The 119,338-nt window shown below is 46.2% G+C and overlaps 1 protein-coding gene and 4 pseudogenes across 1 annotated transcript; 3 read left to right on the forward strand and 2 right to left on the reverse strand.

Annotated features, from left to right (window-relative positions):
• The first annotated feature begins 9,480 nt into the window (after window positions 1-9,480).
• On the forward strand, window positions 9,481-10,263 carry LOC146398893 (mitochondrial import inner membrane translocase subunit Tim29 pseudogene; annotated as a pseudogene).
• A 1,592-nt stretch (window positions 10,264-11,855) lies between these two features.
• On the forward strand, window positions 11,856-72,391 carry LOC146398894 (sushi domain-containing protein 4-like; annotated as a pseudogene).
• Window positions 24,121-25,697, reverse strand: LOC146398895 (cyclin-dependent kinase 17 pseudogene; annotated as a pseudogene).
• A 16,462-nt stretch (window positions 72,392-88,853) lies between the features above and the next one.
• Window positions 88,854-94,184, forward strand: LOC146398896 (uncharacterized; annotated as a pseudogene).
• A 5,968-nt stretch (window positions 94,185-100,152) lies between these two features.
• LOC146398897 (alpha-1,3-mannosyl-glycoprotein 4-beta-N-acetylglucosaminyltransferase-like protein MGAT4E) lies at window positions 100,153-103,493 on the reverse strand (the record flags this gene model as incomplete). Its single annotated transcript, XM_084979556.1, is given in 5 exon segments — window positions 100,153-100,400; window positions 100,403-100,432; window positions 100,435-101,289; window positions 102,336-102,492; window positions 103,413-103,493. Coding segments are annotated over 5 exon segments (1,371 nt in total), but the record flags the coding sequence as incomplete, so codon positions are not given.
• Between the last annotated feature and the right edge of the window lie 15,845 nt (window positions 103,494-119,338).

The following is a 119,338-nucleotide window of genomic DNA, read 5'->3' on the forward strand; positions in this document are numbered from 1 at the left end:
CATAGTGGCTGCACCATTTTACATTTCCACCAACAGTATAGGAGGGTCCCATTTTTTCCACACCGTCGCCGTCATTTATTTTGTGTGGAATTGTTAATAATGGCTATTCTTACTGGAATGAGGTAATACTGCGCTGCAGTTTTGATTGCATTTTTCTAATAATTGGTGATGTGAAAGACATTTGATTTTTTAAAACAACAACAACAACAAATAATCACAAGTATTTTGAAAATATGTTCTTGGAATTTTTAAAATTTAATCATGAGTTGTCTTCTGGGCCACTTCAGTCTGAGTGCTTGTGCTTTGAGTGGTTGCTACTGATTTTTACCAAAAAGAGAGTAGAAATTATGGGATTTGGAAGAGATCTGATAAATCATCTAGCTGTCTCATTCAGTGATAAGATGTTAAAATCTGGAAAGATGGAGTTACCCATCTAGGGTCACAGAACTAGCTTGACAGGGAATGTCGTTATACTCGATAAGACTTTGCTCTTGAAAAGAGCCACATTTTCAATGTATCAATGAGTTTTTACACTTATCCACAGCTTCTTCAAATCTTTTCTCAACTGATAATCCTAAAGTTTATATCAACTGTGAAATTTCCATGCCACCATCTTCCCTTCTCCTTCCCCATTGATGGAAGAAATCCTCAATTTTTTCTGATGGTTTTCTGGGCTTACTTTATTTTCAATAGATAAAGGTTTATTCTGTTTCCCCCTGTTATAATATCACAATCTGGAATAGTTTTATTATGTGGCTGGGCATGCTTTTATAGAGCAGTAGCATGAGACTGGAGTGAAATCGCATTATGAGTTCACATTGTTATCAGTTTTATTGGAGCTGAAACTGAGTGAAAGGATTTAGGAATAATTGGGTAATCAAAGTGAATTAAATAAAGAGGGGAAAAATATCAGTTCTGGCATCAAATGGGGAGTGCTATGACTGCCACATCTGTGGTCTTTATCCATTTTAATCAAGTCAAAATTATGCTATTAAGACTTATTCTTGCTGTGTTTACTTGCTCAGACATAGCAGACTTTATATTCATCTCTGGTTATTTCTTGAAACATTAAAACATTCTCCCTGTTTCTAGGGAAATGTTTCCTAGCCTGATTACTATCCAAATATGCCAAGTTGCTGTTGTATTTATAAGTGTGTATGCAATGTTCTCCTGTAGATTCTGGATAATGGAATCCAGAATGCTGAGTTTTCAAGCCAGCTAGATAAATCCTGTGTTGCCCCAACTTGTTGTGTCTTCAGAAAACTAGGTTTAGGGGTATCTTGTTAGTATAAATTTGCTGTGACAAATAGTATGGCATACTATTGGTATAGCAGGAATATCACTATAGTAACATAGTAACATAAATATTCCTCTAGTAATATAGTAAATATTACTATAGTAACTAGCCTAGTCTTACTGTAAAGAAAGTACAGTTTCTTTACTGTATTTCCCAGGAGATACCGTGCTTTCATTGAAAAATCTGTTTAGCCTAATAAATGGTAACAGTAGTCAGCTTCCCTTCCCCCCCCGATACCTCTTAAATATGCCAAGTGATAATGCACTGAATTATGGAATGACATAGCGCTAAATTCACAGACAAAACTAATTGAGAAACCTTTGATTTCCTTTGTTGGATTTTTTTGGTGGGTTGTCTCTTACTGGAAAATCCATCTGAAACCTGTTATTTGGCTCTGCATCCTGACTCCATAAATCTTAGAATCCTCAGTATTTTCTGCTTGGCTCTGGTTTGATGCATTGGTGCCCAGGAATGTTCACATCCTTGTGCCCGGATCAGGGGGTGCCTGATTGCTCACTCAGAGTGTGCCCTGGAGAGGTTTCCTCCAGGAACAGGCTGGGCTCCTGGCCTTAAAACAAAGGCCCGAGCTGTCAGGGTACTGAAAGCAGACAGCCCTCCCATTTCTCCTCCAAGCTTGGGTCTTTGTTTGTTTTAATGATTTTTATTTTTTCCATTATAGCTGGTATACTGTGTCCTGTCAATTTTCTACTCTACAGCCAAGTGACCCAGTCACACATACATACATACATTCTCATTCTCACATTATCATGCTCCATCACAAGTGACTAGATAGAGTTCCCAGTGCCATATGCAGGATCTCCTTGCTTATCCATTCCAAAGGCAATAGTTGGCATCTATTCAACCCAGATTCCCAGTCAAGCTTGGCTCTTACTTTAAAGAAATCAGAGTTCGGTTCTCTGGGTGTTTGTGTGCTACTATTGACTGTTTTACGTCTTAACTGTTTGGCCAAGAGAAGGACTCTAGACAGATTTGATGTTGCTTCCTTGTTTAGCAGTCATTTTCAAAGATACTTAATTCTAGGGAAAGTTAGGATAAAAAATGAGCTGGAATGTTTGGGAATATTAAGGTGGCTCTAAGAAATTAGGAGATTGCCTCTTTATGAAGTTGTATGTATTCATTCTTTAAGGAGCTGTTTGAATATAATAACATAACAGCTTACATATATTTATGATGCACTTACCATGAGCTAACCATTTGTTTACTTTTATTTACATCTCACTTGACTTTCATAATAGCCCTAGATGTAGGCAGTATCTTTAGAAGACCCATTTTAGATCTAACACAACACAGAGAGGTTGAGAAACTTACCCAAGTTTACACAGCTAGGCAGTGAGAAAGTCAGGACTCAAAGCACACAGTCTCAGCCCTTAAGCACCCACTGGGTTATTTGCAGTAAATGTATATTTTCACACAGACCAACAGGGAAGTATATTTAAAGCAGTGGTTTTCAAATCTTTTTGATGGACCATGGAAAGAAGTACATTGCTGACTAGCATGTGTGCACAAATAAAACTCATAAAACCACACAAAAGAGCACTCACCCTTGCCACAGAGGATGCTCTCTGACTTTTCCTTTCTATTTCATTTCTAAAAAGTGCTGCTGGGGACCCTGAAAATTGATTTTCTGACCTAATATAAGGCCACAGCTTGCAGATCAAACATTCCAGGACCTGGATGTACGCAGCTCAGCAGGAAGCCTGAGGTCATAGCATCCTCTCAGTCAGTGCCCTTTAGCTCCTCCCCGAAGTGATAGCACTGTTTGTGGATGGACTGAATATAGACACAGATTGTAATTTTCCTTTCCCCAACTCTACTATTTTCAGATATCCTCTCCCTTTATTCCTTTTCCTTTTTTGAAAACAAAAAGCTGTAATTTTACCAAAGCTGGTGATGATTTAGCGTGGAACAGAGACGGCCAAGAAACGCTGACTAATGATCTTGATGTGGAGACCCAGGTTACAAATGAATCTTTGTAAAGCACATCACTTTTTCCCATTTTATTTGTTTATTTATTTATTTTTTGGGGTGCACCTGCAGCATATGGAAGTTCCCAGGCTAGGGGTTGAATCAGAGCTACAGCTGCCGGCCTACAGCACAGCCACAGTGATACCAGAACCAAACTGTCTCTACAACCCCTGTGTCTATGACCCAAGCCGTGTCTATGACCCACACCAGAGCTCATGGCAACACCGGATCCCTAACCCACTGAGCAAGGCCAGGGATGGAACCTGTGTCCTCATGGATACTAGTCAGGTTCTGAACCTGATGGGCCACAACTGGAACTCCTCCCATTGATTCTGATGTTCATTTTCATAGTGTGCAATTGTTAAATTGATGTCTCCACTGCATTCTGATTCTGGGACCACCTCTTCTTCCAGTGAGGGCCTTCTTTGGCCCACTTTGGGTTTTCTTCTCCAGGTGGGTTCATTTGGAATGAGCTTCCCTACTCTTCCATCTCCATGAGAGTTGAGGCATTCCAGGCAGTCTAGGGGCCCAGTTCACTCAGTCTTTCTGGAATTTCTTGGAAATTTTTTGGCAGCCCTTAAACTGTCTATCATGGACTAGGGGATCCTCTGAATGTTTGAGCCTGATGTTACCTTAGGACAGACCTGCAGAATAGAACTTCTCAACAGTCTCAGGCTCAGAAACAACACTACAGTATGACATCATCCTGAAGTCATGTCAGGAGCCTCCGGTGGGCTGACAAGTTACTGTGGACCAGCCCCAAAGTGTGGTTGGCTGCAAGGCAGCCAGAAACTTCTGGCATGTCAAGTAGTTCTATGTTATCAAGTCACCCACAGCCAGAACCATTGTGTTTTAAATACCAATATTAGAGAATTAACTCTTTGCCAAATAGGTTTTGCCTAATGTAATTTCTTTAATATTACCTCTTTCTGTCTCTTCTTCTTGTTGCTGATACCTTGTGACAGATACAATACCAGCTCACACCATTTCTGGAATGATAATATTAATGTGTGCACTCATTAAAGGAATAAATTGGGGTTCCCGATGTGGCTCAGCAGAAATTGAATCTGACTAGTATCCATGAGGACACGGGTTCTACCCCTGGCCTTGCTCAGTGAGTTAAGGATCTGGCATTGCCATAAGCTGTGGTGTCGGTGGCACTTGTAGCTCAGATCCAGTGTTGCTGTGGCTGTGGTGTAGGTTGGCAGCTGCAGCTCTGATTCTACCCCTAGCCTGGGAACGTCTATGTGCTGCAGGTGTGGCCCTAAAAAGAAAAAAAAAGTAGAAATAATAAAGAATAAGTTAAGATAGTAGTAAGAGCAAGGGGTTTTTGAGATGGTGGGGGAGGTTGAGGTGTGGTGTGTGTTGGCAGAAAGGAGATGGTCAAGGGGCCCCGAGTCATCAGCCTCTCAGGACCTTCCCAATGCTTTTTAGTTGGTGCTAATTTAACAAGCCCAGAGGATGAAACTTTTAGAATCTTTACAAACAGGAACTATTTTTTGGAAGATTATTCTCTCATCCAAGAGAATAGTTCCCTTTCTGGTATGAAGGCTTGTTGAGGAATAGAGATATTTTAGTGGTTAGGTGGTTGGAAAGAAACTTGGTCTGTATTGCTGGTGATGAGAAAAAGATAGATTTCAGCCTAAGGCAGCTGGAATTGGATGTTCACTTTTAGTGGGGTCAAGAGGGACTTACTCAAGTTTTCTGTCTGCTTCTCTCTCTGTTCTTTTACCCTTGAGGGCAATACACACTCTGCTCTCCAGGACTAATTCCATTTCATGGCACTGATACCTGGGGTTAGGTTGTGACCTCCTCAAGAGCATATTTTTAAATTTTTTATCTTTAGGGCCACACCTGTGGCACATGGAAGGTCCAAGGCTAGGGACTGAATCAGAACTGTAGCCACTGGGCTACAACACAGCCATAGCAACACAGGATCCAAACCACATCTGTGACCTACACCCCAGCTCATGGCAACGCTGGATCTGTAACCCACTGAGTGAGGCCAGGGATTGAACTCACATCCTCATGGATACTAGTTGGGTTCTTAACCCACTGGGCCACACCAGAACTCCTCAAAGTGTCTTCCATCACCAGAAATGCTCTGCAAATCCCCACTATGGTCAGTGGATGTCTCGTGTCTGACTGCCTGGATTCTTGAACATTCTGTGTACAAGAAAGTTTCCCCAGCCCCTTGATGCTGAGAAAGAGCATTGGGGGAACCATGAGGATCATTAACTATTTCGTCATTGCTATTGGCTCAGTCCTGTTTTAATGGATATGGGGTCTCAAGTGTATTTGCAGATCTTCTTTCCCTCAAAGAGACTGTGATGTCATGATGATTTGAGTCACAGACATGAAGTAGGACAGAAAAAAGGAAAGTGGGACAATGTGGTCAGGGGTAGGAGCACCAGATTGTGAGTGGGAGTCCCAGGCTTTGGTTCCAGCTCTGTGATTAGCCATAGGACTGGCCGGACTCACATTTGACCTCTACAGGCCTCCACTTCCTCCACTGGGAGACAAAGAGGTCAGACCAGGGACCTCGAAGCTGGACTCCAATGGTGTGAGACAGGGGTGCTGTGGGAGGAACTGACAGGGGTTCTCTCAGGAGAGGTGGGGGGAGGCTTAGGGCTTGCTCTAAATTCCAGTTAAAATCAGCCAGTGTGGCTGTTTCAACTTCAGCAGGGGCTCCCTTTCCTCACTAGCCCCGGGACCCTCTCACTAAGTTAATGCATAAAAAATCAATTATGTGTATCTATATTCTGTTTCTTCCCCAAAAATATTCATATAGCAGTTTACAGAGAGACGGAAAGCCAGCTCTAGTTCTAAATTGATTTGGCTACATTTGATACACTCTTCCTTTCGAGGATATTACTTTTCAGTTATAATAAGCCAAAAGATCGCTTTTCACACCTCTTTCATTTTTATGATTCTTTGAAAAGACTTCTTATGTTGCTCACAGTAAAACTGGCTGGTGTGTTTCAGCAACCTCAGAAGTCACCAAAGCAGAAGTGTCAGGACCTCATAAGGAGACTGAAGCGTGTGCATTTCTCTGTGTGTGAAGACAGGGATTCTCAGCCCCACTGAGGACTAGTGCATATTCCAAGCCTACCTTTGACTCATTCCTGGGCTCATAAACACTGGGCAGGAAAATCAATGCCAGTGACGGGGAGGCCAGCACGTAGGAGGGTGACACATGCTGAGAACGCACTAGAGGGGACTTTAGCTGGGACTCCACACCAGGCTGCTCTGAACCCAGGGCCCAGTCACTGCCCCCCCTGCCCACCCCACAAAACCCTCTGCCTCAGCCAGCTGCCTCAGTGGGCTGCTTACCTGAACTCAACGGTCCAGAGAGAAATAGCATCCTCTCGAGTAAGGGGACAGTCACTGTTTACATCACATTTTTTTTTTCTTTTTATGGCCACACCTGCAGCATAGGGAGGTTCCCAGGCTAGGGGTCAAATCAGAGCTACAGCTACCAGCCTACACCACAGCCACAGCAACACCAGATCTAAGCTGCATCTGCGAGCTACACCACACCTACACTGGCCAAGGATCAAACCCGCATCCTCATGTATCCTAGTTGGGTTTGTTAACCACTGAGCCACAAAGGGAACTCCCTCACATCATATTTATAAAGTGTTTGGATAAGCAATGAGGTCCTAATGTACAGCACAGGTAGCTATGTCCAATCTCTTCAGCTAGAACATGATGGAAGATAGCATGAAAAAGAAAAGAATTTACATATAGGTATGACTGGATCACTTTGCTGTGCAACAGAAGTTGAACATTATCAATCAACTAAACTTTAATAAAAAATTAAAAAATATGGAGTGCCAACATGGCTCAGTGGAAACGAATCTAACTAGCATCCATGAGGTTGTAGGTTTGATCCCTGGCCTCACTCAGAGGGTTAAGGATCCAGCATGGCCATGAGCTGTGGTGTAGGTTGAAGATGCGGCTTGGATCTGGCATTGGCGTGGCTGTGTCATAGGCCAGAGGCTACTGCTTAGATTTGACTCCTAGCCTGGGACCCTAGCAGGTGTGGCCCTGAAAAAAAGTTTTAAATATTTAATAGGTAAAAACAAGAAAAAAAAAACCCTTTGCAATAATTGCTCAAGTACATATACCTAAAATATAAAGTGATTGGAAAGAGATTCAGGAATGAACAATATAAACATGTTAAAAAATGCATGAATTAGGAAGACTGTATTAGTCTGGGTTCCCCAGAGAAAACAAAACCAACAGGACATAGGCCACTTGCATGTGCTATAGGGAATGGGCCAACACAATTACAGAGGCCAGGCAGTCCGAAATCTCCAGCCTGGAGACCCAAGAGAGCCAAGGATGTCAGTCCAGTCAAAGTCCAAAGGCCTGAGGACCAGGAAAGCCGATGGTGTAAGTCCCTCCTGAGTCTGAAGGCAGGAGAAGATCAAAGTGCCCTCTCAAAGACAGGAGAGAGCAAGAATTCTTTCTACTTCCCTTTTAGAGTCAGGCAGTCCATCGACTGATTGGGTGAGGCTCACCACATTAGGGAGGGCAATCCACTTTACTCCATCTGCCCACTCCCAAGTACATCTCATCCAGGAACACCCCCACCAACACAGCCAGACTAAAGCTTTGACCAAATATCTTCCCATGTCCTAGTCCATGGGACACATAAAATGAACCATCATGTATACAGATGTTGCACTCTGCAGTGAACTTTGTGGGAACTGTTTGTTAGGGGATCCTGCTTGCAAGGGCTTATTAAAATGGAATGTTCCCTTTTCATTTTTTTAAATGATTTTTATTTTTTCCATTATAGTTCATTTACAATGTTCTGTCAATTTTCTACTATACAGCCAAGTGACCCAGTCACACATACATATATACATTCTTTTTCTCACATTATCATGCTCCATCATAAGTGACTAGATATACTTCCCAGTGCTGTACAGCAGGACCTCATTGCTTATCCATTCCAAGGGCAATAGTTTGCATCTATGAACCCCAGATTCCCAGTCCACCACCCTCCCTTCCCCTCCCCCTTTGAGAACTAGAAGTCTATTCTCCAAGTCCATGGTTTTCTTTTCTGTGGAAACCTTTATTTGTGCTGTATGTTAGATTCCAGATATAAGTGATATCATATGGTATTTGTCTTTCTCTGTCTGACTTACTTCACTTAGTATGAGAGTCTCTAGTTCCAACCATGTTGCTGCGAATGACATTATTTTGTTCTTTTTTTATGACTGAGTAGTATTCCATTGGTATATATACCACTTCTTCATTTATTCATCTCTTGATGATTGTTTCCATGTCTTGGCTATTGCGAATGGTGCTGCAGTGAACATACAGTTGCATGTGTGTTTTTCAAGGAACGTTTTTTCTGGATATGTGCTGAAGAGTGGGATTGCTGGGTCCTATGGTAGTTCTATATTTAGTTTTCTGAGGTACTGCCATACTGTTTTCCATAGAGGTTGTATCAATTTATATTCCCACAGCAGTGTAAGAGGGTTCCCTTTTCTCCACACCATCTCTAGCATTTGTTACTTGTGAACTTATTAATGATGGCCATTCTGACTGGTGTGAGGTGGAATGTTCCCTTTCCCAGAAACATATTGGAAATAATTCTGGATAAATACATTTAGAATGGATAAGCAATGAGAGCAATGAGGTCCTGGTGTACAGCACAGGGATCTATATCCAGTCTCTTGAGATAGAACATGATAGAAGGTAATATGAGAATAAGAATGTGTGTGTATATATATATATGGCTGGGTCACTGTGCTGTACAGCAGAAATTGGCAGAAATAAGAAAAGAATTCTCTTTTCTCCAAGCCATGGCTACTAAGCTCTAAAGCATATGTAGAATTTGAAGAATTGGAGTGAAAGCAATTGAGAGGAGTTCCTGCTGTGGCTTAGAGAGTTAAGAACCTGACATAGTGTCTGTGAGGATGTGGGTTCAATCCCTGGACTCGCTCACTGCATTAACAATCTAGCGTTGCCACAAGCTATAGGGTCGGTGGCTCAGAACCATGGCCATGCCCTGGCCGTGGTGTGGGCTGGCAGCTGCGGCTGTGATTCAGCCCTTGGCCTGGGAACTTCCATATGCTCCAGGTATGGCCTAAAAAGCAAAAAGAAAGACAGCAATCAGCACCTCAGGACTCTGGTTCCTAGGATAAGAGTATTTGAGCAGGACTCCAAGCTGGAAGAGGATGGCGGCGGCTGCACTTAAGAGGTTTTTGTCCCAAAGCCCTGGGGAGGCGGGTGACGCTGAGGCCAGAAAGCCTGGCGTGTGGGCACTGTTGGGAGCCAGGACCTGTGTGCTGCTCCAAGACTATGCAGAGGCCTGAAGGGACGAGGCAGCGGCAGCGCAGGAGCATGGCCCAGGCAGGAAGCCCTGTACGTGGGGCTGCTGGGCGGTGCGGCAGCCTGCGGCGACCTAGCGCCAAGCGGGGCAACTTTTGAGGAGGCACTGCGGCTGCGCCAGGGCCTCTCCTGCTGCTGGCGCTTGCCACACGCAGCTGGGACTCCAAAGCATTTGTGCGGCGGCTGCTCTGGCTGCGGGGTCGCGGCTGCCTGTGCCACGTGAACATGGGCCTCTGCTCACTGGTGTACGAGGCACCCTTTGACGCCCAGTTCAGCCCTACCAGACCCGCTGCTGCTACCTGCATCCCCACTGGGCGGACTTCCCTGACCTGATCTTGGATGTGGGCTTCCTGGGCCACTGGTGGGTGCTGGGGATCCGGATGCACGACTGTGACATCAAGGATGACGAGTTCCTGCACCTGCCAGCACATCTGCGTGTTGTCGGGCCCCACCAGCTGCACTCAGAGGCCAAGGAGCGGCTCTTCCATGAGAAGTACAGGCCTGTAGTACTCACCGTGGATCAGGTGGAGCAGGCACTGTGGGAGGAGCAGGTCCTGCAGAAGCAGAAGAAGGACCAGCTCGCCCTGAGCCAAGCCAACCCACTGGCGCCCCTGGAAGTCGCTAGATGAAACCCTGCCAACCCAGGATTGTGTGGTTGGTGAGAATCAGCCTCAAATGTAGAGCGATGGAAATAAATTGTGTATGGTGATCTCTCCGTGGGTTTTCAAAAATTGAGGGCCTCTCTCTCGCCTGCTCCTTTTGAGTTGATGCTAATTCAGAGCCTCCTTGGTCTCAGAGTTGGGAAGAGCAGAGCAACATGCCTTGTAACACTTATCACTGCCGGAAGTAGGGAGGAGCCTTAGATGGAAATAAGCCTTTGCACTGGGCTTATTTCCCCCTCCCCCCCCTACTAAAGTATCACAATTGTTAGGTGACTCCCAAGCTCTCCTAAGAACTTTTAGATTTTCATTTTAAAATTTGAACTGAAATGTTTATCCCCTGTTTCCATGACTAGCATGTTTTTTAAAAAGTAATTTTAAAATAATTATGGTTTCAGAGGAGACTGGAAAAATAGGCATCCTGTGTATCTTCACCCAGCTTCCCCCAAATCATAACTTATGTAATCATTCCCAACCCAGGAAGTTAATATTGGTATGATTATTTGGATTTTATGACAAAACATTTTGCAAAAACAACCTCCCCCACCCCTATTTTTTAGGGCTACACCCATGACAGATGGAAGTCTCACAGTCTAGGGATTGCTGCAGCCACAGCAATGCAGGATCCAAGCAGCATCTTGTGATCTCTACTGCAGCTTGCTGCAATGCCAGATCCTTTAACCCACTGAGTGAAGCCAGGGATTGAACTCTCATCATCATGGATACCAGTTAGATTCTTAACCCATTGAGCCACAACAGGAACCCTCAAAACAACCTGCTTTGGAAGTTCCCATGTGGCACAGTGGGTTAATGATCTGGCATTGCCATAGCTGTGACACATAACATTGGTGTGGATTTGATCCTTGGCCAGGGACCTTCCAGATTCCACAGGTGTGGCCAGAAAAACCACTCAAAACCAAGCTGCTTTTACCATGCATGTACGGATACTGATGTTAAATGACTTGGAGGGACAAAGCATTTTCTGATCTGGAAATCAATACGGAATCATAGCTTCTGGTTATGTTTTACTTCAATAACCCTGAAAACACAGAATTCTATGGAAAGGATATGTTGGTATTCAGAGCTGGGTTATGGTAATCATACTTTTAAAACTAAAATACTAAAAGGAATGTCACTACCTCTGTCACCTATGTGACCTATAGCTAGTTAATAAACCAAGACATGAAATAACCAAAAAGAAAAAAGGAAAATAAAGTTTATTTGGGCAGTGCGCATTATTTTCCATCCTCTTCCCTAACACCTAAAGCAGCCCACCTCCTTAATGGATGTGTTATCTGATGGGGCTGATCATCCACATTACAGAAAGACATTAAGAGAACAGACCTACAGAAAAAGGACCCGTGCTGGGAGCTGATCCACCAGGGGGTGATTTGAAAAGTGGAGTCTGAGACTGTGGCAGGCCCTAGAAAATTACTACCTTGCTCAATGGGATTAGTTGTCCAAAATGAAGAATATTTTCTTCTTGTACCATCCCATTTTCTGATTGCTCTCTTTTTACTGCTTGTTATTATTTCTCTCTTCTGAGCCAGGGGCTGGCCTCCATGGCTGGCAGCATCCTGATCATCAGTACTGTCCTGGGCACAGGAAGAGATCCAACGGCCAGCTATGGTGTTGTGAAAGCAGAGAAAGGGGTTGGTTGCTCTTTTGAAAAGGAAGGGAGAGAGTAGGATGGACAGGAGTTGGGGGTTGATAGATGCAAACTATTACATTTACAATGGATAAGCAATGAGGTCCTACTGTACAGCACAGAGATCTTTATCCAGTTTCTTGAGATGAACATGATAGAAGATATTATGAGAATAAGAACATCTATCTATCTATCTATCTATCTATCTATCTATCTATCTATCTATCTATCTATGTATCTATCTATCTATCTATCTATCTATCTATCTATCTATCTATCTATCTATCTATATGACTGGGTCACTGTGCTGTACAGCAGAAATTGGCAGAACTGAAAATCAGTTATACTTTAAAAAAATAAAAATTACAAAAAGAAAAGAAAAGAATAAGCAAAGAAGGAGTACAGATTTGGGCTTGTCAGGAAATTCTGCTGCTCTCCCATAGTCATTTCTATGACACTGTCATCATTTATTTATGAGAGCTGGAGGCAATTTTCTGATGGATTCAGGGCTGCATCTTCAGCACTTTCTTGAATGTCTGCCCTCCTCTGACAGAGAACATCTCTCGCTGGGGACAGAGAGATGTAACAAGAAGAGGGGTGGAGCCTGGGCCCCTGCAGTCAGCATGGCTCCTCTGTGAGCAGGGTGCAGCTGTCCAAGAGGTGCCTGTGTGCTGGTTGGAAAGGAACAGATGTCCTGGCCAAATCCTTAGCATCAACCTGCCTTGGGTGCTTCCCTGAGTGGAGAGGGAGGAGGAGGACTGGGTGTTTGAGGATATGGATTGGAAGGTTATAAAAATCTAAGAAACACAGTCTACTGAGGCTGAGAGAAGAGAGGAAGGTGAGAGGTCATTAGGAGAGAGTGTGTTTGTGATGGGGGAGAGTGTTCACACCCTCTTTGTCTGTGGCGCACATCAGCTTCTGGGAATATCAGAGCCATAGTTGTGAATCTTTGTTGGGATGAGGTAGGAATGGTAGCCTGATGAGCCCAGCAGAGCATGTGGCGCCATCTACTCATCCACCCACCCACCCTTCAGCCATTCATCTTCTGTCCATCTGTTCATCCATCCACCCTCTTATCCTCTGTCCATCCATCTATTCTCCATCCATCCATCTATCCATCTATCATTTTTCCATCCATCTATCCATCCATCCATCCATCCACCCTCTTATCCTCTATCCATCCATCTATCCTCTATCCATCCACCCTCCTATCCTCCATCTATCCAGCCACTCACACACTTATCCTCTTATCCATCTATCTACTGATCCTCTGTCCATCCATCCACCCTCCTATCCTCTCTGCATCCATCCATATTTATTCATCCATCCATCCATCCATCTACATCCATCCATCCATCCTCTATCCATCCATCCACTCACCCACCCACTTATCTTCTATCCACCTACCCTTCCACCCACCTATCCTCTATCCATCCACCCAGCTGTCTCTCTATCCATCCATCCTTGAGATCCCACATTCTCAGATACTTGTCCTTGGGCAGGTGTGGGACCAGCTGCCTCAGAGTCAATGGGAGAGCTTTCTAAAATGTGGGGCTTCTGGGCCCCACCTCAGCTAGAGAGCCTGGACCAGTGGTTGTCCATGTACAAAGGTGTCCCTGTGCTCCTGAGGTGCAGCTGGAGGCCTGAGAAGCACTTATGATGAGCTTCCTGCCTCCTGCTTAGTCTATATCAGTCAGTTGTCTGTGTGGGTTCAAGAAAGATCATTCAAAAATACACATCTGACCCTGGTCATGTCTTTGTTCAAAGCTCTCAGTATTTGGCACAACCCCCACCCCGCCTCCTCATTGACTCCAAACCCTTAGCTCACACCTGCCCCCAGCCTGGCAGAGCTACCTCTTTCCTGAAAGGTGCTCAGCCCACTCCCATGCCCCCAACCTCTCCCCACAGTGCCTTCCGTCCCCCTGCCTGGCTGGTGTCTGCCCAGCTGTGAGGATTCACCTTCCAGAACCCTGTCCCCTCCTCTTACCCTTGGTTACCCTTCTGTGGCCACCCACTGCCTGATCAGTGTCCCCTGCCCAGTGCTGTTGGAACAGAGAGGCTCTGTTGGACATAGGGTGTATGTGTGACAGCTTTCTCCCACAGACTGCCTGAAGAGATCTGTGTGTTTCTGCTCATGCCCTGTCTAGGCTGGGGTGGATCAGAATGCATTTTCTGCTCATTCCACCTCAATACCATAATGCAAATACATTTGTAGGGGTCGCCCTGAGATGACCTGATTTGGAAAGAAATCCTTGACCTTCATAACTTGAAAGCAGCTGACACTCTCCAGTACCTTCCCTTGGAATACAAACATGAAGCCATCACTTAACAGATTGCCAGTGCTTTATTGCCCTCCCCCAGATGGGCATCCTTCACCCTCCATGGGGCTTGAATGCATTCTGTGCTGTTGGGCTGCTCATGGTGTGGCAGGCAGGTGACTGCAGGTAAGGGGGGGCCTGGGCAGTGTCTCCTTTGTCAAAGCATATTCTGTTTGATAAAACAGCAGACCCGCTCCCATTTAAAGGTGTAGGAGAGTCAGAGGTGTTCACTGTCTACTTCCCTGCTTCCCACCTTTGCTTTCCACCCAGTCTGTAGCCTGGTGTCCTCAGTGGACAGAGCACATTACAACTGCTGGACCTCCTGCCACCATGGTGTCACGTGCAGTGTGTGACTTGCAGTGCAGCAGTGCTGGCAGAATGTGGGGTCATGAGGTCAGCCGGGGAGAGTGGTGACTGAGCCCATGAACATTGGGGTGGGAAATCAACTGCCTTGCAAGCCCAGTGTGGTACAGGGGATCAGGTGTCTCATGAGCCCGGAATCTTGGCATCACCTGGAAACCAAGTAAATCTGCCATGAGCCCCAGGAATGCTGCCTCTGGGTCTGGACTGAGATTTTCTAAGGCAGCCATGTCCTGACCTGCTACCAGCAGCTGCACTGGGGGTGGGGTGGGTGGGCTCACCAACCATGTCCAGTTGGAGTCACGCATGTTTGTTCTTGGCATTTATTCAGTAAGGACTTGGTTGATTATATATTTTTTTGGCATTGGTCTTTTTAGAGCTGCACCCACAGCATATGGAGGTTCCCAGGCTAAGGGTCCAATCCAAGCTGTAGCCGCCAGCCTACACCACAGTCATAGCAATGTGGGATCCTTAACCCACTGAGTGAGGCAAGGGATCGAACCCATGTCCTCATGGATATTAGTCAGGCTAGTTAACCCCTGAGGCATGATGGGAACTCCTTGTTGGTTGATTTGTAAGAAAGTGGAGTAGAGGACTTCATGGTGTGCAGGGGCTTAAGGTTCTCTGGAATGCCTCCATCCTTTGCCTCGCATGGTACATTGGAGCCTTGTGCCCACAGTGGACCCCCTCCTTATCCTTGGCCTCCCCTGTCAGCTCTCGACATCCTCTTTGCTTCAAGATCACCTTAGAGTTCCCTAGTGGCACAGCAGGTTAGGGATCTGGCATTGTCACTGCTGTGGCTCAGGCTGCACCTGTGGCATGGTTTCAATCCTGGCCCAGGAACTTCCTTATGCTGCAGATGTGGTAAAAAAAAAAAAAAAAAAAATTGGACCAGGATGTCTCATACTCTAGTGCCCTCTTTACTGTCTCTGGCAGCCCTGTGCTCTCAAGTCCACCACATCTCAGCCAGACATGGATCTCCAAGCCAAGCTCAGGGCCCACCTCCACTGAATCCCACAAGCTGCATTCCATTGACCTCGTGGTCCCTACCATCCTGCTCCATGGCTCCACGCTGGGCTCCACACTTAGCTGGCCCTTGAGGGTCACCCCAGTAGGTCTCCCACTCCCTTTGCCAACTCTCTTTGTTCACTCATCAGACACCGAGGGAGCACATTCTGTGCAGGATTGTGATAGATTCTGTGGGTACAAAAGTAAAAAAGTCTGAGCACCAGTCCTGAGGGGCTCATAACCCAGAATGAGAGGTGGCCATTCTCCAAATGATTTTTTTTAAGTATAGTTGGTTTACAATGTTGTGCCAGTTTCTGCTGTACAGTAAAGTGACCCAGTCATTCTTTGACCCATACATTCTTTGTCTCATATTATCACCCATCATGTTCTATCCCAAGACACTGGATAAGTTCCCTGTTCTGTACAGCAGGACCTCATTGATTGTCCATCCTAAATTTAATAGTTTGCCTCTACTAACCCCAAACTCCCAGTCCCTCACACTCCCTCCTCCTCCCCCTTGGCAACCACAAGTCTGTTCTCTGTGCCTGTGAGTCTGTTTCTGTTTTGTAGATAGGTCCATTTGTGTTATATTTTATTTTATATCTGTGTGTGTGTATGCGTGTGTCTGTGTACACTATATTTTAGATTCTGCATGTAAGTGATAACATATGGTGTTTGTCTTTCTCTTTCTATCTTACTTCACTGAATATGAGAATCTCTAGTTGCATCCATGTTGTGCAAATGGCAATATTCTGTTCTTTTTTATGGCTGAGTAGTATTCCATTGTGTATATGTACCATATCATTATCCACTCACCTGTCAATGGACATTTAGGTTGTTTCCACGTCTTGGCTATTGTGAATAGTGCCACAATGAACATAGGGGTGCATGTGTCTTTTTGAATGAAAGTTTTATCTGGAAATGTGCTGAGGAGTAGGATTGCTGGGTCATATGGTAGTTCTATATTTAATTTTCTGAGGTACCTCCATACTGTTTTCCATAGTGGTTGTACCAATTTACACTCCCACCAACAATGCAAGAGGGTTCCCATCTTTCCACACCCTCTCCAGCATTTGTTATTTCTTAACTTATTAATGATGGCCATTCTGATTGGTGTGATGTGGTACCTCATTGTAGTTTTGATTGGCAATTCTCTAATAATTAGTGATGTTGAGCATTTTTTCATGTGCCTACTGGTCATCCATATAGGGCTGCGTTTGTGTTTCAGTGGTGGAGAAAGGAGTTGGGTGGGGGAGGGCAGGCTCAAGGAAGGCCCCTCAGAGGAGGAGGAACATGGACCAGGCCTGGCAGCTGGGGGTGAGGGCAGTGGGCAGCATACCTCCTCCCTCGCATGCCTTAGAGTGCTCTCAGCCACCTGTTGCTCCCAAGACACTCCTGCTGTCTCCCAGCCCAGCCATCACTCATGCCATCCCCCAGTACCTTCTTCTGCAAAGTTGGTTCTATCCTTGGCATCTTACCCATCTCCCCCTTTCCTAGTATTTCACCTTCCTTGGATCCCTTCTGCACTTTCTATTTTGGCCATGACGTTTCCTGTTTTGTACCTTTTGTCATTTACTTTCCCCATCTCCCTACTCCTAGGATTTCCTTGAAGGACTGATGGGGCCATGGAACTTCAATCACTTATGGGCCCTTGACTAAGCAAAGGGCAAAAAAAGCAGAGCAACTGAGTGCACTGGGATGTTTATGACCTTGGCTCTTTTGTTGGTGTAGTTGAGTGGCCCACAGAGTTAGAAAGTGGACAATGTCTGCCGTGGATACTGGAAGACCCTTGGCATCTGAGGAGAACACTCAGAGGCACTTTTTCTTCTCTCTGTCCATGTAGGGTTCGATGACCTTCAGGTGTGCACTGACCCAGGCATCCCCAAGAATGGCTTCAGGATGCCCAGCGGAGGGGTTTTCTTTGAAAGCTCTGTCACTCAGTTGCACTGCCAAGACAGATTCATGCTGAAGGGCTCTACAATGAGATTGTGTATGAAACACCTGAAATGAACCCTCGGCTGAGTCCCAAGTGATAAGCCCATGTGTGTGCAGGAAGGTAAAGTGCTCCCCCACCCCCACTCTACCACATGGAAGCCACTCACATGATGGGCATGTGGCCACTGGGGTACAGGGCTGGGTGCCAGACTGGCTGGTACCTTGGGATGCACTCTGCTTCAAAGCTGATCCTGCAGCCTGATGGAGGAGCCTGTGTGTGAGGTCAGGGCTGGGGCAGGGGAGAAATGCATCTGGACATTACAAATAATCATCCTCCTTCTCTGTCTCAATTATCATCTGATTTATCACCATTTTTGTCAATGCAAGAGAGCAACTCAGATAACATTGGGGCTATTTATTAGTGCACTGCCAACTCAGCACTTATGTTCCTCAATAAAATGTGCAGGAAATATATTGGCCCCAAACTGTGTCTAATGATATGGAAGATGCATGTGTTAGAGGAATAAATCAATTACACCTTATCAAGTTCTGTGTTAGACATGATTCATTTAAGGAAAGAAAGAACTGTGGCAAGTAGTGATTGATTGATAAGGTATATGTTTATTTCTAGCAATTATTCCTAAATTTATTGGTCATGACAAAATATTCATTTACTTCTACTAATTATCTCTAAGTCTGTTGGTTGAAACAACTTTATATGTAGGTGTGTGTATCTATATGTGTGTGTATATATTTTGCTTGTTTGTGTTTACTCTTTGGATATACTTTTAGAGTTTAAAAGAAGTCACTGAGTTTAATTGCAATGCCAAATTGTTCATGACATATCTCTCATGATTGACAAGGCTGAAATAGGAAAAACTGTGAATCAGGAAATAATTCTAGCCCTGAACTGCCAATAGGCATAGAATTTATATTTCATCAATATCATTAGAAGGGGTTTCACTTTCTCTTAACACCATTATTGATTTGGAGGATGGAGCTTTTATAATAATGCTATGTGAACTCTTGTTCTGATTTAGTGTCTGTCTTCTTTATGACACTTTTAAGATAATTTGATTTGACATACATTTATCAAACATCAAATTTGCTCCTCCTTATGGAAATTATGAAGGATGGGTAATTTATGTGTTAACCCTTAAAGGACTTGATATCTTTGCTTTTATTTCCAAGGTATTTTTTAAAGTCAAAATTTATACAAAGAATTTAGGTTTTTAAAAATAAATTTACTTTTTCCTCTTACATGCAGTCCAAGCAAGCTATTATTTCCTTAAGTTATAGAAACTAAAATTTTATTTCATTTGCATCTTAAAACTTACTTGCTGAAACCTATGAACCAAGGTACCCACCCAGTGCCTAAAAGACAGATAAGCTCAAAAACATCAGAGAACAAAGGAAACCAATGAGCTTCCTCACTATTGCCCAAGATGAGGGTCTTCTGTTTCTTTGTCATCCTAGGGGGGAAAAAAAGGCTTAGGCCTATTTAGGTAAGCATCTTTCCACCTTTGTAGGTAACTATGTATTGCATAGCAATTCCAAAAAGGGGAGTGCAAAACCACCTGGGAGTAGAGGCTTCTCTTGTACTGGTCTGTCAGCACAATTCTTAACACTTGGCTCCAGATGTGTGGGGAAGGCAGTAGAGAGTCAGCTTTTTGGATTAAGCAAGGTGCTTCTGATCGATGGCACAGGCCTCCTCATTTCCAGTCACAATGTTGTGCTGGAAGCATCATTTTAGGAAGTTTGGAATAACAGGTATTGCCTTTCTCAGCATGATGGTATAATTATTTTGAATCAAAATGGTGATTTTGGAGTTCCTGCTGTGACTCAGCAGGTTAAGAACCTGACTACTCACATCCATGAGGATGCAGATTTGATCCCTGGCCTTGATCAATGAGTTAAGGATCCAGCATTGCTGTGAACTACAGTGTAGGTCGCAGATGCAGCTCAGATCTGGCATTGCTGTGGCTGTGGCTTAGATGGCAGCTCAGATTCAACCCCTTGGTGGGGACCTTCCATATGCTGCAAGTGCAGCCATAAAAAAGAAATAAAATGGTGACTTTGTTGGTCTTTGAAAAGTTTGTATAAAGACATTAATCTGTTACCCTTGCAGTGGAGAAAACCATCACAGTCTGAGCCTCTGGACGTGGCTCACAGGGGTGAGGGGAGGGTACTTGTCTACTCCACACGTGTTGTATAGTAGGGACAAAGCTAAATTCTTTTGTCCCCTGATTTATAAATTGTCTTTATTCCTTGATTAAGATTTATACTGGCCAAATGGTAAGGGCTGCTGAATTCATTTATTTCCCTTGTCAGGTAATTCTTGGAAGGCTAATGGATTTTTTTGGCATGGTGATAAGCCTGATAACAATAATAAATACTCACATCTTTATAGGTCACTAGAGTTTAAAAGTACAGTCAGATTCACTATCTCATTGAACCCTACAAGGCAAGTCCTATTGTCCTCATTTCCTGATTAGGAAACTGAGGCTCAGCGACATTCATCTTCTTTGTCCAAGTCACACAGCTGAGGAGTAAGCAGTGGATCTGTGACTAGTTCTCAGCCAGCACTTTTTCCTCTCCAGCATTAGGTCTGATTTTCTTCTTGGTGTCACAAAATCCCAATTGTCATCAGTTACACAACCCAGTGTTATGCCAAAAAGGATCATCAACATTCAGAGTTGAAGGGACTCCGTAATCAGATAATTCAGGCCCTTGTTTGCATTTAGTTTTTGTTTGATCAGTAGGGAAACTGAGTCTCAGAGAAGGTAAGAGCCTTCTCAGACTTAACTGGTGATTTAGGGACAAATCTGTTCTAGCTCAGGTCCTGTCAGTGTGACCTGGACTCCTTCCAGATTTCCCTGCTGTCAGGCAGTTCTGCCCGACACACGGATTTTATTATATTTTTACTTATTTATTTGTTTTTGTTTATGCCTGCAGCATACAGAAGGTTTCAGGCTAGGGATTGAACCCATGCCACAGCAGAGACAATGCTGGATCCTTACCCTACTGAGACTTCAGGGAACTTTGAGAGGTACAAATGTAAAAAAGAAAAAATTTCATTTGCAATAAATGCTTTGACATTTTTCTTTTTATCACTGCAGCATATGGAATTTCCCAGGCTGGGGGACAAACCAGAGCTGTGGCTGCTGGCTACACCACAGCCACAGCCAAACTGGATCTGAGCCACATCTCGACCTATGTGCAGCTTGCATTAATACCAGATCCTTAACCCACTGAGCCAGGCCTTGGATTGAACCCACATCCTCACAGAGACAACCTCAGATGCGTAACTCACTGAGCCACAGTGGGAACTCCCTTCAAATGCTTTGATAGCAGGAATGTGCTCTCCAGAAGCAAGGTGGTATTAAGGCAGATGATTTTTTGTGCATTCACACAGATTCCCTTTCTTCTCCTCCTCACTTTGCACTGCTACATGAACCAGCCCTCTCTCCCTTCACTCCATTCCAAATAGTTTATTCCAAGTAATCTCACTTATAAGAGTTTGGACTTACAAATATTAATTTCCTGGTACCCAAAGCCTGCAGCTTAAGAGGTGCCACTATTATTCCAAGCAACTTCTGTTAAGACTAGAATCTACATATCCCTAAGCAGGGGTGAGGATGCTTATGGTCCAGGGAGCAGGGACATGACCAGTATGATGGAGAGGGGACCATGTAGTTGGAAAAGGATTGAAATATTCCCTGTGTGCACAGGGCTGCTGACATAGTAAGTACAGTGAACAAAGCCACCATCTTGGGCTCTTCCTTTCCAAGATCACTCAACTAGTGTCCTGGGGGCCACTTTCTCTGGGAAAATACAACCCCTTCCCCGCATTTTGGAAGAAAAGGTATACGTAAAATTAGATTAACTCTGTGTAAATTCACTTGACAACAAAACCAGGATTAGGACCTGCATCCTGGAGTTTCCATTGTGGTGCAGCAGAAACAAATCCAACTAGGAACCATGAGGTTGTGGGTTTGATCTCTGGCCTTACTTAGTGGGTTAAGGATCCAGCATTCTCATGAGCTGTGGTGTAGGTTGCAGAGTTGGCTTGGATCTGGCATTGCTGTGGCTCTGGAGTAGGTTGGAAGAAATGGCTCTGATTCAACCCCTAGCCTGGGAACCTCCATATGCCTTGGGTGTGGCCCTAAAAAGACAAAAAAGACAAGAAAAAAAAAAAAAAAGACCTGCATCCTGACTCCTAGTTCAGTGCTCTTTCCATCATACTGATGTTGTGCAAAACAAGCTGCAGGTCAGATTCACCTGGGGGACTTTTATTTATTTTTTTCTATTTTTTTTTTCACATTTTAACAACATGAAGATTTTGTTATTATAAATTTCAAAACAAAATTGAGGAATTTCCACATAATATTTATAACCTTCAAAGTACAATATTAATACGTGTCCATTAGTTAGAAATAACAGCAGTATGTTAGGCTACAGAGTTTAGCATAAAACCAGTTTACAAATATGAAAAACAGTAATGGTTCAATATTCACCATTACACATGAATCCATTTCTTCCAGAAAAAAAATTTTAAAAAAATTAAAATTTCACTATGACAAAATATTAAAATAACACCCCAAACATGCCACAATCACTATTCACAAATAAAGTTAAAATGAAATATACAAAATTTCACTTAATACTGTCAAATAACAATAAACTACAAGATTTCCAGAACAGAAACGGTAGGGCCCCTGAATGTTTTACAGTGAATGTCAGGAAAAGGATTAAGTTATGACTTATTTTCATGATATATAAGCCAAAAATTTACATGACCATTTCAAAATATACCAATTAAGATTTATCATTTGTAAGATGCACTAAACAAACAGTCCTTAAAGGTGAACACAAATGCTTCATTAAAACACTGTAACAACACCAAGGTGTGTTTATGATGTTCAAAGATTCATAATTAAAACTGTAATATTTACTCTCTCTGGTAAACAGATAATACCCATAATGCTTTTCAAAAAATCCTCTAAGTCCTCATTGCTCTCTTCTGTATTTATCATGGCTCATTTCAAAGGCATATTACAGCTTTCAGCTGATTCCAAGTGAATATTATTAAAACACACACATACACACAGCTCCCAAATGAAATAACTTGTTCCCCAATGAAGTATCATCCTTTTGAATAAAAGAACTGTATTTAAAACAGTCAAAAACAAGACTTCTCATGTTCAACTAGAAGAGTTTAGTTTTAATTAAATTAAAGCACAATGTATCACCAAGTGTATTAGTATACAAATATCCAATAATAGGCAGTAAATATTTCTAAAATGAGGAAAGTTAAAAATAAATACTTTTGGTGACTTAATTTACTGGTGTCTAATGCGAGATTCCCAAAATATCAGGTATTCACTTGCTTGAGTCAACTTCTGAATCACATGGTTTCCTAAACATAAGGGTGCTTATCAATTTTTTAGCTACTCTATTTGCCAATGTTCAGAAAAAAACACATAGCATGATCTTAAGAGTGTTCAAGATGGCTCACTTATTTTACTGTTAAGCAAAGCTAAATTTACATTCCAGGAAACACTGCAGTTTAATTTTAAAAACAAACAAACAAAAAATGCAGCAGTAAAACACTTTGTGAGGAGAAACAGATGCATTCACATATAATAAAGCCACTGCAACTTCTTCAGGCATTCAACTGTTGTGTTAAATAAACAGACAGGAGTTATTTAGCAGCAATGATTCTGCAATACATAATGCACTGTGTTTCTCAGTCCTGCACAAAAATTGCAGCTACAGTTACATCAATAGCTGTAACCTATTGGCTCTAATGGCAGAGAAGACCTTAAAACCAAATGTACCAAAAAATTGTCACACTGTGACAACAAATACAAAAACAATTTGTAGGTATGAAATAAAATGACTCCACTGTGAAGAGGACAGTGTAGACAAATGAACATTCCACGTCCACCAAAATAAATAACTGCCTTCAGATCTGAGTCCTTGATTGATAAGAAAGGCTGGGGGCTGGGCTTGAAACCATTTCATCAGACTTAAAAAGCATGCTCTGTCTTCTGTTATTCCCATGTCTTAAATAGAAAGTCATTTTATGAGGCAGTTCAAGGTTCAGGTTTATCCCACATACAGTATTTGGTGACTCTATGAAGCTAATGTTCCCACCAGCAAAAGCTAATACACCATGGCAAGAGTGATCAGCATTGTCTTAAATGACCCTCTTGTTGATGGGGTCAGTCTATAGCATCTGTGCTTCGAAGTGATGAACCTGATGACTAGGGAAGCACAAGATGCATCTTCTGCCTCAGGTGCCAGGGATAGCATGTACACTGATCAAGTCAGGTCACTTGTAAAAGGTCTTTGTGCCATTTGCAGCTTTCAGGATCCCTCCTTTGACTGAGTCAGATTTCTTTCTTAAGGATTACTGAGCTGCCCACATCAACAGAAAAGTGAGTGCATGCAATGCTAAATGTACACAGTTTTGGAATGCACTGTACATTGGCTTTTACATTGACAATTTTATTCATCAATTTATAAACCAAACACTTGATTCCACACAAAATTTTATGATTGACACATGAAATGGTTTATGACAAACACACCTTTCTCTGGATAGGAAGAATTTCAAAAACCCAGGTCCTTTTGCAACTGAATCTCTTTCAAACTGAATATTGACACACTTTCAGGTAAAGCATGTATTCTTCAAAAGTACACATGTTTCATGTCCTCTTCTGCTGAAACCCTTTTCTTAGATTCATACTGAAGAAATTTTGTTATCAATTCAATTCCTTCAGAGTCTAATCTGGGTGGATGGTTAATTAGAGGCTGTGGTTTATATTTTGGAAAGTTGTAGTTCTTGAACTCATCATTTGAAGAAACACCTGGCCAAGTTTCCTGAGATGGAGTTCCCAGCAGTCAGAAGATTAAGTGTAGTTCATCTTCCACAGTTGATCCTGGAAACAGAGGTCTTCCAGAAACCATTTCAAAGAAAATGCAACCAACACCCCACATGTCAATCTGTGTTGAGTACTCTGAGGAACCGAGAAGCACATCAGGTGGCTGGCACCACAGCATGACAACTTCATTTGAGTAGGTCTTTGTGGGAACTGACTTGGCTCTGGCTTGTCCAAAATCTGCTAGCTTTAATTCTCTTTCATTAATGAGGAGGTTCTGTGGTTTTAAGTCTTGGTACAAGAACTTTCTTCTGTGGCAATATGCCAAATCACATAGAATCTGGTATAGGAACAGCTTTACATTGGGCATACCCATGATGTTGCCACAGTCATCCATGTACTGTTTAGATCTTTATCCAGATACTCAAAGACGAGGGTCAAAGACTTATCTGTGTGAACAATGTCATGTAAGGTTACAATATTTGCATGTTTTAGATCCTTTAATAGTGAAACTTCTCTTATTGCTGTGTAGGGCGCACCTTCTTCATGTTCCAATTGGATCTCTTTCAATGCCACAAAATTCTCTGTCAGTTTACTTCTTCCTTTATATACTGTTGCATATGTACCCTCTCCAAGCTTTTCTAACTTGATGTAGGTTTCCATTTTTCCAAACCCATTTTCTGATAAGGAAACTCTCCAAGACCTTTGGCTCATTGGTTGAGCAAATGGTGGACGGTTCATCTGCAACTTTTCAAGATGCCCATTAGGTATTCTGATATCTGCAGACAGTGATAACTGCTTATTTAAATCCTCCATGGAGATGCGTCTATGTATATGACTTCTAAGACAAACACCCATAGGTGACTGGACTTCATCAGATGATGTCCCTGAAGCTTGGTCACTCTCAACATCTGATCCCATTTTTAGATTTTCATGAACCATATCTAATCTGCTTCCATTTCTGGTCATTGCCATGAAGGAACCAACGCCTCCTCCAATAACGCTATGTGGTCTCTGAAGAGGGGCTTCCTGAAGGACCGCGTGTACTGGTGGAGGAAGCAATGCATACTGTGAGAGGTTGGAGGCCTGCCATTCTTCACAATAGGCTCATTATCCTTGCTGCTGTTTTCTTCAATAGTCATTTGTTCAGCCAATGCAGACAATGATTCATCAATAGTCTGGCTTCTTCGAAGGCTGAGGGATAGCCTTCTCTTAAATTTGTTCATCCTATCAAATTGAATGTGATTTAAAAAATTCTTAAGAAACTGCCAGAGCTAGCACCATTCTGATCAGTCAGCAGCAATCCTCCAGGAAAAGATTACAATTCACGGAAGGCAGCAAGTGTGGGGGCCACGTCCTGAGCCCAGGCAAAGCGAGGCAGTGTGCAGACTGAAAGAAGCTCTGCTGACACCCACAGAGACTGGATGCAGGTCTGGGTCCCAGTGGCCAGCAGACCTGAGGGGCCTCCGAGGCACAGGCCTCCACCGCAGCCACCACCTTCCAGTTCAAGCTGAGGGTCTGAGCCTCCAAGAGGGGCCACATGTTCCTCATGTGTTGCCAAGCCCCCCAGATAACATGGCTTTCAAGCTGCGGGGCCACGCAGGCCATGCACTTATCCCCTTTGAGGAGCAGAGCAGGAGCCAGGCAGCCTGGGAAGTGCTGAAACCCAGCTGAGGCTGCCTGGCTAGATGTGGGCTCCTTCTTTTCTGGTGCCAGATCATGAGGAGCTGAGGACACTGAGGGCAGCCACTCTTGCTCACTGCATGTGCCTCACTTTCTCACTCTGAGGCTGCAGATTGATGCCACCACCTGTCCCCCCTGGGGTGGCAGGGCTGGGGTACTTTTAGAAATAACGGTGCCAGGAGCTTTCTCCAAGACCTCCTATTTTAGTTGTTCTGGGCAGTGGGAATTCAACCATGGTATTTCTGAAAGCTTCCAGTGTCCTTGCAGTTACTGCTGCCAGCTGCACTTTGTCTCCACATCATCATCTGCCTGTGGCCAAAGGTCACATAGAGCACAGGAGAGCAGTCCCTGTCTTTGCCCAAACCTGCCATGTCTCCATGGTGAACCCCTCTCTGCTCTAGTTCCTTGCAGAATGCACCAGGGGAGGAAATGAAATCATTCAGCAAGCATTATTTTTAAGTACTTCCTAAAATATTTTGATTCTCATAGACCTGACCAGGATGGCTATAAAATATGAGTAATTTGATGGGAAGAAGATTCTTTAAGTTTCCTGGAGAGAAGGTGCAATGTGAGTTTCAGTGTGATTATTACATTATAAATTTTTAATTGAAAAATTCAACTTGACTCAGGAGCAAAAAAAGATGGCAGATAACTCTTTTATTCAGTGAAACTGGGGGTGGGGGCAGATATTTGTCAAAAGCAAGGCAGCCGTACTTCTTTTTTACAGTTCCTCCTATATTAAGGTGAGTTGTCTTCCAGCTCCAGAAACTGCACCAATACAGATGGATGCTTTAAAAATGTTTTATTCAGGATCATTTTCTTCTCATATGCATTTTCTATCCTTTAAAATTTCTTTCTTCTTACCTTAGATGTGGGTTATCAGAAAGAGCAGCCTGTGCCCACAGGGGCAAATATTTACATGTTTTTGCCTAACATACTCTTCTCATTTTCCATCCTCTAAGATGGGAAGGGGAAGGGAGTGCCTCTCCCTGTCTTCAGGAGCACTGCCATTTATTTGTGCTTCTGGTAACAGAAGTCACTGCTTTCCTCCTCTCCTTCCCTTGTGGCTTCTGTGTGAGTTTGGGTTTTTGTTCTTAAAATGATGTCTTTCACTTAACTCTGGTAAGACTTGAAAGGAAAAAAAAAAAAAAAACAGAGGAAATAAGATCAGGTCAGATGGGGGCAGATGCAGTAAAGATAAATGACAGAAATGATCAGTTATCATTGTTGCAAGATGACAGCTGGACCACCTCAGACAAGGGTTCACAAGCCTGCACAACTGAGCCCCCTGTAGTGCAGAGGAAAATCCCAATCCTAGCAGCCTTTACCAGCTGCCTCCTGTCATCTCCCATGGTCTGTGAGTGCTGAGACTTGCCCTTTCTCTACAGGGACCATGGAGGTAGGGAGTTGAGTTGCTTTAAGTCACAGAATTATTAGGCAATGGCGGAACATCCCCACATTCCATATCCTTGTCGGATTATGTACAAAGGTCACAAAATGAGTGTTAGAAAGGTGTTGCACCAAGCTGATCATGGAGATTCCCCCAGAAAGCAGTTTTTCACAAGCTCAGAACTAAAATGACCCAGAATTAGGTTGGCCACTTATGGAAAATGCAGGGTATCCTTCCAAACCTATCACAGATGAAGTTCTTTTTCCCTTAAGCCAGTCTTGAGCAGTTTAGGGCCGACTGTGGCTCCCCAGTCTGCATCTTGAGAGTCCTGTTAGAGTGAAGATCTTGGCATTCCTCTTGTGGCCCAGAGGGTTAAGAACCCAACTAGTATCCATGAAAACTCAGGCTTGATCCCTGGCCTCACTCAGTGTGTTAAGGGTCTATCATTTCTGTGAGCTGTGGCATAGTTTGCAGATGTGGCTTTGATCTGGCATTGCTGTGGTTGTGGTGAAGGCAAGCAGCTACAGCTCCAATCTGACCCCTAGCCTGGGAACTTCCATATGCCACAGGTGTGGCAGTAGAAATAATAAATAAATAAAATAATGCAGATCTTAGAAGACCACCCTGGAGGCAGAATGAGAGGCTCAGCTACAGTGCTGCCTCCCAGCTGCTCAGATAAGAACTTGTTCTTTACTCCAGGTCATAGTCCTCAGGGCTGGGCCAGGGGGCTTGTTAACCCTGAGCCAACCTTTGTGTTTGAACTGCTGTCTTTCACCTAGTTGGTCACCTTGCATATCCATCCAGCAGTGGTTCTCCATGTTTTACTTCATGGGAATTGCCCTAGGAGCATGTTAAAAATGCACATTTCCAGGCCTACTCTGAGAGGTTTTTCTGCACTAGGAATCTGAATTTGGCAGGCACCTCCAGGAGATTCTCGTGCTGGCAGGCCTCAGAGCATGGCTTGTGATACTTGCCATAGGTGCGCCAAAGTGGAACATGAAGACAGAGGATAGAACCTTGGAAATGGCCTTCTCTGATTTTTCTTGTGGGCTCAATTCTGGCAACCAAATGCTTCTATCACCTCCTTGTTGAAAATGAAAGTTACTTTCCACAAGGTGGAAAGAGACCTCCATGTTTTCTTTTTTTAATAAAGTATTTAAAATTCTGTTTATTAAGAGAAAAGCAAGAAATTAGGTCATTTTGTCTCCTAGGGTGAAACCTTCTAAACCAAACCCAGTTTCTCCAAAAACCTCTAAATTTACATATGAGGTCAAATAGCCATCTGGAAAATAATTTGGCATCTATGTTGATAAGATGGATTGGCCTGCCTCAGTCTTTATTTCTTTGTAGTGTTCTTGTCAGTTTTTACCATCAAGGTCATGCTACACTCATAAAATGAGGGATTGTTGTCTTTCTGAATAGAAGTCTTAAAAGAGTTTGAATAAGACAGGTGCTATTTCTTCCTTAAATATTTAGTGTAATTCATGGGAAGCCACCTAGAGTTTCCTTTGTGGGAAGGTTTTTTAGTTTTGAATTCAGTTTGTTCTACATTTTTTAGGATTATAACCACTTTCAGTTTTTTCTTGTGTCAGTTTTGGTAAATTATACAGTTATTGTTCAATTGTTTTAGGAATTCAGTTGAATCTAACATTTCTAATTTCTTGGTGTAAAGTTTTCCATAACTTTTTTTTTAAATTTTTCAAATCAGGATTTGTAATGGTGTCCCTGCTTTATTCTTTTATGGTTGTGTGTGACCTCTCTTTTTTTATTTTTTTGATTTCAAAGAACTAGCTTTTGCATTTGTGGATTTTCTCTTATGTATGTTTCTTTTCCCATTTCATTAATGCTTTTGCTCTTTTCATTATTATTTACTTCCTTGTACTTTCTTTAGGTTCAGCTGCCATTTTTCTAACTTTTCTAGAGGAATTCTTAATTTGGGTACTTAATAATGGATTCTAAATTTTTGTGTTCCTAGTACTATACCTCAAAATACATAAAGCAAAAGTTCATGGAACTTTAAGGACAAGTCCACAATCACAATGAAAGTTTTTAATGTTTCTCTCTTAGAAATTTATAGAACAATCTACTATGTATAGAAAACAATGTTACTAGCAAACTCTAACCAACTGTGAGATATATACTCTTGATTTTCAGATATTTCTCTTTTTCTAATATGTGCATTTATGATTAGAGGGAAATTTAGAGCCATAGTTTTATCTGTGGGCATACATTTTAATATGTAGCATTTTCATTGTTATTTGATTCAAAGCATTTTTCTTTTTAACCATGATTTCTTTTGGGGCCCATGGATTATCTAGAAAGGTATTACTTAATTTCCAAACATTTGGGGATTTTACTAAATTTTCAAAGTCTCCCTTCTGTATCCACATGTTCTGCTAGGATTCCACTGAAGATTCAACCAACCTCAGATTGAAAATATTCACCCACACACAGAGAAAAATTCTAGAAAGTTCCAAAAAGCAAAATTGAATTTGCTGCACACTGGCAATGATTTACCTAGCATTTATATTATTATTTGCAACTATTTACATAGCACCTACATTGTATTAAGTACTACAAGTAATTGAGAGATGATTTAAAGTACAGGAGGATATGAATATGGTATGTGCAAATACTTTGCCATTTTATGTAAGGGACTTCAGCATCCATAGATTTTGGCATCCATGGGGTGGGAGGAGTTCCTAATTGGAACGAGTACCCCGTGGATACTTAGGGATGACTGTATGTATTTCTATTTTCATTTCACCATGGCCAGGAAACATGCAGTATAATTTCAGTCTTTTGAAATGTATGGAGACTTTCTTTATGCCCCAGTATGGCCAATTTTTATAAATGTTCTATGTATGCTTAAAAGAAATGTATGAGAGTAGACAGCCAAGAATGCATGAAGAATTACTCTTCAAGTGTTAACTATAAGGAAATACTTTAGCAAAACACAGATGCTAGATGCCTTTGTCAACCACAAATAAATAAAATACAGCAATCTATAAGTCAAAGAAAAATGCTAAGTATAAGAAACATGATTGCTTATAGTAACTTTACTGTGTCCCCCTCTCTGCCACATGGCTACTTCTCAGTGGTTTAAGCATGACCTGGAGATAGTTTCTTGTAAACATTGAGCTAAGAGCCATGACGTCTTGAACATCCTGTTCTTCAGGTTCCATGAGAGTCAATATCCTATAAAAAAGAAAGAAACAGCCTGAACTAGTCCTGTTCCCAAAGCAAAACTACCCATGTGTTGGTGGCTCTTTTGCTATAAAGCACCCACTCTGTCCAGTTGTATCCTTTCTGAAGAGCATCACTCTTGCCTCTGCTTTTCTCTGCCTTATGTTGCTTGTTTATTTTGACATCATTGGCCACTGTTGATTCCATTCAGCATCTTCACCCTGATCCTGAGTAGACAGTGGTGATCAGGACCATGTTCTCTGGGAACTACTTCAGGGAACAGTAGTGTGTGGAACAGCACCAACACAGAACAGTGATTCTGAGGGATGGTAGTAGATAATAAGTGAAAAAAAAAAACATTCTGTGGTGCAAAGTTTGAGGATCCTCAAAACCCACCATCACCTCTGAAACCAACTGCAAGTATGGGAGCCCCCAGACTGTCACTTCTTTTTTTTTTTTTTTTTTTTTTTTTTTTTTTTTTTTTTTTTTTTTTTTTTTTGTCTTTTTGCTATTTCTTTGGGCCGCTCCCGCGGCATATGGAGGTTCCCAGGCTAGGGGTTGAATCGGAGCTGTAGCCACCGGCCTACGCCAGAGCCACAGCAACACAGGATCCGAGCCGTGTCTGCAACCTACACCACAGCTCACGGCAACGCCGGATCGTTAACCCACTGAGCAAGGGCAGGGACCGAACCCGCAACCTCATGGTTCCTAGTCGGATTCGTTAACCACTGCGCCACGACGGGAACTCCTAGACTGTCACTTCTGATTCCAGCTACAAGTTTGGAAGTCTCCAAGCCCATCCTCAGGTTCAGCAGTTCCCTAGAAGCACTGATGAGACTCATGATTATGGTTTATTACAGTGAAAGGACACAGATTGAAATCAGCAAAAGAGAGAGACTGACATGGGTCCAAGAGTCACCAGGCATGAGCTTCCAGTTGTCCTCTGAATGGATTCATACACACAGTGACTTTTCTCCCAGCCACTATGTGTGTCAACACACATAGAGTACTGACATGCAGTGAGGCTTACCTGAGACTTGGTGTCCAATGTTTTATTTGGGGCATCGGCACATAGGCATTGTTGTGGCCACTTTTGTGTCTCCTATTCTTCCAAGAGTGGAGCCAATACTTCCTGAAGTCAGTGTTCCCTGGCCCAAATCCCATTGTTAGCATACACATCTGGCATGGCCTGGAAGCCCCAGATAAACAAAAATACTCATCTCAGGACATACCAAGGGCTTTGAGGGAACTTCCCAGGAGCTGAGGGCAAAGACAAAAACTCCCTCTGTGTAAGGCTAGCCCTTTGCTGCACATACTCACGCGACACCGAGCATGTCATGGCCCATACTTTAGAATCTCCAGGAGCTCCCGTCACTCTAAAATGAAAGAGGATCCATTGCCCTCCTCTTGAAGGCCCTGGATGATCTGGCTTTTCCATCTCCTCCTTTCTTACTCTCCTCCAGACACACTGATCTTCTTTTGTGATTTTAAAGACCCCAAGCTCTTTCCTGGCCTTCGTAGTTTCTGTTCCTTCCACCTGAAATACTCTTTTCCCTGATCCACACATGATTGGATTCTTCTTGTCATTAGGTCTCAGATTAATAAATGTCATTTCCTGAGAGGCTCCTTTCCTGTCCCTGGGTCAGTCCCTATCATATTACCTTGTTGTGTGTTCATCATCAAAGAGATCAATGCCTGTTATTTGTGAACTCACTCACCTGATAATCTGACTGTTAGCAGTCTCCCTCTATGCAAAAGCTATAAGCATGGGATTCTTGACTTTTTCTCCATCCCCAGCCCCTGCAATGCCATGGACCTAGAAGAGGTGCTCAGTAACTCAGTGAATGAATGAACCAGTGGGCAGATGCATAATGCTCTTCACAAATGCTGGCTTGAACAAGATCAGTAGAATTCTTTTTTTTTTTTTTTTTTTTTTTTTTGGATTTTTTAGGCCGCACCACTTGTGGCATATGGAAGTTCCCAAGCTAAGTTTTGACTTGGAGCTACAGCTGCCTGCCTTCACCACAGCCACAGCACTGCCAGATCTGAGCCACATCTGTGACCTATACCACAGTTCACAGCAACACTGGATCCTTAACCCACTGAGCAAGGCCAGGGTTTGAACCTGCATCCTCATGGATACTAGTTAGATTCATTTCCACTGAGCCACAGTGAGAACTCTGGTCAGTAGAATTCTTGACAGCAAGACTTTCAGAGCCTTTAGCATACCAATATGAATTGTGAATTTTAGTATCATGTATTCACATTCCTAGGAACAATTGGAGGGGAGCGTATTGATTTTGAAATTTGGCATTTTTGAGGAATCAGATTTCTTTTCATGCATAGCTAATATTTTAAAGAGTAGGATATCTAACAGATGGCACATATTCTTTAAAAAGTATTTAAGATTTCCTGTGGCTCAGCAGGATGAGAACTTTACATGACATCCCTGAGGATGTCATTTCAATCCCTGGTCTCATTCAGTGGGTTAAGAATCTAGCAATGCCGTAAGTTGCAGCATAGGTCACAGATGTGGCTCAGATCCCATGTTGCCCTGCCTGTGGTGTAGGCTGGCAGCTGTGGCTCTGATTTGATCCCCAGTCTCGGAACTTCCATTTACCACAGGTGTGGCCCTAAGAATAAAATAAATAAATAAACAAACAAATAAATGAGACCAAATAAAATGTCCTTTGCTCTTTCCTGCTCCATCCTTTAGGACTCTGTTCTCTGCAGCTAATCTGAGCAGTTGATTTGTATGTAGGTACAGATGCATAGTACTGCCTTAGGGCCTCTGTTCCACTCATTTATTTATTTTTATTTTTTTTTATTTTTCAATTTTTGGCTTTTGTCTCTATAGGGCTGCACTCATGGCACATGGAGGTTCCCAGGCAAAGGGGCCAATCCAAGCTGTAGCTGCCAGCCTACACCACAGCCACAGCAACATTAGATCCAAGCTGCATCCTCAACCCACAACACAACCCATGGCAATGCCAGATCCCTGACTCACTGAGCGAGGCTGGGGATCAAAGCCACAGCCTCATGGTCCCCAGTTGGACTCACCTCTGCTGTGCTCTGTCAGGAACTCCTCACTTGTTTATTTATTATATTAAATCCTCATTGTTACTAGAGGCAGGATACAGAAACAACCCTAGTGGTAGGCTAGTGAAAGGGCATTTCTGGAATGGAGGCTTTTGATATGCCTCTAGTTAGAGCTCCAAACTGCACATTTATGCCCTGCAAACAAGAGCTGTTTTGACTGTTGACCTGAGTCTACCTGACAAAATCAGTTATGGTAAACTGTTTCTCATAGTCCTTGGTAACACTATTTCTGAAATTCCTTTTACAAATTATTTCTGGTGGCTGGATGCATTTGTGCTATAGAAAAATCATGTTATTTCTGTTTGAAACTTTAGAAGCAATGAATATTATAGGTGTATTTTCAGATACTAAGGATCCTGGTTTATTTATTTTCATGGATATAAGATTCAGAGTTGTTTACTGCTACTGATAACCTGGTTGAGACGTCTGCCTGTTTCAGCTGCTTTCTTCTTTCTTCATGACCCTCCTTACTGGGGGGATTTGGTTCCAGACATGGTGGGTTTAAAAATATATATCTAAAGTCTCTGGGTGGTATATTCTGCTGTCATGGTTTAGTTTAGGCTTTGTTAGGGCTGGTCTGTCTGAGTTTTGTTCTTAAATTCAAGGGCACAGGCCTTCCTGGCAGCTCTGCCTTGGTAGAGTGTGAACTCCAGCTTCTGACTCCTCAGGTGACATAGGGATCCTCTCACACAGAACACAGTAAATTGGTTCTTTTTTTTTTTTTTGCATTTTAGGGCCATGACCACATATTGAGGTTCCTAGGCTAGGGGTCCAATTGGAGCTACAACTCCCATCTTACACCACAGCTACATCAACATCAGATCTGAGCCACATCTGAGATCTACACCACAGCTAATGGCAATGCAAGATCTTTAACCTGATGAACAAGGCTAGGTATCAAACCTGCAACCTCATGGATACTAGTCAGATTCATTTCTGCTTCACCATGATGGGAACTCTGCTACGCTAAGTCTTCCTTGAGTAGAGTACATAATTACTGGGATTGGGGGGGGGGCTGTGGATTCCCTTTGAACACATAGCCCCCAACTTCTACTTATGGTCACATGAAGTATTTTGGATTTTTGTTCTTTTTAGGGCTCCACCTGTGACATATGGAAGTTCCCAGGCTAGGGGCCTACACCACAGTCACAGCAACACCAGATCTGAACCACATCTACAACCTACACTGCAACTCATGGCAATGCTGGATCCCTAATCCACTGAGTGAGGCCAGGGATCAAACCCACATCCTCATGGATACTAGTTGGGTTCATAACCCATTGAGCTGAAGCAGGAACTCTATGAAGTTCTAATGAGAAGTTTGACATGTTCTTCCTACAGAGCCCTATGCAGAGAAACCACCCTTGGAAACAAAGCTTGGATGCTTCTGCTCCTGGTCAGCCACAACCCATATGTCACAATCTAAATGGACATTTCTGTCCATTGAATTCACTGCCTCTTGCTGGCCACCCTCTGAGTATGTTAGTTAATTCATGAACAAGTTTTGAATCAGTCATGAAAATAGTTGTTTAGTCATATAAATGACTGCCACAGGCTCTATTTACAGCCCAGATTTTACAGATAGGTGACTTGATAAATGCATTTTTATTTGCTGTGAGTAATTTCTGCGTAGTGATATTGAAAAAAATGTCATTCCCATTTTCCCCTAAGAAGAAAGCAGCAGTGGTATGCCAAGAGCTCTCAGTTTTCTGTGACTCCAGTCAGGATTATTCTGGCATTGTTTTGGGAGGGATTCAGCTATTCTGGTAGAGAAACTGTTGGTTAAAGAGGAACAGCTAGAAGACCTCTTTCCATAGCCTGAAATGCAAAAATGAGAGGTAAAATTGAAACCAGAACCCAGTTCACCATCCAAGACTCTGTTGACATCCATAGGCACATGGAAGGGCTGGTGATGGGTTTCCTCTGGGGACGGCTTAGCTGCCGGAGCCACCCTGAAAGCCTGTCAATCAGTCTCATGTGGGGGCTATGGGCTCACAGGTTTCCTGGGCAAAGGTCCACATGGATTTATTCTCTGCCAGGTATATACAAAGGTCTGGTGACACAGGCAGAGTGTCAGAGGCAGTGGCAACACAGTCCCTGCTCTCAAGCTAAGGGTGCTAATGAGGGCTGAGGTAAAGGCAGAGCTGGGCTTGCAGGGGCTTGGACCTGGAGGACCCATAGGAGATGGTGAATGGCCACCACCAATTCACTCCAGCTGTCAGGGCTCTCCTCTGCCTTGGGGGCGCTTTTCTGCCCCAGGCTTTCCTGTCACTGATGGCCTAGTTTCCAGAGGCCATTGTCAGAGTGCTCCCAGTAAACCCAGCCCCAGCCCCACATCAAAGCTCCTGGGACAGAGCTCCCACTGTGGCATGACAGGATTGGCAGCATCTTGGGACCACTGGGATTCAGGTTTGATCCCTGGCCTGGTGCAGTGGGTTAAGGATCTGGTGATGCTGCACCTGTGGCTCAGGTCATGACTGTGTCTCAGATCTGATCCCTGGCCTGGGAATTCCATATGCTGTGGGGCAGCCAAAAAAAAAAAAATTCCTTGGACATGCTCTTTGTAAAGCCACCCAGATTCGACCCCCCACCCTGAATCATCCACCAGTCAGCCCCCTGAATCTAAGGGCTTAGTACCTTACAGCTGACTCTTCAAAGCTTAGAGGAACTTGAGAACCAGGCTTCCTATTAAGATGGTACCAGCCTCTTCTGGATTCCATAGCCTTTAGGGAATGGCTGAGAAACCCACTGAGAAATTTCTGTAGGTTTGTCTGATCCTCAAAGTGCTATTTTAAAATGTTTCCTTGCTTCAAAAAAAAAGTAAGAAGCAACAAACTGGGAACACATCTCATCTACCCGACTCTACAGGTAAGAATAGACAGTTCCTGTCATGGCTTAGTGGAAACAAATCAGACTAGGAACCATGAGGTTGTGGGTTTGGTCCCAAGCATCACTCAGTAGGTTAAGGAGCTGGTGTTGCCTTGAGCTGTGGTGGAGGTTGCAGACGTGGCTTGGATCCCTTGTTGCTGTGGCTGTGGTGTAGGCTGACAGCTGTAGCTCAGATTAGACTCCTAGCCTGGGAACCTCCATTTGCCATGGTGTGGCCCTAAAAAGAGAAAAAAAAAAAATAAAGGTAGAAATAAATGGCTCAGGCTTATAGCATATATGCACGTAAAATCAGAGACCTTCAACAGAATGTGCCCATAGGAGTTGGTGACACCAAGGCCGCTTGCACCACATGGGATTTTAAAGGTGGGTGTTTTGGGCAGGGATGGGGGCAGGGTGAACTGGATCCAACTTGGCAGAAGAGTGACTTGGCCTGTAGGGTAAACTGGAAGTAGAATTAGAATGAATCAATTGTAGAGTTACTTTTATCTTTTAACCATTTTGTTGTGTGGGCTCATCCTTCCCCCACCACCCTTTTCCTGACTCCTGCATTGCCTCTTGCCTCCCAGGCCCTGCGTTCTGTTCTGACCCCATCTTTGCTTCCTCTGAGCCTTTGAAATACTGGCATACTGGCAGTAGGATGTGCCACTCCATTTATTAACTTTTTAGACACATATAAGGAGGATGGGAAAGGCCAACAGCAGATACACTGATGGCTCAGCCCCCTGTGGTTCTACAAAGCACATTTTCTTATCATGCCCAGCCCTTTACCCCACAGGCAGAGGCATAGGAGACCAGCCAGGCAGGCTGCATCACACCATGCTTGCCCACTCTCATGGCCAAGCGTACAGACAGATAGAGATTTCAGGTGAAGCCCCATCCTCTATCTTTGTTCACTCATTTCTAAAATTATAAGCTCATCTGTAGGGTGTGACCTATCCCAGGCAGGAAAGAGAGCTCCTTTTGGGTCTGGACCACCCCCCATTGGTCCCTCTCTCTATTTTCCCATGAAACCAGTTCTTTTACTCAGCACTGTGACCCAAGCCTTGTGATACATAAGGAATCACTTCTCAGATTGCCATGTAGGTAGAGACCAGGTCTGAAAATAAGAGCTTTCTTGTGAAGCCATGAAGCACAAAATGGTTTAAACTCCAAAAATAATGTATCCCTTTACCCAAATGTAGATTGCCATATCCCACAAATTGAAGATGCTGAGATTCATAACAAGACATACAGACATGGAGACAAGTTAATAATCACTTGTCACAAAGGATTCAAGATCCGTTACCCTGACATGTACAATGTGGTTTTACTGTGTCATGATGATGGAACGTGGGACAATCTGCCCATTTGCCAAGGTACTGGGCGGAGGCTGTGCTTTTCTGCTCTTCTTTTGGCAGACGTGATTGTAGAGTGTGGACTCGCTTCTCCAGTAAGATGCCAGAGAGAAATGCAAAGCCACACACAACCCATGGTTCAGCCCTACTGCACTCTGATCGCCAAAGCTCTGTTCTCAGCATCTCCACATTGTCCCTTGGGTTCTTTGCAGCTCTGAAGATCCAGCTTTAAAGTTTAAATGGGAAATGTCTTATTCTCCAGCATGTCAGATGTCTCCATTCACTATGAAACCAAATGTAGTTGCTGAATTAGGAGCCTTGTAACTGGGCTGGGAAGGGTATGATGAACAATTATATATTTAATTGGAATAACAGAGCCTTTATACCAATTTCCATAGTGGTGCAAATATATGTAAAGTCAATCTTACAGAGACTATTTTCTCTTACTAATGTTATCCTTTTTTATAATGCATGAGGAGCAGAAAAGTAATCAAATTCAAATTTCATCCAGACCATAAAGTGAATATTTATCCTCTTGCATTTTTTAAATTTGCCTGGTGGAACCAGAGGACCCTGTTTGTGAAAATAAGCCCTCGAGATTGCACTAATTCCAATTTTATTTTATTTTATTTTTTTTGATGTGGGACATGGACCAAAGGACCAAAAAGTCCATGCATAATTCATAATGCAAGGGAGAGGGCGAGCAATCTTCTTTGCACCAAAAGCACTGGCATGTTAAAATCGGGATGTTGAGGCTGGGAAACAACTGGCAGACTCTGTTATTACTTTTCATGCCCCAGAGTTGGAAATAAATCATTTCCTTATGCGAGAGCTGAGGCATCATGGCCCCTTGAAGAAACAAAAGCTTCAGGATTAGGGGGCAGTGGCAGCCCAGGGTCTCATCTGCCTGCTTTCTCCCACCGCCCCCCATAAACCTCCTGTGTTGTTTAGCACATTGTGTGTTACATTTTTAAAGGAGATGCATGTTGTATTTACATTCTGGGAGACTGTTCACAGAATCAGCAGCCAGCTTTTAGGTGGGGTGCTTTATTCAAATGAACTTGCTGAACCACTGATTCCTTCCGGTCCTGCCCCACTATCTGAGTATCAGCCAGGAAAATTATTTTGGACTCCAGCCACTTCTTGCATTAATATTTTCCATTTATCTTTTGGTTCTCCCACTCTTTTGGTTTCCCTTTATGTCCTTAAACACAACATGCTTCTTTAGGAGTTATTTTTGCCCCCAATGATGTTTTTGAAATGCCTTGTGGCAATAGATGTCTTGGGGTGTCATTGTCCAGAGTTCGGAATTGGGCTTCTGCTGGATCTTTCTGGCCCCTCCTGACTCTCCCCCCTTACTAAATCCTGGTCAAAACACAGCTTGGATGTTTTCTGCAACAAAAGAAGAGCTGGCCAGCTGCTCTTGAGAGGTGTGCTTCTCCAAACAGCCATACACCCCAAAGCCCACCTTCATCCCTCCCCAGACCCCTCAAGCTCCACCAAGGAGGTGCCCCTGGTCTGGGCCCTAATCCTCTCCAACCCTAGCACCTTGCCATCTGCCTGCTCAGGCATCAAACACATGCAGGGGTTGCTTTAGACAGCCTGACACAGCTCTTGAGTCCCCAGGGGGGAATATAATTGGCCCTTGGAGTGACAGTTCATCCTGTAACTATTATTTGCACCTATAGATCCAGGGGCTAAATTCTGAGGAGCCTTCTCTCTATTATCTAGAAGTGCAAATAGAAATCACATTGAACTATTGAGTGGAAGCCAGTTTTCCCCTGTATTTTAGGACAGGCTGTCTCCAACCAAGGGTGAGCCTAGCTTTTCCTCTTGATTAGCTGCACATGTTACAGCCCCTTTCTGTCTCCTTTTGAGGGTGGGGGGCACTGTTCCAAGGCCATTTTCCCCCAGGGAACTTTGTGTTGTGGAGAGCCATGTTCCAATACCTCCTTCTCCCTGTGGGTCAGAATTAGTGTTTCTCTAGAGGATGCAGTTTATCTTTGTGGGTAGCTTAGGACTACCTTCCTTCCAAGGAGGTCCACTCATTGGAGCCCTGCCTAGGCTTCTAGCACATTTCCTTCTTCCTGTTAATTTGGTTACCATTTCTTCTCCATTATTGATCTAGTTTATTCCTGATGGCCAACCTCCCCCCACCCACACACACTTCACTTTTACCATGAACATTGTCAGTTTTCAGCTCTGGGGGAAAAGAAAAAGGCATTGTAGGACATTGGAACTGCTCAGAAAGATGGCTGGGCACCACGCCTTTCTTATCTGGCCCATCCTGAGGGATCTTCAGGGTCTGTGGGATCTGCAGGGCTCCAGGACACCAGTTTGGCACTTACACAGCCCCATGTATATACCCCTTGTGTTCTGCACAACTTACTGCCCTGGGCTTGCCCCAATACGGACACCATCTAACTCGGCACTGACCCAAATGATGTGCTAAACCCAGAGCTCTCCCAGGCTCATGATCTGTAACAGAGTCAGCTTAGAAGAAGAGCTGATTCTGCTGCAGCTTCTCCCATATACTTTGTACTTGGTGATTAGAAGGGAAAGTGGGTATTTCCATTATACATTATTTCCTTCACACACAATTTATTCTCCCCAGGAAGAGCAACAGCTCTGCTGGGTCATTATTCCCTCCAGTAAGACTGCCAAAGCCAGTATGCCATGCCATGATCACAGTGGATACTGCACAGAGGGGGATGCCAAACAACTGGGAATGTTCCACTGGACTGCACAGGGAACAGGACAAAAAGGTGGTTGCTGTTTTGCAGAAGCTGGGGTCCAGGTCTCAGGCTCACTCAGAATGGTGTGCCTGGTGCAGACTCACAACAGCAGGGCTGCTCAAACACTGGGACCCAGGCCTGCAGTGAGAGCAGCAGCACCTGGAAGCCTTTGATGGTGCACATGCTTGGATCTCACCCAGACCTACTGAATCAGAAGCTCAGGGGGCTGCTTGGGGGGCAGTGGTGAGTTCTATAAGCCCTCTCTCTGGGTGACTCTCAGTGTGAGAACCACTTTGCTGCATGTTACTTGCCTCTTGCACCTAAAGCCCAACTAGATTTTCAAACCTTTAATCACATCATGTCAGGCAGGTGTTTGTTCTGTTATCTGCTGCCATGGAAGCCAGTTTGTATCCAGCCTGCTCATCTGCCCCACCACCACCGCCCCCACTGAAACAGCTGGAGTGTCTCTTTCCTCTCTGGCACCTCAGTGGTTCTCAGACCTGGTGGCACTGTAAGGTTACTTGGGGAGCTTAAGAATATGATAGGGGTGGGAGTTCCTTTTGTGGCTCAGAGGAAATAAAATGTGACTAACTTTCATAAGGATGCAGACTTGATCCCTGGCCTCATTCAGGGGGTTAAGGATCTGGCATTGCCATGAGCTGTGGTTTAGGTCACAGATGCAGCTCAGATCTGGTGTTGCTGTGGCTGCAGCTCTGATTCAAACCCTAGCCTGGGAACCTCCTTATGCCATGGGTGTGGTCCTAAAAAGACAAGATAATCATAATAATATTAATAATATTAATCATAATAAAAGATAGGGGTTGGGAGTTCCCTTTGCAGCTTAGCAGGTTACACACCCAAGTAATATCCAGGAGGATTGGGGGTTGATCCCTCACCTCTATCAATGGGTTAAGGATCTGGCATTGCTGTGAGCCACGGTGTAGTTCACAGGTGTGGCTCAGATCCCATGTGTCTGTAGCTATGGCTGTGGCTGTGGCTGTGATAGGCAGCTACAGCTCCAGTTCCCAACACCTAGCCTGGGAATGTACCTATGCTGCACGTGCTGCCCTAAAAAGCAAAACAGAAAGAAAGAAAGAGAAATATAGGGGTTCCAGGAGATACACTGACCCAGGGAACAGGGCTGGGCATTGGTGTTTTTAAGAATTTCCAGGAGTTCCCATTGTGGCTCAGTGGGTTAGGAATGTGATAGTACCCTGAGGATGCAGGTTTCATCCCTGGCTTAATGGGTTGAGGAGCTCCATTGCCATGAGCTGTGGTCTAGGTCACAGATGCAGCTTGGATCCTGCATTGCTGTGGCTGTGGCATAGGCTGGAAGCTGTAGCTCTGATTCAACCCCTAGACTGGGAACTTTCATATGCCACAGGTGCAGCCCTAAAAAGAAACAAGAAGTTGCTAAGGTGATTCTGATATGTAGTCAGGCCTGGGCCCCCCTGGTAGTGGTGTCCTGATCTGCAACCCTCCATCACTACCTCCCTACTTGTCTGACCCTCTTGATGTCACTTGCAAATATAAAAGCAAATTGTTGCTTTATGAATAAAATAGGTTTGGGCATTAGGAAGTCTGAGCATTTAAGAACAAGCTGGGCAGTCCTCAGAAGCCATACCCCATTTACAGTGGGGGACTCTGAAAGAAGTATAGTGCTTTGTCTTTCTGGTGTGCCAAGATACCCTCATGAGACTCTTCCCTTTTTTTCTCCTGCATCACAGGCTGACTGAGACCACTCACCTCTTCTAATGGCTATGTGAACATCTCTGAGTTCCAGACCTCCTTCCCAGTGGGCACTGTGACCTCCCATCAAGGCTTCCCTGGATTCAAACTTGAAGGGTCTGAGGATCTCAAGTGCTTATACAGCCTTATCTGGTCATCCGGCCTACCCTGGTGCCTTGCTCTGGAAGCTAACACATCTCATTCTTTTGGAAACTGAATTGTGGCTTATTAAATTGGATGTGTTGCTAGGAGATAAAGAGCTGAGAATTATGGTCAGCAATGACTTTCATTCCCTGAGTACACATTGCTTGCCTCTGTCTTGAGCAGAGGCAGCAAGCCTGGCCATCTGCTGTGAAGCAGTACTTACAACCAGACATAAAACTGTCCTTCCTTGGTTCTTAGGCTTACAGTGAATGAAAGAGAAGTGTTTCAAGCATCAAAGGTTGAACTGAAAAATCTTGCCAAGTTAAATGAAATGTCTTCAAAAATTAATTGTCTCTGCACCAAATGAAAACAGATTGTATCATGGCATCATTAATCTCACCCCTTGTTTTATTGTTGTGTCAATGCTTCATCCTATTTCCACGCATTTTATGGCTTAGCTGTAAAAGTTTGCTATAAGCACACACTTGGAAGCCTGAAACAACTAGATCATTCTTTCCTGTTTTTGTTAAATGTATGTGATTCTTTTTGAGTATGGTACCCTGAGGAGCACTAATCAACAGTTTAAAGTCTCGTGGGGGTCAGAGTGTCCACTGCAGAATCAGGCCAGTGTCTGTGTGTAGAGTCTATAGAAAGTTCTCCTAGGCAAGTTGGGTATGCTGGAGTGGCCCTCGCTTCAGTTCAGGTCTTGAAGTTATGATCAAATGAAACAAACCCTGATTTTCTTCTTGGCATCTGAATACAGCAGACAGGAGGAACTGTATATGAGAGAAACAATGAAAGGAACCTTCAACCATAGCCCATTTGCAGATTTTCTTGGGAAACAGAACAAGACCCACTAGAATGTAGAAACCACCAAATTCCTACAAGCCCTGTCTGCATGCATGCATCTCAGTGAGGGGTGGGGTCAGAGTAGCAGGTGTGTTGTCAGGGGTGACAGCGAGAGGATCAGGGAAGGGGTCTCCTAAGGGAGACCATGGATTGGAGTGGGTTGGATGGAGCCATGGAGCCCCCTTTGAGAGAAGGAGGGGAAGGAGGGGAAGAGAACGGAGCTTGGTGCCCGAAGAAGTGAGAATGGCAGCAGGGGCATGAGTGGCACTTGCTCTTCACCTGGGCTGGAGGGTGGAGCCCACCCATCCAGAAACCCCTAGAGAACCAGAGCCTACAGTCGAGATGTCACATAAAATACAGGTCACCCAGTTAACTCTGAATTTCAGAAAAACCAACAAATATTTTTTTTCTTCTTTTTAGGGCTGCACCCACAGCATATGGAAGTTCCCAGGCTTGGGGTTGAATCAGAGTTGCAGCCATCAGCCTATGCCACAGCTGGCATAGTGCCAGCTCCAAGCCATATCTGCAACCTAGACCACAGCTCACAGCAGCACCAGATCCTTAACCCACTTAGGGAGGTCAAGGATTGAACCTTCATCCTCATGGATACTAGTCAGATTCATAACACACTGAACCATAATGGGAACTCTATAAACAAGTAACTTTTTATTATGAACATGTCTTAACTATTGGATGGGACTTAATGGTCAAAAATTATTCTTTGTTTATCTGAACTTTGGCCATATGTGAGTGTCCTGTGTTTTCTTTTCTTTTTGTTGGTCTTTTTTTGTCTTTTGGGGGCCACACTTGTGGCATATGGAGGTTCCCAGGTGAGGGGTCTAATCGGAGCTACAGCTGCTGGCCTATGCCAGAGTGAGAGCAATGCCAGATCCTAGCCATGTCTGAAACCTACACTACAGCTCACCACAATGCTGGATTGTTAATCTACTGAGCGAGGCCAGGGATCAAACCCACAACCTCATGGTTCCTAGTCGGATTCATTTCCACTGCACCATGATGGGAACTTCCATGGCCTGTATTTTCATTTACCAAATCTAGCAACCCTTGTCTGGAGGGCCCAGGGCACCCCACACCCTGCCCCATCTCCCCTAGGAACAGCTTTTCTGCTGTCCCGATGCCACTGGCAGGTGAGATGAGTGTAGCTGCTGATGAATGGGGGCTTTTCTGGTTCCTTGAGGTTTCTCCCTACTTAGACAACCAGAAATAGAGGATCAGTTAAAGGTCCTATCAATTTGAAAGGCCTACTTTAAAATCTTTTGGAATTGGTTTAAATGCCTTTTGTGGGCTTATATTCTGATGAGCTTCATTTTGGGACTTCATAAGTGGTTTTCTTGGAGCTAAGGGGATATGATGGGAAGAGGGGTAAAACAAAACCTCACTTCAAGGAGAAACAAGCTAAGATTCTGGACAAGAGGCTGCAGCTGCTTCTAATTGGAAATGGGTCTCAAGCTTTGACATGAGTCCCTTTTGCTCTGCCAGCCTGGGCTGGGCCCCAGAGAGATGGTGAAACTCAGGCGATGGCTGCCTGTACTTAGACGGCCACCTGATACCTTCTTTCTTCGGTTTTTAAAAAATAATTTTTATGTCTTTACCTTCAAAATACATGTTCCTTGCAATTATCTGTTGCAATTAGTTTGTGAGAGCTTTAAATGCTACCAAAGGCATGATTCCAAACTGAGAGGCACAGAGAAGTCTGAAGGGGATTTTGTCTCAAAACTTGAGAGAAACTGGGGGTTCCCATTATGGCACAGCAGAAACCAATGGGACTTGTATCCATGAGGATGCAGGTTCGCTCCCTGGCCTCACTCAGTGGGTCAGGGATCAATCTGGCATTGCTATGTGCTATGGTGTGGGTCACAGATGCCACTTGGATCCCACATTGCTGTGGCTGCAGTGTAGGCTGGCAGCAGGAGCTCAGATTTGACCCCTAGCCTGGGAATCTCCATATGGCATGAGTATGGCCCTAAAAAGAAAAAAAAAATCTTGATAGAAACTGGGTTCAACTAAGCAGTGAGTTAAAAGAAGACATAAGGATTCTCAACAATGTATCCAGATGTGCTTGGGTGTTTGTATTTCTTTAACTCTTGAATTGTGTCTTTTTCAAAGGTGGTGCCTTACTTATGCAAGTAGACCATGAGTAGACCACACAGATACGCTGTCCACAAGGAAAGTACCTGCCCCTTTCCTGTGTCACCCACACTTCCCCTCCCCTCAATTTCCTGTCTTCCTGAGCATACAGTTTGACTTTTCTTGTTGGCAGGGTGACAGTTAGTGTGCTGTAATTTGGATCATGCTGCTATTCAGGGCTTTGAAATATATGAGGGTGTTCTGACCCCAGCAGTCAGATGGCTGGTGAATGGCCAGATGGTTGAGCTGTGGGAACCTTTCTCTCTCTCTCATGGCTACACCTGCTGCATTTGGAAGTTCCAGGGCTAGAGGTCCAATTGGAGCTTCAGCTGCTGGCCTATGCCACAAGCCACAGCAGCATGGGATCCTTAACCCACTGGGCAAGGCCAGGGATCAAATTCACATCCTCATGGATACACGTTGTGTTCTTAACCTGCTGAGCCACAGCAGGAAAGCTCTGGAAGCCTGTCTCTGTGAGCTTCCTATCCATCAGTCCATCAGCTGTCAGTATACCTGTCACTGCAGATTGTACCATGCCCCAATGCTTTTTCTCACCTGCTATGAGCCCCAGGTGATGGTTGGGGTGCTGCAGTGTACTGATTCAAGTGTGGGTTTACATCCGCACTTTCCTAATGTATCCTTTCAACCTGGGGCAAGTCACTTAACTTCTCTTGGCCTCCACATCCTCGTCTGTAAAATGGGAAGATGAGGATACTTACCTCATGGGGCTGTGAGTATCCAGTGTGGCAATGCATGTAATGCATTCAGTGATGTGCCCAGCACATAGTAGGTGGTCAATCAAGCATCTACCATTTTTACTGCTCTGAGAATTGTGAACAGAGGCATAATAAATGAGAATCTGGAGGTGACTGTATGAGTAAAGTGCTGGGCTTTTTGTTTTTTCGGTCTTTTTTTGTATTTGAGGGCTGCACCCATGGCAAATGGAGGTTCTCAGGCTAGGGGTCTAATCAGAGCTATAGCTGCCAGCCTACACCACAGCCACAGCAACACGGGATGTGAGCTGTGTCTGTGACCTATACCACAGTTCAGGGCAAGGCCAGATCCTCAACCCACTGAGAGGGGCCAGGGATCAAACCCGCATCCTCATGGATTCTAGTCAGGTTCAATAACCACTGAGCCACACTGGGAACTCGTGTCAGGCTTTTATGCATTACATCATGACATTATTTTGCCAGCTGCAGTTTTGGTTATTCACATACTTTTAAGTGTGTTTGTATAAGACAAATCCCCAAACATGGGAGGAAATACTGAACAATAGGAATAATTGCCATTAATCTTGAGAGCTTCCTGTGTGTCAGAATGTTTGACACAATATTTCATTTAGTCCCCTTGCTGCCTTTGTGAACTGGAGACTATTTTTAACTGCATGTTACTGATGAGCAAACCCAAGTTTCTAAAGGGTCAGTAACTCACCCAGAGTCACAAGATAGTACATGGGGGAGTGGGGACTCAAACAGGTCTTTGCCATTTCAAAGCCCATTCTCTTCATCACCCAGATGCATTAGCTAGGGATGGATTATCTAATTTGCTTGGCTTTCTTCACCATTTGATACCTTTATGGCCATTTTTCAAAAAATGTAAAAGAGTTATTTCATAGGAAAGGATGTGTTCTTTGGGTCCAGTTTTCCTCCCAGTGGAAATCCCAGCTTCAGGGGGCCAGAGTCCAGAGGAGGCCCTGCTGCCCACTGGGTGGCAGAGAGCCCTGACCACTGTCCCCAAGGGCTCATTACTGCCCCCATCACAGTGGAGCCTCACCTCAGCCAGCTGGGCTGCTTGGGTATTGCATCTCCTTTCACAAGCCTGGAGACTGACACTTCGCAGGGTGATTTGACTTGTCTACACCTCCAACTTTTGGCCATGGCTTTTCCCACCACATTGTGCTTCCTCTCCCTGATGTAACAGTGCCAGCCTCACTGGCTCCAGTGTCAAGAGACACCTGTCACACTCAATGTCAACAGTCCTGTGATTGGGGCCTGGCTTCACGAAGGAGATTATAATTTGGCAGGGAGAGCTCTGGCAGCTGCACCATAGGTGGCAGGATTTCCAAGGCACAGGAGTGTGGGTGATGGGTTCAGGGGCCCGTGTTATTGCACCCATCCAACCAAGTTACAGGACACCTATCTTATGTCTGTTTTCCCAATGCTGATTTGTGGGGATAAAACACATCAAATCACAGAATCTTGAACCAGAATGTCAGCTCCATCATTTTAAAATCCATGAATGTATAAATTTGAGCCTGCAAAGGGCCCAGTAGGTTTCTGTTTGGTGGGTCTGTTCTCACAGTAGGCCTGAGTGCTTTTCCTTATTTCTCTGTATCTTTTTTTTTATTACTTAATGCATTTTATTACATGCATAGTTGTAAAACAATCATCACAACCAAATTTTACAGCATTTCCACCCCAAACCCTCAGTGCATTCCCCCCACCCACCCCCAAACCCATCTCATTTGGAAAACATAAGTTTTTCAAAATTTGTGAGTCAGGATCCATTCTGCAAAGTAGTTCATTGTGTCCTTTTTTTAGATTCCATATGTAAGTGATAGCATTTGATGTTGGTGTCTCATTGTCTGACTGACTTCACTTAGCATGATAATCTCTAGGTCCAACTGTGTGGCTATTAATGCCGTTATTACTCTCTTTTTATTGCTGAGTAATATTCCATTCTGTATATGTACCATATCTTCTTGATCCACTCCTCTGTCAATGGACATTTAGGTTGTTTCCATGTCTTGGCTATTGCAAGTGCTGCTGCAATGAACGTTGGAGTATGTGTGTCTTTTTGAGTCATGGTTTTCTCTGGGTAGATGCCCAGGAGTGGGATATTTCTATGTATCTTAATGTTTTTGATTCTCAGGCCATCTTCATCTCTAAGGTTCTCAGCTCTCTCTCTTTCTCACACCAATCCCCACACAATTCAAGAATTTTTTTAAAGGGCTTTGATAGTGAATGTGGGCAGTTTCTAATTTGTAAGCACTAAGAACTTGGTCTAGGTTGTCAGCTGTGGTTACAGGACCCCTTCTAGGCACAGAGCAATACAAATGTTGGGCTCTGGGACAGAAAGGAAGAAATAGACATCCTTCCCTCCTTTGAAGAGCTTACACCCTTATGGGGAGAACAAGATGACAGATCCCAGAGATGAGCATCCTCCTGCATGGTGCCTGTGTCCACCCTTACCAAGGACCACATGCCTGCTTCTGCATCTGGATGATGTAGAGGGAAGGTTCTGGTAAATGGTATCACAATCAGGAAATGAAAAATTCTATCTAGGAATTTATGAGTTGTTGGTTTCTTTTCCCTGGAAACCAAACAGAAGCATGCTTGAGGTTTTTTTGCTTGTTTTGTTTTTGTATTTGTTTGTTTAGTTTTTGTCTCTGCTTAGGAATTTGGGGAAAGAGAGTCTAACCGTCTCACTCATTCAGGAGGACAGTGCATTTTGAGGCTCTGAAGAGCTCATTGGCCAAAGCAACAAGCCTCAGTCTGTGTGAGGCATGCCAGCCCAGTGGTGTGAAGGTGGATTATAGGAGGTTATTGAGGGGCATAAAAATAAGCATATGAGCCAAGCCTGCAACAAATGGTTATAGGTAGGGCTGCAAATACACACATCTCAGAAGCAGTACTAAATGCTCAGAGTCCCATTGATGCTATGATGTTGGGGCTGCAGAGGATGCTGGCTAGCCGTGGCTGCAGAAAAACATGGTCTGCACGGGGAAGGACCATCCAACAGCCTTAAGTATTCAGAACATACTGTTCACATTCAGGTTTTCGAATGCCCTGGAAGTAACACAGGTGCTGGGTGCCTATTGGCAGGAATTCCTGGGGGCAGGTTAACAATGGCTGAGATCACGCCACTGCATCTTTCTGAGGGCTGGGAAGACAGCTGGTTGATGCCAGAGCTTGGAATTTTTTTTTTTTTTTTGCGTTTTAGGGCTGCACTTGTGGCATATGGAAGTCTAGGGGCTGAGGAATTGGCTAGTAGCTTCCACTCTACACCACATTCACACTGACGTGACATCTGAGCCACATCTGTGACCTGCACCACAGCTCATGGCAATGCCAGATCCTTAACCCACTGAGCAAGGCCAAGGATCAAACCCCAGTCCTCATGGATACCAGTTGAATTCATTTCTGCTGTGCCAAAGTGGGAACTCCTAGAGCTTGGACTTTTGAGTCCTTGCTTGGGAACTCCCCACATAAAGACCTATCTGTTTCCCAACCATTAAATTAGAGGGCTAGGTCCTTAAACCACACATCCTTCTTTCAGTATCCTCTAGGGGAAAATATGGGCGCAAATCTAGAAAAAAAGGACAAGTTAAACATTTAATGGGATCAGAGTTTGAATAGAAAGTTACCCAAATCAGTGGTATATGCTCTTTTAAATAAATGCCTCTTAGATTCACTTATGCATTCAGCAAACTCTTTTGTGTGCATGTGCTGAGCATTTTGCAAGGCATGGAGAACACAGAGGCAGATGTGACACAAGATCTCTGCCCCCAGGTTGGCTCATCCCACCTGTGGTCAGTGGAATTTCACTCTCTGCACAGGTGGGGCTCCATTTGCAACATTCCCTTTGTAAGTTTCTCTGGGCCCCTAGTGGTAGAGAAGCTTGTCACCTACTCTGAGGCCCCATTGAAGGGGTTCTCAAAGGGTCTCTGGTTTTGAAGGAACTGGGGGTATGGGGGTGGACATGGTGGGTCACCTTTTGCTCTGACTGGATTGGCTCTGCCACCTGATGCCTGGGCTCTGCCCTCAAGACAGCAGGGACTTGGACTTCCCAGGAAGACTGAGAGTGTGAACCCAGGGCCCCAGGAGGTTTTGCTGCACTTGTGTGTTTGCTTTCCCCAATCAGAGGACTAAATCTTCCCAGGAACTGTCGGAGCCTTCAGTTTTTTCCCCCATGTTATGGGTGATGGTTCCTTCATCACTCAGCTATCCATGGGCTTTTTCAGCCTTGTGGCAGGCATTGCTCCCAGGAACAAGCAAACCTGACCTCATTAGAAGCTGAACATCCAAAACTTTTTTTTTGTCTTTTGCTTTTTTAGGGCCGCACCTGAAGCACATGGAGGTTCCCAGGTTAGGAGGTCAAATAGGAAGCTATAGCTGCTGGCCTACACCAGAGCCACTGCAATGCCAGATCTGAGCCACATCTGTGACCTGCACCACAGCTCATGGCAACACCAGATCCTTAACCCACTGAGTGAGGCCAGGGATCAAACCAACAACCTCATGGTTCCTAGTTGGATTTGTTTCTGCTGTGCAATGATGGGAACACACAGAACTTTTTGTTTTTAAATCCAGCCAGTCCCCAAACTCAGAAAGCCCACTGTGTTCCCACCCCCTGGCCCTTCCCACTCATTCCCAGCCCACATGGACACAGATGCAAGTTGAATCAGTTTTGATTTGCTAATAGGCAATACAGCCATGTGATTGCCTAAGAACCCTCTAGCCCCCAGGGGTCCTCTTAAATCTGCATCCTTATATAAGAAAAGAAGGAAAAATAAGAAACTTTGGCCAAATGTAAAATCACTTGAAATTTTCCAATTTGGGATGAGAACTCAAAGCCAGTTTGGACAGTGAGGGATCCCAGCCACCGAGCTGCCTTTGCAGTGTGACTTATTCCCATGACAAAACTCATTCTGTTACAAGAGGAGCCCGTATCATCTCTCCATCCAGGAAGCCTGCCTTGTGCAGAAGTGACTTGTGACCTCAAAGTGAATCCTGTGTAGGAACAGAAAAGACAGTGGAGAAATCCAGGCTTCCTCTGCTAAGAGCTGCCCTGCATTTTACCCTTGGTGAATAACAACCTGCAGTATCATCAAAGTCCACCCTGTGGCAAGGAGGTTCCCATTTTACAAAAGGAAAGTTCAAAGCACAGAAAGGAGGCCAGGCCTTGTCTGAAAAAGACTGCTGTAAATTATCGTTCATGGTGAGGACACGTGTCACTGTGCCATCCCTAAACTAGAGTCCGACACCTTCCCATGGAGCTGTGTGCCTCCTGCTGCCTTGCCAGCCTGACAAACAAGGGAGAGTTGGGTCTCTTGCACCTTCCTGACCACCCATCCTCAGTCAGAAAGTGGCAAGTGGGATCCCTTAACTAGCTGGAAACTTCTGTGTTGAATGTTAAGTCGATCAAGGGAAATGACAGAACTGAGTCACAGCAGGATTTGTTGGTGTTGGTTTGGGATCACTTATCATGGAATTCAGAGCTTGGAGAGCCTTAGAGGGATTTCCCACTGTGGCACAGCAGAAACAAACTCTAGTATCCATGAGGATGCAGGTTCCATCCCTGGCCTCGCTCAGCAGGTTAAGGATGTATTGTGGTGAGCTATGTTTTAGGTCGCAGACACGGCTCAGATCTGGTGTCACAGTGGCTGTGGTGTAGGAAGGCAGCTGCAGCTCTGATTTGACCCCTAGCCTGTGGGAACTTCCAAATGCCACAGGTGTTGCTCTAAGAAGCAAAACAAGACATAACAAAACAAAACAAAAAACAAAAAGAAAAAAGAACAAAAAAAAAGAAAGAAAGAAATCCTTAGGCATCACTGGTTTGCCTTTCCCCTGGAAAAGGCACCTTCTGCACCCTGGAACCCCCTTTTCAGAAATGAATTGGTAGCATGGTTATGCAAGGCCTCGGGGCTGGAAGTACCAGCAATCTTCCCACCCTGGTACCCCAGCTCTGGCACCACCTTGCTGCCTCTACATGGGGGACCCAGGCCACTCACCTCCTCCTCTTCCCTCTGCATCTACATTCTTGAATTGAGAGGAGAACAATCAGAAGTTCAAATTCCTAGGAGCAACTTCAAGCAGAGCCTTGTTCCTTCCTTCCCTGGCATGTGATATATGAGCTCATCAACCTGTAGCTATCATTGGAGTTCTTGCTGTGGTGCAACAGGATCATCAGCATTTTGGGAGACCTGGGAGGCAGGTTCAATCCCCAGCTTGGATCTGATCCCTGGCCCAGGAACTCCATATGCCTTGGGCCAGCCAAAAAAACAAAAAAACCTGTAGCCATCATAACTAAAATGTCCTCTGGTCCCTTCAAAAGTTTGAGATGCCCGCTTCATGCCAGACATTGCTCAGGAACATTTATTACATGACCTCTTGTCCTAACAAGCATCATGAGAAGTAAGTGTGGTGCTAACAGCAGAGGAAGAAGCTCAGAGAGCCTCCTGGCTCTTCCAAGGTCACCCTGCTCACCAGCAGCCTAGGCATGGGGCACTTGAGCCCACACCATCTACCTACACTGCTCATCTAGGTACTTCTAGGACCCAGACTACCTGTTGAAGATTAGGGCCTGGGCTCAAATCCTCACTGTGTTACTTGCTGGGTGGGCTGGGGGGTTCACTTCATCAGGATGGGAAGTGAGGGAACAGGAAGAGCTGCTTTCTGAGGGTCTTTCCTAGCTGACTCATTGCTTGACTTCTCTGAATCAGAACCCATGGTTCCAGAGAGGCCATCCCATCCTCCGATGGCTCTGGGAGCAAACAAAGGGCTGGGTGATAAAGAGTTCCTCCCCTGGATGACTGCTCACATTTTTCCTGAGACTCGTATTCACACCATCAACTCATCACCAATAGACTGGCCAGAGAGGAAATTGAGGCTGGCGGGTGGTCCTCTTGGCACTGAGTACTTCTCTTGTCTTTATGTAGCCTCAGAACAACTCTGGGTATTATTATGCCCTCTTCCCTGACAGACCTCAGCAGGTAAGTTGGGAATGTGGCCTCAGGGTGTAAGTTGCAGAGCCAGAAATCAAAAGGTTCTAGAGATCCAACCCTGACCTGACTCCTGGGCTATGCTCCTTCTCCTTCCCTACTGGATCCTGTGAGAGAGGCCAGATCCATGCATTCTGCCTCTACTCAGCTGCCCATGAGCCACTTCTTTCTCTGCTAATGTTCCTTGTAACCTGGACTTTTATCATGTGAGAAGTTTGGGAAGGAAGAAGAAGATATGCTATACAATTTGGCCCAAGCCATGCTGCCTATAATGATGGATAATGTGGGAATTTTGCTCCTCCCTCCTTCTGTCCCTCCCCTCCTTCCTCCCTGACTCTCTCTCTCTCTCTCTCTTCCTTCCTTCCTCCCTCCTTCCCTCTCTTCTTTCCTTCCTCCTTTCCTCCCTTCCCCTCCCTCTCATACCAAGTGTACTCTGTGTCATGGGGTCATTGCTATCAGGAATTCACATGCTGCTCACCCCAACTGGAATGATAATAGCACTGACCATCTGTTCACCCATGGCCACCCAGGCCTCACACGGTTCAGAGGAGACCAGCCAGCCAGGGCCAGGTCTCCACCCACCTCACCTGGGTTCTCATGCTCCCTGCACCCTTGCCCGTGATCCTTCCAGTGCTTAATCCATATGAGACAGAATCTGCAGAGAATGAAGAAAAGAGCAATGAAAGACCTTTATCTCTCTCTGTGCTTAGTGTAGCAACAGGGCCTCTATCCACAGGAAGGGAGAGAAAGGGGGTTTGCTTTATCTGCTTATCTGATCCTATACCCTCCCCTCTTCTTCCCCAATGTAAGAGGATTATACAAGGTGCAGAAACCATTGATCATGTGGTTTGGCCCTGTCCTCAAGGCCCGGAGGCCCAGGAGTTCCCTGAGAAGCCAGGGAGGGGTGGTCCAAGGTAGCTTGGTTCCAGCTACCCCTACCCCAGTGGCTCTGTTTTATGTATTCACATCTTGCATTCCCAAGATTGTGTTCCTAAGATTGATTTGGACAGTGAGCTTGCTGGTGTCAAGTACGAAACTCCTTTCTCTAGTTCTGCCTCTTTAGAAACTTGCAAAATGAAATGATTGGCCAGATCACATGGAAATTCTCCCATGTCCTCCAATGCCTGCCTTCAAGTGTGTGAGTGGATCGCCCATCAGGGACCCTGCTGCCATCTCTCAATGTCTCAGGGCATTTCCCATCTTATTCTCAAAAACAAAAGGCTCTCTGTTTCCCTGTGAAGACAGGTGTGTTCCCTGGGCCTGGGAAGGCAGAAGTCTCAGGCTCTTCCCTCTCACATCAGTGACACTAGCCAGGGAGAAGTCCTGCCTGCAACAATGCAGAGGGTGCTTTTCAAACTCAAAATGCGTGCTGCAACCTTGGCACCTCTATTACTGTATCACATCCTATAGGCAGTGATAATTCCTGTATCCGGTCCTGTTTGTCCAACAGCCACCTTGCCTGTGACACTAATGGGGCTTTTTATTATAGGGAAATGCAAGATAGCAAGCAACCTTGTTAATTTATTATTTTCAAGCAATAGTAAATTATTCTAATAGCACTTCCATGAACCGTGTGTACATTACAGCAGAGTGCTTACCAGAAAACAGCTGTTGCATGTCATGCCAGCATTTCTCGGGGATCCCCATGCTTAATTTTTCTTTTATATACAATAAATAATTGCCACTGTCTCATCTTCCTCTTCTCAGGCACATGACTCTCTTGTGCTCAAGAATGGATTGTGCATGGCATTAAGAAGCTTCATTATTCTTTTTTTTTCTCTTCTATATTGAATCCAGAGACACTGAACTTTCTGTCACAGGAAAACCAAGAGATTTTGTTCTTATTTTTCAAGTGGAACCAAGTTCCCGGGCTTCTGGACTATGACATCGTAGGCTATTTTTCTCTTGAACTCTATGACCCCTGACCTGATGGAAAGCCCTGAACTCTCCCTCCTCCTCTGTCCCCAGGCCCTCTGTTCACCTTCATCCTTTGACAGGTCCCTTGCCTTCCTTTTAGCCTTTGTGGAATCACCTGACCACCATCAAACCTCTAGCTTCTTTGGTCTCCTGTAATTCTTTTTTTTTTTTTTTTCACTTCAGTCAATTACAGATATTTTTGAATTGATGTCAAAGAAGGGAAGTGATTCCTCTTTCCCACCAAAGGGGAAAAGAGGTGGCAGAACTCTGGACCAAATCCCACCAAATCAAGGAAAGAAGAGTATTTCAAAGGGGGACTTGGCTAACCCCCTCTCCCACTGCATACTCACACTTAGGTCCCACCAGATTCGGACCCAGCCTCCCCCAAGCACCCCCACCCCCAACCCATCAGCTATCAGCTAGGGAAGGCAGCCTGTTGGGAACAGTGGATCTGGAGCCAGGCACCAACCCTCGTGTCTTTATGGAAAGACCTCAGGTGCAGGCATGCAGGGCTGGGTTGAATCATAGGTCACGGAGTAGGTTGGAAGCCCTGGTGCTGTGGCTTTGTCAAAGCCCCTTTCAGATTGTGTCACTGTGGATGCTGCATGTTTTCTGCCATCACAGCCACTCATACAAAACAGGAATCCTACACACACGCTTCTCCTGGGGAAACTGTTCTGAATTCATTTGTATTCCACAACTTTCATGGCAGAGAGATCTTTTACCCCTTTTTTCACAGGCTGAGGCGGATTCATGGTTGGGGGGCAGGGGGTGGAGCAGTCCCTTTCTGCTGCTGCACTCATGGCTCTTACAAAAATGTATTTCTGCTTTGCCTTGTAGTGTCATGTTTTTGAAAATCTCACAGGAGTGCAAGCAGAAGTCTTTATTTTTTGATGTTGGAAGTTTAAATGTCAGGTCAGGGAAAGGACTGCACAGCCAAGCCACCACAGAGCTGTGGCCAGTGGTTTGAGCAACTAGCTTGTGCCAAGAGGGGGACTTCATTACACTCAGAAAATAGATGGCCAGGGCAAATAGGAAAATGAGGGTGTTTGGCCTTCAACTGTATAATATCTTCTCCATTGCAGCTCCAGGCAGGATTTATTTCCTTCTTCCCTCTCTGGAAACTCATATGACTGGTATTTTGTGGTAATAAAACTGCTTGCAAACAGGTGCAACACAGAAGGTAATAAGTCGCTCCAGTCACTCCTGGCATTTGCAGGCCAAGAGGCCCACAGAAGTATTTGGCAGGGGCATTTGGGGCTCATTCCTTCTCTTCACAAGCAGTGACGATTCCCCTTTTTCCTCAAAGTGAGTAGACATTGGGGATGATGGGCAGGTGAAATAGTCACACCTTTCCATGTCCAGCTGTGTGCCTTGTGCCGTTCATTCGTTTTGTTCATAGGACCTGTAACATAACACCCATATTCACTGTAATTTTCTTTTTTGTACAGGAGGGTTTTTTGTGGTTTGGGGTTTCATCATTGTAAAGAGCTGGTGCCTGACTCTAAATGTGCCCAGATGTCTTTAAATTTTATGCACTTGGTGGACATGGCCCTGCATCTGATTGTTCCACCTCCTCCTCCCAGCACCAGGGACTCCTGCAGAAAAGTCTGGGACTTTGCTCACATGCTGGCCTGTTTGTTCTTCGGTGGGTGAGAACCAAATTCATTTTATAACACCATCTCTCCCACTTCTGGGAAGGGAGGTAATTGGTCCAGGCTTTAAGGAGGTGGAAACAGCTGGAATTTTAAAAAGAAGCTGGGATATCCTACTGTGGTGCAGTGGGTTAAGAATCTGACTGCAGTGGCTTGGATGCTGCAGAGGTGTGGATTCTATCCCTGGCCTTGCACAGTGGTTTAAAAGATCCAGTGTTGCCACAACTATGGCTTGGATTTGATACCTGGCCGGGGAATTTCCCTATGCCACAGGTGCAGCCATTAAAAAAAAAAAAAAAAAGAAGGAGTTCCCATCATAGCTCAGTGGAAATGAATCCAACTAGTATCCATGAGGATGTGGGATCAATCCCTGGTCTCACTCAGTGGGTGAAGGATCTGGCATTTCTGTGAACTGTGGTGTAGGTTGCAGACAAAGCTTGGATCTGACACATTGCTGTGGCTGTGGTGTAGGCCAGTAGCTGTAGCTCCAATTCAGTCCCTGGCCTGGGAATTTACATACACCACAGGGGCAGGGGTGGCCCTAAAAAGCAAAAAAAAAAAAAAAAAAAAAAAAACTACTACTACTACTAAGATGAAGCCAATTATATTGGAATTCAGATTTTAAAACTAGTCCCTACAATGGTGCAAACATTAATCTGTATTTTCACACCATAAAAATCTTAATTCCAAAAATTTTTTTTGAATTGGGAAGAAATGTAAATATATAGGAAGCTGAGAAGACAAGACTTCTATAGACAGCCATGACTAAAATAGCATGCAAGAGGAACATCCTGCTCATAGTAGTCAAACTTTAAATATCTGGTGGCCCGTTGAGTTAACTGTGAGTGACTCTCTCCTCAGCCTTGTTCCTTCTGCTGCTTCCCAATAGGAGAGCCTCCTACCTCCCCGAGGGGTCCTTAAGGTTGAAGGCATGGGCTGCAGTCATCTCACATCACCTTTACTCTGCTCTGTCCACTAAAGCGTATCTCAGGACATAACCACTCCCTTGTACAAATCTCTCTGTGTGTTTTACATCCCTTTGAGGAAATCTCTGTGTCTAGTTACTCCAGTGAGTCCTTCTGACATGAGCCAGGAGGCCTCCTGGTTCCTAGTTGTTTCCCTGTGCACCTGTCTTAAGGGCTTGGCCATTTTTTCCCCAGCCAGGGATAGACACAGGTGGTCCTCGATTCCCAGGGCTACCATCACCAAATACCACAAGTGGGTGACTTAAAACAAGAGAAATGTCCTCTCACAGTTCTGGAGGCTAGAAGTCCATGTGTCAACAGGATCATGTTCCTGAGACCCAGGGTAGAGCCCTTCCTTTTTTTTTTTTTTTTTTTTTTTTGCTTTTTTTTTTTTTTTTTTGCTTTTTGCTTTTTATGGGTTTTTAGGAAGTTCCCAGACTAGGGGTAGAATCGGAGCTGAAGCTGCAAGTCTATACCACAGCTACAGCAATGCAGGTTCCAAGCTGAGTCTGTGACCTACACCACAGCTCACAGCAGCACTGGATCCTAAACCCACTGAGTGAGGCCAGGGATCGAACCCTCATCCTCATGGATGCTAGTTGGTCTCATTCCCCCTGAGCCACAATGTTCCTTTCTTTCTGAGTGGCCTTGGCCTTCCTTGGCTTATGGCTATACCCTCCCATTCTCTGTCTCTGTTGTCTTGTGTCATTGTCCCTATGAGACCTTATCTTCATGTGGCCATCTGCTTTCCATGTGGTTCTCCTCCTAGTAGAGGAACACCTGTCATGCTCTGTAATAACCTTATGGGAAGAGGCTCTGAAAAAGGATGGGTATATGTATGGGTATAACTGGTTCACTTTTCTGTACACCTGAGACTAACACAACATTGTAAGTCACCTATATGCCAATACAATTTTTTTTTTTAAATAGCAGAGTTCCCATCATGGCTTAGTGGTAACAAACCCGACTAGTATCCATGAGGATGCAGGTTCAATCTCTGGCCTCACTCAGTAGTTTAAGGATCCAGCATTGCTGGGAGCTGTGGTGTAGATCACTGATGTGGCTCAGAAGCAAGCTGCTGTGGCTGTGGTGTAGGCTGGCAGCTGCAGCTCTGATTTGGCCCCTAGCATGGGAACTTCCATATGGTGCAGGTGCAGGTCTAAAAAGACAAAAATAAATAAATAAATACTTATGTATTAATATTATTAATAAATACTAATAAACAAATAAGTAAATAAAAATGACTACCTATGATATTGGATGGAGGGCCTGCCCCACTGTGATATGATCTCGTCTCACCTTACTGACCTCTGCAGTTGCCAAAGGGAGCCATATGCATGGATACCTGGTGTTAGGGCTTCAACACAACTTTGGGGGGACACAACCCAATCGGCACCACATGCTCTCATTGGCTTGGCATGAGAAGCAGCAGCTGCCCCTCCTGTCTTCCTTCCACCTCTTGCATCTGGTGTAATGGTCTGTCTTCAAGGCTTCCCAAACCCCAGTAGGCCAGCCTCCTTGGACTTTGCCCACAGCCCTGTCCTGAGCTGGCCTCTCCTCTGGCTTCACCCACAGCATCCTGATAATGCCTGAGGATGAACAGGAGGGAAATCTCACCTTGTTTCCCTCTAGAGGCTCCAAGGCGTTTCCAAATGCTGACCTCACTCCACAGCCCACATCCAAGAAGATCATGAAACCATTGCTTTCACATCTGGTCTTTGTGTGGCCTACTCTCCCCTGCCCCTGTGCACACTTAAAATCCCATGGCAAGACTCCATGGGAGAGCACAACCTCTGAATAAGTCTCGCTCAAGGTCAAATCCCAGCTCTTCCCTTTATTTGAACTTGGACAAGTAACATCACTTTCTTGAGCCTCGATTCCCTTACAATGAGACAATAACAACATCTGTTGTGCAAAATTGTTAGGATCAAGGAGAATAGTGCCTGCCGCTCTCATCATAAGAGCTCATTAAAAGTTGTCATTTTCATTTCTGCTTACATGTTATTTCATTGGCTCGTAATATAGCGACTATGTTTATACATAATATAGTTACTGATAAGAGTAGCTATCTATTTATTGGGCATATATTTTTGTGTCAGGCACTGTGCTTGCTGACTTACAGCTATTATTTTTAACTGTTATAAAAAGCTCTGCAGTATAGGTATTATCATTCCCATTTTATAGAAGATGGAAACTAATATTATCTCAGAAAGAGGTTAAATAACATACCTAAGGTCACAGGGCTCCTAAGTGTGTGAGCCAAGATTTGAACCCAGGGAAGTGTAAGCTCTGTACTATACAAAGCTCCTTTAGTCCATGGATGAGTTATGTCTCCCCAGTCTTTTCTCACATTCTCACTCTCACACTCTCTCCTTTTCTCTTCTGGTGGCTGATTTTCCCCTCTTATCCTATTTTCACTGGAGACAGCAGTTTTCAAAAACATTCAGATGTCAGGAAAGCATTGTACTTTTCACAGACTAGCATTTTCTCTTTTAGCAGAACACTAAGAAATATGTATGTAAACCTTAGAAGCACTTTTGTGAGCAGGAAACCTGGCTGGTTATTTTCTATGTGCAATATAGGACCATAAACATACATGTAACTTATACAACACATGTGTGTGTAGTCACACTTAGTTAGGAACAGAGCATAACCAATTGCTTCCCATTTTGATGAACTTGCTGCTCAATTATTTATCCCATCATCTGCTAGGATTTGCTGATAGGAAGGAGAAGGCATGAGAAATTTAAGAAAAAAAATTATGAGAGGGAAAATAAAAGTTTGGAAAATCAACACATTCATGCATCAGTATGGTGCCTTGGTCCAGTTTGTGGGGAAGGAACTTAAAAATTGCCAGGATACACTGGCCACATTTTATATTCAGCATGATCTCTAATGGTGAGAAGGTTCACTGGTTGCAGGAAGAGGCAGGAGAGACTCACCCTAAGTGCTCCTTTACTGTGAACTTTCTTTTTCTCTTTTCTTTTTCCTTTTTAGGGCCACACCCACAGCATATGGAAGTTCCCTGGTGAGGGGTCGAATCAGAACTGCACATACTAGTCTATGCCACAGCCACAGCAACTTGGGATCTGGCCCACACCACAGCTCAAGGCAACACCGGATCCTTAACCAACTGAGCCAGGCCAGAGATCAAAACTGTGTCCTCATGGATACTAGTTGGGTTCATTACCACTGAGCCACAATGAGAATTCCCTACCTGTGTGCTTTCTGTGTTAATTTGTGTTAACTTTAATCTTGGGCCCCTGATTTCTCTCCCTTCCAAAAAATTAAGCTGCCCAATGACCGTCAGGTGTCACAACTGTAGGAATCCTGTTTGGGAAGATGGTCGCAGACTTCCAAACATGGTAATGCTGCAGATGTCACGTGATTTCTTTTCACCGTGTGGTGAGTGAGGCAGGACTGGTCTGGTGCTCTGGTCCCTACAAAGGAGGAAGCACACCTCATCAGTGCCCAGAAATACAGGTCAGCTTTAGAGTCCAGCACCAGCCAGTCTTTGCTGCAAAAAGCTGTCAGAGAAAATCAGTTTTATACCTGCTCCCTCAACTGTGAGTTCCTCTGTGGCTTCACCATGTCACCAAACCAGACACACTTTGGATTTATTACGTGAAATCCATTTTTTTTTTGGACTGAAATTTTACAGTCATTGGATGCCTCACCTATTTGGTCAGGGACACCCTAAGGTGGTGACTCTGAGCTAGAATCAGATCAGAACCCCTCCCCCAGGGCTGCTGCATGATATTGATCTTAAATTTCACCTGTCAGCACACTTCTAAGCAAGTAAACACCAGGCTCCATCCAGCCTGGAAATAAGCAAAGCCTCAGCCTTGTCATCATTTGCTTCCCTAAGTGGACACATACATTGGCCTTCCATGTTGTTAGAGGAGCCTAAAAGTGGAAAGTGTTATGTGCCATATATTCCCTGAGCCAAAAGAAAGCTTTGGACATAGCCTTGGAAATAGCTTGGGTTTCGGATTTGGAACATGCCATGCAGCTTCCTGGAACCATTAACCTAACTTAGATGACCCCAGGGCCATCTTCATGGTGCTGCGGCAGTTTTTTGTTTTTTTTTTTTTTTTTTTTTTTTTGTCATTTTGCCTTTTCTAGGGCTTCTCCCACAGCATATGGAAGTTCCCAAGCTTGGGGGTCCAATCAGAGCTGTAGCCGCCAGCCTATGCCAGAGCCATAGAAATGCATGATCTGAGCCTCATCTGCAACCTATACAACAGCTCACAGCAATGCCGGATCCTTAAATCACTGAGCAAGGCCAGGGATCAGACACACAACCTCATGGTTCCTAGTTGGATTCATTAACCACTGTGCCATGATGGGAACTCCCAGGTGCCGTGGCAGTTTTGATGAAAAGAAGCCAGCAGAACTCCTGCAGGCAGAGCCTTGGTGGTTCCCCATGTGTGCAGTGCAGTGCCTGTGCTCTTGGGAGGGGTGTGGGCCTCGTGCTGCTGGTCTGAAGGTGATGCCTTTGGATTCATTGCTGGATTTCCCACCACCTCCTTGTGTGCTGCCAGGCCAGCTGAGGGCCAGATTCAAGCCTTAAGAGAGTTTTTTCTCCTCCTCATCATTGTCCTCGTGGTCTGGGTCCATGCTTCTCAGACTGTACCTTGAAGCACCTGGGGATCTTGCTAAAATGAAGTTTCTGATTCAGTAGGACTGGGCTGTGGCTTGTGATTGTGAATTTCTAACAAGCCCCCAACTGATCCCAAAGCTGATGGTTCAGGGACTGCTGTGGAAGAGCAAGTGCTGAATGGAAGGTCAAAATTCCCACTGGAAACTCTGGCAACACAATTCTCACCCTGGCTCCCCTGGATGTTGACAGACCTGCATCCCAGCAGGGGGTGCACCAAGGGAGGCCAGTCTGTCTACTTATGTGCCTAGGATCACATCTTTCACCTTCATAATGACCTTGCATTCCTCCTCCCATTCCACATCACCTGCATTGTCGTCTGTGTTGGCTGCTCCCTAGAGGATGTGTAAATGAGGTCTAGGCTCCTGCAGGGGTGGGCAGGGTCTTCCTGGCCCTCCCACTGCCCTTGGGCTGCTTTCCTTCAGCAAAGCTTCTCTAATGAGTCATTTACTGCTCCTCCCTGTGCCCCACTCCTCAGAACATGCTACCCCTTCTCCACTGGCCACTTGGGGCTCTGCTCAGATTGTGTCCTCAAGGTCACTCCCACAGGGCCAAATCCAGGTGGAACTGACAGAACTAATGGCCTGAACCCAGCCAGAACACTGACTGGGACTTGAACCCATGTGCTTGGACAAGAACCCAACCCAAAGCCAGATTGGGCCTTGAATCCATGGTTTTAAAAATTATAATCACTCATCCTGCGTCTGGACTCACTGACATTCAGGTTCTTCATGCCTCTATGTGGAAGGAATTCAGCCAGAGACAAAGTGATAGGCAAGAAACAGATTTATCGAGATAGGATGCTTGAGAGAGATGCAAGCTGGCAGGCAAGGAAGTTTCTGACAAAGGATCTCCAGTGGGCTACAGTTTTATCATCCAAGGGACATGGAGGTTTGGAAAAGACAGCCTCTTCCTTTCTTAGAGTAGCAGCTCCTCCTTAGTATCCCATTGGGTGTGTATTCAAATCAGCAGAAGGGTGGTCCTCAAACTCCTGCCCTGGGTCTGAATCTGAATGCAGACCTCCTCCCACCCCCAACCCAATGACCTGAGGCAGTTCTTACATCTCCACAAGTCAAGCAAGCCTGCCTTGTGCTGATGGCTTTCATGAACTTACAGTTGTCCCTCAACCTCTCCCAGGTTTCCTGCCTTATCTGTGATCCCCCACTGGGGCTTCTACAACCACCTCTGCTACTCTATCCCTATCACAGGCTCCCTCTCCTGTCCCCATCTTTCTCAGCTTGTTGGGAACCACTGCCTCCTCCTCCAAACAGCTCATCTATTGGCTTCTGTGACACATCCCCTTCAGCTTGGCCACAGCCTCTTTCAATCCATCCAATTTCTCAGCCTTTGGGTGGGGACCACTCCTCTTTTCTCTCTACCCTCTCCCCTTCTGTGAGTTTGCCCAGTGGTCCTAAGTCTTATCTTGAGGCTCATGACTCCTGAGTTCTTTATGGCACTTTCTGCAGGTGGTTGACACTTGGATGATGGTCTCACTGGAAGCTTGGACATGAGCAATGTAAAGCCAGATGCTCGGCACCCCTCTCTTCCCACAAAACAAACCAACAAAAACCTGATACGGTGAATGGCACCCCTATTTGCCCAGATACTAATGTCAGAAATCTTGGGGTCATCCTTGATTCTTTCCTTGTCCCCCTAATTCTGTCTCTTGGCAAGGCCTGTTGTAGAATCAGGGGGTTCTGAAAGAGGTCCCATCATGCTCCTCACTTGTCACTCACTGCCACTATCCTGCCAAGCCACCCCATGCCAACCTCATCACCTCTGCTCCCTGTTCTCGCAGCTGCTTATGAAAGTAGGTCTAGGCCACTATAAGTACTTGTCACTTAGGACAGAATCTCAGCTCCCTGCATGGGGCTCATGGAGCGGCATGTTCACCTCCCTGGCAGCCCCTCCTCCTCTGTGGGCAGCTGCTCCTCCCTCCTGACACAAGTCCCCTCCTGTCTTCATGCCCACAGCTTGCCCTCTTGTGTGTCATCCCCTCTGCCCAGGATGTACCCCCCAGCACACCCTGGCCTCCCTTTCTAGCCTGGGGCCCTTGCTCTGGTATCTGGGGCTCATCAGTGTCTCCCTCATGGGGTGGACACATCAGCTGTCCCCAGCCCATCTCCATCGCAGGGGAAGCCAGGTAGCCTTGCCTTTTAGAAGCTTTTGCAGCCCTGGTTCTCTTGTCCACTGCCAGTGCCAGCTTACATTTCAGACCTTCTTGGCCATGAAAGAGCATCTGGCTCCTTTGGGTCCCAGGAGCCAACCAGCCCCCAGGGCCAGGGGCAGGGGGTGGAAATGCAGGTCACCATGTCACCTCCACGTGTGTGTGTGTGTGTTGGTGTCAATGTTTTATTCAGCAGAGAGAGAAGGCATATCCAGCCACATCAGTATTCACTTGTTTACTTATCATCTGACTTTAGCAAGCCCCATGGGATGGGATCCATGTAATAACGAGTTTCAGTGGCCATCCAAAAAATGTGTGCTAAATAAATGCAGAAACAAGGGAAAGAATAGAATAAGGATACTGGGACAGGAATGTGAGGAGCCTTTTCCTTCAGAAGGTCTGGAATGCAGCCTGTCTCAGGAAAACCAGTTCCTGGATCTTTGGCCAGGTGGGCGACCGAGTGCTAATAATGCCAGGCAGACGGAGGTGGTTGAGGTGTCATTTTGTTTTTCCATGTAGAAATGCATCTGGGGGAGTTCCTGTTGTGACTCAGAAGGTTATGAAACCAACTAATATCCATGAAGACATGGGCTTTATACCTGGCCCTTCTCAGTGGTTTAAGGATCCAGTGTTGCCATGAGCTGTGGTGTAAGTCACAGACAAGGCTCCAATCAAACATGGCTGTGTCTCTGGTGTAGGCTGGCAGCTGAAGCTCCAACTTGACCCCTAGGCTGGGAACTTCCATATGCTGTGGTGTGGCCTTAAAAAGCAAAGCAAAAAAAAAGGGGGGGTAGGATAAGCTTCCACTTCACAGAGGAGAAAATTAAGGCTTAAAGTAGTGAAGGAACCTCTGCTAGGTCACAAAGTGTGTTGCTGACAGAACCTAGTCCAGGACCCAGGGCTCCTCCCTGCTGGTCAGGGCACCCAGGAGGCTGTGGCCTGGGCCTGCATGCAGAGCCACCAGAACAGCCTCATATGTGTCATTGGAGGGCATCTGAGAATCAGTCTAGTGACATTCAGAGCTCTGGACAGCCCCAAATGACTCCTGTAGCCACAGAGACATGCTCAGCAGAGCTGTTGTTTTCAGTGAAGATTTGGTCCATAGACATCTTCATTTTATTTACTAGGTGGTCTGGCACATAATAGTGGGCATCCTTAATGGAGTAGCTTAACACTTTGTCTTAACTAGTCTTCCCCTTTGCATGTAAAATGAACCTTGCCTTTATGATGTGCTTCAGTCTGCTGTGTGATGACAGCACATGCTCAGAATCTCATCACAGGCTCTGTCTGACCTCCCCAGAAAGGACAGTGGGGGCTGATGTTCGCTGGCTGGTAAATAAGCCAATGATGAATAGGTCTGATGATGAACGTATAAGCCCATCTCTGAGAGACATGTAATCTGGGCTTGACCTCAGGTTTGAGGGCTTGGCAAGGATGAGCATGTGGTTCTGAAACTCTTATTTTTCCCCACATCCCAAGTCTGCCCCTTCCCTCCAATGGTGAACCGAGTGATTTTATCTGCCACCCACGGCCTTGTGTGAGCTACAACCATGGAACCGTGGTGGAGTTTTACTGCAACCCCGGCTACAGCCTCACCAGTGATTACATGTACATCTCCTGCCAGTATGGGGAGTGGTTTCCTTCCTACCAAGTCTACTGCATCAAGTCAGGTGAGCATGTCCAGGCCACCCCCGGACTGTCCAGATCCAGACCACACTGAGTGGCCGGTGGCTGTACCCTGAGCCCTGTCCCTCTTCCCCCACACGCAGTGTTAGGAACAAGACCTGGAAACTCATCTTTGAGGATGCATGCAGCTGGTGATTTCAAGCCCTGTTCAACCTGCCTGGGCCCAGGTTAAAATGCTGACCCTCTGAACAGGATCCCTAAACCCCTATCACCCGTGAAAGGACCTGGTCTCTGTGCACTCTGCCTTCACCCCAACTTGTCCCCTCCACTGACAGGGACATAGGCCCCAGATGTGACCCAGTGATGCATATCTCCACCTTTTTCTTCCACTCAGGGGTGTGTTATCAGAACACAAATGATATTATTGTGGATAAGACCAGATCTCTCTGCAAAAACATTAAGCTATTTGCAACCACCCATGCTTCATACTTAATAACTAATTCCTGGAGTTCGCACTGTGTTGCAATGAGACTTAAGGCATCTTAGAAGCACTGGGACACACGTTCAGTTCCTGGCCCCAGCACAGTGGGATAAGGATCTGGTGTTGCTTGTTGCCCCAGCTGTGGCTAAGGTAACAACTATGGCTTGGATCTGATTCCTGGCCCAGGAACTCCACATGCCTCTGGGTGGCCAAAAAAGAAAAACAAAAACAAATTACTAGCAAACCAACATTAGAACTGGTCTCCTCACACCAGGGGAGTGAGCACATGGAGACCAGGGAGCCAGAGCATGCCCCCTGCACCCCCCACCCCCAGCTCTGCCCACATTGGGCACATGCCTTTCCCCTGAAGGCAGCCTGCAGGAAGCACTTGTTAACAGGCATCTGGAGGCCTCCAAATGAGGACCAGCTCAGAGGAGCTGGGGAAGAGAAAGAAGTCAAGTCCAGCCAATGAGCACATGGGAAGCCATGCCAGTGGGGTCCAGGTGTCTCACATGCTGCTTTGTTTTCTCTCCTGGCAGAGCAAACATGGCCCAGCTCCCATGAGACGCTGCTGACCATGTGGAAGATCATGGCACTCACAGCCACCAGCATGCTGCTGGTGTTGCTGCTCGTCATCCTGTCCAGGAAGTTCCAGATGAAGTTCAAGGCCCACTTTCCCCCCAGGTCAGTGCCACAGCCCTGGGTGACCCTTGGCACCCTGAGCCACCCCAAGCCACAGAGAGTGGACATCCAGCCTTGAAGAGGGAAGAGCTGAGCTCCTAAGGGGAAAAAGGGGAGAAAGAAAAAACACATTCCTGGGGTTTTTGGGTTGTCCAAGTTCAGAACATCAAGCTGGAGACAGACTCATTTTCCTCTTTTCACCCCTGCCCCAGGAGCCCCTGTCTGCCTCTTGCCCCAGGTTTTTGGTCCTGAGCAGGTATCATTGGGGGGGAGCACAGTCAGGGCTGCACCCCCCCCACCCCCAGGGCACCCCCATTGTCCACGATGTGCAGGCCTGTTACCTACCTTGGAACTTCCAGGCCACAAGGAGGATAAGAAATACACAGAATGAATTAGGGACAAAATCCAAGGAGCGTGACTCAACAGGGGTTCCAAACCAGTGTGCATGGAGTTCCCGTTGTGGCTCAGCAGTTAACAAAACCAACTAGGTTCCATGGGGACATGGGTTCAATCCCTGACCTCACTCTGTGTGTCAAGGATCTGATGTTGCTGTGAGCTGTGGTGTAGGTCACAGACGCAGCTTGGATCTGGTGTTGCTGTGGCTGTGGTATAGGCTGTTGGCTACAGCTCCAATTTGACCCCTAGCCTGGGAACCTCCATATGCCACAGGTGTGGCTCTAAAGCAAAAAGAAAAAAAAAAAAAGAAGAAGAAGAAGAAACCCAGTGTGCAGAAATGTGGCAAGTCCCAGGCAGGGGGAGAGGCTCTGGATGGGGAGCTAGGGCAGGACTCAGGAGCTTCTACCTGCAAGTAGGACCTGAGCATGTTGGGGGGGACCCATGGGCAGAGGGTGGGGGGTCCCCATGCTCCTGTGCTGCACAGGTGAGATGCGGTCAGTGTCTTCATCCTTCCTGTCATCACCACTTGAGAGGAGTTTGTCAAGGTCCCTTGGATGTGGCCTGGCCCCCTCAGTGCCCCTTCCCCTCTGGTGGCTTGTCTGGAACAAACCACAGCAGCACCCTTCTAACCAAGAGCCACTCAGCACCACTGCTGGTGGATCACTGTTCCTGGAAGGAGAAGTCATTTAATAAGTACAGGGGAGGGAGTTCCTTTTGTGGTGCAGCAGAAATGAATCCGACTAGGAACCATGAGGTAGTGGGTTTGATTCCTGGCCTCACTCAGTGGGTGGTGCCGTGAGCTCTGTTGTAGGTCACAGATGTGGCTCAGATCTGGCATTGCTGTGGCTGTAACTCTGATTAAAACCCTAGGCTGGAAACTTCCATATGCCGTGGGTGTGGCCCTAAAAAGACAAAAAGACAAAAAAAGAAAGTACAGGGGTGGGAGTTTGAGTTTCTGTTGTGGCTCAGCATAACAAAGCAGACTAACCTGTATCCATGAGGTTACAGGTTCAATCCCTGGCCTCGCTCAGTGGGTTGAGGGTCTGGCATTGCTGTGAGCTGTGGTGGAGGTTGCAGATGCAGCTCAGATCCTGAGTTGATGTGGCTGTTGTATAGGTTGGCAGCTGCAGCTCTGATTTTACTCCTAGCCTGGAAACTTCCATAGGCTGCAGGTACAGCCCTAAAAGAAAAAATTCCCTAAAACTCTTTCACAAAATTTCATTTTTTTAAAACCCCTTGAGTCTTTCCATCTTGGGTTCCTCTCTGGTTGTAGGAAAGTTGGTCTCTGCAATGCAAATTGATAAGAAGATTCTCAGGGGCAGGTCCAGGAATGACTTTTTCCTCCAGGTCCCAGAGGGCTAGGTGCTGAAGAGATGCTGATGACAGACTGAGGAGTTGGGGGTGAGGAGGGGCTGCCACTTCAGAGGGTCTGGGTGCTGGACATTATTAAGGCAAAAGGGAGCACAGAGGCATTGGGGTGCTCACCCAGGGGGCCTGTAAGTGAAAGGGACGGTGAGGAGGGAGGGATGCCAGAGTGAGAAAGGAGGCCAGCATAAGGCCACGGAGGCAGGGAGGTGAGCAGCTTGGCTTGTCCAGGATCTACTAACAAGGACTGTGAAAGAGCAGAGAAGACAGAATTGGAGGAAACTCTGCCTTTCCTCTGGGTTCCTGCCTTTGGGGGGGTGCATGGGCCCCACAAGCTCCCCCAGTCTCTGGGTGGCCTTAAGAAGGGTGGATCCAGCCCCCTCCACCAGAATCCCTAAACGAGATGCTCTAAAAGGCCAGTGGGGTGGGGGAGGGAGTGGGATGGTCTGGGAGCTTGGGGTTAACAGATGCAGACTCTTGCCTTTGGAATGGATTAGCAATGAGATCCTGCTGAGTCCTGGGAGATTGAGAATGTGAGAAAAAAGAATGTATATATGTATGTGTGACTGGGTCACCATGCTGTACAGTAGAAAGAAAAAAAATAATGTATTGAGGGAAAAAAAGGGAAAAGCCAGTGGACTCAAACTCAAGCATCAGAGGGAGGTGGCCTGAGGCTTCCCTCCACCTCAGATGCCAGTGTCTGGAGTCTCGTTCCTCAGGTTTTGGAACCCCTGGTACTGGCACACTGGGTGTGGGGCTGTCCCCCGGCTGGGTTATCTTTTCTTTCTGCTCTTTTACCTCTGGTCACCTCACTCAGAACCAGTTCCAAACAGAGGACTAAGGATCTGAGTTCCACTGGCCACTTACTATCCCCCCTGGTGCTTCTGGGGCCAGGAGCAGAGTGGTCCTTGGAGCTATGGCTTTGGCAACAGACATGCCCACACTCAGCCACTCAGTGTTGCAGGTTCTGGGGACAGGAGGCCCAGGGCGAGGCTGGGAGCCATGAGTGTAACCCACACTCCTGGGCAGCATGGGTGAAGCTTAGGTGCCCTCAGGGTCAGGAGGCGACCGTGAGCCCAGAGACCTTGACCAGGTGCTCCGAGTTCCTTTTTGTTCCTGTTCTTGTTGTTTTTCTGTCTTGATGAAAAATGTGTGATTTTTATACTGTAGCAGAAAACAAACAAGAGGCAGAAGCAGCCCAGGGGTAACTGAAAAGGGACACTTGGGTTTCATAGTTTGCCAAGCTTTTCCATTTCCAGCAGCCCTCCAAGGGACACTACAGGGCCACTTTTGGATAATGTGTGGGAATGGGCCACATGGTCCCTTGCCCAGGACATTACATCCATGAGGCCAAATTGGGGAGAAGGAAGCATGAGGAGACTGTGGGGACCAGAGGAGGTGAGGAAGAGCAGAGGGAGGCCAGAGGGCAGGAGTGAGGAAAAGAAAACCCCTCCTGCCAGCAGCATGGGCCTGGGGGACCCCAGCTGCCATAGGGGACCTGCCAGGGAAGCTCAAGCTCCTGCACCACATCCCAGAAGGGCTCCTCTGGGGACCCAACTTGCAGTGGGGGATGATCCTGTGTCCCCTGACAGGTTGACACTGCTTTCCTCCCCACAGGGGGCCTCCCAGGAGTTCCAGCAGCAACCCTGACTTTGTGGTGGTGGATGGTGTGCCTGTCGTGTTCCCGTCCTATGATGAGGCTGTGAGTGGCAGCTTGAGTGCCTTAGGCCCTGGGTACCTGGCCTCCCTGGGCCAGGCTGCCCCTTACCCATGGACCACCAGAGCCCCCCAGTGTACCCCAGCTCAGGGGACACAGACACTGGCCCAGGGGAGTTGGAAACCTGTGACAGCATCTTAGGCTCTTTGGAGCTTCTCCAGAGTCTAGTCAAAGCCCACATGTCAAGGGGGCACCTGCCCCACTTCTGACAATCCTGACATGGTTCCCAGTATGGCAGGGGAGGTGGCATCCACCAGCCTGGGCATCACCATCACCGATGGTAAGCATCTGCCCAGGAGCCTGAGCTGCCCCTGAACAGCCCCCTCCCTGACCTGAGCTCAGAGCCAGATCAGTGCTTCCACCTTCGCATAAAGGCATCTTGCTCTCTCTGCTTGTGGAGGCCATGGGCAAGGCCACTTCAGGAAGGAATGAGCCTCCTCTTGCAAGCACTGAGCCCATTAACTGAAATTTCAGGAGGCACAAAAAAGCACCCAGCCACAGGCTGCAGTGGGAGACACTCGGCTCTCAGGCCATCCATGGGAGCCAGGAGGCTCTTCTCCTTTCTTACTTAATTAGGCAGGGCTTCTGAGAGGGGTGCTTAGGATCAGAAGACACACACCTGATAGAAGTGAAGCCCCAGATGCAGGCAGGAGGGCCCAGCCCTGGAGAGGTTCTGGATACAACAGGTGATGTGTACCAGGTATAAAATGAAAGATGTATATGTGCCTATCGCAAGGAAAGGCAGATGGCAGCTCATGGGAAAATAGTAAAAATGCATCAGGTGAATTAGGGCTCTGTTGCTGGGGGAGCAGGCACCGGCCCCACTTTGCCAAGCAAAGCACTGATTCCAGCTGATACTGACAGGAAGTAGCAACAATCATGAGTGGAAACAGGGTCTCTCCTGGTTACCCATAGCGTTCCTCTACTTCATACCATCCTTTTGGTTTGTATGACTGTTAGGGTGCATGGTTGAAGCCTTAGAATTTATTTTTGATGAGCTGGGTGTGAGATGTTCCAGTGGATAATGTTGTGCAGAGGGCTTGGTTTATGTGCTTAACTCTTTCTTCTTCTCGCTGATTTCAAGAATTTTTTTTTTTCCTTTTTTGGCCATTGTGGGTCCAGGGATGAGATTGGAGCCACACTATGACCTACATTGCAGCTGTGGCAATGCTTGATCCGCCTGTAACCCACTGTGCTCCACAGGGATCAAACCTGCAGTCCGGAGCTCCAGAGATACTGCCCATCTGGGTGTGACTTAAATTTTTTTTAAAAATTGATTGATTGATTGTAGATATGTTACTAAAACTCCCAATTCCAGATCTTGGCAGTGTTTTTTGGTGGATTAACATAATAACCACCTCTTCTTTTACAGAGATCCCCCTAATGGAAGATGATCCATAACTGGGCAAAGTCTGGGTGATTCTTCTGCCCCTTGGGGGATGTTAACATTGTACATGGACTGAGGCATTGGAAGGACAGAGCATGGGGGATGGGGGATGTTTTCTGATTTATCAACATGGGGACAGCTTTATCACATCATACATCCTCGGACTCAACAGTGAGGCTGGCAAACGGTGGGGGAAGGGCTTTTCCATGAAACTTGAGGATCTACAGGATGACTGAGGAACAAAAGGATGAGGGGAAAGCCTGCATGGTCCTAGAGGAAGGTGTTCAGCCTGGCTCCCACATCCCCCATTGACTTATGTTATGAGTACTACCTGCGTCCTCTGAAAACATGTCACATTATGTAAATCACTTCTAAAATCTGCTTCAAGCTGTCTTCTGGACTCCAGATTATGGATCAGCCTCGGCAGGAGGAGCAACAGAGTGCCCCCTGTGGGCTCCCAGAGGGAAAGATTCTCACATGTCTCTTGGATGGTCTTCTTGCACTGGACAGTTCTGTGCAATGCAAGACTAAAGTGGGATTTGGCAGTTCCAGTGAAAAAAGAAAGACTCGGGCAGACTCTGCCTCTGTAAATTCCTTCAAAAAGAAGAGTTCTTGTCCTCTGGACTGTCCTTTGCTGAGATATCATATTTGTATTCATGGTCTACCACAGGGATCCATGGCATTGGGTAAATCTTGCGACCTTACACATGATCAGAATATGTCCAAATACATCTCGTGGTGGAGAAGTTATGACAGTAATGTTTGTCGGGGCATTCTTAAAAGATCCTACTCAAAAGTTTATCTCAATTGTTTAGTCCCTGTCTAGTTACCTCTTAGGGTTGTTGCCCTTGCTTCCAAATCAGCCATATTTAATTTTTCAAAACAGAAATTGTTTCTGAAAGCACTTTCCTCCTGCTCCAAATAAAATGTGAGGTGGGATTTTTTTTCCTTTAATTTTGTCCTGGCAGGTCCACAGGCTGGCCACCCAGCCTAAAGAAAGATGATTTCTGCTTGTGCTCCTGGTGCCTCTGGCTGCCTCACCTCCCTGTCAACCCAGCTTCCCCTCTGCATGCTCTCCCGGTGCCCACTGGGTGTTGTTCCTAAGAAGGTGATTGATAAAAAAGAATTCCCTGAGTCCTGAGGAGTCTCTTCAAATACATGCTGATCTGTGGAGCTGATTCCTTTTCTCCTCTGGGTTTTAGACAAATACAGACAAAACTCTGATTCATCAAATTGCTATGCTGATACAATCATGAGAGCTGGAAGCTTGACCAAATCCCCATTTTTTTTTCTCAACACAGACTTATTAAAAATTAAAAAGAAAATGACAGTTTGAAGCATGACTTTAATAGCAGAGTGGAGTTGGGCGGGCAGTGACAGTGATGTGGGGGGTGGAGACAGTGCAGGGCCAGAACCAGAGGCTGAAGGAGGGAGGGGACTAGACAGGCTGTGCCTCACCCAGTGCCATGGGTGGGGGTGCCACCATCAGCAGCAGCAGCAGCAGTGTGCTGAGCATGTGGGTAAAGGTGGTTGGTAATAATAATGGTGTTTCACCATGAAAGCTGGATTTCATACATGTCCATGCTTAAACCCCATCTGGCCAGCTCAAAGAGAGCGTGGGTGGCTGGGTGTGGGAGTGGGGGGAGCCAGAGTTCACTGTAGTAGCTACCCCCACCCCCACCCTGGCCACAGCAGCCTTCCAAGGATCCCTGTTGGGCGGGTCTCAGCTCTTCCCCATGCCACACCTGTCCTACCCTGATCCCACGTAAGTGGAGGGTTTGTCTCAGAGACCACCAGGTAAGTGCCTTGTTTCCCACCCAAGAGGCCTACAGGGCTGTCTCTGGGTCTTGTCCTCTCCTTCCTGAGAATGTTCTTTCTCCAAAAGTAGAGATCAGAAGCGTCCAGCCTGCACACCTGCGAGACAGGTAACAACACAAGTGACACATACATACCACGTCCATGTCAACATTGTTTTAAGCACAGATGCTGGTGGGAAGGAAGCACCTGCTCAGGGATGGCATCAGACGCTGTCCAACCAAATTACCTGGGTCATCCCCTTGGTCCTTTAGTGTGTGGCCACATCTGAGTCTCACTCGCAAATACTGTTTCCCATGATTTTTTGTCATTGTAGTGAGTTTATGTGGCAAGAAAATGTCCTCATGATACCCAAGCATGTGGTGAATCTGACTGTTCATGTAAAAGTCCCGGAGGCCCTCTGGCTATGGACAGCACCAACCCCTCTCAGCCAGCCTCAGGAATTAATAGGTAATAGAACAAACCTGGCTGGATTGTGAATTGGAATGCAGAAGTGTGCTGTGACAGAGCCACCTGCTCCCCCTAAAGCTCTTTCTGTTTGGGGAGAGGGTGGCACCCCCAGGACAGTGATCAGGAGCCAGTGCCAAGAACCCATGGTGTTGGCAGGTTTGCACAGGTGCGTGTATGAAGGAACTGCAGGGCAGTGGTTTTCCGGCTGACTGACTCCCCATTCTACACATGAGACGTATTCATACTTCACTTCCATGTAGCTTTTTTTCTTTACTATTCTTTCATTATTTATTTATTTATTTATTTTTGGCCACACCTTGGGACTGTGGAAATTCCCAGACTAGGGGTCGAACCCGCCCCACAGCAGCAAGCCAAGCCACTGCAGTGACAATACTGGGTCCTTAACCTGCTGTGCCACAGGGAAGCTCCCATGGAAGTTTTATTTCATTGCAAGGTTGCATCCCACTAATTACACCCATCTCAGCAGCTAGCTCATAGCCAGAGCTGCCTCCTATTCCAGCAGAAGGGTTTTGCCCCCAACCACACAGCAGCCCAGAACAGCTGGGAGTGACACACAAAGGCTCACAGGCCACAGCCTGCAGCCCAATCCCCCACACACAGCTGTGTGACACAGCCCTCCTACTAGACACCCAGGTCCCAAGCCATCCCCCAAGCCATCCCCTGCAGAGCCAGTGTGCCATCCTGGGAGAACACAGGCTTTGGAATGGGCCATCACCTGCTTCAAAACATGCTTCTGGGAGTTCCCGACATGGCTCAGCAGAAATGAATCTGACTAGTATCCATGAGGATTCAAGTTCGATCCCTGGCCTCACTCTGTGGGTTAAGGATCCAGCATTGCCATGAGCTGTGCTGTAAGTCACAGATGCAGCTCAGATCCTGAGTTGCTGTGGCTGTGGTATAGGCCAATTGCTACAGTTCAGATTTGACCCCAGGCCTGGCAACCTCCATATGTCATAGGTGTGGCCCTAAAACATACAAAAAAAAAAAAAAAGCCCTGCTTCTGCCACTAACTAGCTGTGGACTTGAGCTTCCCCCCCCCCATGACCAACTTCAGTATGTCCATGAAGATTCTGGAGATGGTCTACCTCTACCTTCATGCTGAGCTGTGAGGATGACAGCTAAGGTGTGTCACAGCACACAAGAGGTGTTCAATAAATGTCCACTTCTCTCCCTTGTTGAGAGAGGGTATCATGTAGGTGATTAACTCAGGTGGGTGTCCATAGGTGTGTGCCTCTGCCTTGGTCCTTCAAATGTGCTTGCAGACAAAGATTGTCTGGGCTGCCCTAGAGTGATGGGATAAAATGTGCCCTTTCCTCTGGCCCCTCCTCCTAGGAGCACCTGCCTGGCTTCTCTTTGTGGAGGGAAGTTGTCATCCTTAGCCTTTGGGCATTTGCTCTCCTTCCCAGCACAGCCCCTCTCTGAGTGCTACAGAAAGTTCTGCTGGGGTGGGGAGTGGAGGTGAGAAGACAGGACAACCTTAGAAATTCCCCCAAGGACTCTGAAGGACTCAGGTCACCTGCATGGGCAGTCCCAGAGATTAACACTAACCTGCTTCCCTAATTTTATTTTCTGTTTTCAAATTAGAGCATAAAAGTTAATGCCCATGCATTTCAAGGTGATAGAGAAGGAAGTGGGAGGCAAAGATGCTGCTCCAGCAGGCAGAACAGGCCCCCGGGTGCAGCAGTTGCTCAGCAGGATGGCTGATGCTGGGCACCATTGCACTGAAACCGTAAAAGGTGACACAGAGCATGTGGCATTGCCAGGCCATGTTCAGCTGCTGTGGCAGGTAGCATTCACCGGGCTGGAAACCTGTCCCTGGGCACCTGCAGTGTGCAGTGTTAAGTGGCCAGAGGCATGCCCAGTTTCTTGAGTACCAGCCGAACTGGCCCTGTTCAGGGCCTCATCTGTGTGTTCAGAGCATGCAGAACCCTGGTCCCAGGTCCTTCAAGACCCTGGGATAAAGAAACGTCAGCACCAGCAGATGCAAGAAGAGCTTGGGGTGGAGTTCCCACCATGGTGCCACAGGATCAGGATCTTGGGAGTGCTGGGATACAGGTTCAATCCCTGAGCCAGGCACAGTGGGTTAAGGATCCAGTGCTGCCTTAGCTTCAGCTTAGCTTGCAACTGTGGCTTGGTTCTGATCCGTGGCCTGGGAGCTCCCTATGCAACAGGGCAGCAAAAAAGGAGAAAAGATATAGTTTGGAGTGAGGGGGGATGGGGCTTGAAGGAAGGAAGCTGATAATGTCTGCTTAGAGCCCATAAGAAATATTTATAAACCCTGTTCAGTCAATAAATATTTATAAAGCACCTGCTATGGGCCAGGCTGAGTTTGCCATCTCTGATCCAGTGGAAATGAGGACTGGGGCAAACAGGCAGGACAAACCCAGAGCTCTGATGCTAAGGACAAGGTCTCCCAACCTGGGCTCTCAGAGGCTGCAGCAGACATAGCAGTGTGGTTGGAGCAATCTGAGTGGGGTGCATGGGCAGCTGAGGGCTGGGGATGGAGAGGTAACTCAGGGCTAGACCTGGAGGCTGGTGCCAGGTTGAGGATGGTGGTTCCCTGTGGGGAGTGGGAAGCAGAAAAGAGCTGGGCTGAGATGGGGGCACAGGAGAAGGTCTGCTCACCTGCAAAGCCTAGGAGTCAGGGACACCTTGATCCAGCTGAGGGCACCACTGTGTGTCTCAGAAACCTCTGAGCCCTGGTTGCTCAGTGGTCCTGTGAAGGGGGAACAGATGGCCTCAAAGAATTCCTCAGCTTTTACATGGTGAAATTCTCTTTCCTGGCTTTTTTATTTTTAGGGCTGCACCCATGGCATATGGAGATTCCCAGAAGAGGGGTCAAATCAGAGCTACAGCTGATAGCCTAGACCACAGCTCATGGCAATGCCGGATCCTTAACCCACTGAGTGAGGCCAGGATCGAACCCAAAACCTCATGTTTCCTAGTTGGATTTGTTTCCACTGTGCCATGAGGGGAACTCCTCTTTCCTGGCTTTTTTAAAAGATCCAGTCAAACATCACCCAGCCCCATGCCTGAGGTCTCTCTTAGCAGCCCACTCCTGCCCCTCCCCTCCATGTCCACACTCCTCCCAGCTCCTCCTCCCAATGAGCATCTGGGGCTTAGGAGCAGATCCTGCCCAACATCCCCTTAGGAGGGAGCTCCATGCTCTAAACACTCTGCCACCGCATCAGTTGCGATGGGGGTGAGGGACAAGAGACACCACCAGCCTCAGCACTTCTGCCCTCCTGGGGCAGTTACCTGGACTCCTCAGCCATAAACAGGTGTTAAAGGTGCCCATCACAGAGTCCATTTGGCTAGGATGACTTCAAGCAACTAAATGCCCAAACAAATCTATCAGATTGATTTTGCTCACACAGTATTACTGGAGTATTTCCAGGTCTATGAAGCCTGCTTGCCCATTGTGTCTTTGGGCCAGGAGACAGGAAGGAAGCTGACAAGTGTCATGATGACATTGGTGCTGCCTGTTTTTAAACCCACCGTGGGCAGTGAGGATCTGCCCTTCCCCAGAGTTCTCACATTCCTATGACTTCACATCAGTGGGCTGGCCCTGTTTCCAGCTCATGCTCCAGGTCAGACACAGAGCTCTGTTTTTCAAAGAGGCTTTCTTTGTAGAGCTGTCATTGGTTTATAGAAAAGTTGTACAGAAAATACAGATTTCCCATATGACCCCCTCTCAGTGCAGTTTTGCCCATTAGTAACCTCTGCCTTAGTGAGGTACCCTGGCTACAACTGATGAGCCAGTACTTAGTGTTAACTAACCTCTACATCAAGGTTCACTGTTGGTGTCATCCATTCTCTGGGTTTAGACAACTGCACAATGACATGTGTCATAGAGTGCTGTGTCCCTGTCCTGAACATGCCCTGGGCTCCACCTGCTCACCCCTCTCTCCCCTTGAACACTTGGCAGCACCGATCTTTTTTTGGTTTTTGCTGTTGTTGTTACTGTTGTTGTTGTTTTTAGGGCCACATTTGTGGTGTATGAAGTTCCAGGCTAGGGGTCAAATCAGAGCTGTAGCTACCAGCCTACACCACAGCCACAGCAATGCCAGATCCTTAACCCACTGAGTGAGGTCAGGGATCAAACCCACATCTTCAAGGACACTAGTTGGATTCATTGCCACTGAGCCACAATGGGAATGCGCAGCCACTGACCTTTTGATGGTCTCCATTATGTTGCCTTTTCCTGAATGTCACATAGCTGGAATCAGACAGTATGTGGCATTATCTGAATGGCTCCTTTCCCTTAGCAATAAGCACATAGGAATCCTCTGTGTCTTTCAGAGCTCTGAGCTGTGCAAAGGACAAGGAAAGCAGCCCGATTTTCACAAGTAGAAACTTCAAAGTCTTCGCAGGCTTCTTGGCTTGTGGGCTGGAGAATGGGAGAGGCCGGGGCATCTCTTATGGGGTCGTCTCCCCAGGCCATTCAAGGACTCAGGAAAGAACATTCCACAGCTGCCCTTGAGACAACACTGGGGATTTGACAAACTTCTTCATTTGTTGTCCCTTCAGCTGGCCTCTACCAGTGATTCTGTTGCACATGTGAACACTCAGGCTCCACAGCCCCAGGACTTCTCTCTGTCCTCCATGCTTTGCCACACCTTCCATCTTCAGTCCCCAACACCTGCCAACATTGATGAAAAACTCTGAAGCATCACTAAGGTACACACAGACGGTCCCCCCTAAATGGATGACGTGGCCTGTACACACAGGAAATGATAAACCAGGGCAGCTGTGGGGTGTGACAATGGCACCACATCCCTGGTACCATGCCAGCACATGGAGGGATCCCCAACTCTGCCTGGGGGGCAGGGAGGGTTTCCCAGAGCTGTGTATGGGGAGCCCCTTGCTGTAAAGGGCCATCTTTTTGTGCATAAAATAGGTACACTTTCCCCACCATAGAGGGCAATCTCAGTCTAAAGGGACTCAGTCCTGGAGTGCCTGCTGTGGTGCAATGGGATCAGCAGCATCTTAGGAGCACCAAGACACAGGTTCAATCCCTGGCCCAGATTGGTGGGTTGAGGTTCCAGAACTGCCAGAGCTGCAGCTTAGGTCACATCTGGGGCTTGGATTTTATCCCTGGCCTGGGAACTCCAGGTACCTCGGGGTGGCCAAAAAAATAAATGCATAGATAAATAAATAACGGAAGGGACTCAGTCTCAGGGGTCTGTTGGCCTTGTCCCCTTTCACTGCTTCAGTTTCCCCAAGTGTAAAACATGGCAAATAACAGGACCTACTTCATAGGCTTGTCAGGAGCAACTGATGAATCTATGCACAGTGAGTAGGGGGGCCTAGAGCAGACTCCACAGTGTCAGCTGTTACTGCTATGGTTTCACCCACCCAATGCTATTGGTACCCCTCTGACACCCCAGATATAAAGTTAAATCTGCCTGCTCCAAGGTGCTTTGCTTTCTCTGCAAGCAGTTCACAGTGACATTTTCCTTATTGGTTATTGAACCATCTCCACTTTGCTCCTGAGACTCCCTCTGAGCTTGTGGTGGCTAAGTGGGCCCCCTGGGGCACAAGTACTCAACTCACCTGAAAGCAGCCTTCCTTGGTGGCATCAAGCTCACATTCCAAAGGTGTCCTTGCAAATGTCAGGAGGCATACCGCAGATATTTATAGTGTGGCCGTCTATGAGTTCCCCTCTACCTCCCATAGATCATCAGAAGGGCAAAGCCATGGAGAGGAATGAGGTCAGTCTGGCATAACTCATTCTTTGTTAACTCAGGATCAGTGATTTTTATTCACCACCACTTCTGTGTCTAAGTGCTGACAAGCCATCCTTGTAGTCACTGAACCAGATGCTTGTCTAACATCAGCCCTTAATTCACAAGTCCCCTCATCCTAGCACCTGCTTCTCCATTTTGGCCAAACACTGTCTCCGATGAGCATCCCTGGCCTCTTGGGGGGCTCTGGCCTCCCCAGCCCCACATGGGCCCCTAACAATGGTTTCCAGATATCAGCTTCAGGTTTGCCCCATGCCTAGAGTGGGTGCCACATGCCTGGAGGGGACCCTGGCTTCTGCTTAAACTCCTGGGCATTGAAAGCCAACAGACCTGGGTTTACATGTCAGCTCAGTCACTTAAAGAAGTCAGGCAAGATCCTTGAGTCACTGCCTTCTTCCTGCCAGTTGGGGTACAGGTCAGACCCCACTGAGACTTGAAGCAAGTGTCCCTCACTGCCAAGTGAGGGCTGGAGTTGCAGACTTACATGTGACGTCTACTCATACCTCGGTCGGGGTCAGGGATTCCTTGTGACCAGCTATTTGAGATGATAACTCAGGCTCCCTATTTGACCTGTCCAGTCACCACTGTGGCATAGGTGTTGGGGTACCTCTTCCAAATCTCATGAGGTCAGAAGGCCATGCTCCTCCCTAGACCTTGGTTGACAGGTTGTCTCTCTGTAGCATTTGGAGTAGAATGGTTACTGTCTAAAAGATTTGTGTCTTTCTAGCCTGCCTCTCTCCCCAGCCTTTGGCTCGAGAGCAGGCTTTTCTTGTTTGTTTCTTTATTTTGTCTGCACCTGTTGGTCGCTTCTTCAGCTCCTTGTCTGGGATATGTGGAGCCTCCCCACCATATCATCCTCAGTTCTCACAGTTCCCAGCTCATCTACTTTCTTTCCTCCACATTTCACAGCCTTTTGTTTATATAAAAAAGTAGACTTTATATAAATGGTGTAAAGTTTCTAATCATCCTTAGTAAGGGGAAAAGAAAAAAAAATCTATTACATCTTCCCAGAAACAGAAGTAAACACAAACACATGAACTCCCATCGCTCCCAACTGAAATCTTTTTAATATTGGCTCTGAGACCATAATTTGCACTTATTAAACTGTTTTATCCTTCTTTGCATTCTTCTTACCTTGTCTTATTTTTCTGCTCCCCTACTCTTCTTTTTATTATGCTCTCTTTTCTACCCATCTCTTTTCTTTTTTTTTTTTAATTTTAAGACAGAGGAAGTATTGACTGAACTTGGCAGAACCACTAGGCAATGATTTAAAATCCATCAATCCTTCTATCCTGCCTCAATCCCCCACACCTCCCAGACACATGCCATGGAGCCAGGCTAGGCTTGCTGAGAGCTTCAGGAATCCACCTGTCCCTGAGGGCCCACTGACATCCCGTGGCTCCTCTAGACATCCTCAGCTCATATTGTCCTACAAGTGTATCTTCCAAGTGATCAAATTCTGTGACTAATTTCTTCTCTTGCCAGCTGGTGTGTGGTACTTTATGCCTTTCACAGTTCATTCTTTGATGTTCTGATTTATTTCTTACACTTGCTCCTCATCCAAGCTGAGTCTGTGCTTGTGATAAGATCTTGATGGCACAATCTTGATGATAAAAGTCTCTGACACAAGCTTAGCACATTCCAGCCCACCTGAATGCCTGCCCCCTTTCTCTGGGCCTGCTTTAACCTCTTCAGTCCTGCTCAAACTATGCTCTAAGAGACAGTGCTTAAACACTCCACATCTAGCCCCATCATGCCTGCTGGATTTCTGAAGGGAAAACCAAATTCCTAATGGTCTTTATTTCTTGTAACAGTCTCAGGAAACAAATTCTTGCATCTGAGTAGCTCTGTGTCAAGGAATTAGTAGTTGCATTGCCCTAGCTAAAGAGCAAAACCACATTGGTATGCACTGTGCAAAAATAGATGTGGGCCCTAAGTCATAATTTGCACTTTCTCCTTGTTTATCTGGGGATGTTTAAGTTCTCTGTGTGGAGAACTCTCAGTTAGCGTTGTGTAAATGGACTCTGGCTGAATCTGAGTAGCCCAGGCAGATTTCTTGGTATGGGTAGCCTGTGCTCTGGAATAGCTTTCTGTGCATCTGTAACTACTGGCCCCTCCTATGAAGGAAAAACTGGATTTAACATCAAGTCTCTCTCTGTAAGAGAATCCCAGAAGAGCTGGTGAAAACATCAGTCCTATATCTAGAAGGGACTATAGTGGAAAATGTCACTCAAGGATTGCCCTTGGGAGTTCCTGTTGTGGCTCAGTGGTTAACAGGTTTGTGGTTCCAACTAGGAACCATGAGGTTGTGGGTTTGATCCCTGGCCTTGCTCAGTGGGTTAAGGATATGGCATTGCTGTGAGCTGTGGTGTAGGTTGCAGATGCAGCTTGGATCCCACATTGCTGTGTCTCTGGTGCAGGCCAGTGGCTACAGCTCTGATTAGACCCCTAGCCTGGGAACCTCCATATACCATGGGAGTGGCCCTAGAAAAGGCAAAACGACAAAAACATTAAAAGGATTGTCCTTAAGTGAGCAAGAGTCTGTCCCCAGTTAGACTAGGAGAAAAAATATAAGGCAATTATTTAAATAAGGGAAGGAAGGCCATGAGCAAGAAGACAAAATCTTCCTAAGAAAGAGGTTGGGCTCAATCTGAATCAAACTGATGGAAAGCTCCCAGGCCAAGAATGTTTTCCCCAGGTGGCTGTGTGGCCACTGGGGCAGGAGCCCCTGGTCTAGTTAGTCAGCTTAACCCACAGGATGCCACTTATCAGGGTCACATTGAGAGCTCCAGAGAAACCAACTCAGGCTGCACACTTCTCTTGACTTCATCTCATGTGGTTGTACAGCTTAGCTACCAAGATTTAAGGATGAAAATTGTGTTTGTGTGCGTGAGAGTTTGTGTAGCTGGCTTGGAAGTGCTTGGGCCAAGTGTGTTCAGAATACTCTGATCAGGAGTTCCCATTGTGGCTCAGTGGGTAATGAATCTGACTACTATCCATGAGGAAGTGTGTTCAATCCCTGGCCTCGCTCAGCCAGTTAAGGATCCAGCATTGCCATGAACTGTTGTGTAGGTCATAGACGGAGCTTGGATCCCATGTTGCTGTGGCTGTGGTGTAGACTGGAAGGTACAGCTCCAATTCAACCCCTAACCTTGGAACCTCCATATGTTGCCAGTGTGGCCCTAAAAATCAAAAAAAAAAAAGAGGGAGGGATGAAATACAAGTGGATTTCATGGCCTTCTCCCTCTCTCTCTTTCTGTGTGTATATCTTACACACACACACACACACACACACACACACACACAAATACACACACACACTCAGACAAGTGCACATCCCAGGGCTTCTTGACTCCTCTCAGGGGTCACCTGTTTACCTGAGTTATCATTAACCTGCCTCTCCAGCTTATCCCCATCCTGCACCCTCTCTCCCCACTGATGCCGTAGCCCTGGCTGCTCTTCATTTAATTTCATAGCCTGTCATAGTGCTGTGATTTCAAGGCAGAGGGAGGATGGAGTTATTTATAAAGACTTTCCCTTCTCTGAAGCTGCGCACCCTCCCCTCCAGTCTCCTCCTCTGGCTGGCAGGCCCCCAGTGACCCCACCATGCACATGGGACAGGAGCATGGAGAGTGTGTTCTGGGGCACCATGCTGTCAGAACCCTGAGACTGTAATTCTCCTCTTCTTGAGATTGACAACAAAGTGTTTATGAAAAATCCACCTGCCTGGAGGAGAGTCCACAGCCAAGGCTGTTCTAGCAGGGATCCATCATTGCTGTGAGCTGTGGTGTAGGTTGCAGATGTGCTTTGGATCTGGTGATGCTATGGCTGTGGCTTAGGCTGGCAGCTTCAGCTCTGATTTGACCCCTAGCCTGGGAACTTGCATATGCCATGAGTGCAGCCCTAACAAGAAAAAAGAAAAAAGAAAAAAAGAGAATAATAGAATGCTTTGGGGGGCGGTTGCTGGAATCTGGGTTATGCTGTACACTCTGACCTGATTGGCCCTCAGCTCTCTCAGTCTATGTTTCTCTTCTTGCACTTTGGCTTTCCTTGAGAGCACTCAAGATATCCTCAGAATTGAGCATCAGCCTTCTCTATTCCTTCCCATTTTCTTGTTCCTTAAATCTCCAAGACATAGTGGTTGAAATTGTCATAATTGGAGGTCTGGGGATCAAGTGGAGTTCAAGTTTCAGCTCAGCTCCTTATCGGCTGTGTGACTTTGGGAAAGCCATCTCAACCCTCCCAACTTTGTTAGAGCAGGTGTAACAACCATGTCTGCCATAAGGAGTCAAGGGTCTGAACAAAGCTGAGCTGGGTGCCCTGCGTGTTTGCAGTTGCAATGATCATAATTTGGGAAACCAGATTCAATGACAGAGACATATCTATATACATGAGAGCTCTCCAGAGCACTGAGGGGCACCTCGGGCTGCAGTGTTCATCCATGGCTGTCTGCAGCTAACACACTTCCCTAAATGCCCTGGGCCTGGCTGTTGAAGGTCAAGGACTTCACAGTGGGGCAGAGTGGGCAGGGGGACAGGGGCTAATGAGTGCTCTGGGCTTTGAAATCTCTCACCCATGCAATCATTGCAACATTCTCCTCTCTCTGAGCCTCTGTTTCCTCACCCATATGATGAGCATAATAACTTCCTACAAAGAATACCTGAGTGATGTTTACAGACCATGTATCTAAAATATGTAGTCCTACCTGCCTTGGAGGGGATGCTCAGACTTTTAAAATCACCTATGCTGTGACACTCCCATGCTTGCTTTGTGATATGCATCCACTGCAGTGGTTACCAGGTGTCTGTGGGAAGGGTGTGGGGCGCATTACAAAAACAGGGACATAATTCCTTTCCCTCAAATAGCTCATAGCAGCTCCAAGAAGCTTTCAAGTACCTGGTCTCAACTCTGAGGGCCACTCAGAGGCAGGGCAGGTGTGGCCAGTCCCTCTGAAGAGTTGGCAAGTCAGGGTCAGAGGTGACAAGATGTGCCTATGGCCACATGACCTGAGAGGCAGAGCCAGTCCCCATAACTGCTCTCCCCCCATCCCAGCTCACTGTCAGAGCCACACCAGAGCCCATCCCTGCAGCTCTGCAGAAACACCAATGCCCCCCGCCCCCATCCACCCAGAAAAGCAGTTTCACTATAGGATGTGGAAGGGGTCAAATGTATTTAGCCAGGAAAAAAATTAGTGCTTAATCACCAGTATGTTTTTTAAAAAGAAATCCTAGGAGTTCCCATTGTGGCTCATTGGTAACAACTCCAACTATTTTCCATGAAGATGCAGTTTGATCCCTGGCCTCCCTCAGTGGATTAAGGATCTGGCATTGTGGTGAGCTGTGTTATAGGTCACAGACCTGGATTGGATCCTGCATTGCTGTGGCTGTGGTGTAGGCCAGCAGCTACAGCTCTGATTTGACCCCTAGGCTGGAAAACTCCATACGCCTTGGCTGTGGCCCTGAAAAGCAAAAGGAAGGAAGGAAAGAAAGAAAGAGGGCAAGATCAAGAGAAAAAGAAAGAAAGAAAGAATGGCAAGGAAAAGAAACCATAGACCAGGATAGAATAGGAAATTTTAGAATGCACTGCATGCTGTAAGAGCACATATTGTTTGGTGAAATTTTGTTTCATTTGTATGCATACTGAGTATTGATGCAAAATTTATTTTTCAGTTGCTGTTGAGAAAAGTCTGAAAAGCACTTCACTGGGTATTGAAATGTGCATGGGTTGCTGACAGCTATATTCAGAGCAAATATCCTTTGCCCAACCATTCCAATTATTCTCCAGTGGGTACAACAATATTAGTCTTCAACCTGGTACAACAGTAGGGAGCAAATTTTTCTTTCCACCTTACTTTTTTTTGATCTTTTTTTGGGGGGCATCCCTGTGGCATATGGAGGTTCCCAGGCTAGGGGTTGAATCAAAGCTCTAGCCACCTGCCTACACTGCAGCCACAACAATTCAGGATCCAAGATTATTCTGCAACCTACACCACAGTTTGAGGCAATGCTGTATCCTTAGCCCACTGAACAAGGCCAGGGATTGAACCTGAGTCTTCATGGATGCTAGTCAGATTCATTTCTACTGAGCCACAGTGGAGACTCCACCACCTTACTTTCATCACATGGCAACCCACATCCAGCTCTGAAAATGCTAGGGTCACCTCACACCTTACAGGTGAGTCCAAATTCTCACTGACCCCTAGCCTTGCTTTATTTTCCCTGAGCCCTAGTGTCCATTTTCCTGCCAGGCTTGTCCATCTGTGTTAGAAGGAAGTGCCCTCATGGCTTCCATATCACTCTATCCTCTGGGCCCCACCAATGTTTCACTTCCCAATGAAGCTCTCACCCTCCTCACCCACAAACCATGGCAATTTGCCTTCCTGGCATGGCATTTTTCTGTGCAATAAGCCCAGGGGGAGGGCATCCGTGGTCACCTGTTATCTGGGTCAGTTGCTGAATTGCAGCATTAAACCCACACACACAATAGTTTTGAGATTCATTTCTGTGTCCCATGCATGCATCAATAGTATGTCCTTTTTCAAATCACTGAGTACCCTTCCATGGTACATACCACAATGCATTTATCCATGGGCAGGGAGTTTGCCAAACTGAAAAGTCTGAGGGCAGAATTCCTACAAGACGTTCTCAGCTCAGGCACCAGCCACAAGTCTGGGAATCCCCACACCCTCCTCACTTCAGAAACAAATTTGGGAGTCTCCACCACCCCTCTCAGGTTCCATAATTTCCTAGAACAATTCACAGAACTCAGGAAAGTGCTCCATTTAGAATTATGTTTTTCCTACAGCAAAGGGATACAAATTAGAATCAACCAAGTGTTCCCACCACATAGGGCCAAATCTGGAAGGGTTTCCAACATGAGGTTTCCATTTTCTCAGGATGTGTTACCCACCCCCCTCCCGGCATCAATGCATAGCAGAGTGTACAGAATACTGCTGATTCAGGAGGATCACTCATGCACTGTTTCCAGAGTTTATACTGGAGCTTGATCACCTATTGCCACATGGATGATCATCTCCAGCCTCTCCCAGAGGATGGAATTGATAGAGTGTGTTCCAAAGACCCATCCATCATAAATCACGTTGTGGGACTGTTGGGCAAACAGTCCCATGAAGCAGGCTATTCCAGCATCCTAAAGATCACCTCCCAGGAACTGAAAGTGGAAGGTTAGAACTTTCTTTGGATAATTCATCACTGTACAGCCTTTACCTGCTCGTAGACATTTGGGGCTCTTAGGAACCAAACTAATGATACCTGGAACAACAAACCGACTGAATCTCAAAAAGGGAAGGAAGCATATCCTTGTGATTTCATCTACACAAAACTATAGAAATGGCAAATTTAATCTGTGGTGATGGGAGGAGAGGCTACAGCCACAGCACTGTGTAGCTCAATTGCATTTTATTATGTGCAATTGATCTCAATAAAGGTGATTATTTTTGTTAAAACCAATGCCCATTTACTTTGCTGTTGGCAGTCATTTTGTGAAAGACTTAATGGTATCACTTTTATGGTCTGATAACACTGTAAGGTGAGCACAATGAACCCTAATTTAAAGAAGAAGAAACTGAGACTTGGAGCTATAAAGCCCCTTGCCCAGAATCTTATCTGGTAAATGACAGAATCTGACTTTGAACCCAGGCCTACCAGGCACCAAAAGCAGTGTCCTGAACCCCTGCCAGTGAGCACCATTATTCTATGCTCAGCACCTCTCTAGGCTGTGTTTGGCTTTTCTTTTTTTCTTTCTTTTTTCTTTTTAGGGCCTCACTCATGCCACATGGAGGTTTCCAGGCTAGGGTTTGAACTGGAGCTGTAGCCACCAGCCTACACCACAGCCACAGCCATAGCAATGCCAGATCGAGCCATGTCTGTGACATACACCACTGTTTGAGGCAATGCTGGATCCTTAACCCACTGAGCTAGGCCAGGGGTTTAACCTGTGTCTGCATGGATGCTAGTCAGATTTGTTTCCACCAAGCGTTGATGGGAACACCCATGTTTGGCTTTTCATTTGTATTTTTCTGCTTTTCTATACAAGTCCCAAAAGCTAGAGACAGTACCAACAGTGAAAGTAGGCATACACCATGGGGTATCCTGGTAGTTTTCAGACTTTTTCATATTCGTGTATCTTCAGACACAGTTGTGTGGTGTTATTTTTTTTAAATGGGGATCTTACTCTATAAACTGTAACAGGATTTTTTTTCATTTAGTAACATTTTATGAGTTAGTATTGTTTAGATAGTGTTCATTGGTTGGCACTTTCAGATCAAGAAGAGAGATAAAGTTTTCCTTTTATAAAGTGTCAGCAGCAGGCTGTTTACCATAGACAGCAGTGCTGCAGGCACACCCACAGAGGTCTCTCCTCTTGTGATTTAGATGTTGTATCCTCTCCAGGCAGACACTAGGAAGGTGAGTAACTTACAGGAGGCAGAGAGACAGCAATATGGCGAGAATGCGTGGCAGCCGGGGCTGTAACACCAGCACGGGCCGCAGCGCCAGCACCGCCGCCACTGCCGCTGCTGCCAAGGAGAACAATGGGGAGGAGGGTGAGGGCGAGCACGGTGCTGGGGGCCACAGCCGCCGCCACTGCCACCTGCACTACTGCAGCACTGGTGAGGAGGAGGAGGAAGAGGAAGAGGAGAAGGAGATCCAGGAGGTGCAGATAACAGGGGATGAGGAGGAGGAGGGTGGAGGTGGGGGTCTGGAGGAGGAGGAGGAGGAAGAGATGGGGCTGGACTGGGACCAGCCCTTGGAGCCTGAGGACTTGGCTGGGGAGGAGCTGGAGCCTGAGCTGGTCCATATGATCAATATGGACCAGAGCTCTATGCTGAAGCCCTAGGCGCCACTGCAACTGCTGGCGCCCCAGGCCTGTGGTGGGCCGCCCAGGGGATGGGACCCCGAGCGGGCCCAGCTGAGCAAGAACACCCGGCTGGCAACCCACTATGATTTGCGCATCTTCCAGGAGTACCTGAGCAAGAAGGCGCAGAGCCCAGACTTGGAGACCATGGACAAGGGGGCTCTGTGCCACGTGCTGTGCTTGTTCTATGCATTCTATGCAGAGGCCCACTCCAAGAGTGGCCAGCTCTACAGCATGTCGTTGCTCATCATCATCCACAGCTCCCTCAACCACTACCTCAATGAGTCCCCTTACTGCCGCACGCTCGACCTCACCAAGGACCCCAAGCTGTGCAGCGCCAACTTGACTGGCTGTGGTCATGTGCAAGCTCGAGGAACAGGGTGCCCCGCCAGAGGTGCAGAAGCAATCCATCACGGGGGCCGACCTGGGCAAGCTCTAAATCTCCAGCATCTTCAGCACCAACATGCCCTTCAGGCTGCTCAACAAGGTCTGGTTCGAGACGTGCATGTACTTCTGCACGTGAGGCCGTGAGAACCAGCGTGAGCTCAAGGACTCCTTTGGGCTGGCGATGGATGAGGATGGTGGCAAGTTCGTCTACCTTAAGTACTTCGGGCCCTACCACAAATTGTGCTCATTGTCTTGGAGCAAGAAGCATGCCAAGAGCAGTGACGAGGAGAAATTGCCCCTCATGTATGAGACAGGAACCGAGTTCTGCCCTTACACAAGCTTCGTCAAGTACCTGTCGAAGCACAGACCCCTCTGCAAGGCATTCTTCCAGCTGCCCCGTGACCACTGCAGCGAGGGCGATATGACCTGGTACGAGGACAAAGACATCAGCAAGAACTTGCTGGGCACCAGGATGTAGATGCTCTCCAAGGTGGCCAAGCTCTCCAAGACCTACACCAACCACTGCATCGGGGCAGTCTCCATCACCATGCTCAACAGCATCATGGGCATCAGTAGTAAACTGGGCTCGCCCGCCCGGCAAGGCTGCTATACTGAGGCTCTGAATGGGGTGGCTTGCCACCACTCCCACCATACCCCCACTCATTCCTCCCACCACCACTGCCCCCAGCCACCCTGGCTGGGGAACACCTATATCCTCCCCAGAGTCAGCCAGGTTGGCCCCAACATGAAATCTAAGGCTGAGCACAAGCATGCTCTGTATGAGTCCGTGTTTGGGTCTGGGGAAATCTGTGGCCCCTCTTCTCCCAAAAGACTTTGTATCCACCCCTCAGAGCCTGTGGATGCGGTGGTTGTGGTTGCTGTGAAACATGACCCCCTGCCTCTTCTTCCAGAAGCCAATGGGCACAGAAGCACCAATTCTCCCACAATAGTTTCACCTGCTATTGTTTCCCCAACCCAGGTAACCAACCAAACTCTATGCATGAAATGTTTCTCTGGTACCACTTTGAGATTAACTTGTGCTAGCACAGGTCTGAGCTGGGGAAGTTTTTCACAGGAGCAAATATACTGAATCAGATTTGATTTCACCCTTGGAAGCTTAGCCCTCTTGATGCTTTTCAGGAAAGTTTACACCTAACCTTAAAGCCTGGAAGAGGGCAAGTAATCTAACCTTCACTGTGGCCCAGTAATGCTGAAAACTTCAAAGTTCACAGAACTTTGGGTCAGCCCAGCCCTTGAAGCTTCTCCTGGTTGAGTGCCTGAGTTTATAAAGCAAAGAATGCAAGAATACTGTGCACATAAATGAAAAAGCTCCTGAAATAAATTTGAATAAAGGAAGCACTAAAATAAAAATAATAATTTACAGGAAAATATCCTTTTACCAAGTACATTTGGCTCTGTTTTCAGAGTAGATATATATATATATATATATATTTAGGAAAAATCTAAAGGGTAAAATATGAAGTCTTGCACATTAACTTAAATATAATACACACTAATTTCTTTCTATCATCTACCTATCTATCATCTATCTATCTACATTCAGCATCACCATCGACAAGTAAATATCCCCAAGAACATCTATAAGGCAGCATGCCTCCCAGGATGTCGGTGTGCCATAGTTTATTTAGCCATTTTGTCTTTGTTAGGAGGCTCAGCTCCTCCCATCCTTTCAGAATTACATGTGCTGAACTCACATTCATACCTAAGTGCTGCAACTTATTCATTTATTTGGTTTTTTTTATTTATTCAGGTCTTTTTTGGCATATTTAAGTTCTGGGCCAGGGGTCCAATAGGAGCTGCAGCTGCCAGCCTATGCCAGAGCCACAGCAACACCATATCTGAGCTATGTCTAGGACCTACACCACAGCTCATGGCAAGGCCAGATCCTCCACCCACTGAGTGAGGCCAGGGATCAAACTTGCAACCTCATGGCTCCTAGTTGGATCTGCTTCTGCTGTGCCACGATGGGAACTCCAACAACTACATACTTTTAAAATAAAAGACAATGCATTGGAAAACGCATTGGAAAAAAAATGACCAAAGCATCTGAGCAGGCATTTCATTAATGATCAGGGGAAAGGAAATGAATATGAAACCACATCATTGGGGAACTCCCATCCCAGACAATCCTTTGCAAACCTCAGAACTTCTACAGTATTAAAAGAATACACACCAATCTCAAATATTTGGATATCCCACCAATTTTGCCTGTTGGCAGTAAGAAAAGGGCCATTCAATCAGACTTCCTGAAACCAAACATGCTCCTAGGTGACTATGTGACAGGCCTCTGGTAGCAGCTTTCAAATGCAACTTTCTAGCCCAAAGGGAGAACTCCCAGGACACCCCACTCATGTCCACACACAATACTTTTACTGCCATGATAGGAGTCTACTCACATCACTGAACAAAGCAGGACCCTGTGCGGTCCTCCAAGGTACAAAAGTCCTGCTGTGTCCCCCATTGCTTTTTGTAGAAAAATGTTTTAGTCTTCTAGACATTCCCGAAGTTCAAAATGGCAGATTCAGGTGGTTACTAACTACAAAATGGAGGGAATGCAGAAACAAAGGAAAAGCAAATCCAACATAATCCTTTCCATGACTGTTATTTTAAAATAAGGCCTTGATTTAAGACCCTCCAACTGTAGTGGTCATGTCCTGTGGCTTCCATCAGCTGACTTGAAACTAATGATGCTGAGAGGGTTAAGAACTACAACTCCTGGGAGTTCCCTTTGTGGCTCAGTGGGTTAAGGACCTGACCAGTGTGCATGAGGATGTAGGTTTGATCCCTGGCCTCGCTCAGTGGGTTGAGGATGTGGTGTTGCCATGAGTTGTGGTGTAGGTCACAGATGCAGCTCGGATCTGGTGTTGCTGTGGCTGTGGTGTAGGTCAGCTGCTACAGCTCTGATTTGACCCCTAGCCTGGGAACCTCTATATGCCATGGGTGCAGCCTGAAAAGGACAAAAAAAAAGGAAGTCAATCAAAATTTACCAGCTATATCCTTAAAACTCAACACAGTTACAGAACCAGGGAAAATGATGAATGACGAGCCCATTATTAGCAGTACATAGACTACTTAGGAAACACATTTCTACCACTACTCAAATACACAGGCACATCCTAACACAAAACCACTGTTTAATCAATAATCCTTTATTATTTAACTTAGCCAGCACAGATGGGTGAAAAACTAGGCTAAAATAGCAAAGGCCTACACTTTGCAGTCAAACTCATGGGAAAGTGAGATGGCATTCATTATTATGGCAAGAAAAACACAGTTACTGCCTGATATGACCACAAGCCTGGGTGTTTCATCAAGAGATGTGTCAGCAACACACAGCCACCCATCCTACCCTTGGATCTACCAGCTTCCCTATAAAAACTGACCATAAATTCTTCAATGAAAAAGTCAGTCAAATACTAGTTTTCTCTCATAAGCAATCAAATCACAAATCAGCTACGATCTGAAATTTATGTTAAGCAAGTACAATTTCCTGCTTTTATGGTACACATATTTTAGATTGACAATCTTCTCCACATATAGTCAGGAAGGATTATAGAATTTCAAATACCAAATTAAAAAGCTGTTATTTCGTGCTCTTTATGACTTCAGTTAAATATTCACCTATTTAGACTTCAGAGCTGCTAATGACACTAAATTCAATACCACATTGGTTGAGTCTTTTGATCAACTTTGTTCACTTTGTTCTGCAGAAGCCTGCTCCAGGAGTGAAGACTCCACCTCTGTAACACAATAACAACATAAAAGAGCACGCAAAACCTAATTCCAGCCCCTTCCTCTATTAGCATGGCTTGCTGGAGAACTAGCTGTTGAATCAATGCAGAGCTCACAAAAATATGATTCTTAACTCCATCCGGGACCAGTTTTGGTTCCACTCCTAAAATCAGCCAAATGGGAAAGTAGCTATTATTCCAGAGGAAACTAGTACCCAGCAAACCCATTGAGATTGTTCAGTGACCAGTGAAACCATTTCCATGATACTGGTGTGCTGCAGGGGGCACACGGAGGATCATCAGCCTGAGTAAGAGCTACTGTTTATAAACTCAGCCATCAGACTCAGGAGAATTAAGTAAACATATGGGCAAAATAAAATTTGATAGTCAATTATTAATAAAGCATAAATAAGACAAACTGGGAGTTCCCATCATGGCACAGTGGAAATGAATCCAACTAGGATGCATGAGGCTGCAGGTTTGATCCCTGGCCTCACTCAGAGAGTTAAGGATCTGGTTTGTTTTAGTCATCGCCACAGCTGTCAGGCCTGGTGAATTCATGGGGACAGGGAGGGAATGGATCTCTGCAGCAAATGGGACTGAAGAACATACCTCCAATGGTTTCAGTGCTGTGTCTGTAGGAGCGGCCACCCGCCCTTATCCCTGCGCACAGGCACATGAACACTCAGAGCCACACTGTGTATGGAGGACCAGGGGCACTGGAGTGGAAGCTGGGCCATTACCTTTCCCAGTGTAAGTAAGCAACCCACTGGACCCTCAAATCGCCACCACATCCCCAAGCTTCAGGCTATTCTGGTACAGAGACACCTTTCCACCCTCAGGAAATTTGGGGTGCATGCCCTTCAAGTAGACCTGTTAAGATAGAACGGGAAGAATTTTATTTGGAATGTCCCTGGTTTCTGAGGCCCCTGTTGACTAGAACCTGCCTGGAGCTGGGCAGGAATGACACAGGTGCTCTTTTCCCAGTCCACATACTCTCCCCATGTCCCCAAATGACATGCATCTCCTGCTATCAAATACATCTTGGAAGTTTCTACAAATCCCAGAGAGAGGAGGGTGAGGGGCTCCTGGAGCTCCTTCCTACCCTCCTTACCTTGATGACACGATCCACATAGCCTTGGTCCTCATCGCTGGTGATGGGAGTGTAGGGCCTGATGACAAGACTGCTGTTGATGCAGGCAGAGAGGTAGACATGTTTGCCTGGGGACCACGTGCACAGATACAAAAGGGCTGCTGTGGACTGGCTGCATTCCTGTTACCTTTCAAAATACTATGGGATGTTTTGAGAGGGCAAAAGTGCCTTGCTTCCTGCTGGCGTCCCAAGAAACTATTGGGTGGGGAGGACTGCCCCACTGATGCCCCAGCTGGAGCCCTTCCACCAAAAACTCCCCAGTGCAGGAACTTGTGCCAATGACTGCCAGAGCCTTCGTAGTGATTGAGGGCCTGGGTGATGGGGAAAAGATTAGTATTTGCTCAGAGGAGATGTGAGCAAATCCTGCAGGATGGAGGGAGGCTGCTGAGTCTTACAAATGTCTGGGGGCACAGAAGCCATACCCTGGGGGCACCACACAACCTGGAGGACCCAAGCCAGGTGGGGAAAGGGGAGTGGAGTGAGCAAAACACTAACCAAGTGTCAGCTGCTGCAATGATTCTGGAGATGGTACTGATGCTCATTTAGGAACTTAGTGTTGAGCTCTGTTGGCAGCAGAAGCACAGGCAAGAGTCAGAAATAGACCCCTAGAGCCTGGAGCCACACCTTTGCGAAGATGGCCATTTTTTTTTCCATACAGTTTCCCAGCCAGATCGACATTTGCTGGTGGTTTCTCCTGAGGCGTCTCTCCATGGCTTGTAGATGCCCATCTTCTATGTCTTCGCATGGTCTTCTGTCCACGCATGTTTTGACCTAAATTCCTTTTCTTATAAGGACACCAGTCATATTGGATTTAGGCCCAACTCTATGACTTCATTTTATTTCTTTTTTTTCAAGAGAAATAATGAATGCAATATATTTTAAAAATCACAATTAATGCAAAAATTCATGACGATGAACACAATACAAAATTTTAAATAAATACAGGATCAGTATTAGTAATTTTGCCTTATGTCTTGTGTTCCAGTATTACTCAGTATGATAATGCTTATTTATAAGCTGAGAAAAAATAAATATCTGGGGTACATTTTATCTCTTTAAAGACTATCTCTGGAGGTCCTGTCCTGGCTCAATGTTTAACAAATCCTACTAGGAACTATGAGGTTGTGGGTTTGATCTCTGGCCTCCATCAGTGGGTCAAGGATCCGTTGTTGCCATGAGCTGTGGTGTAGGTTGCAGATGTGGCTTGGATCCCATATTGCTGTGGCTGTGGTGTAGGCTGGCAGCTACAGCTCTGATTAGACCCGTAGCCTGGGAGCCTCCATGTGCTATGGGTGCAGCCCTAGAAAAGACAAAAAAAAAAAAAAAAAAAAAAAAGACTCTGCAATCCATCACATTCTAAGGTCTAGGGCTGGACGTCAACATATGAATGTGGGAGAATACAATTCAGTCTATAACAGCGAGGTTTTTTTTTTTTTTTTTTTTTTTTTTTTTTTTTTTTTTTTTGCCTTTTCTAGGGCTGCTTCCTGCTGCATATGGAGGTTCCCAGGCTAGGGGTCTAATTGGAGCTGCAGCCACCAGCTTACGCCAAAGCCACTGCAACTCAGGATCCAAGACTTGTCTGTGACCATCACTGCAGCCCACAGCAACACCAGATCCTTAACCCACTGAGCAAGGCCAGGGATAGAATCCCCAACCTCATGGATCCTAATTGGATTCATTAACCACTGCACCACGATGGGAACTCCAGGTGGTGCTATTTTTTTTTTCTGCTGCACTTTCATCATGTTGAAGTTCCCCACCCAGGGATTGAACCTGTGCCAGAGTTGCTCCAGAGCCCACAGCACTGACAATGCTGGATTATTAACCTGCTTAACCAACAGGGAACTTAAGGGGGTGCTAATTTAAATGTTATTCCTTTATTAAGATTTTGATTTCCAGTCGTTCTTTATTAGTCTATAGAAACAATTATTTCTGTGGGTTGACGTTGTATTCTGTGACTTTGCTAAACTCATTCATTAGTTCAAGGGATTTTTTTTGTAGATTTCTTGGAATTTTCTATATAGAAAATCATGTCATCTGGAAATAGGGATAGTTGTGGGATTTTTGTTTTCATTTTTGTTTGGCTGCACCCACAGCATGCCGAATTTCCCAGGCCAGGGATCCAACCAGAGCCACAGCAGTGACAACACTGAATTCTTAAGTGCTAGTCCACCAGGGAGCTCCAGGGGACAGCCGTGTTTCTTCCTTTTCAGTCCCTATGCCGTTTCTTTTTTCTTGCCTTATTGCACTACGACGTCCAGTGCAGTGTTGTGAAGGAGTGGTAAGAGTGGGCATCTTGCTTTGTGCCTAATGTTAAGAGAAAGAGCAGGAGTTCTTGTCGTGGCTCAGCAGCAATGAATCTGACTAGTATCCATGAGGACTCAGGTTCAATCACTGGCCTTGCTCAGTCGGTTAAGGATCCAGTGTTGCTGTGAGCTTTGGTGTAGGTTGAAGGTGAGGCTCAGATCCCTCATTGCTGTGGCTGTGGTGTAGGCCAGCAGCAGCAGCTCTGATTAGACCCCTAGCCTGGGAACCTCCACATGCCATGGATGTGGCCCTAAAAGGACAAAAGACCAAAAAAGAAAAAAAAAAAGATGTCGCTCTAGTAGCTCTGCTTTCTGTCTTCTCTAGCATCAGCTCTTCATGCCTTACTAGGTCACTACCACCTGCATTCTGTCTTTTTTTTTTTTTAAGGGCTGCACGCATGGCATATGAAGGTTCCTAGGCTAGGCATCAAATCGGAGCTATAGCTGCTGGCCTACACCACAGCAACAGCAGGATCCAAGCCGCATTTATGACCTACACCACAGCTCATGGCAACCCCAGATCCTTAACCCACTGAGCCAGGGCAGGGATCGAACCTGTGTCCTCATGGATACTACTCAGGTTCGTTTCCTCTCAGCCACGACAGGAACTCCACCCCCTGCATTCTTCAAAAAGAAAGAAATCTTTTGTCTTCTCCATTTCCTCTGCTGCTCTTCACTATGCAAAATATAAAGAATGCATCATGTGGGGATTTTTCTGTCTTCCTTGGCAGCAAAACTCCTCCAAATCGCTGTTTCCAGTTTTTCTGCTTCCAATTTCTCCTCCTGCAGTGCTCTTAGACTCAATCTAATCAGATTTTTACCCCTTATCAGCCGCTAGGCAGTTGTCAAGTTTTCACCAAGTCAACACACCCACACAGATCAGGAAGTAGGTGGTTGCCAGCTCCTCAGAAACTTCTGTACTCACACCCACTCCCCAACTCTCAGATGCAACCACTGTCCAGACTTCCAGCCACAAACTGGTTTTGCCTCTTTTAGGAATTTATATAAATGGGATTATATGGTATGTATTCCTTTGCATCTAACTTCTTTTGTGTTGTGATTATGAGATTTATCCATGTTGTGATCATAGTTTGTTCATTTTTATTACTGATTATTATTCCCTTATATGACTACACCATTTATTTTATTTTATTTTATTTGCTTTATAGGGCAGCACCTGTGGTATATGGAGGTTCCAAGGCTAGGGGTTAAATCGGAACTACAGCTGCCAGCATACACCATAGCCACAGTAACACCAGACCCCTGACCCACCGAGTGAGGCCAGAGATTGAACCGGAGTCCCCCATAGATTCTGAAACTGGACGAGGCCCTGTGGGGCTCCTGGGTACAAGAAACATTCTGTGTCACCCCCCCCTTTTTTTTCTTTCTAGGACTGCACCCAAGGCATATGGAGGGTTCCCAGGCTAGGGGTCGAATTGGAGCTACAGATGCCAGCCTATCCCACAGCCACAGCAACATGGGCTCCGAGCCATGTCTGTGACCTACACCACAGCTCACATCAATGAGAGATTCTTCACCCACTGAGTGAGGCCAGGGATTGAACCCACATCCTCATGGATCCTAGCTGGGTTTGTTAACCACTGAGCCATGAAGGGAACTCTGCAAACTTAAGGTTTCAGTGCAGTTAAAGATAGGGTGAATAGGGGTTCCCATTGTGGCTCAGTGTGTTAAGAACCTGACTACAATCCATGAGGACATGTGTTCAATCCCTGGCCTTGCTCAGTGGGTTAAGGATCTGGCATTGCCATGAGCTGTGGTGTAGGTCACAGATGGCGGCTCAGATCCCATGTTGTTGTGGCTGTGGTGTAGGCCAGCAGCTATAGCTCCGATTGGGCCCCTAGCTTGGGAACCCCCATATGCCATGAATGTGGCCCTAAAAAGCAAAAGAAAAAAAAAGGAAAGAAAGAAAAATAATGCACGTGTGCATTCATACCAAATTTCGCACACAGTTCTAGGAGATTCATAAATCCTAGAAACATCTATTCCTGAATCCCAGCTAAGACAACTTTGCTCCAGCAAGGACTTAACCTTGATGCATTGGAGGCTTGAGTCTTTCTATTGTCTAAATATGTCCCCCCAGGATCCACATGTTGGAATCTGTGCCCCCAGGGGTTTTAGGAGGTGGAGTCTTTGGTAGGTGATTAGGCCTTTAGGGAGGAGCCCTCAGGAATGGGATGAGTGTTCTCAGACAAGAAGCCAGACAGCTCACTCACCCCCTTGGGCAGGCACCTGTGAGGACAGCATGGAAAGATGGAGTCTGTAAACTGAGAGGCTGGCTCTTGCCAAACACGGAATCCACCAGAACCTTGATCCAGGACTCTGGCCTCCAGAACCGTAAGAAACAAAGCTATGCTGTTCCTAAGCCACTCAATTGATGGCATTCTGCTATAGCATCTGGAAGAGGCTGAGACAGGTCTGTAGACATGAGCCAAAGTCAGTCTCTGCTCCATGATCATGGAGCTATCAAGACTGCTGCACTTCTTTCCCAGGAAGATCTTGGGGTGTTATCCTTGTGTGTAGCTAAGAATTGAGGCAGTTCAGGCAGATCCCTTCCCTCCCTCTGGCTTTAAGAAGCTGAAGGCTAGTGTCTGATTTGTGTCCTTTATCAGACTGTGGCCTCTGTCTTGAGCATCCTACAAAAGAAGAATTGGAGTGACCTTACATCTCAGCTTGTCTGGGACAATCCTGGTTTATGTCTGTGGTCTAGTGTAGTTTTTTGTTTGTATGATCTTTGTTATTTGTTTTTTTAGGGCTGCACTGGTGGCATCTGGAGGTTCCCAGGCTACAGGTCCAATCAGAGCTACAGCAGCCAGCCTACACCACAGCCATAGCAATGCCACATCTGCAACCTACACCACAGCTCATGGCAACACCAGAATCTTAACCCACTGAGCAAGGACAGGGATTGAACCTGCAGTCTACACCACAGCCATAGCAATGCCACATCTGCAACCTACACCACAGCTCATGGCAACACCAGAATCTTCACCCACTGAGCAAGGCCAGGGATTGAACCTGAACTCATGGTTCCCAGTCTCATTTGTTTCTGCTGTGCCACAATAGGAACTCCTCCAGTGTAGTTTTTACTGGAGCTTCCTTCCCTTCTCAAAATGTCCCAGTGAGAACAACAAATTAATGGTCACCCAAGTCAGAGTGAGCAGCCCTCGATCAAAATTTCTAGCTTTATTTCTTGCTCACCACATAGACTCCATTTCCAAACCCTGTCCTTCCAGATTCCCACTGAGCTGTCTACAACTTCTCTTCCTCATACTTGCTGGTCCAGACTTTAATCTGCCTGATCAGGAGCCAGGACTCCTGGGGTGCTAGCACCAGCAGCCGGATGCAACTCAACTGCTCTGCGGAGGCTTCTTCATAAGATACTATCTGGTCCAAATGTCCATCTACCAGTGGTCCCAGCAGGGTATAGCGGGCACAGCCTTTGAAATCCTCCAGGGGGTAAAAGCCCAGCTCCACCTGCCCTTGCTCCAGCTGGTACTGCCTTGTTTGTTGGAACCTGTCAGCACCTCGATCGGATGACTTTGTGTGGCCTCTCCAAAATCACTGTCAGGTGGTTGCCTTTCATGGGATTGAAGGTGGAGTTGCACTCCTTGTTCAGCGTGTAAGCATACTGTGGTACATTGTCTGATATGGTCAGCATGTCTGTGATGATGCTGGCAGTGGGGTTGTCTGGTTTACCAAAGACCCTCTTCTTCTTTCCAGGAAAGCAGAAGTCCTCAAGCTCAGAATGTGTTTGGTCGAGGACCAAGGAACTAAAATGGATTGGCATGGGTTGGGCCAAAAGAAGACGGAATTCGGAGAGAAGCAGGTGCATTGGAGTGTCCTTTTGGAAAAGGCGGAAGAGAGAGTTCAGGCGGGGGAGGTCGCTGGTGTGGAAGACTTTCCCGGAGAGGCTCAGGTTGGAGAAGTCCAGGATCACCCAAGGGAGGTTTTTCCAGGCTAATAACACCCAATAGTTGGTTGAGATAAACTTGGAAATGAGAGAAACCTGGTCTTCCAGCAGCAGAAAGTATTCAGAGAAGTTGGTGGCCAAGTTCATGAGGAGGGCCAGATCCCTTTTCTGCTGGTTGTGAAGGCCTTTGCGGGGCAAGGGCGGATGAGCCTCACCCAGATCTTCTGGGAGAGGGGGGCCGCCAAGGTGGCCGTGGACTACGAGCAGCTGCTGGGCCTCAATGTGTCCTCTGAAGAGGTCTGAGATGTTGGCCGCAACCTGGCTGAGCCATTCCAGCTCAGAGTTGGACAGGCAGACCAGCACCACGATACACTCCAGCTCTGGTTCTGAGGAAGCCTGGAACAGAAGTTGCAGGCTGTTCAGCAGACGGGTCCCTTGGGGATGCTGCATTGAGGAGATGCCCACAGTCAGCAGCTCTGGGGAGTGTGGAGGGGAGTGAGAGTTGAGTTGCTCCCAGGCCCCTCTGCCCATGGCTGCCCCCGAGACCAGGACCTGGGCCAAACTCACAGTTCCCTTTTCTGGGAGAGCTCATCTCTGCACAGTAGTCAGGTGGTTTCTTTGATCACTACTTGGAAAGGCTGCTGGGGAGTCCTTGCGGGGACAAGGCTCCCTCTGAGGGGAAAGGCTGTCAGGTACCAAAGGGAAGTTTGCTGGCCTTGATCTCAGCATCATCTCAGTGACTGAGGAGCCACCAGGCCTGGATTGGAGGATCCAGGGCTGGACCCAAGGGTTGTGGCACTCTTGTGCCCATGATTCCTGTGCTCCCTGCCCTGAGCGAGTTTCGCTGAGGGGGCCACACCTGAGGCATATGGACATAGGCTAGGGGTCAAATCAAAGCTACCACTGTCAGCCTACAACACAGCCACAGCCACAGCAATGCAGGATCCAAGCTGTGTTTGTGATCTACACCACAGCTCATTGCAATGCCGGATCCTTAACCCACTGAGCAAGGCCAGAAATGGACCCTGCATCCTCATGGATCCTAGTTGGGTTCATTAACCACTCGGCCACAATGGGAACTTGGATGAGCGCCTCCTTACCAGCCATTCTGAGCCTCTGGACATTTGTCATTTAAGGGGGTGGCAGCAGGAAGAAAATGCACTTGGGCTTATAACCTGCCCCGCATTCCAGTTCTGCAGGGTGGCCCTGCCTCTGAGCACCCATCTTCCTTGCCAGATCATTTCCCCTCTTCACCCCCTCTTTTTGGCCACCCCTAGGTATACAGAGTTCCCAGGCCAGGGATCAGATCACAGCCATGTGTGTGAGCTTCCTACGCCACAGCTGTAGCAGTGGGAGTCCTTTAAACCACTGGGCCGGGCCGGGGCCCAAACCTGCGTCCTAGTGCTGCAGACACCACCTATCCTGTTGTGCCACAGCTGGAGCTCTGCCCTTCCTCTTTCTTGGCAGAATAGTACCTTGTCTCACCTTCCCCCAGTCTGATCCCTGCCTCCCATGTACTCACTCTTTTCCTGGGGAGGGGCTCCCACCAGGAATCTGTACTCGGCATGTTGGAGTAAAGGGGAGGTTTTCTGCAAGTCCTTGAAGGTCTTCAGAAGGTTCTTGATTTCAGAAATGCTTTGCTTCTCATCTAGCTGCCCCAGTACCACCTTCTTTCCCTCCTGCTCAGAGTAAGATAAGCATCAGCTCTGAGATTTTTCCTTAGATCTCTGGAGTCGGTTGCGGGTCAGATTCCCTTTTGAGGCCATGCCAGGCAAGCCCCAGGATATAGTCAACCACTATCCCCCTCATCATGGGGGCACACAGGGCTTTTCAGAAGTGGTGGTGGGACCCAGAGTCAATGGAGGGGCCCCTCGGGTGTTGTGCAGAATGCTTATGGGAAAGTCCTGGGCTTGTGCAGAGTGAGAAGGGGCCCATGCCTGCCATGGCCCACATCTAACCCCCTTCCATTATCAGGCTGGCAGACATCACCTAACTCGGTGTGGACTGTGCTAGGTTCTGTGGCAGATGTTGAAAGCCAGTTCTGTCCCCAAGGAAGTTACACATGGTACCTCCATTCTAAAGTCCTTTCTTTGGCTCAATTCTGTGCACACATACACACATCTCTGACTCACCTGCCCACATCCACTTAGGCTGTGCTCTGGAGGAAAACCTGGACCCTGGGGCTTGCATGTGACCTGTGCTGGATTGGTGGTCTCCACGTGCAGGGGCTATAATTGGGGCATTTTTGGGGGGTTTCCTGCATGTGATGGATGGGAATTATGATGGCTCTGGCTCTGGAGAGGGATGTGACCTCACCTAGGCAGGCTGCCCATGGGCCAACCCCACCAAACAGCATGGCCTTGGCTGCTCTCTGCACATGGAAAATGCCCCCTTGTCTTCCTCACCTTTATTCAAACCCGACACATATTTCAAGGCTAGTTCACTATTATCTTTTCTCTAACCCTCTCCTGATTCTTCAACAGCATTCCTCTTAGAACTTCCATGGTGACTTTAGACTGTTTGTGTAACTGAAAATATACCCACCCCCCACCCCCAAAGGGTTAGGGTTAGGAGTCCAAGCTCCACCTCTGGAACTCACCATGGATAAACTGTACTTAGGATGCTCTGCATTTTTCTCTTGGAGGAAGCGGCTCAGGAGGATCAAGGACACAGCATCCAAGAAACATTTTTACGGGCAGTGCCGCATGGTGCTGGGGCCCAAGAAGCTCTGTGGAGATGGCAGGCAGTGGGTCCTGGGTCCTCCTGCCCCCTTCCCGCCTCCACCAATGCCACTTCCAGATGACTCCCTGCCCTTTCCCACCCACTTCAATCTCCTTGTACATACATGCAGCAGCCTCCAGAGGGGAGACAAAAGTCCTGGAGTTTGGCTCTGTCCAGCTTCTGCCCTCCTCACCTCTCATCCAGGCTTCCAGGTGAAACTAGAGAAGTTTCTGTCATTTCTTCACTCTTGGAGCAGAGACCTGACCAGAAGGATGTGTTGCCAGGAAGAGGAAAGCAAGGCTTAGGGATGAACCAACCCTTGCCCAAACTGCAAGCTCAAGCCAGTCCCCACCTGGGTGTAATTGGCCAATAAGTTGGGTCTCATATGTTAGCTCCCCCCCTACATTTGTGGCTGATTCTTCCCAGGATCATGATTGGCAGATTCTGAAGTTTGGGATCAAATCAGAAGGACCAAGGGAAACTAGTTTGTACACAGCTTTCTTCCGTCCTGGAGTGGTGCAGAGGATGGAAAGCTAAAAGTGACTAGAACCTTCTCATCCTGTGAAAGTCTTTACCATGTTTGGAAGACTCCACTGGGGTCTTTGTGTCTCATAGAAAATGTGGCTTAAAGGTTTATCAGAGAGCAGGGATTCCTCTGAAATCAAGGAGAAAAGACCTCAATGCTGCAGGATAGGGGCCCAGTGGGCTCTTCAGAGGTAGCAGCACCTAGACACCCCTCCCAGGAGACCCTGCTTGTCAATCACCGTTCTCTTTGAATGGGGACTGCTCACCACACCAGCCTCATAACAAGCACCTGCTTCTGGATGAGGCAGGGATACAGTTGGAAAGCCAGCTTTCCAGCCTTTTCTCTCAAACCCAGAAGATTGGAAATGAATGATCAGTCTGACTCAAATGGATGAGGAGGGAGTGCCCCCATCCTGCCCTACCCTGCCCAGGCTGCAGTCACCCCAGCTGCTGGCTGTGTCTTGTACTCACCCCAAATGGCTCCTCGAATCTCCAGTTCTTTCCAAGGCCCAGAATGGCTCAAAGGGCCTCTGAAGTTGACTTTTCTTCTCTCTTTTTTTTCCATTACTAAGAATATATTTCATTTCTTTCTCACTCTTCCATCCCCTCACCATGCTTAGCTGAGCATTACATGAACTGTAGTTGTAGCCTTTCACTAAGAAAAGAAGATGACCAGATGATATCCTATCTTGCCTCTTCAGCTTTTGAGATGCAAAAAATAGAATTTAGGATAAGATTTTACATAGGGTTTTTTCCTTTCAGGTTTTTTTTTTTTTTTGGTCTTTTTAGGGCTGCACCTAAAATTAGGTATGGGGTTGAGTTTCATTTCTTTGCACTGATATGGTGGTTCCCAGGCTAGGGGCCGAATCAGAACTGTAGCTGCTGGTCTACATCCCAGCCACAGCAACACCAGATCTGAGCTGCATCTGTGACCTACACCACACCTGATGGCAACACCAGGTCCTTAACCCACTGAGCAAGGCCAGGGATCAAACCCACATCCTCATGGATCCTAGTTGGGTTCATTAACTGCTGAGCCACGATGGGAACTCCTGGATTTCCACATTTTTAAAGGCTGCAGAATACTTTATTGTATGTGTTTATACATCACATTTTCTTTCTCTGTTCTTCTGCCAATAGACATTTAGATTGTTTCCACATCTGGGCATTCTGAACTCTGGTGCAGTGAACATAGGGGTACAGATATCCTTTTGAGATTCTGACTTCAATTCCTTTGGACACATACATCTTGAAAAGTGGAACTGCTAGATCATAACTTAGTCTTTTTTGTTAAGGCCTGCACTTGTAGTTCATGGAAGTTCCAAGGCTAGGGATCTATTTGGAGCGGCAGCTGCCGGCCTACACCACAGCCAAAGGAACTCAGGATCCAAGCTGTACCTGCAATCTATGCTGCAGCTTTCAGCAACACTGGATCTTAACCCACTGAGTGAGGCCAGGGATTGAACCCAAGTCCTCATGGATGCTAGTCAGGTTCTTAACCTGCAGAGCCACCGGGTCTTTATTTCACTCCTGTTAGTTCTAGTTTTAATTTTTTGAGGAACTTATGTAACGGCTGCACCAATTTATATTCCCACTAAGTGTACAGAGTTTCACTTTCCCCCACATCCTCACCACAAGAAATGAGGTGATATCTCATTGTGGTTTTGGTTTGAATTTCCCTGATGACTGGTGATGTTGAGAATCTTTTCATGTACCTGTTGGCCATATGTATGTCTTCTTTTGAGAAATGTCTTCTTTGATTTTTTTTTCTTTTTAGGGCCAAACCCATGGTGTTTGGAAATTCCCAGGTTAGGGGTCAAATCTGAGCTGCAGCTGCAGTCCACAGCCACAGCACTGCAAGATCTGAGCTGTGTCTGCAACCTACACCACAGCTCACAGCAACGCTGGATCCTTAACCCACAGAGCAAGGCCAGATATTGAACCTGCAACCTCATGATTACTAGTTGGGTTTCATTATTGCTGAGCCACAATGGGAACTCCCTTTGTTCATTTTTAACTGTGTTATTTGGTTTTTTGCTATTGAGTTATATGAACTTCATACATATTTTGGATATTAACCCCTTGTCATTTAAATGGTTTGCAAATATCTTCTATTCAGTAGGCTGTCTCTTCATTTTGTTGATGGTTTCCTTTGCTGTGCTAAACATAGTGCTACTTTTATTTTTTTTTTTATTTTTTTATTTTTTATTTTTTAGGGCCACACTTGTGACATATGAGGTTCCCAGGCTTGGGGTTGAATCAGAGCTGTAGCTGCCGGCCTACACCACAGCCATGGCAATACAGGATCCAAGCCGTCTCTGCGACCTACACCACAGCTCACGGCAATGCCAGATCCTTACCCCACTGAGTGAGGCCAGGGATGGAACCCACATCCTCATGGATCCTAGTCAGATTAGTTTCCGCTGCACCACAATGAGAATTGCTCGTGTTACTTTTAAAATTTAGGTGTTTGTCTCAAATTCATATTTGCATATGGAATGAGGTAGGGGTTGAGTTTCACTTCTTTGAACTGATATATATTTGTTTCAGCACCCCTTTCCCTTACTTTTTTTTTTTTTTTTTTGGTGGTTTGTCTTTTTTTTAGGGCCACACCTGCCACTTATGGAGATTCCCAGGCTAGGGGTCTAATCGGAGCTGTAGCCACCGGCCTACACTACAGCCAGAGCAACACCAGATCTGAGCCGTATCTCCAACCTATACCACAGCTCACCGAAACACTGGATCCTTACCTTGCTGAGCCAGGCCAGGGATCGAACCCACAACCTCATGGATGCTAGTCAGGTTCCTTAACCACTGAGCCATGACAGAAACTCCTCTCTTACCTTTTGATTTACTTGGCATCTTGTCAAAATCCAGCAACTGTCAGCATGAGGCTGTTTTTACTCTAAGCATTTCTGCACTCTATTTTTGCTACACTGTAAATAGTATCACATTGTGTCCCCTCCCCCAGCCCTGAGGTCATCATGATATTCTCCTACTTATTCTTTCTTTTTTTTTTTTTTTGTCTTTTTGCCTTTTCTAGGGCTGCTTCCCAGGGCATATGGAGGTTCCCAGGCTAGGGGTCCAGTCAGAGCTGCAGCCACTGGCTACACCAGAGTCACAACAACATGGGATCCAAGCTGCATCTGCAACCTGCACCCACAGCTCACAGCAATGTCAGATCCCCAACCCACCGAGCAAGGCCAGGGATCAAACCTGCAACCTCATGGTTCCTAGTTGGATTTGCTAACCACTGTGCCATGACAGGAACGCCATCTCCTACTTATTCTTGCAGTGGTGTAGGAGGGGTCTTTTAGGTGGGACTGTGTTAGGTTTCCAGTAATACTAGTTTTCTTATGTGGGTGACCATCCATCCTGGCCCTGTTTATTCAAGTGAACATCCTTCCCCACCCACTTGCAGAGTGCTGTCTCTATTATAAATCAGCTTTCTTGATACCTCTATTTCTTGGGGATGGTTTTCTTTCTTCCTTTTTTCTTTTTAGGCTGCACCCAAGTCACATGGATGTTCCCAGGCTAGGAGTCAAATCAGAGCTACAGCTGCCAGCCTATATCATAGCCACAGCAGTGCAGGATCCAAGCTGTGTCTGCAACCTACACCACAGGTCACAGCAATGCCAGATCCTTAACCCACTAAGCAAGGCCAGGGAGCGAACCCACATCCTCATGGATCCTAGTCAGGTTCATTAACTGCTGAGCTATGAAGGGAACTCCAGAGCTTTCTCTGTTTTTAATGGTGTTGTTTTGTTAGAATTCTTTGCATATTTTGAAACAAATCCTTTGTTGTGTATGTGTTTGCAAATAGTTTTCTCTCGGTTTGTGACTTGCTTTTTGATTTTCTGAGTAAGGCCTTTCACAGAGGAGAAATCTTTAATTTTACAAAATCCATTTGACCCCTAGCCCAGGAACTTCTGCAGCCCTAAAAAAACCAGACCAAACCAAATACTCTAGGAGTTCCCGTGGTGGCACCCACGGGGCAGGTGCGGTCCTGGAGGACCCTGCTTTGCACAAATGAAGGGAGTTGAGGCTCCTTGGGCCCATGGCTTCTGCTTTGCTGGGATGATTGGTGGCATCTCTGCTGTCAGAGCTCTGTCTTCTTCAGACTTCAGGGGCTTTCAGCTTTAGGACATCAAGGGGCAGTGTCTACACTGATGGGAGCCAGGTTTCCTGCCAATTGGGTGGCACAGGAGGAAAAGGTGAGCAGAAGCTTTTAGCTTCCCATGTGCACCAGAGGGGGGGTCCACCTTCAGAGGATGCAAGAGGGGCTCTGGGTTGAAAGCTGGGGTTTTTTGGTCCATTGTGTGTGTGGTATGGATGGTGTCCACTGTCTTTACATGGTATGTGGTGTTGAGTTTTCCCAGCAGCACTTCCTGTGGGGACGACGTGGCCTTGGCCCCTTTGTCGTGAACACACTGACCCGCTCAGTGTGGGTTGAATTCTGGGCTCTGTCCTCTTGCTCTGGGCCAGGCACCTGTTTTTGAGCCAGTTCCACACTCTGTTGGTGACTGTAGCTTCACAACATAGAGTGAAGTCAGGCAGGGAGATGCCTCCGGCCTCTTGTCCTTTCTGAGGGTTGCTTTGGCTCCTTGAGGTCTTTTGTGGCTCCACACAAACTGTAGGAGGATTTGCTCTATTTCTGGGAAAAAGACTGTTGGAATTTGGGGAGGGGCTGGCATTCACATGTTCATTTCCTTGGGCAGAATGAACATTTGAACAATGTGAATTTTTCCAAGAGCACAAGGTATCTTTCCATTTATGTGTGTCATAGTTTTCAGGGGCTTCATCACTGTCTGAAAGTGTTTCAGTCTTTCATGTCCTTGGTTAAATGTATTCTTTTGTTCCTTTTTTCCCTTTTTTAGCTGCCCTGTGGCATGTGGAGCTCCTGGGCCAGGGATCAGATCTGAGCACAGTTGCAACCCATGCCACAGCTGTGGCAACACTGGATATATATATAATGATTTTTATTTGTTTTTAGTATAGCTAGTTTGCGGTGTTCTGTCAATATTCTGCGGCACAGCATGGTGACCCAGTTACACACACACATTCTTTTTCCTCACGTTATCATGCTACATCATAAGTGACTGGATATAGTTCCCAGTGCTACACAGCAGGATTTCATTGCTTATCCATTCCAAAGGCAAGAGTCTGCATCTATTAACCCCAAGCACCCCATCCATCCCACTCCCTCCCCCTCCCCCCTGGCAACCACAAGTCTATTCTGCAAGTCCATGAGTTTCTTTTCTGTGGAAAGATTCATTGGTGCCATATATCCGATTCCAGATACAAGTGATATCTTATGGTACTTGTTCTCTTTCTGACTTACTTCACTTAGTAGGAGAGTCTTTAGTTCCAACTGTGTTGCTGCAAATGGCATTATTTTGTTCTTTTTATGGCTGTGTAGAATTCCATTGTACATATTTACCACCTCTTCCTAATCCAATCATCTGTTGCTGGACAGTTAGAATTTTTCCGTGTCTTGGCTATTGTGAATAGTGCTGCAATGAACATGTGGGTGCATGGGTCTTTGTCAAGAAAAGTTTTGTCCAGATATATGCCCAAGAGTGGGATTGCTGGGTCATATGGTAGTTCTATGTGGTTTTCTAACGCACCTCCATACTGTTCTCCATGGTGGTTGCACCAACTTACATTCCCACCCGCAGTGCAGGAGGGTTCCCTTTTCTCCACACCCCCTCCAGCATTTGTTATTTGTGGACTTATGAATGATAGCCATTCTGGCTGGTGCGAGGTGGTATCTCATGGTAGTTTTGATTTGCATTTCTCTAATAACCAGGGATGTTGAGCATTTTTTCATGTGCCTGTTGGCCAACTGTATATCTTCCTTGGAGAAATGTCTATTCAGGTCATTTGTGCATTTTTCAATTGGGCTATTGGCTTTTTTGCTGTTGATTTGTATAAGTTGTTTGTATATTTTAGAGATTAAGCCCTTGTCAGTTGCATCATTTGAAACTATTTTCTCCCTTTCTGTAAGTTGTCTTCTTGGTTTCCTTTGCTGTGTAAAACTTGTCTGTTTGATTAGGTCCCATTGGATTAGTTTGGCTTTTATTTCCGTTGCTTTGGGAGACTGACCTGAGAAAACATTTGTAAGGCTGATGTCAGAGAATGTTTTGCCTATGTTCTCTTCCAGAAGTTTGATGGTGTCTTGTCATACATTTAAGTCTTGAAGCCATCTTGAGTTTATTTTTGTGCATGGTGTGAGGATGTGTTTTAGTTTCATTGATGTGTGTGCACCTGTCTGGGTTTCCCAGCAATACGTGCTGAAAAGATGTCTTTTTCCCATTTTATATTCTTGCCTCCTTTGTCAAAGATTAATTGACCATAGGTGTCTGGGTTTATTTCTGGGTTCTCTCTTCTGTTCCATTGGTTTGTCTGTCTGTTTTGGAACCAGCACCACACTTTCTTGTTTCCTGTGGCTTTGTGATATTGCCTGAAGTCTGGGGAGTTAAGCCTCCTGCTTGGTTTTTGGTCCTCAGGATTGCTTTAGCAATTTTGGGTCTTTTGTGATTCCATATAAATCTTTGGATTGTCTGTTGTAGTTCTGTGAAAAATGTCATGGGTCATTTGATAGGGATTGCGTTGAATCTGTAGATTGCTTTGGGTAGTGAGTACATTTTTACAGTATTAATTCTTCCAACCCAGGAGCATGGACTCTCTTCCCATTTCTTTGAATCCTCTTTAATTTCCTTGATTAATGTTTTCTAGGTCTCAGCATATGTGTGTTTCACCTCCTTGGTCCGTGGTATTCCCATGCATTTGATTTGTGGGGTATTGTATTGTATTTTTGAAAGGTATTGTATTTTTGTGTTCCTTTTCTAATATTTCATTGGTAGTATCCGAAAATGAAACTGATTTCTGAATGTTCATCTTGTATCCTGCTACTTTGCTGAATTTGTTGATCAGTTCAAGCAGTTTCTGGGTTGAGTCCTTAGGGTTTTCTATATCCAGTATCATGTCTTTGTAGGCATACGGTGACAGCTTTACCTCTTCTCTTCCTAGTTGGATGCCTTTTATTTCTTTTGTTTGTCTGGTTGCTGTGGCTAGGAACTTCCCATACTTTGGTGAGTAACAGTGGCGAGAGTGGGCATCCTCATCTTGTTCCAGATTTGAGTGGGAAGGCTTTCATCTTTTCTCCATCGAGTATTACATTTGCTGTGAGTTTGTCATAAATGGCTTTTTTTATGTTACGGTATGTTCCCTCTAGACACACTTTGGCAAGAATTTTTAGGGTGAGTGGATGTTGGACTTTGTCAAATGATTTTTCTGCATCTATTGAGATGATCATGTGGTTTTTGACTTTTCTTTTGTTAATGTGGTGTTTGATGTTGATTGATTTGCACATGTCGAACCATCCTTGTGAACCTGGAGTGAATCCATCCTGGTCGTGGTGTATGATCTTTTTGATATGTTGGATTCAGGTGGCCAAAATTTTGTTGAGAATTTTCAAGTCTATATTCATCAAAGATATTGGCCTATAGTTTTCTTTGTTGGTGGTATCTCTGTCTGGTTTTGGAATTAGGGTTATGGTGGCATCATAGAATGTCTTTGGGAGTGTTCCTTCTTCTGCAACCTTTTGAAAAAGTTTAAGGAGGGTGGGTGTAAGTTCCTCTTTGTATGTTTGGTAGAATTCTCCTGTGAAGCCATCTGGTCCTGGGAATTTTATTTGTAGGGAGTGTTTTTATGACACACTCAATTTCATTTCTAGTGAGCAGGGTGCTCAGTTGATCTATTTCTTCTTGATCCAGTTTTGGAAGGCTGTATAAGTCTCTAGAAAGGTGTCTGTTTCTTCTAGTTTGTCAAACTTGTTGACATATAATTGTTGAGAGTATTCTCTCATGGTTTTTTTCTTTTTTTTTTTTTTTTGGTATTTTTGTAGTTTCCGTTGTGAAGTCTCCTTTTTCATTTCTGACTTTATTTGGGTTTTTTCCTCTCCTTTTCTTGGTGAGTCTGGCAAGAGGTTTGTCAATTTTGTTGACTGTTTCAAAGAACCAGGTGTTAGTTTTATTGATTTTTTCTATTGTTTTTTGAATGTCTGTTTTATGGATTTTCTCTCTGATCATTATGATTTCCTTCCTCTGCTGACTTTAGGTTTTGCTTGTTGTTCTTTTTCTAATTCATTTAGGTGGTGGGTTAAGTTGTCAACATGAGATTTTTCTTCTTTTTTGAGGAAGTCCTGTATTTCTCTGAACTTCCCTCTGAGCACTGCTTTTGTGGCATCCCATAGATTTTGAGTAGCTATGTCTTCATTGTCATTTGTCTTGATGTATTTTTTAATTTCCTCCTTCTTTTTCTTTCTTTCTTTCTTTCTTTCTTTCTTTCTTTCTTTCTTTCTTTCTTTCTTTCTTTCTTTCTTTCTTTCTTTCTTTCTTTCTTTCTTTCTCTTTTGGTTTTTAGAGCCATATGTTGTGGCATATGCCAGCCTACACCACAGCCACAGCAATGCCAGATCCAAGCCACATCTGTGACCTACATCACAGCTCTCAGGAACACCTGATCCTTAACCTAATGAGTGAGGCCAGGGATTGAACCCAAGACCTCATTTTTCCTAGTAGGATTCATTTGCACTGCACCACAATGGAAACTCCTTAATTTCCTCCTTGATGTCCTCATTGACCCATAGGTTTTTTTAGTAGCATGTTGTTTCATCTCCATGTAGTAAGTTTTTTTCTCATTTCTTTTCCTGTGGGTGACTTCTAGTTTCATGCCATTGTGGTCAGAGAAGATACTTGAAGTAATTCCTATACTCTTAAATTTGTCGAGGTTAGCTTTGTGCCCCAGTATGTGATCGATCCTTGAGAATGTTCCATGTGCACTTGAGAAGAATGCATATTCTGATTTTTTTGGATGTAATGCCCTGATAATGTTAAGTCCAATGTTTCTAAAGTGTGTCCTTTAGGATCTCTGTTGCCTTATTGATTTTCTCTCGAGAGGATTGTCATTGATGTGAGTGGGGTGTTAAAGTCTCCTGCTATGATTGTATTCCCATAAATTTCTCCTTTTATGTCTCTTAGTATTTGTTATAGGTATCGAGATGCTCCTATATTAGGGGCATATATATAGAGGATTGTAATATCTTCTTCTTGAATGGATCCTTTTACCATTAAATGCTGTCCTTCTTTGTCTTTCTTTATGGCCTTCATTCTAAAGTTGATTTTGTCTGATATGAGTATTGCAACTCCTGCTCTCCTGTCTTGTCCATTGACATGAGATATCTTTTCCTGTCCCCTCACTTTCAAACTATATGTGCCCTTTTCCCTGCGGTGACTCTCTTGTAGACAGCAGATGGATGCTTTTTGCTTTTTTTAATCCAATCTACCACTCTGTGTCTTTTGATCAGAGAATTCAGTCCATTGACATTTAAGGTGATTCTTATTATTCCTATTCTTATTTAGACTTTTAGGGCCGCATCTGCAGCATATGGAGGTTCCCAGGCTAGGGGTCTAATTGGAGCTGTAGCTGCTGGCCTACACCACAGCTACAGCAAAGTGGGATCCAAGCAGTGTTTGTGACCTATACCACAGCTCACAGCAACGCTGGATCCTTAACCAACTGAGCAAGGCCATGGATAGAACCAGCAACCTCATGATTCCTAGTCAGATTCATTTCCACTCTACCATGACAGGAAATCCAAGGTGATTATTGATAGATAGGTATTTATTGCCATTTTCTACCTGGTTTTCCTGTTGATTCTATGTTTCTCTTTTCTTCCCTTCCTTTTTTGGCTGCATGATTTCCATTTATTTTATGTTTGAGTACTTTTCTTTTCAGGTTTTGTGAATGTAATGTTCAGTTTTGATTTGGATTGCCCTGTTGTTAAAGTATGTTCTTAACCCCTTCCTATATCTGCTTGCTTTAGCCTGATGGTCACATAGCCTCGAACACCTCATTAAAATAAAAACAGAATCTATATTTTCTTAATTTCCTTCCCTACATTGTATGATTTTGAAGTCCTTTTTTTAACATCTTCATGTTTAGATCTATATGCTGACTTACTTAAGGGATTGCTTTCCAATTATGGTTCCTTCCATCCTATTTCTTCTTCCTTTTTTTTTTTTTTTTGTTTATTTAGGGATGCCCTTTCCGTATTTCTTTTTTTTTTTTTTTTTGTCTTTTTGCCTTTTCTAGGGCTGCTCCCGTGGCATATGGAGATTCCCAGGCTAGGGGTCCAATCAGAGCTGTAGCTGCCAGCCTACGCCAGAGCCACAGCAACACGGGATCCGAGCTGCATCTGCAACCTACACCACAGCTCACGGCAATGCCGGATCCTTAACCCACTGAGCAAGGCCAGGGATCGAACCTGCAACCTCATGGTTCCTAGTCAGATTTGTTAACCACTGCACCAAAACGGGAACTCCTCCGTATTTCTATTTGAATGGGTTTAGTATTGCTGTAGTCTTTCAGCTTTTGTTTGCTGGAGAAATTCTGTATTTTCCCTTCTATTTTAAATGATATTCTTGCTGGATAGAGTATTCTAGGTTGCAGATTTTTTTCCTTTCAGCCCTTGAAATCTATCTTGCCACTCTGTTCTGGCCTGTAGGGTTTCTACAGAGAAAAATAGCTGATAGCCTTATGGCTTTGCTTATCATTAATGCTTTGCTTTTCTCTTGCTGCCTTTAGAATCCTCTCTTGATCTTTAACTTTTGCCATTTTTCTTATGTTTTGGCGTGGGCCTGTTTGAGTTCACCTTGTTTGGGGCCCTCTGTACCTCCTGTATCTTCATATCAGTTTCCTTTAGATTTGGAAATTTTTCAGACATCATTTCTTCAAACACATTTTCAATCCCCCCTTTTTTTCTTCTCCTTCTAGAATTCCTATTATTTGTAGATTGGCCTGCTTTATATTATCCCACAGATATCTTATATTGCTTTCATATTTTTTCATTTGGTTTCCTGTCTGCTGTCCTGATTGGGTGATTTCCATTATTCTGTCTTCCAAGTCACTAATTTCTCTGCATCATTCATTCTGCTTTTTAGTGCCTTTAGCTCAGTTTGCATCTCTGCACATGAATTTTCTAGTTTTTCATGGCTCCTTCTTATATTTTCTAGTTCCTTTCTAAAGGAATCTGCATTACTATTCATATCCTCTCTTAATTCCTTGATCAGCATTAATTCCTTCAGTATTTTCACTATCTCCCTTTTGAACTCAATGTCTGTCAGACTTCAGAGGTCTGTTTCATTGTTGACTTCTTTAGGTGAATTCCTTTTTTCCTTTAACTGGGATTGGTTTCTGAGCGTCTTCATCTTGCTTATGTTTTTCTTTGTCTGTGAGTTTAGGGAAGCCAAACTGTAGTCTTGCAAGGCTACTTCTATGTATTCTTTTTTTTGGGGGGGGGGGAGGGTGGCTATTTTTGGTGTGCGAGTTTGAATAGTTTCTGTCTCTTTCTTTGGTGTGAGCAGACTGTTATTTCCAGGACACTCAGTGTGTTTTCAGGGAGAAGGAGGAAGTGGGTAGGGCCAGCAGTCAGTGCCTGGTCATTGGGTTCAAAACAGCAGCAAGGACCTGCAGGAATGTGGTACAGGCTACTCATAGTTGCAGGGTCCGAGTAAGTGGTAATGAGCTCTAGGCAGATCTACGAGGAGTCCAGAGCATTTGGCAGTAGCAGCAGCAGTGTTCAATTGCAATGCCCTCCTCTGAGGTGATTGGAACCACAGGTGAGGTGGTGCTTGTTCAGGGACCCCTAGTGGGAGCGGGCCATGACTGCCTCTGGAGTCAGAGATAACTGTGGTGGTTTGCCCCCACCACATGCAGACCATACAAGAAGCACCCTGTTCTGCCTATCCCCCACAGGAGGTGCTGCGCCAGCTGCTCCTAGTTGTAGGGTCTTGGGAAGGGACAGATGACCATCTCTGGGTGCTGCCCAGAGCATTTGGCAATGGCAGCTGCAGGGCAGGTGTGTTCCCAGGGGAGTGAGAGCAAAAGTGTATGGTGCTTGGGTGCAGTGCCCTCTTCTTTTTGCCAACCCCTGAGGTGACTGCAGGTGGAGCCCACTCACATGTCCCCAGTGGTGGCAGGCCATGCTTCTCTCTGGCCTCTGAGGCAACCGCTGAGGCCTGTCCCTGCTGCCTGTAGATGGTGCAAGAGGCACCACACAGCACTCAGCCCCCTGATGCTCTTAGGCCACACAAGAGGTGCCTGACCACTGGCAGCCTGCAGAAGAAGTGCCCAGTCTCCCTTCGAGGAGCAAGAGGCTTCTCACCGCCTGCTGGGAACCTGCACAGAGCCACCTGGTCCTCTGAGCCTGGGGCATGGGCAGCTCTGGTGCCTGGAGCTTCCTTTGGGTCCACCCATGCGCCTCCCTTCCCCAGCAATGGTGCCTGGCCTCTCGTGTGGGTTGGCCCTTCTCCTGGATTCCCTCTGCCCTGGCATTCCTCTCCTCAGCCTGTGCTGCACAGCTGCTTAGCCCCTCAGGCTGTCCCCACATGCCAGCCTCAGTCCTCTCCCCAGGACTCCCCTCTGGAGCCAGAGTCTCAGCACCCAGCCCCTGTCTGCGCATCTCTGGCTGGGGTGTCCTGGCCAGTGGTTCAGATGCAGCTCTCACTCTGCTTTGCCTTCCTCAGTCCAGCTGCTGTGCTTTTCGTGGTGACTTTGAGATTCCTCCATCTCAGCTTATCTCCCTGTCAGTTAGCTGCCTTCCCAGGAGGTGGGATCCTTTTCTCCTTCAGAGCTCCCTCTCAGGAATGCTAGTCCCGCCCTGATTCCTTTACCCTCTCTTTTTGTCTTTGGTTCTTCCCAGTTCTCTCAAGAGTTGCCCTTTTTGGAGGTTTAGGTTCCTCTGCCAGCAGGCAGTGGATGTTCTGTGCGAGTCATTGTACGTGCAGATGTGTTTTTCTGATGTGTTTGTGGGAGAGGGTGAGCGTGTCCTCTTATGCTTCTGCTGTCTTGCTCCAACACTGGATCCTTAACCCTCTGTGATGGAACGTGCCTCCCAGGGGTCCCAAGGCGCCACCGATCCCTTTGCACCCCAGTGTGAACTCCTTGTTCTTTTGGATGCAGTGGTGAATAGGGTTGTTTTCGTTCTTTTCCTGATGGTTCAGTATGAATGTTTAGAAATGCAGTGCCAGGAGTTCCCATCGTGTTTCAGCAGAAATGAATCTGACTAGCACCCATGAGGACAAAGGTTTGATCCCTGGCTTCACTCAGTGGGTTAAGGATCCCATGTTGCCATGAGCTGTGGTGTCAGTCACAGACTCGGCTCGGATCCTGCATTGCTGTGGCTCTGGTGTAGGCTGGCAGCTACAGCTCCAATTAGACCCCTAACTTGGGAACCTCCACATGCCAAGGATACTGCCCTAAAAAGACACACACAAAAAAAGGCAAGGCTCACAGATTTCAGCGAGTGGGGTGGTTTCGAGTGGGGAGAGAGCCCTGGGAGACCTTGAGATAGGCTTATCCCCACCTGCAGTGCTTCTCAGTGTACTGAGAGGGAGAGGGTTAAGGAAGTCATGCTGGCAAATGCCCCAAGGCCAGTGGGGACAGGGGGTCTGTATTAGGAAACAGTAGGAAAAGTGGAGCATTGGTCTCAGAGCACATGGCCGCCAGATGGTGCCAGACACCAGCAGAGTCCCTCTGCAGCTCCCTGGCTGTGCCTTCAGGCTCAGAGATGGGGTTGGAGACAGGTGGGTTGAACCTCATGGAAGTGCCCAGGGCCTTGCACCTGGGTACATGCAGCCTCTGATACTCTGGCCCTCTTTGCCTCAACTCAGAGAGGGGACATAGTTCCCCTTTCACACCTGTGGTTCCATTCCTGTCTGGTTGGGCAGCCCAGTGCCTAGAGAGTTGGACAGGCTATCAGGGGGCTCTGAGGGCCCTTTGATGACTTGGAGGCAGCATTCTTGGTCCAGATGTACCTGGCTTGAATCCTGGAGGTGCAGCTTCCTAGAATCAGGCTGGCATGGAATTTGGCTTCTGGTCATGAGCACAGTGTGTCCATGTGGTGGTATTTTGGGGGCAGGCTGTGCTCATCCCTGTGCCCTTTCTCTCCAGAGAGCTCCACACTCGCCTTCTTCCTTCTCCGTCTGAGCCTCTTCCTCCTCTGTGGCACCCTCGTTAGAAGGAAGCTACCTGAATCCAGGTCATGTGGATACAAGCTGGGTGGTCCTTGATTTGTCTGGATCTCAGGTCTGAAGGGTGCTGATGACTCAAAGCCTGCTCACTTGATTTAAAAAGAGGGGTTGCTGATTCAGGGCATAGGGTGGTGTCGGGTTGGGTGAGAGGCCCAGCCAACTTTGCAACTGGTATTCATTTTGGGGCACTGAGAGGAGCAGGTAACTCACGCTGGCAGGTGCCCAAGGCCAGTGCAGACCAAGGTTCTGCTGTGGGAGGCGGAGGGAACTCTGCACGTCCAGTCTCTGTTGATCTTGGAGCCTGGGGGTCTATCACTGTACTTCGCACCTTATTGGCGTTTCCTTTCCCTTTGGCCAACAGCTCTTCTTTTAGCTCTCAGCCATGCTTCCTGGCTTGCCCTGACTGCATTAGAGCAGTCCATGCTAGGAGTATCCTGCTGATAGCTGTCTGGTTCCCAGAACATGAAAGGCAGGTGTCTTGGTTCCCTTCTTGGGGCTCTTCAAGCAGCATGGTTGGAAGCACATCTTTTTGGATGGACTGCATCCCCTTCAGATGCTGGGTTAGTGTCTGTGGAAATCTGGGGGAGAACCTGACCTGATCGGCCCAGCAGGGACCCCAGGAGCTGCAGGCCCCTCAACCCCTCTGCCAACTTCAGAATGGCTTCCCCAGGGGAGATGCTTCACCAGGACGAAAAACACCTTGAGATAGCTCAGACTTGTGACAGCTTTGGTCACTAGGGGTGACTTGAGCCCGATGCTAAGGCCACTATGTCAACTGCCTCTCTTCCCTCTCTTTCTCTCTGAATTTTTGGTGTCTTTCTCTCACTCTTGTTTCCACTTTCTCCCCATTTTATGCTCAGCCCTCTCTCTCTCTCCCTGTCTTCCTTTTGGTCTCTGTCTCCTCTGTTTTTGTTGCTGGTGGACGGTGGAAAAAGCCTCCTCTTTTTGTGGTCGCCCAGTAGAAGCACTGGAGCATGGGGGTAGGTGGGGTTGGGGCCGGGATGTGCATTACAACCTGGGGAAGTGTGCAAAGTCTGTTCCCAGGGGTGAACCCAGTTTGGCCATCCCACGTCCTATCTGAATGACCAGGACTCAGCTTCCCACTAGGAGCATCTTTAGACACTCCGGAAAGCCAGGAAGCCCAGGAGAGCCCGAGGGGTTTGAGAAGCCAAGGCAAAGACAG

This window comes from Sus scrofa, chromosome 10, assembly GCF_054392235.1.
Source record: "Sus scrofa isolate SSC_HxYL_T2T_F1_AM1 chromosome 10, Sscrofa_HxYL_maternal_Yorkshire_Landrace_v2.0, whole genome shotgun sequence".
NCBI classification, from domain to species: Eukaryota; Metazoa; Chordata; class Mammalia; order Artiodactyla; family Suidae; genus Sus; species Sus scrofa.